Source organism: Pelmatolapia mariae, linkage group LG3_W (assembly GCF_036321145.2).
Source record: "Pelmatolapia mariae isolate MD_Pm_ZW linkage group LG3_W, Pm_UMD_F_2, whole genome shotgun sequence".
NCBI lineage: Eukaryota > Metazoa > Chordata > Actinopteri > Cichliformes > Cichlidae > Pelmatolapia > Pelmatolapia mariae.
In genome coordinates, this window is record NC_086229.1 from 8653429 (window position 1) to 8787828 (window position 134400).

At 41.2% G+C, this 134400-nt stretch overlaps 2 protein-coding genes across 2 annotated transcripts; both read left to right on the forward strand.

The window, feature by feature from the left end:
- Window positions 1-7140: 7140 nt before the first annotated feature.
- Window positions 7141-8014, forward strand: LOC134620364 (stonustoxin subunit alpha-like; the record flags this gene model as incomplete). The annotated part of the gene is made up of 1 exon (XM_063466526.2): window positions 7141-8014. A coding segment is annotated over one exon (591 nt), but the record flags the coding sequence as incomplete, so codon positions are not given.
- Window positions 8015-39168: 31154 nt separating this feature from the next.
- LOC134620375 (protein NLRC3-like) lies at window positions 39169-85585 on the forward strand. The gene is made up of 10 exons (XM_063466536.1): window positions 39169-39462; window positions 39592-39653; window positions 40867-40945; window positions 41108-41294; window positions 41451-43251; window positions 46125-46298; window positions 64685-64858; window positions 71636-71809; window positions 84858-84904; window positions 85053-85585. Exons 1-10 carry the CDS (start codon window positions 39379-39381, stop codon window positions 85583-85585), a joined length of 3315 nt encoding a protein of 1104 aa, XP_063322606.1. The 5' UTR covers window positions 39169-39378.
- The last annotated feature ends 48815 nt before the right edge of the window (window positions 85586-134400 follow it).

Here is a 134400-nt window from a genome sequence, read left to right on the forward strand (position 1 = left end):
CTCCCAGTTTGAGTTCAGGAGACAGACACCCTCTCTACTTTGAAGATCAGCTTCAAACTTTCCTTTTTGATAAAGCTTATAGTTCGAGCTGGATCAGGTGACCCTGAACCATCCCTTAGTTATGCTGCTATAGGCTCAGGCTGTTGGTGGACTTCCCATGACGCTCTGCTTTCTTCTCCACTCCCCTCTTTTCACTCCTGATGCTTTTATTTGTCACTACTGCATGTCCTTAACCTTTGTCTTCTCTCTCCTTAGTTTGTGTTTTGTTCTTGTCTCTCTGAGCTCATCTCGTCTTTCCCCTCACCCTGCAACCAGTCATGGTAGATGCTCCTCCTGGAGCCTGTTTTCACTGGGAGGATCTTTGTGTCAAAGGGAGTTCTTCCTTCCCACCATCACCAAGTGCTGCTCACCGTGGATTGATGTTTGGGGCTTTCTCTCTAATATTGGAGGCTGTTACCTTACACTGTTAAACAGCTTCAGATGAGTGTTGTTGTCTGTTGGGTATTGTCACTTATAAATAAAGTTACATTGAATGGATGTAAATGGAAAAATGTTATTGTGACAAAGGGAAAACGATTGTTGACAGATAGATTGTTGTTTTGTGTGTCTGCAGTCTGTCAGGCTGTCTGATCACAGAGGAAGGCTGTACTTCTCTGGCCTCAGCTCTGAGCTCCAACCCCTCCCATCTGAGAGAGCTGGACCTGAGTTACAATCATCCAGGAGACTCAGGAATGAAGCTGCTGTCGGGTGGACTGAAGGATCAAGGCTGGAGACTGGACACTCTCAGGTATGAAGAATGTGTGATAGAGGAGGAAGAGCTGGAAACATTTCCTGCGTCTTTCACTCACTTCATGTTTGTATCCTGCAGATGGGACATGAACAATCACACATGCAGTAATATTTTCAGGGACAGACACACTAGTCTAGCTGGATAGTACATGGATATTTATGTAGGGTGTCTCCAAGGAGTCTGTTTGCAGGAACATCTAGGTCACAGGTATATCTGAGATAGATGCCAGTGTATCTAATAAAGTGTCAGCTAACATTTGGAAATGGAACGTCTTGATGCATTCTCAATCATCCAGGAAAGTAAATCTCCAAAAGTTGAATCTGTTCATCTGGACGTAGCGTTTTGTGGGAGAAACGTTTCGTCACTCATTCAAGTGACTTCTTCAGTCTCAGCTGACTGCATAAGTACTGAAACCAGCCCACTGAAGGAACAATGGACTGGGAGGTCAGTTCCTTAATCATAATTATACAAATTCTCATGACCATTTATCAACAATCACTGACCAAAACCCACTGATCAAAGACCACTGATCACTGGCCATGAGAACCATTCACAGAGAGTTGGGGAATTGCTGCATTCACAGCATTGTAAGATGGTGACAGATGTACCCTTAGGCCTCCTCCTCGATTCAGAGATGGTCTTTCCCTTTCCACGTAAATGGCCTCATTGACTCCGAGCTCAAACAAGGGCCCTCTAACAGGGCCCATAAACAGCATTAGCTTAGCAGCATTAGCATATCATTTTCCATCATGGTCACATAAATCCTTAGCAGAGCTAGGTGGCCTACTTAGCAATAGCTGCTCAAGTTGTAGAAAGCAAGGGAAAACAGTATTAGCATTAGCTGCTAATGGCAGCTTACTTAGCATAAACTTTTCACATCTTTATAATGCAAGGGAAAGGAGTCACTCATGGCAGCCTTTTTAGCATTAATGTCTCACATCATTATAACACTAGAGAGAAGGGTATTAGCATTAGCTACTAATGCATATTTACCTCAAATTAGCTTTAGTTGCTAATGGTAGCCTGCTTAGCATTAACTCCTCACTAATATAATGCTAATTCACATCAAATTAGCATTAGCTGCTCATATTGATATAAAGACAGAGAAAACGGTATTAGCATTAGCAGCTAATAATTATTCACCCCTAATTAGAATAAGCCGCTAAAAGCAGTTAGCTTTTAGCGGCTTTTAGCATTAACTCCTCACATCGTTGTTACCCAACTGAAAAGAGTATTAGTATTAGCTACTATCATTTTTAATAAGTACGAGAAAACAGTGTTAGCATTATTGAATAATGCTAATTCACATTAAATTAGCATTAGCTATTTACAACAGCATACTTAGAATTAGCCGCTCACATTCGTCGTGTCCAAATTCATGGGTTGCATCCTCCTGAGGACCCGGCCTTCGCGGTCTTCGTGGGCCAGGTCCTCAGACGGTCGGGTAGGCCGGAAGTAAACAGCTGGGGAAATTGGATGGTCTAGCCTTCTGATTAGCGTCACCACTGTCTCAGTGGAGGTTAATAAACTCAGCCATCTGCTCCTTGCTATCTAAAATATAACAGGACACTGGTGTAAATTCTCGACCGTCTCAGACTTCTGTTTAATCAGTTTTCTGTTTGACGTTTAGTTAGCTGTGTAAAAACCAAGGAGGAACCCACCCGGGGGATTAATAAAGTTTTATTTTATCTAATCTAATCTAATAACTTTAATCTCAGCCAAACCGATTTACTCACGAACAAACAAAACACTGAAAAAAGACAAACAATAACATTTTTAGGTTATCTAAGTGACTTATATATTACGTTTAACCCGAGTAGCGAAAGTCCGCGGTGATCTGAAAATGATGTGCCGGGAGTTGTGCCGTTCTCGGTGGCTTCAGTGACTCTCGAGCTCCCGGCTTGCTATCGAGCTGGTGGGTAGCAGGTGTCTCTAAAAAATGTCAAAGCACTTTTGCAAATATGCGAAATCTTGATAAACTGAGCAGATATTTGATGTTTACACAGCTACATTCTCGCCTGAAAATATCTTAAAAGTTTATTTTGTGACCCAGAAAGATTAATAAGACTAATTTTAACACTAGAAGTTCCAGAGAGCAGCCATTTGGCTTTTCTACCTTTAAAACCCGCCGTCGAGCCAAATGGCTGGTAGGCTTTTAGCTAATATCCTTAATCACCTGTGAACACATGCCTTTGTTATGTAAATAAGGTGGGGCCATGCTGAACCACTTGGAGTGGTTAGTTTCCTGAGCCACAAGCAAACTTGTGTTTTAGTTTGCCTTAGGGAGAAATCAACACACATGGGTGTATTTCCTTTGTTGCTGCGATTTATTGATAAAACAGTACAAAAAAACAAAATAAAAAACAACCATTTGTACACATATTTACAACTAACAATAAAAAGTGAGTGAGCACATTTCAATCACTCAGAATCCTGGCACTGCCATGGTATCTGTAGTCTGCATTTACCACATGTGTATCTGTAGCAGTGAACACATCGCACAGTGGCATGATTGTTCTTGCATTTGTGTTTGACCTGACACGTGGCTCTTTTTCCAGGGCTAGGTGTGGAGGGTTGTGTCCGAAGCAACTGTTCTTTTCTTGCCTTCTTCCCAGCCATATGAGACTTAGCCAACTCTCTTGCAAGCTCCACCAGGAAGTCCACCCGTCTTTCCTGCGTCCCGTTGCATGCTTGATAAAGCACATGTGCATTCAGTGCTGCCATGTCAATCATGTTATAGAACACAGCAACTGGCCAGCGCCGTGTTCCTCTGCAGACCGTGTACTCCCGCACCATCTGGTCCATCACATCCACGCCACACTTTGTGGTGTTGTAAAGGGTGACAGTGTTGGGCTTCCTTTTGGTGGTGTTATCAGTCTGAACCATGCTGTGCATGCTGTTAAGAATATAGACTGTCTTCTTCCGTTTGGCCGCATACGCCGTCAGCGTGGCAGCAGAGGTTGAAAACACCTAAGAAATAAGATAAATTGTTATTTCCATAGCACTTTTACACACAGTGAAACACATGAACATAGAACCACAAAAGACCTGCAGCCTACCTGAGTGGTGAATTCATTGCGATCTGTGTATCTAGTGGATTGAGGAATTTCCCGGCGAATCTTGTTGACTGTGCCGAGGATGGTGGTTTTCCGTCTAAGAAGTTTTTGCGCAAGTGAAAGTGATGTGAAGAAATTGTCCGTGGTAACATTTCTGCCCATGCACACACACCTTAAGGTCATGAGAGAGGTCATACCTACTGATTGATGGTATAGGAGGACACCTACTCTGTGTCTGGTTAAGTATAAGAGCCCTTTGTTAGGGGGACCGTTGGACTCTTAGCACCAGCTTTGGGGAGTCTTCACAGGGTCAAATCTGGAACACACACACACACACACGCACACACACACACACACACAATGCACAGACTGGTACTCTTTGTTCATACCTGTGTAAGACGTCATATGTTAATGAACTTATGCATATTCATGTAAGCTCAATAAAGAGCAGTGTTATGAGGGAGCAGATGAGAGCGACTGAGGTCAAGTGAAGGAACGGCGCTGTCACAGTTCTCTCCCTCATGAATTGTGTGGTTCCAGCGGTGGCTCTGTGCTAGACAACCCATCACCAGCTTTTTCCACTGGTTACCAGTACGTCGTAGAATCCACTTCCAGATCTTGTTGTTTGTCTTTAAATCTCTGAATGGATTAGCTCCATCTTATCTCTCTTTAACAAAAATAATCCAAGTCGAGCCTTCAGGTCTGCAGATAAGCACCTTCTGACCAGAACTAGCCGTAAAAACAGAGGTGAGCTTTATCGATCGCTGCAGCCGAACTCTGGAACAGTCGCCCTTCACATCAGGTCGTCACCAACACTCGACATTTTTAAAACCCGGTTGGAAACACATTTGTACTCTGTAGCTTTCAATTCTGACGAGTCTTTATAGCAATTACTGTGTATGTGTGGCCCGGTCATGGTGGAATTAGACAGGACACAGGAAATACTCTTTTGTGGGCTTTTTTATTCTCCGACTGTACTCGGAGGAGCAAAGTTTTAATACAACAGTTTTGAGTGAAAACGGTAAAATGTAACTATTCCACTGGCTCAGCCTAAAACTGTCTTTCAGGGTCTGAGACAACAGTAACTATCATATGTACACTTTAAATTTAGACAGTATAGACAACAGTAGTGACCTGTCTAGAAACCAATACAAAAAAAAGAGAAAACAAAACAAATAAACACATTGTTTACATCCCACAATTTCGCAGTTCAACTGGCAATAAAGTACACTGTAAACTCTCTGTTAAACATATACATTTCTATGGGGGAACATCATGAACTCACTTTGGTTTCTCCACACAGCTACTGTGTTAGGACAAATACACGTGCAGAAATCACACAGCAAGTGATCTCCCCTCTGAATCAAACAGAAATATGCAGAGTTATGCAAAGTGAGTAACAGTATAAACTTAACAACTTTGAAATCTGTTATGACACTGTTACTACTCACGCCAACCCGCTCTTCAGTCCCTCTCACAGCACGTGACCATTAAACATACACGCGTCGCACGTTCAGAACTCTACAGAAATGGTCACAAACATCGAATCATCGCTGAAGAACCTTAGCTTCCTAAGCTAATTACAGTCTCCTACACTGGTGACAATATTTTGCAGTATTTCTACACTTTTTTGGCACATTTACCTCTTGTGTAGCTAGCCACAGAATCGTTTGCAGCCTCTGACTCTCCAGTGCTCCCGCTCACAGTGCTCAGTGTGTGACGCAAACTTGAGTGCATGCGTGCTCTGGCTTACAGCGGCTCTTAAAGGGACAGTATACCCCCAAACCGCGAGGTCTAGTCATCACCATGACAACTCTACAACAGACCTCTGGTAGACAGGCAACCAGCCATAAACACAATCCCCCTTTCCATGCATATGTTACAGGCCTTCGATGGGCTTGTTTTGAAACTGTATTTTTAACAGAAAAGCAGAGACAGGAGACATGAGTTGCGTTCAGTCTGCAGGCTCTTCCTCGTCTGATTTATTAACAGAATTTAACAACGTCCTTTTCTTTTCATTCAAACACACACATTTCTCTTTTAACAACAAAAACACATTCAATTAAGTCCATAGCTCAAACTCTTTTGGTCACCTTGCACTCTCGCAAGAATAAACTTACAAAATAATCATTGTATGAGTGTCCTTATTTACAATAAATCTGTAACCAAATTCTAATGCTGTTCAGCATCAAAAACATTTCTGTGCAGTACGATTAACACTGCAATTAACCCGCTTATATACCATTATATATTCTTTATACTTTAACAGATTCAAACAATATATTACATTAGTAACCAATAAACAAAAATATTCTATCATTGCTCACAAACAGTTCACAGTCATCCACAAACAGTATACATCAGACTATTTACATTTGACACATAAGGACTGGGTAGGTTCTAATCAACTATAACTTCAAATAATGTCAGGAAAAAAGAAGTGTCTAAGAGCTGCATTTGTCACAAAATAAAACAGATAATAAGACCAGCTGCCTATTTAGACTACGAGTGAAATGGCGGCTTCCATTACAAATGGCGATATAGTTAGCATACTCTCAGTTGGTGAAAACACACTCTCTCACAACATTTGCGGTCTTTAACCAAAGACAGAAAAAGGTTACTGGCCTTTATATGTACATTGCCGTGAGCAAACTTAAAGTACTAACCTGTATTTTTAACAGAAAAGCAGAGACAGGAGACATGAGTTGCGTTAGGTCTGCAGGCTCTTCCTCGTCTGAGGCACAGAAGCGTTGCAACGACCTATCGCAGTCAGCGCTATCTCCCCCTTGTGGCAATGCCACGCAATTACATTGTCCATAACTCTAAATGAAAAGTGCAATACCACCATAAAATCAGGTCTTTCACATCAAAACAATTCACAAAAAAAATATAATTGTGACCATACACTTGTGGGCGTCACACATAGTTTCAGTTCACTTGGCTACATATGTTTCCTATTTTATCTCTACTCTGTGCAGCACTTTGGCTCAAGCTGCTTTTAAATGTGCTGATAAATAAATGTAGATTTCTTTGAATAAAACAGTGGAGCCGAGCTTTGAGCTCAGTGTGTAACAGTGTGTGTGTGAGAGCCATGTAATGTCCATGTGTGCATGCTGACTGCTCTGACCCCTCCTCCTTTCAGGGCGGAGCCTGCTGGAGTCCGATGGTTGAGACCAGGTCTGAGGAAGTGTAAGTGTGTTTTTAATGGGATTCATGGAAACAAAGCAGCACACATTCAACCATCTTCATCATGTCAGGAGTCATCATCAAAGTGTCAATCAATGAACAGATGATGGATCAATAACTGCAGCTGGATTGTGTTTGTTCTCTCCATCAGATTCCTGTCAACTCACAATCGACACAAACACAGTGAACACAAACCTCCAACTGTCTGACAACAACAGGAAGGTGACACATGTGGAGGAGGTTCAGTCATATCCTGATCATCCAGACAGATTTGATGTTTGGCCTCAGCTGCTGTGTAGAAATGGTCTGACTGGTCGCTGTTACTGGGAGGTCGAGTGGAGAGCAGATGTTTATATATCAGTGAGTTACAGAAGCATCAGAAGGAAAGGAGGCAGTGACTGTTTGTTTGGATGGAATGATCAGTCCTGGAGTCTGTACTGCACTGATGATGGTCCTCGTTCTGTCAGGCACAATAATAGACAAACATCCATCTCCTCCTCCTCCTCCTCCTCCTTCTCCTCCTCCTCTGTCTCTAACAGAGCAGCAGTGTATGTGGACTGTCCTGCTGGCACTCTGTCCTTCTACAGAGTCTCCTCTGACACTCTGATCCACCTCCACACCTTCAACACCACATTCACTCAAACTCTTTATCCTGGGTTCAGTCCCTGGTCTCCTGGTTCCTCAGTGTCCCTGTGCTGAGTGTAAAGAGTGTCTCCTGTTAGAGAAACACTCTGACTGTTGAACAGTTCAGTCTGTACATGTCTGTCTCTTTCACTCACAAACACGTTTTCACATTCATGGATTCAATCAGTTGATGTTTGAAACTCTTCTAAATGATTCCTTGTAAACTTCTTCCTCTTCAGTCACAAACAAACAGGAAGTGATGTCACATGTGTTCCTGTCCACACAGCAGAATGAGTCTATTGCTGACAGTGATGTACAAACAGAGTGAGCATTTCTGAGGCCCAAAATAAACTGAGTAGTTCACCAAATGCTCACTGACTGTGAGCTCAGTTCCTTCATCATTAGTATGGATTATATATGTATATGTATTATATTAGTATCATATATATCAGGTGCTGCTGGTTTCAGTCATTGTGCAAATGTGCTGTTTGTAAGGTTGTAAAGCTGCAGTCAGCTGAGACTGAAGAAGTCACCTGATCAGTGAGCAAACGTGAAAACGTCCAGATGAACAGAATCAAGCTTTTGGGATCAGCCAGCAATGCAGCATCATTGTTGTTCAGGTTCAGAGGTTTGCAGGAATGAACTGATGACCAGAAACAGCTGCAGAGTCCAATCAAATACCAGCTGGAGTTCAGCTGCATTTGAAGAAGTCAAAGAAAAGTAAGGATGGCAAAGGGCGATGTTTTCTTCCAAAGAACTGAAAACATGGTCGACGCCTCATTAGAAGAATCATCTGGACATTTGTGAGGAACTCTAACCAAGAAAGCAACACAAGAAAGCAACGTCACACAGATCCAACAGACAGTTTCCATGACTGGAAGTGTTGAGTGTAAAAATGCTACATTGCATTATTGCATCCTCTCACCACAGGAGGCGCTGTTGGCACCACTGATTGCTGATCATCTCTGATGATCTGATTGATCCTGTGAATAACGGGACTCACTGAACTCTGTGACACAGTGAAGATTACAGAGTTTAACATCTGACTGACGTCACACAGACAGAAGGATGAACCAGTGAGGCACAGAACACAGTTACTGGAGATACTGGATCAGCTCCATGTGAACCTCTGATGGAGAAGCTGCTGACCCAGAGAAACATCAGGACATGACAGGCAGCTGCACTGATCTAACAACATGTAGCAGAGCTGATCTATGTTAGAGGATCTATGACAGCAGCTGAAAGTCCAACACTGGATACCAGCTGAGCCTGTGCTGAGTGTTACAGGAAAAGAAACACTGACACTGGGAGACACAGTGATGCTGACTGGGGCACAGAGCTGAATGATGCAGCATCAGGACACTGTTTCAGTCTGACTGACAGAGAAACCTGTAGCTGCATCTACATGTGAGGCAGAGGCCACACAAGCAGCTTTCTATGTTTCACAGTGACTGAGATCTTCAGTGGGGGTGGACATGCTCCTGTACAGACCTCTGAGGAGAACCAAGGTGCAGTCAAAGAGTCCAGTCTGTCCTCACAGATGTCAACATGTGCTTTCATCAGGTCTGCTGTCAGCTAGCAGGCTCACATCAGAATCACTGTTCCTGAAAAACACAGTCTGTGTGACATCATCAGTCAGCTGATCGTCCCAGATCTGAATGGTTTCTGTCTCTACTGAGGAAGTCAGAGAATCTCACTGAGGTGTGGATCAGGTCTGAGTGAGCTGTGGAGGGACAGCTTTAAACAGTCCACAGGTCTCACGTCCTGCTCAGTCTGGTAGCAGATACCTCGTATTGTTCCAGATGTGCTGACATCACCAGCAGCAGCAGCAGCACAGCTGTGTGATACGATGAATCTCAGTTATTGATCCAACACACAGGAAATACAAAGATCAGGATTTATGAGAGTAATCATTATGAGTCTGAACACATGATCACTGAATGTTAGTCTCCACAATAATAACACAAGCAAACACAGCTTTCAGCTCTTATTTTGAAACTTCTTTAGAGAGCTGTGATGTGAGCGTGCCTGGCTCTGAGGCACTTGGGTCAGCCTCTGTTGTTTAGAAGTGTTACAGACTGTGAATGACACAGACCTGTCAGTTTCATGTTTGTCTGTAACACAGCTCAGGGCTCCATGCTGAACGCATCTATCCAGTGTTATTGATCCAGGACTAATACCAGCATTGGGATCAATACTACACAATCACATGTGTCCGCGTGATGGATTTAACCAGCTTTATTCATTAATGATCAATCAACTTATTTACTGCATCTGAGTCCAGCTTCATTTAAATGATCCAACCATGAAAATGACATCAGTCCTACAGAAGCACTTAATGCTAACAGGAAGTCATTTATTAAGGTGGAATAACACAGAGACACAACCACTCACAGTTAACCTGACCCCACTAACTGCATGTGTTTGGACTGTGGGAGGAAGCCGGAGTACCGGAGAGGACGCACACAAACACGGGAGAACATGAAGCACTGAAACAAAGATGGTGGATTTGACCTCAGGACCAGGCGCGTCATTTCCATGGGGGTTACGGGGGTCATGACCCCCCAATAATCAGATCCAGCCAATATAATTTCATCATTCCAGTTTATAAAGTTATGAATTATCTTGAATAAATATCTTGTTGATTTTCTTTAATCGTTTCAATTATTATCAGCAAAATAGTTTCATGTTTAATCATCTAGTAATGTAACCCCGCCTCCTTCACTGCATACTTGGTATTACCCAACCAGCTTTCTCTACAAACCTTCACTGTTTGCTGTGTGTTTGTTAGCGCAGTCGCTGGTGCCAGAGACTGCCAGTGACTTCAGTCTGAGGGTTTGAAGTTTCCATGTCTGTGTGATGTGTGGTGTGAAGGCTGCTGGTTAAACTGGGACTCACTGTTTAAAGCACTGAGTGCTCATAGAGAGATGCTCCATGAGTCCCAGTACAGACTACAAACATGGTGGAAACTTAGCTTTGATATCCACACACTCTGCACGTCTGTGAGTAACTGTGATGAAGATGTGCAGAGATCTGTGTACAAACAGGAGAAAGACTGTAAAGACTCTGTGCTTCTAACAGCCTCTGTTAACATATGTGAGGCTGTTTGTTGTTGTTGCCATGGAGCTTTTCACTGTTTGGGTCAGCAGGTCATGTGATCAGGTTTGTTCTGCTGGACGATGGTTCAGTGTCAGGGTTTGTTTGCACTCATCAATAAATATCTAAATAAATCAAAGACTCCATGTTTTTTCTTTCATCATGTGACCTCTGCTCATCCATCTCTGTGTGTATCAGGATACATTTAGTTCATAATACACAGAAAAATCAGAGTTATTACCTGTAATAAATGTGAAAGATTCCTGCAGTGATAACCAGGCAGGACTGAAACACATCACAGCTGTCACCACGGTAACAGCACCGTCCATCCACAGGTGAGGGGAGGAGCAAAAAGAGGGACTTTCACCATTTTATACTAAAAACACTCAACTAATGTTTCTAATATGAAACAAATAAGCCCACATTAATGTGAGCGTTTATTAAATAATAATAATGATGATTTCCTCCTGATCTCATTTCCATAGCAGAGAAAACTGGTGTATATTGAGGTGGAGGGTGTGGTCTATGGCTCAGGTGTAGAGTGAGGGTGGGGTGCACCACAGCAGCATGCTGGGACTGCTGAGGGTGGAGGAGGGAGTGATGATGACATCAGAGCTGCAGCAGTCAGCAGCACAGAGACCAGTGAACACACAGTCTGTTCATCTTTGCATAGATACAATATATAGCACAATATTGAATGACAGAGACACGCTGTGTGAGCTTCCACAGATACACTGACGTCAGCATCCAGAGTCCTCCTGCTGCTCCCCCCTCAGAGCCCCGTGATCAGCACCAACACATTCAGTTAGATGACAGAGTCCAGCTGCAGCTAGAATCAGCTCTGTGAACAACAGCACAGCGTCAGTGTTTCACACTCAGTGAAAGGAGGAAACAGCAGAAGAACACCATGTGTGCTACGTTTCCCAGGACACACTACAAACTGCACAAATACAGCACGTGGAAGGACCTGGAGCTGCATTTAAAGAGAAAAGACAGCGTGATGTCCTGTATGGACAGGTGGAAGGAACCAAGTCCTCAGCTGAAACACTCGTGTTTGTCCACAGACAGGAAACACAGCAGCAAACAAAGAAGCTCATGGATAACACACTTCCTGTCAGTCACAATGAGGCTGCAGCCAAACACAGAAAGGTGTTTTTGTCCAGATGAGCCCAGAGAAGAAACACGAGTGTTCACAGACATCAGAAGCTCAGAGAGGTGAAACATGAGGTTGGAGTCCTCGTCAGCATCCAGAAGAGCTGCTGTGAAACCCTGAGTACTCATGACAGACTCTGATGGCACAAACACATCATGATTCAAACATGAAGACAAACATGGAGCTCCTGATCCTCCTGCATGAGAACAAGCTGACATGAGCGCTGTGTCTGAGAGTGTCTCCCTGTCACAGTGACAAGAACACAGCTGCTGCTCACAGTCATTAAACTGGCCTGAGGTCAGCTGCTAGGACGTCTCTGTGCTCCTTACATATGAACCATGTGACCTCACATCAGTGCTGTGGATGACTGTAGTCATAGAAGAGTAGAGCTGTAGCAGGTGGTGTGAGGAGGAGGAGGAGGTGGTGTATTCTAGTTAACGCAGTACTGAAACACTCCAGCAGAGGGCGCTGTTAAGTCCTTATTGTAACACAGTTACTGTGTGCAGTTATACTTCATACATAATCTGCACTTATTTCCATCAGACATGCTGTCAGTAAATGATTGTTTCTATTGATTCTACTTCCTGTTGACTAGTTTGATGACAGTGAAACAATCACAGCTGATTGTGTGATGATGTCACTGTTACATTCAGTGTGTGTGACATCATGTTAGTGCAGCTGATAACAGCCTGGTTCTGTTAGAAACACATGAACGTGTCCATAGATCAGTGTGTGTTTAACATGAGAGCTTCAGCCCTGCTGATGTGTTCAATAAAGACATGCAGGAAAACTGATGAGACTCTGAAATAACTCTTTATATTTATAATGTAACTCTGCATCAAAAGAACAACAAAGGATCCCAGACAGGTTCAGGGGCGGATCTAGAGAAATTTTCTTAGGGTGGCAAAATCAAAGCCTTTTTTTTCAAAGACACATGCAGGTGGTTGCATATGGTTAAAATGATTCAAATGCAATAAGTATACACGTTTTTCATATAAATATAGTCTATAACTTAATTATTGTCTGTAGCCCACATAATTACACACTTTAGTTACATAAAACATGTGAGTTTTGATCTTATGTACTGTATAGCCTGTATAATAAATAAATATGTAGCCCAATAATTTTTCATGATTTGTTGGATTAACCCTCTGAGGTCTGAAATACAACTGCCCATTTTTGACGCCTTTTGAGTTTACGTTTGTATTTCACCCTCAAATTGTTTCATTTTATTTTTCCCCTTGCCTTGTTTGTGTCATGAAACGCTGTGTGGCAGGCAGGAGTAGGACCCAAGGTGGAGACACTCAGACTCGAAGGATGAACTCAAAACTCAGCTTTATTTGCTGGCAGGGGAAAGCATACAAAACTAAACTGGGAAATATAAACTTACACTTGACGGGGAGGCACACAAGGAACACACAGCTTGAGGGACGACGCGACACTGACACAAAGACACACTGGGCTTAAATACACTGAGGCAGTAATCAAGGGATAAGAGACAGGAGGGAGACACAGCTGGGAGAAATTAGGCTAACGAGACAGGGGAGAGGTGAAACTGAACACACTGACAAGAGACAAAGACTTTCACAATAAAACAGGAAACACACACACACGCAAGGACACAGACTCCGAGACGCGGGCTTCACACAGGGACCTGACCACACTAGAGGGGATACACAGGCAGGGACGACGGAAAACAGAGGGAGCACAGAATGAACACTTGGGAAACCAAAACAAACTGTCATAATTCATAATATCAAAAATAAGAGTACAAAATCAAAAACACTGGGTCACCGACCCAGAACCATGACAGTTTGATATCGTTCTTTTCAGCTCAACTGAATTTAGTTGTTTTTTTCACTGACATACTGCATTAGTATTACTGATCTATAATCACACAAAGAACTTAAAATCCTAGTAGTATTTTTTTCCTGTAAAAAAACCCACAGACATGTTGAGTAAATTTTTATAACTTGAAAATGAAGCGAGATCGATCAACTGGAGACCAGAACAACAAACGACGGAGGCTCCAGAAAAGTGCAATCAAACGATGAGTTTATTAACACAGGAGAAGAACCATCAGCATATGCCTTGTTTCCTCTGACAAAAATACACTGGGTTCTGGTTTTATAGCATAGAGGATCACGCCCCCACGTACACGTCAATACAGGTCAAAAATACATTGTTTACAGACAAGGGTACATCATGTACATCTTAATAACTATAAACAGACATATAACTTCTCTTTTCTATAACACTTGCCTTTTGAGGTAATAAACTTCAATCTTCAGGGTTTCTGAGAGCTAATAATTGACCCTCGTCATCAATCACTAAGTAAACTGAATTGCAGCAGGTCTCAAAAAGAAGCAGAAGACACTTGGGCCTTCGCTCAGGCCTGCTACTAGATTTATGTGTATTGTAAGCATGCATGCAATTAACCTGCTATGTTCTCATCTTCCCTCAACATGTATCACCTGGACACTCCCACCAGTGAAGCTTAAAACCCTCTTGGATGGAACATCAACTCTAAACCAGCACAGTTATGCACTGTGTATAAAATGAACTCAACCTGTGAATAGAAAGGTCACTGTGATGACAAACATATTCAATGCAATATGAACCCTGTAAGAAATATTACTGATAAAATAATACTGTAAAACATGTTATTAATGCATTTATCATAAGGCAGATTATATGGTAGCAATAAAAGAATCTCTGAATCCTAACAAAATGCAAATATAAATTGTACATTTTGCAAACATATACAACTATTTATCTAAAAATGCAGCCAATACACCTGCCGTTTTTTTCATTTTGTACAACGATTTAAAAATATTACTAAAACTAAAATGAGAGAACAATCAGGTTTTGCAATAAGATGCCCCACAAATGATGTGTGCCAGTTAAAAAAAGTTTGTCCACCAAAAGACAGAGGAGAGCAGCACAGGGATAAACCTGCAGGCCTGACAACAGGAGGTGTATCAGCTGCTGCTGAATGAAAGAAGAGGATCTTCAGGTCTGGAACAAGGACGAGCTGAGAGTGTTAATAACGTTACTAATGTTCAGCTACACTTTACTAGGTCACATCTGTGACACACGTCACTTAAATAAAGAAGGAAATATTGGCTCTGTTTTATCTGCTGGGCCCAAAAGTGACTCCCCGTATTTAAACTGCTATGAAGAACTTGTTGGTCTCTAATATGTGAAACATGTGTCAAATGTCTCCATCATGAAAGATATCAGGTCATCTTGAGCCACAAAAACATTCCTATCATGAGGTAGAAGCTGGAATCAGTTTGTTGCAGACGTTTATATATCCCATATTTATCCAGTTAAAGTCACATTGAAATTCAAAAATGTCTTTTCAAGAGTCGTCTGTCCAAGAGGAGCAGAAACAAATATAACAACAGTTATTTAAGCTGTTTTAAAGGCCACAAAGGAGCAGATTGGTTATAATGCAGCTGCTTCACAGGAATAAAGATGAAACACTGTTTTTATTTCATGTGTAACACCTTTCAATCATGTGTTGACTAAAGTCTATTGACCAGTATAAGTAAAGACATCACACACACACACATGGAAACACTGAAACCTGTTTTTGGTGCAGCAGCGGTCCCAGCTGCTGGCCTTTATCTAGACTGGGTCGGCTGCTTATCTCAATATAATCAATGTTTAAAGTTCTCAGTGTTTCTGTGTTGCTTCGTATAGGATCTCCCAGCATCATCACTGTGCTGTCCAATCATTGTGTGCTAGCTTACCCTTATAGTGCGATGTGTGTTTGCACAAAGAGAAGCATGTGTGTCAAATATAAGCACAGAACAGAAAAAGCTGCCAGTTTCTTCTATTTAGAGTCAAGTTAGTGTTTTGTGTCTTTGTTTGAGGCCTAATGTCAAGCAGAGGTGTGTGTAACTGGACTGCTCTGTTATATGTGTGAAATGTGTGCTTCAGCATCATCTTCGTCACTGCTGATTCCTTTGTGTCATCATGTGTTGAGAAGAGAGAACAGTTATAACGGAGGAGCAACAGGAAGCCCTGAAATCTGCATCAACAAGGAAGTGTTGGCTCACCAGTGATCCCAGCAGAGCCACTGGTTTGGCTCCAGTTGTTATAGATTCAATGATGTTGTTCCTACAGATACATGTTAGCATCTTTATTGTAGTAAAGTCTTGTAATGTGAAGCTAGAAACAAGGCAGGAAACAGCTCCATGATCTGATCTTAATGATGTTGTTTTTATTTCTGTCTTTCAGAACTGGATTGAAACTATCAAAGGTCTAAAAACAGCCTCAACCCTCCCAAAGACAAACTTTACACACGTCATCTTTCAGCTACAATCTTTGTTGCAGGGATCTTCTGCCAAACAAGGCTGAGAGAAGATTTCTTCCAGCTGTCATGTTGATGCTGTTTCAATCTTTGGGCAAACACACTCATATATTAGGGCTGATATCAGGGCTGCACAAGTTCTTTGTGATCATGAATAATAGAAGTGTGCCTGTTGAAGATCATGTTTCTACATGATTATATGTCCTGTTATTGTTCTGTATTATATTCAGCTTTCAGCATCCTTTCCCAGCCCCTGTTACACCATCCATACAAAGCCAATCTGACTGTGAGCCAATGTGTTTGATAGTTTGTGTTGGATCAATAGATTTGACAGACTTGGTTCTCATCCAGAGGGAAACAGTCCAAATTCAGATCTAATGAAATGATGGAGGCTGTTTCCTACCACGGTGCTAATGTGTGACTAACAAGGCTCATGGTCTCCAGCAGACAAGCGCCTGGAATGAGGTGAGCTGAGTGTTGCTTTGGTGGGTCTGTGCCCACGTCATGCATCAGGATTCATATTGGCAATAGTTCATATCTCTGTTCTTTAGCCTTCATCACAAAGCTGTGAAGGAAAAACAAACATCTAACAGGATTTGATGGATGCAAAGTCCACTGAGCTCTTTGTCATTTACAAACTTGTCCAACCAACAAGAGCACAGATGAAAAACACAGTGACACTTAAAGGATTTTGCCATATATGAGCATAGATTACTTTCATATAGATTTTCAATGCAGGCTTTTGGTGAGCCGCTGGGTTGTGTCTAATAATCATCTCAGCATTTTACAATAGAATAGCTCTTTATTAGCTCTTCATTTATTGTTATTGGACATGAAACAAGGAAGCTGTGTTTCTCCTTGGATGTTAGTTTCATGTTCATCAGGATCATTTTCTAAAGAGCTGATATTTAGACCATTTACTGCACTGGCTGCACATTCTGTCTACATTTCTCTGTATGTGCTGTGTTTGTCTTTCATATTTCTCCATATTGACACAAACAGTGAACAGCAGTAGATCTACTCTTCATCTGTTTTAGGCCCAGTGAAAGATCTGAAGCAGAAATGGTGTCATTAGGAGAAGAAGAACGGCGAGGAGGCAGCAGCTCTTAAAGATGAAACACAGCAACTTAGCCCTGAGCTCAGAGAGCTTCACATGAAAAAGCTCCTCAAGCAGATCATGTCAGAGGTTTGTCATCAACAGGAGGAACTGTTCATATCATAGAATGAAGGATGCTGTCAGCTGGATGAAGAAGGTTATTTAATGGCAAACGTTCACATTGAAGTCAAATTGTTGTGGTGTTGAACAGATTCATGGACTGATTGTCTCCAGAATGTTAGAAGAGCTTCAATGAATCCTTAGAAACAACTTACAGCTGCACAGTTGTGTCAAACACATCTTTGTGTCATTTTTGTGTTTCTACATGTGACACACGTCTAAAACATGCACACAATTTGAAGACAAACAGGGATCATTTGTTCCCACAGCCAGATGCTGAGAGCCATTTCCTTGTAGTCCTGTGTCTATATATATGTAGCATTAGATGTTATTGGAATGATTGTCAGCTTTGATAGTTTCATGTATGTTTAGCTGGACGGCTGTTTGATCCTCCACATGTTTAAAGGTGTCCAGTCCTGAGACACTGGGGGTGGAAACAGCTGTGATGTCATTGGACTGTCACAAAGACAGAAGTGCATGAAGTGAGCAGCCAAGGAGCCGCTGATGTTTTGGATTCAACAGCATTTGAAAGGTTGACACAGACACATTTGCACATAGAAAGCTGAATTTGTCATATGCCACAGTGAACTCACTGTTCAGTGTTTTTCAGGAAGCTTCTTAACTGCCTCTGCTGCCAAACAAGCAGCTGATGTCCTTGAGAAGAAGCTGAAGAAGTCTTCAAGAAGTCTTCAAGAATTTTCTTGTTTATTCAAGAAAATTGTTTAACAAACCTCAAGATGGCGCCGGTGTACGTGGCTGCTCGTCTGTCGCTGTCAGTTTTGTTTGTTTTTATATTGCTCCTGTCGTGTGTCACTCAAGAAATCGGGTCATTACTGGTGTACGATCGCCAATCGCTTCTGAACCTCCGATGTTCTGGACAAAACACAGCTGCATTTTCTAACGGAGGTCAGAATTCATGGTGTCCGCTGCTGTCTCATATCCCAACTTGCCTATGCCGTGCAGCCATGCTACCTCCCCGGCGAAGACGTCGGGGTAGGCGCAGTGGTCGGCTGGTTAAACTCAAGATCTCTTTAGCGCACCATCCCACTACCGTCAAAGGAATACAGAGATTATTTCCTGGAGTTTTTGTGCACCGACGTTTCCTGGACCCCGTGGATTCCTGCCTCATCCCCGTGGTCTGCCAGGATGACGCGCCGCTCCTCCGTGACCCCTGTCCTCCTCGGCTCAACGTGCGCCGGGCGAACCTCCGCAATCTGAGGCCGCTGTGTCGGACTCCCTGTGCCGCTGGGGCTTTTACCTCATCCCCGGCTCCTGTCAGGATTGGGCTGGTAAACGCCAGATCGCTGGTGAACAAATCTTTTATTCTGAATGAGTCATTCATCTCCTGGAAACTAGACTTCATGTGTGTCACGGAGACTTGGCTTAATACTGGTGAGTCCAGTACTTTATCTGAACTTTTACCAGCGGGTTGTTCCTATTTTAACACACCAAGGACATCAGGGAGAGGAGGAGGTACGGCAGTTGTTTTTAAAAAGGATTTTAAATGTAAACAGTGTGTTTTACAGCCCTCGTTTTCCAGCTTTGAGCTCACGTGTTTTGAAGTTAATCGCTCTAACTCTGTGCTCTTTGCTGTTATTTATCGTCCCCCTAAATACAATAAGAATTTCATAAATGACTTTTCAGAATTTCTAGCTGGGATTATGCCCAACTACGATCATGTTCTTATTGTGGGAGATTTTAATATCCATGTCTGCTGCCCTGACAAACCTCTGGTGAAGGAATTTTTAAGTCTCATTGACTCTTTTAATCTGGTCCAGTCCGTACCTGGTCCCACACATGAACATGGACACACACTAGACCTGGTCTTGTCACACAGTCTACCTGTGTCTAACGTGGAAGTGACTGACACTGCTTTCTCTGACCATATGGCTGTATTATTTGATGCTGTGTTTTCACGCACTACAGTTCAAACCAGCGCTCCTATTCGCCGCTGTCGGATTATTAACCCTTTCACTGCTGCCCAGTTCTCAACTGCTTTTGACCAGCTTTCTATCCCCGCCGATCGTACTCCCTTGGACACAGAGAACCTCAGCTCCTGGTTTCAATATTCTTGCCTTACTATTCTGGACTCTGTGGCACCATTAAAAACCAGGAAGCCCAAGGCTAAAACTGACCCTTGGTTTAATGACGCCACTCGGGCTGTGAAGAGGGAGTGTCGTAGAGCTGAACGCAGATGGAAGAGGGACAAACTGCAGGTGTCTCTTCAAATCCTAAAGGACTGCTGGCGCCTCTATCAGGATACAGTCAAAGAGGCTAAAAGAAAATATTTCTCTAAGATCATTTCCTCCAACAGTCACAATCCACGTGTGTTATTTAAATCTATTGACTCAGTCTTAAATGCTCCACAAAGTGGCTGTTTGGAGGCCTCTCATAAACTGTCAAATGATTTTATGTGTTTTTTCATTGAGAAGGTTGCAACCACGCGGGCTCTCATTTCTTCCCCTGAGTCTGACCCCTCTGTTTCGATCCCTTGCTCTGCTGTTTTTAACCAGTTTGAGCCTGTGTCTCTTTCTTATTTAGAGGATGTGGTCGGCCATCTGAGGCCCTCTGGTTCCCCAAATGATCCTGTCCCACCACAATTTTTTAAGGAGATTTTTCCTAGCATAGGTCAGGCTGTTCTTACTGTTATAAACAGCAGTTTAATATCTGGTGTAGTCCCTGCTAATTTTAAGCATGCGGTAGTACAACCCTTGCTTAAGAAACCTGCCCTGGACCACACTGTATTGGCTAACTACAGACCTATCTCCAAGTTGTCCTTTATGTCTAAAATCTTAGAGAAAATTGTACATTGCCAATTGATGGATTTTTTAAATGAGAATGGTATCCTGGAGGTCTTTCAATCAGGTTTTAAAAACTTTCATAGCACGGAGTCAGCACTCTTAAAGGTTTTTAATGATATCCTCCTTACCTGTGACTCTGGTAATCATGTTGTTCTTGTCCTCCTTGACCTAACAGCTGCCTTTGACACTGTAGACCACAACATTTTACTGTCTCGCTTGCACCATCTTGCAGGCATTCGTGGTACTGCTTTGAAATGGTTTAGGTCTTACCTTTGTGACAGAACTTTTAGTGTTAACTTTTTAGGGTATGAGTCTTCCTCTGCCACTTTTCAGTCTGGGGTCCCGCAGGGCTCAATTTTAGGGCCTCTGCTTTTTTCATTATACTTACAGCCCCTGGGAACCATCCTCAGAAGGCATGGAATATCCTTCCACTGCTATGCTGACGACTGTCAGATTTATTTGCCTCTGAAGCAGAAAGAGGCCTTCTCTATTAAGCCACTTCTAGCATGTCTAGAAGACATTAAATCTTGGATGTCCCTAAACTTTCTAAGGTGTAATTCAAGCAAAACTGAGGTGATTCTGTTTGGTCCTAGTGGACCTTGTGAACCCTCTGCTATTGATTTGGGACCCCTGGCAGAGTATTTTAAATCTGTTGTTACAAACCTGGGTTTTAAGATGGACAGTGATTTTAAATTAGACAGTCAAATTAGGGCTACTGTCAAGTCCAGTTTTTACCATTTAAGGCGCTTGGCAAAGATAAGACCTGTTTTATCCAGGCAGCATCTTGAAACGGTAATCCATGCTTTTATTTCATGTCGTCTAGATTACTGTAATGCTCTGTATTGTGGAGTTAGTCAGCATCTTCTCTCTCGTCTGCAGCTGGTCCAGAATTCTGCTGCACGACTTTTAACCAAAACTCGTAAAAGAGAGCACATAACTCCCATCCTGGCTTCACTCCATTGGCTGCCTGTATATCTTAGAGTTCATTTTAAAATTCTCATGTTTGTGTTTAAATGTTTAAACGGTCTTGCCCCAACTTACCTCTCTGAGCTTCTGCATCCTTACTCACCCCCCAGGTCTCTCAGGTCAGCTGACAAGCTGCTCCTGGAGGTACCCAGGTCCAAGAGGAAGCTCAGAGGGGACAGGGCCTTCTCTATTGCTGCTCCTAATCTGTGGAACAGTCTGCCCCAGCACATTAGAGAGGCCCCTTCACTGTCCACTTTTAAAACACATCTTAAAACCCATTTTTATTCCTTGGCATATGACACAGTCTGACCCAATTTTATTGATTTTATTGTTTTGATCTAATGTGCTGATTTTATTGTTTTAAATGTAATTCTCATCATCATTTTTTATACTATTTTATTATTGTCTTTGCTATTTGTGCTAATTTTATTTATTTTAATGTCATTTTAATAATCATTTTATTTATATATGTATATATATATATGTATATATATATATATATATATGTATGTATATATATATATATATATATATATGTATGTATGTATATATATATATATATATATGTATATTTATATATATATATATATATTTATTATTATTATTATTATTATTATTATTATTTTTTTTTTTTTGGTAATATTATTATTTTTCTTATTTTTTAACATGTTCAATGTATCACTCTGGCATGTCAAGTGTACAGCACTTTGTGTTCAGCTGGGGGCTGATCCGAAAGTGCTATATAAATAAATTGCTTGCTTGCTTGCTTGCTTCAACAACAAATACAGGAAGTGGACTTTCAAATACTAGATTCACTTTAGACTCACACAAGAAATGACTCAACTAGCTGTGTTTGATTGACTCCTTTGACTCTATGAAAGCTCAGTGTGTGTCTGTACACAGACTGTTGTGTTGGACTATTATTCAGTTGTTTTCAAATGTCTGCATCTCAGTGTAGATGAGGCTGGGGGTCATGGGAGGCCACCATAGCAGTCTCTTCAACATCATGACATCATCATAAATGCTGCTGGACTGTCTGATGGGCTGACGGTGAAAAAGCCGTCGGGAAGGAAACAGAAGACATTTCAGAGGCTGCAGCAGATTTCTTTGATTTGGGGCCTTTTTCAGCTTTATTGGACAGAGCAGTGAAGATAAGTGACAGCAAAGCAGAGGGAGAGAGAAAGGGGGCGTGGTCAGAATCAAAGCCAGGCCAGCTGCTCTCCACCTCGTGGCACATGGTCACCTGCTCATCCTAGTGAGCTCCACCAGCAGCCCTTTCACACAGTTTACACTGTCAAACACTGTGTGTGGACCTCAGCTAACAATAGGCTCCATTTAAGTCTGGACTACATGCTTTTATATTGAGGCAGATTTTTACCTGTTTTTATTCCATCAGCAGCTCAACATCATGAGCAGCTTTGACATAAAGACATCAAACTCAAGCTGACTTTAAACTGGATCTACTTTTAATACAGGGGCTCAAAAACAACAACATCTTTATTATATATCAGGACAGAAAGTCATCTCAAATGGAAAACAGCTTTATTTGGAATAACCAGCACTATCAACTGGTTTGGGATCTCCACCAGTTTCATGTCTTTCCAGCTTCTCCAACAAAGTTCCTGTAAAATCAGCATCTTTATTGGTTTGATAGTGATTGATTATTCAGTCCCAATCTGCTGTCATCTAAAGAACAAAATGATGTTTCTATGAGTCAAAAAGCTCCACATGTTGTTCACAAAGAAAACAAAGATTAGGAACTTAAACACAAAGTGTTTGGAGCCAAAATGTTCCCAAGCTGCTCTTTTTGAAATGGCAGAGGTACAGTGGTGTCTAACAGCACACTGTGGAAGGCAAACATGTTCTTGTTGGATGAAACTTCATGAATCCTTTGTAGATTTGAGCTTTTGGAGCCTTTCTTTTCTCTTCAGGTGTACAGAGGCTGAGGAGGCAGGTGAAGCAGGTGGAGCTGTTGTAATGCTGGCAGAGGGTGTGTCTTAGTAACTCTGTGAGGTAGAACTGGATCCAACATTGTGGATGTGTTGATGTTGGAGCCATTAAGATTCTCTGCACACTGTAGGATTTCCCTGTGATTCACTGCGGGGGCATTTTGGAGTCTGTCAATGAAACTCTTCATATTTGTGTTTGACACCAGTTTATAGAAACAGACAAATGTGTCATGCTTTTGTTCGGCCTCCACAAATATACACATTTGTTCATTGGTTGGACTTTTTGGAAGGAGACACATTGAAAACCATGTTAATAAGATCTTGTTGTTTCCTGTGGATCCGACACAGAGAGTGGACTTCAGACAGAAAGCGTGGAAGAGATTTTAGAGGCCGTGTGTGGCAACAGGAAGTTTCTGTATGTTTGCTGATCTTCCATGTGGAAAACAACACGTGATGTTTGTGAAGTTCTACAATGATCATTGTTCTGACAGCATTTTGAGTGGGAACAGTTCAAACTGGGAGTAGTGGGAGTTATTTACTGATTGAAACAAGCTGAATGTTTCTGTGCACGATGAAGATCAGCAGCTCAGCTGATCAATGAATTGACATCTATCAGTCATTTCATGAGATGAAGTCATCAGCAGACATTTGTTCTAACTGTGTGATAAATGTCAGAACGTCAGGGCTCTGCTTTAGTCACTACTTGATGATCATTGGCTCATTGTTGAATCACGTGGCCCAGTCTGACCTCTGACCCTTTGCTGCAGGTCTTCTGTGTTATCTCCACTTTCATGTCTGATCTTCTGCTGTATCGTCCAAAATAAACATCTGAATCATTTCCAACACTTCAGCAGATCTTTAGTTTGGGCAGCACAGTACAAAATAACACATATTGTACTATACTGCCCACTTCCTGATCTTATTGGATCTGTGTGTGAGGTTGGTGAAGGAAACACATGTTTACTGAGTGAATCGCTGCCATTAGGAACTAGTTTTTATATCACAGCCTAGAAATCACACAGGACCATTTCTGCAAGTGAAAAGTCCTAATTGGAGGAAAATAATTGTGTAGTTTGTGCGACTGTTGTTTGTAAATGAAGAATTGTCCCAACTACATGTGCTGCTGACCTTTGACCTTTTCTTTAGGTGCACAGAGGAGTCTGTGGAAACATCCAGAACTGAGGCAGTGCTACAGATGTCTTCAAATAAAGTGGTGTATTATCCATGTTTTCTATGGATCACATCAATATCCTGATCTAACAAGCCCCCTTTTTGTGGATTTTAGAGCCTCTGACTTTTGCTGCGTCTGCGTCTCATTTCAAGCACAAGAGCAAGAAGTGGATGAAGAAATGGGGCGAGTGGGGTCAGTGTGGTGCATGTCAGCTGTGCTCATGCTTTCACAAAGAACATGTGTATTCATTGGCAGCATTAAGGTGCACTTTAGTCTTCATAATAATAAAGTATTGTGACTTTATTATTGTGAATCCTCACAGTCATGTTGCAGCTCTGCTTTGCTTTAAGAAAATGTTCTACCAGGATGTTACTTTCCTAAACGTGTTCTCCAAATGTTCCCAAAGACTTTGTTCTAAGTAGTTCTACATGATGAAACATTCACACTAAGTTTAAGAAGGACACACAAACACCATCTGTCCTTTCATCATGTGTACAAACGTGTTCAGATGTCAAATGTACCGTGAATGGATGCAAATGTGGATCGTTCCAATAAAATGAGACAGTTTTGTAAGTGGATCCCAGTTTGAAGTTCATTGAAACCTATAAGAACATGTTATTCAAACCAACTTTATCCAACAGGAAGAAGCATCAGGGGAACAGGAAACATTCAAACATGTTTACTGTAAGAACTGCACAAAGGAAGGAAACACAATCCTACACACGAGCACTTTAAAATGGACATTTAGCTTTTCAAACATCAGGGAGTGCTGCAATAACAACACTGTGCCCATTCTGATCAGACTGAAAGATTTATAGAGATTTATCCATGTGCTGGAAAAGGATTTGATATCAACATATATGCAGATTAGTAGGAGCATTTTCTTCATATTGATTTAGAGTTCAGTACTAGGAATATGTAGAATTAACATCTGTGTACATGACGAGTGATGAAAACTTTCAAAGGACGTCAGAATTGGTGTCTCTATCTGTGACTGTCCCAGAGGAACCTACCTGAGGGATTATTAAAGATCTGTCTATCTAGAAAGACTTGCATTGATTCACAGTGTACAATTCTTTCTAATCTATTAACATCTTCCTCCAAATCCTGTTTCTGCTGCATCAGAAGGGCTCAAACCTCCTGCTGTTGTCTGCTGGACCATCAATTCTACTTTATGATGATCTTCAAAGATCAAAACGTGAGTTTATTTGTGAACTCTGTGAAATGATGTTTAGTTTGAACCAATCCTGTGTCAGCTGCAGCCACATCATTGCCACGCATACAAATGGCTGCGTTCCTGTTTAGACCTGCTGGCTGTCAATGGGCTTCATTCCATTTCAGACTGCCGGTGGTCGCTGTGATCTAAACTCAACATGGCTCCTGTGTTAGAAGAGCCTCTGAGTTTAAATTTGCACATTGAATAGTTTCTTTGCAACACTATGGAGCTACCAGCCCAGTATATGTAGCCCACAGTAGATGGAGTTATCAAGCTGCACTGACAAACATCAGGACTCATGTGATCCCTACATGTGGACCTTTCACACATGGATCCAAGTGCAGATTCAACTCTGCATTACATTTGACTTCAGCTGTTACACACTTTCATTTTCTAGCTGTGTCACTTCCTGCTTTTTGGATCAGAGAGTTTATCCATGTCCACAAATGTTTGGCTGCATGTTTTTATCATCTATATTTTCCAGTCTTCATACAGCCTATATTTCATGTGGACTCCAATCTGCCACCTGCCATCACGTTTTCAGGGTTCATTCAGTGTTGAAATGTAGGACAAACAGCAGCACATGTTCTCTAAATGTTTGCAGTCATTTTAAATGAAGCTGATACTACATGAGACATTTTGCACATTTATTGTCTTTGAACAGAGAATAATAAAGCCATCAAACATATACAGGCTGTGCAAATACAAACTTCTGTGGTGCATTTGATGACCTGCAGAGGAGAACAAGTCGGGCTTTTCAGCCCTAACACAACCTCTTTGTTCTCAATACTACAAAACCTTCAAAGGCTGATATGCAAGTTTGCATGAATCAGCAACACAGTTGTGTTTGTTTCTACTATAGTTATAAATAAGCTGATCAAATATCTGCTGACTGATTAGATCCAGTATCTATTACAGATGAACTGGATATCACAGCATGTTGTTAATCCGTCATATCAAACTAAACAGTGTTGCTGGTGTAAATATCCTCCAATAAAGTCAGATGAGGGCTGCTGTTGCCAGGTAACGATGATGTCACACTGGATCTTCTGATCTTTAGCATCGTAGCGCTCGGAGTCTGATGTTGGCTCATGTGTTGTCAGACACCAACATGACGTTCTACTAGTCAAGGCCTCACCTTAACCCACTGATGCTGATCACACAGACCCACTAATAGAACTGTTTGATCAGGTTTATGCAGCGTCACCATTAATGTCACATTTAATCACATTTACATTACAAGCCCACTACAACCATTATCAACATTTTAAATTACATTATACATCTTCACTGATTTAATGTATTTTAACCTGATTCATTTTTCCCACCTTAACAGTTCATTCTTCAAATCAAACGAGATATTTGACCCTCAAAAAATATTTTATTGTAATAAAATATTTACTTTTCAACTTTTCCAAGTGAAATCAAACAAGTGTATTTAACAGTGAAACCAGAGTGAAGCTGCTCATATAGAGTCCAACCCAGGGTAAAAGTAAATTGAGTAGAGCAGCATCATCAAAGTGTCGGCTCTCTGAACACGGTGCAAGATCGCCATCTGCAGGACAAAACTAGTTTTTCTCGCCCTCCTCGTCAACGTCAAGATGATGTCATCATATAGCAACTGATTCCCTGACCATCTGGAACAGAGCGTTTAGATTAAAAAGACATTTATAGAAAATACAAACTCCAACAACACATCTCAACATCCCATGATATTTTATTATTTATTATAATATATATTATTATTGTACCATCAACATCAACAAATACCAGGATATTTTCTTTCAGATTGGTTCATTTCCTGCTCGCAGCATCAGCTGACCTCTGACTTCCTGGTTAAGGTCTCTCAGCGTTGACTGGAAAATCAAATCAGACTCACACCATCTTCTTGTAATGTGGTCTGTCAGCTGTTTGAAGAGCATCTCTGACCTAAACACAATAGGAAGAACAACAACACGGCAAAAAAACACATTTCCATATTAGATGAAGGGCACCGTAACTGGAAATGGTAACATTCATCTGATGCTGCTTTGGAGTTATCTTCTGTTTTAGATCAACTTTGATCACTTAGAGCCATCTTAAGTACATCTCATTTGATTCCAGATACCTGCTGTTCCCCACCTACCCTGTAGGTGGCCTCAGTGTGCCTCAAACCATTTACAGATGATTACGTGTCGTTCACAGTTCATATTTAAATAGAAGCCGTGGGACGCTGAAGCAGTTTAAACACGTCCATCCATGAACATGTAAGAAATCAAAATAAAGGTTTGCTTCATCTCTGAAGCAAACCTTTATTTTGCCTTGAGGCGACTTTTGTTGTGATTTGGTGCTATATAAATAAAATTGAATTGAAAAATTGAATTGAAAAAATTGAATTGAATTGAATTGAATTGTAGAAAATATTCTGGCTGTAACAGTTTGGGTCAAAGTGCAGATGTTCCAGATGTACTGCAGTCTCTCTGTGTTTCATGTTAACATGTAGATGTTGGACCAAAGTGAAGCTTTTTGATGTGACTGCAGGAATGTAAAGTGTAACTCTGAGCTTTAGGAAATGAAACTAAATGAACTTTTTCTCCTTCATTTATAGGAAAGTGTAGGAGAGCAACAGATGAACAAGCGTTACTGTAACAGGAAACACAAACACGTCATCAGAGGATCTTTATGTTCATCATCATCACTGTTTCCTTGTTCTGTCACAAACACACAACACTTCCTGCTCTCTCTCTGATGGATCTGATTCGCTGTTTCATTCACAGGAGGTCAGGGCATCACACAAACAGCTTTAACTGCACAACGACACTTTAAATCATCTACAGACAAACCTGTGTGTTTGATGTATGAAGAAATAATAAAGAAGTGTCTACAGCTGTCCATGAAGCAGCTTCTCACACAAACTCGGACACTTCACTCACTTTAATTCCTGCAAAGCTGCGTAATAAAGAGCTGTGACTGCTATGAACTGCTGATGATGACTGCATGAAGCTCTCAGCTGAAGTTTCATTTATGTATTTTAATGTTAATGTCGCCTTTTTAAGTCTGTGTGAGGATTTTAATGACAGACATTAAAGGAGATTCTTTGATTAGAACCAAATCACGCAAATTATGTTGATTTTCAGCCTGAAACAATAAAAACTTCTGTTTATAATCATCAACCTGGAGACTAATGAAAAGTAAAATAGTGATAACAATCCTTTATTATTTGAGTAATGTCTGAATCTGCTCAGAGACAGAGACAACACAGAGTTGTTGATGGCAGTTTGACATTAACTGATTTTAAAAAAAAGTGCTCTTATTGTGAAAATCTGCCTCCTGCTTGCTTCAAATCATTTTTATGTACTTTTTAACCTCACAGTGAAACATTGAGGCATTAATCTGACACAGTTTTATCAACAGTTTTATCACAGACATTTGACTTTGATTTGTTCAGATTGAGCAGAGAGAAGTGGCTCTCTGTGTGCGCGCTGCTGAGAAACAGAAGCTCATTTCTGTTCTTCAGCCTCTAAACTCTCAATGTGAGGACTAAGTGAAGTGTTTCAGAGCTGTGGCTCACAGCTTTTAGCGTCGACACAAATAGGCGATTACACACTCGTTCTGAGAACATCTCCACCTCCTTAAAACAAACTCTCCTACTAGCAGCTGTCACAACCACAACAGGCAGAAGATTGGATTTCTTCAGGTCAGATTTCATGCAGTTTGCAGTCAATTGTGTGTCACAGACTTTGTAGTTCACATTTGTGTGACTCGTTTAAATCTTCTCCTCCTGAAAGTGAAACTCTTACAAACACATCAGGCCACAAGCTGCTGCAGGTTAATGATTGATCTAAAGCTGACCTTTGAGCAGGAACTTGTGACTCTTTTATTGTGTTTAATGCTCACAGTGCTGAAGCCTGCAGACACACCCACATCATATTATTTGTTCTCAGGGTTGTTTGGCGTGGCAGAGTCGGAACAGAAACTTTCTGCAGGTTAATTATTGATCAAACAAAAGTCATACTAAGGAGCTACTGGCACGGAGTCAGAGCAGAGCTCAGAAATCTGAAATATATCAAAGTATATTAAAATGAAAGAGTTTAGAGAACACTGTTTGGTTAGCTGCCTCAAAGGCAGATGACTCTTAATATCACAAGATCAGGTGAGATTTCAGACCAAGGGACTTACTCTCTGTGTGAGCACTGCTGAGAAACAGAATCTCATTTCTGCTGTTTCAAGAAAACAGTGTTATGGAGGAAAAAGAAGTTCAGCCTCTAAACTCTCAGCGTGAGGACTGAGTGAAGAGTTTCAGAGTTTTGGCTCACAGCTTTTAGCGTCTACACAAAGAGCCGATTACACACTCTTTCTGAGAACATCTCCACCTCCTACAAACAAACTCTCCTACTAGCAGCTGTCACAACCACAACAGGCAGAAGACTGGATTTCTTCAGGTCAGATTTCATTGCTCAGATTTACTGCAGTTTGCAGAAAATTGTGTGTCACAGACTTTGTAGTTCACATTTATGTGACTCGTTTAAATCTTCTCCTCCTGAAAGTGAAACTCTTACAAACACATCAGGCCTGCAGACACACCAACATCATATTATTTGTTGTCAGGGTTGTTCGGCGTGGCAGAGTCAGAACAGAAACTTTCTGCAGGTTAATTATTGATCAAACTAAAGTCATATTAAGGAGCTACTGGCCCGGAGTCAGAGCAGAGCTCAGAAATCTGAAATATATCAAAGTATATTAAAATGAAAGAGTTTAGATAACACTGTTTGGTTAGCTGCCTCACAGGCAGATGACTCTCAATATCACAAGATCAGGTGAGATTTCAGACCAAGGAAAATCACTGGGGTTGTCTGTGAAGAGGCAGAAAAGCATAGACGTGGTCTACCTTATAGCCATTTTGAAAAGGTAAGAGTGAATGGAAACATAAAAACAAAAAACAAACCAATACAACCAAATCACTCCAAGTTTATTTCATTTGACACATACAGTGTAGCTCAGTCAAAACAGCCCAAGCTCAGGGGAAAGTGCTGAGAGGGAAAAGACAATGATTAATAATTTATATAAACTCATAACTGGCTGCAGCAGCTGAGCTTTGACCTGTGAGCTGCAGCCTAAGCCTCTTTTATCATTCAGTGTTTAATGTGTAAACTGTTTATCACTGCAGAGATGCCTACAGGCTATCTACTGTTCAAAAGTGAATTGTTATATACCAGCGGTCCCCAACCTTTTTTGCGCCACGGACCGTTTTATGCCTTACAATATTTTCACGGACCGGCTTTTAAGGTGTCGCAGATGAATACAACAATATAAAACTAGTACCGGTACCGAAAAAAAAAGAAGATTTACTCATAACACACGTGAAAAAACCCAGGAAAACCGAGTTAACAATAAAAATGATAACAAAATAACGCTGAAAAACCGATAAAAACCCTGAAAACCATTCATTTCACACCTGAGCCTCAACTCTCGCGGCCCGATACCACAAGACTCACGGACCGGTACCGGTCCGAGGCCCGGGGGTTGGGGACCGCTGTTATATACCGTGTGGCAGCTGACCTTTGACCTGCGAGCTTCAGACTTTGCTGGTGTGAAGTGTTTAATGCTCATCTATTGAAGCCTGCAGACACACCCACATCATCTGATTTGTTTTCAGGGTTGTTTTCAGTGTGTTGGAGTTGGAGCAGAAACCTGCTGCAAGTTAATTATTGATCAAATTAATATCACACAAGGTGCAGCAGCTGACCTTTGACCTGTGAGCTTCAGACTTTGCTGGTGTGAAGTGTTTAATCTGACGCAGTCTGCAGACACAGAGGACTGCTGACGGAGAAGAAGCAGAGGATTTTCTCTGTTTCTACACAGACCTGGTCCAGACAGCAGAGAGCTGCAGAGTGAAGACGTTCATGGGAAGAAGCTGAGTAAGTGCAACGTCCTCTTGGATCCTGGATCAGGAAGTGACGCCGGTGAATATTTGGTGTTTAAATAAGGTTTCTGTCTTTGACTCAGCCTGCTGTCACTTTGTGACAGGTTTCAGATTAACTGGTGTTCCTTCTGCTCCAGTACTAAAAGACAGTATAGGTGACCACGCTGATGCCTGTTTATAATTTCATTTCATATTTCAAAGCGAATAAACTGTTGGCTAAATGTTCTTGTTTTCAGAGGTAAATGAGTTGAGAGGAGCAGATAATAAGGATTAAATATTTTTCTTAAAACGGGGTTCGTACGGGGGATTGAAATCCTTGAAAATGCTTGAATTTTAATGTTGTGTTTTCAAGGTTTGAAAAGTGCTTGAATTTCGGATGTGGTGCTTAAAAGTGCTTGAAAATGTAACTGTATTTCATTCATAATAGATAACTATCTGATTGAATAGTTTTCTTATCAGATAGAGAAATAAAATAAGCCACGAGATGTAAAAGCAGAATTTCCCCGCCTGGGCTGTCTTGCGTCTCTTTCAATATGTGACCCCGCCCCTCCCTCGGACAGTCGGGGATGAATGCGCTAACATACCTGTAGGCAGTGTTGCCAACTTATTATTACTAGAATACTATATTTAGCGAGTTTTCAGACCCCCTTAGCGACTTTTTTTTCTTCTAAAAAGTGACTAGCGACAAATCTGGCGACTTTTTCTGGTATTATTGGGGACTTATTTATGACGACTTTTTGACGTGAAAGCGCGTATCGCTCTTATTCTCAACAAGCAGCGGTGCTGCCGTGGGCACCTCAAACATGCCAAAGCGCTCACAGGCAGAGGATAGTCCTCCCCCAGCTGCTATCAAGGCAGGAGATGTTCACGCCTATGCGTCCAAACTGCAAATGAATTGCGCATGAGCAAAGCTGCTGCTCCCACACTGACTGTAACGCAGTCAGTTCTTCTTTTACTGTTATGCTGTTTTGTGGATCACAAGGTTTAAAATGACTTATAAACACACACCCACACTCACAAAGTAACTCCACCAGAGTGCCTATTTCGGGTCACTTTTGCCGGTCCAAGCCCGGATAAAGGAGCAGGGTTGGAATTGTGACATTAAAAAACAATAATTGCTAAAAGAAATTTAATTTGTAGTACTAAATGAATTGTAAATGCAATTTTTACTCACTTTATGTCTCTTCCATGGTGTTATTTCTCTCTCCAACAACGTAGGTTACAATTACATTAGCATGACCAATTATGCAAATTAGGCGATGATGTCATTTAGCGACTTCTACCAACTTTTAGGACAGCCAATAGCAATTTTCCTTACTGAAGAGTTTGGAACACTGCCTGTAGGTTGCTGTTTAAATGAGTGTTCGATAGAAAACAACAATGGCGGAGTTTGCGCTCTCCAGTCGCATGATGGGTGAGTCCTAGTAAATAATTTCCCACTACGTGTATGTTACACATGCTATTGTTTTAAAATTATGATTATTATTTTGCTAGCTGTCAAACTCGCTGGAGAAATGATTGAAATGCACTGAGTGTGATGCAGTATGGCAGCGCTATTACGGAATATGCTGTGAACTTAGCTAACATTACTTAGCAGTAATATGAGTTAATTTACTCAAATGAAAGCTTTAAACATTAGCCCGATACATAACTAGCTAACTTAAGGCTTTCTGATTAACCCTCTGGGGTCGACAGACCCAGAGCCTCCATTTCAACTTGGGTCAAACGTGCGGACCTCAAACTATATACCAGTTTTTAAATTGTGTTGATAGGTCACGTAAAACTGATGTTTGTTAGTTGTTTTCTTTTTTTAATAAAACAGTGGCGTTTACTCCGGGAAGAAACGGTAAAAATGGCGTTTTCTAAGGAGAGCGCCAGCAAACACGCTTTGATCGTGAGTGGAAAAAAAGAAAAAAACACTCCTTCCCTATTGGTGGAAAAATGTACCATGTTGACCAATCAAAAAATGATATGGCAACATGTGGCATTTGGTTGTTTTGGAAGAAAGGGAAGTTTTAGGAGTGAGTGAGAGAGAGCGAGTGAGCGAAAGAGAGAGAGTTTTGATAAGTGAGAGATTTGTGACGTTTACCGTGTTTGGAGTCTCAAGTTAGTGTGTTGTCTTTTGTGTAGCTAGTGTGTAGTGTAGTCGTTTTGTGTTTTGTGTGTCAGTTCTGCTGGTGAACGTGACAGTTGCTGCAAAAAAGCCACCAAAGGCAGGTTGCAGTGTAAACGCTGAGTGACACACCTGCTGTCAGACCTTCAGGTTTATCCCTGTGCTGTTCTCATCTGTGTTATAGTGACACAAACTATGTTTTGGAGTTGCATAAATAATTTGTGTGCCTTCTTATTTGACGAACAGCACCTGATTGTTCTGTAAATAGTTTGAATGGTTATGTAAAAACGTCTGAGTCTTGGCTGCATTTTTAGGTAAATAGTACCATATAACTTTGTTGTTTGCAAAACATTTGCATATTTTTAAAAAATGTACAATTTCTATTTGCATTTCAAGTTATGAAAATGATTCGTTAAACATGCTTGTGGTTTTTACAGTCAAAAATATCACTTTCTACTTGTATTTAAAATTTTGTCTGAATTTAGATCAATTGTGCTGACACATTATGTCAAAATGAGAAAATAACAGATTGGCAAGATAAACAGTTTTAAAGGTGAAATATAGAGGCCAAATCAAAAGTAGTCAAAAACGGCCAGTTACACCCTGGACCCCAAAGGGTTAAAGACTAAAAGCAAAGTTGTCACCAAGTACTGTTTATATTTGTGTGTATTGCTGCAGCTTTTTTGAGTATTAATTTGGTGCCTTTGGGTGAAATAATGGTAATCTGAGTGATCCATATGGTCACAAAGAATAGCCTCTTGTTTCCGTGCTACCAAAGTTCCCCGGCTTTCATTCGAAATGTGTTTATCGCCACCTACACATTAAACTACTTAAACAGTCAGTGCTGTTCTCCATGCCTGTCTGACTGTACATAATGTTATTAGCACAAACACTTTAAAGGTGATCATTTAGGACTTCAGCAATAATACAGACAGCAATGTAGTTAGCAATAAAACAGTTTTATTGGGGGCGGGGGGTGCTGGAAAAGCTTGAAAAGGGAAAAAGCACTTTCAAGCTTGAAAAGTGCTTAAAAAGTGCTTATGAACCCTGTTAATAACTAAATTCTGCTAGTCTGTGATGTACCTCCCAGCAACATCACCTCATTTCTTTGACCTTTGACATGAGTTAGCTTAGCTGGCAGATCAGCTAGCAGAGCAGCTAGCTCTGCTGTCTGTCATGTGACTGAGTCACGTGCAGGCAGTGAACCTGTTAGCGTAGCTAGCAGGCTGAAAGAGGCTAGCAAACTGTGTGAACACTTTGTCAGAGGTGAGCAGTAAAGAGAAGGATAAGGAGCTCCTCCAGATGCTGACAGTGCACTTAACCTGAATTTACTGCTTGTTACATTGTATGTGATGTTCAGTCGAAAACAATTACTTAAATTAACATTATTATTATTATTGTGTGGATGCCCTAAAAGGGCTTCCACACTATTGTTTTCCTGTTTCTCTTTCTTCTTTATTATTGTGTGGATGCCCTAAAAGGGCTTCCACACTATTGAGTTCCTGTTTTAAACTTTATTCTTCAAGTTGCTGCCCCGTTTTTCGGCACTGAACTACTCCCTCAGTTTTCAGCCGATTTTCTCCGTTCAAACTCTAAACTGTTCTGCTATTTCTGCTAATTCCGGCTATATCTTTTGGTGTTTATTACTATTATACTTTTTAAAATATTACACTTTTTTCCTTTAATTTGCCCCATTGAAATGAATGGGAAACTTCCACAATTCTGCTAAAACTTGCTTGTCTTTGAAACTTAACTACGTCCTCATGCTTTCACCTAGAAACTCCATTCAAACTTTAAAATGTTCTCAGATTATTGGGCTATTCCTGTCTGATTCAGCTTTTTCAGATCTTCTACCGTTTTAATCTTATCTCTCTTTAGGTTTTCAGTTGCAAAATTGTGATTTTTCAGAAAATACATGCGTTGCTATGGTTGCTATGAAATTAAGTCAGAGTGAGTGCTGGTCCGTTCTGAATTGTCTCTTCATGTCTAAACAACTTCTTGCTACTCACACAATTTCCACTCAACCCCCACAAATTATACATCAAAACGTAGGTATCTTTGCTGGCTTTCAGAAAATGTCACTATCTTTATTGTGAGGTTTACCGTTTTTTCGCAATTTGCCTCGGAGTGACACAAGGTCTGACAAGTCCCCATTCAAAGTCTATGGGGAGGTTTTGAAATTCAGAGCTGAAATTCTGTAACGGGGGGCATTTTCAAATCGCCATATCTCTTTAACAAAGCAAAGTTAGGACATGAGGCTTGTGCCAATATATCTTCAGACACTGCTGACACTCACAGTGGAAGCAGTTTTTACAATTATCTTACCGTTGAGCAATGAATTACGTTTGTTTGAGGGGTGGAAATCTGTCCTTCTCTCAGTCTTCAAACTCTGGAAATGAAGCCGTTTCTTCTCTCGTCATATCTCCGCGACGGAGGTACGAGCTATGAAAATCGCAGTCAAAATACACCAAAGTCCGCTGATTCACCCAGTACAAGAATTATGCTGCTAGCCCTCTTAGTTTTTGAGTTACACGACGTTTTGTAACTCCCAAAAACGGCGCTTTTCGCCTCTCACCGCGATCTATTTTCTGACTGCTCATGTCTATGTTTTTCAGCCGCCCGCTCCCTTCCCAGGTGGCGCAATCAGTAATGACACGGCTCTGCAACTCAAAGGTCGTGGGTTCAATCCCACCTTGCTTCAACATTTTTTTTCATTACAATTTTAAACACTATCACAGACCTGTAATTTATATTGATCATTTATTACAATTCTGCAAAGTTTTATAATTTTAGCAGCTTTTCTAATATGGACCGAAATACATACAAGTACCCAGCCTAATGAAGCAGACAGAGGCAGTAGCTCTGATTGGTGAATTTGAGCAGAATCAGGTTGTTCTTTCATTACATTTCTTTATTTCACACATGGTTTATCGTGTTTCTTTTTCTACATACAGAACCTTCTGCCTCTTTTCAGCAGAAATTCTGCCTCTTTTCAGCAGAAATTCTGCTCATTCACCTCTTTTCAGCGCAACGTTCTGCTTCTTTGCCTCTTTTCTGCAGAAATTCTGCTGATTCATCTCTTTTCTGCAAAATTTTCAGCCTTTTCACCTTTTTCAATGCTTTCATCTTTTTCAAATCATAGAGTTCAAATCAAAATATAGTATTTTTACCAAAGCATTGTATTTGTACGAAGTACAGTATTTTTGCCAAATCATAGAATTACTGCAATTTCATAGTATTTTGAGGAATCCCATTTGTTATAGTATTACTTCTAAGTCATAGTATTTCTGCTTTGTCATAGTATTTGTACTGAAACATAGTATTTCTGCCAAATCATAGTATTACTGCTATTTCAACATATTTGAGTGAAATTACAGTAGCAGAAATACAGTGTATTTCTGCTACTGTATTTCCGCTGTATTACTTAGTGGAAAAGTAGGAGGCTGACTGTTACTAAGTGCATCAGTGTACATAGGTCATCTCTTGTGTTGGAGTGCCCTCTTGTGGCGCCTTTTGGGTAGTGCCTTAGTAAACGTGAACACTGCAAAGAAGTGGTATCAGACTGGTTTGTAGTGGAGGAATTTGTTGCCAGTTTCTTTCATCTTTAATCCGTATTCATGTTGTAATGTAGTAGTACCACAATATGGCAGAAACACTATTTTTTGGCACAAATACTTTGATTTGGTATACTTTAGCTTCTTCACCCCTTTTCAGCAAAATTTTTCATTTTTTTCACCCCTTTTCAGCACAAATTCCAGCTTTTTTGGCTGTTTTCAGAAAAAAAAAAACTCTTTTCAGCAGAAACTCTTCTGATTCATCTCTTTTCAGCGCAAGTTTTATGATTTTAGCAGCTTTTCTAATATGGACCTCAGATTCTTGTTAACGCTCCATGGCAGAAATACATACAAGTACCCACCTGATGAAGCAGACAGAGGCAGTACCTCTGATTGGTGAATTTGAGCAGAAACAGGTTGTTTTGCCTCTTTTCAGCAGAAATTCTGCTGATTCACCTCTATTCAGCGCAACGTTCTGCTTCTTTGCCTCTTTTCTGCAGAAATTCTGCTGATTCACCTCTTTTCTGCAAAATTTTCAACCATTTCACCTCTTATCAGCACAATTCTCAGCAGTTTCTGCTCATTTCACCCTAATTGTCAGTCTCTCCACCTCTTACCTTGTGAGAGTGAATTTGGCTTAGTGAGATGAGTAGCCGCCTTGCGCCCAGGAGGTCCAGGTTCGAATCCTGCTCAGGGTGACATTTTATTTTTCACCACCATACTACTTTTTGCAACTTTTCATCTTTTTCAGCTTTTCAGCAGACAGCTTCAGCGTTAAGGCATCCACACAGCATTTTCGCAGGAAATGCAAATTTTTCTAGTTATTATTATTATTATTATTATTATTATTATTATTATTATTATTATTGTTACTATTATTATTGTTGTTATTATTATTATTAGTATTATTATTATTAATATTATTATTATGTGTTTATTATTCATAACATGGCTCCCTACTGTAGTGGTTTGAACAATTGATCTGAGGTTATTGTGTCCCTGTAAATTCAACAGTGGGCCTCAATGCAAAGAATCAAACAAATATTTTTATTATCAAGTCATTCGACTTACTGGATGAATCACCGTAGCTCTGACAGTAATGCACACTCATTTTTATTGATAGTCACCATGTAAGTGCTTTTAACTTTTTTGATGAGTAAAACCTTCAGTAGAAACATCTGGGAGCAGTGAGTGAATAACAGATCTGACAGCAGCAGCAAGGACGGTGCTGTCATAGTTTAATGTGGAGTCTGTTTGCACTCAAACAGTGAAGAGCAAAGAAAAGTACTGTGATGATTCTGGGTCCTTCTGACCCAACACTGTGAGTTTCTTGTGTTTTGGTGATATTTTGTATTATGGTTTATGTTCTGGTTCATTTACAGTCTCAGTTAAGCTGCTTTGAGTTTCTTATATTTCCTTTTTAGTTCCTTGATTATTAGATTCCCCCTATGTCTCTGTGTGTGTCTGTGTGTCTCTGTGTGTCTCTGTGTTTGTGTGTGTTTGTGTGTGTTTGTGTGAGGCCTTGTGCTCCATGTCTCTCTTGTCTCCTCTTTCCCTCGCTCACTCTCGTCTGCCTTTCCTCCACTCCTCTGACAAGCTCACGTGTCAGTGTTGCGTTCCTTTGTTTGCTGTTTTATTGTGAAAGTCTTGCATTCTTTGTACAGTGTGTTTCATTTTTCCTGTGAAGGTTCTCAGTCATCCAGGTCAACGTAGTCTAAGGAGCTTGGAAAGAAAAGCATCTGGACTTCTGTAAGTTGCTTGAAGATGTTTCACCGTTATATTCGGGTCCTACCCTGTCTGCATTACGCAGCCAGTTCAAGACTAACATTTTTCTTGTTTAGTTTCCGAAACAGTAAATCAGTGTGTGTGCAGTTCTCTGCAAACTCAGCAGGAATAATTAGTGTGAAGCTTTAACTCTGCTGATCCTCTTTGAATCATGGATCAGCTGAAATGTTTAAAATGTTGTTCACACGTGTTGAACTGACTGAAGCTTCCAGTCACAGTGAATCAGTGTGTGTCAGTGAATGCATCGTGTGTGCTTCAAGGCTCCATCTAGTGGACTGATAGTAGAGCAGCTGATGGCAGCTTCCTCTGCCTCACACTGCTGTCTGACTGCATTCAGCTGACACTGAGATGAAGCAGGAAAGAAGCAGCTGATATTTGGACAGCACACATGATGGAAAGGAGGATTTCAGTTGATGTGCACATGAATGATTTGTGTTTCCTCTGCAGGTAGAAAGTGTGTGTGAGCTGAATTGAGCAGCATGGATCAGTGTGAGGACAGAGAGGAGGGAGTCCCTCCCTCTAAAAGCACTCTGTGTGGGGAACATGAGAGCCAGACCAAAGCTCAGAGGTGAGATGACCATCTCTAACTGTCCATGACTCTTCTCCATGTCACAGCTCAGCACTCACATCACTGCTCCATCATTATTCACAGGAACCCACCTGGACCTCCCCCCAGCTCTGTGTCCTTACAGAGTGACACGTCTAAAGGTGCCATCGTTAATTTTAAAGTCCAGCCTGTGTCTGTTGCAGAGAGGTGAGCTGTTAGTAACATGACGTCTTTGATTTTACTCCTTGATGTTGTTGGATATAGACTGCAAATACCTCATTCCCTGAATCCCATTTAAACTGTCTCTTTAAAACAAGCCTTTGATTTCTAAACTACTGGAAATCCACTTCAGCAAGCAGGAAGTGAAATATCCATTCCATCTGAAACCAGAATACATAAGTTTAGACAATTATTACTCTAAAACTCGTCTCATATATTTTCCTTTTTTTTAAATGTAATCTCACCTTCAGTGTCACACAGACAGGATCTGATGAGGTTCTTGTTCCTACAGTGAAGTGACTGATAAAGAAAGCTCCTTTCAAACATGGAGCAGTGATCCAGCTGCTGTTGGCAGCAGGCCGACCACAGTGATGTGTCTAATCTTCAGACAGCTGGATCAGTGTGACAGATCAGGAGTGCAGGATTCATCCCGAGGATGTTCCAATTTTAAAAACTGTTCCTCCATAAAAACCTGAAATCTAACAGCTGACCTGTACGTTGTGCAGAAGAACAGCAGAAAACTTTTTTTCTGCCAGAACTCGACCTGCTCATGTATGAATGAACTTCCTGTTACTGTGTCACACGTAAAAGTGTAGAAGCACTCCGTGCAGAACTATACAAAACTGCACTCACAGCTTTGAGCAGTTGACCTGAACCAGTTATACACCAGTTCTGATCACATCAACGCTCCTGTAGGTGCAGCAGATTCAGCTACATCACATGCAAATTAAGACTTTTGTTTTTTCTGCTTTAAATCAGCAAAAATTGAAATAAATTGACTGGAGAACCGGAGTAGATCACAACAATGATGATATTGAATGAGTTTAATATTTACAAATTTCCAAGAAAATAGAAAAATAAGTTAAAAAAATAATAAATTTGAGAGGAAAAAAACAAAGGACAATAATGCAAAAGAAAAGAGTAAAAATATGAACAAGATGTTATAGCAAAGTCTGTAGAGGCGACTTTTAAAGTGTTTATGAAACAGTGAACTGACTGAGTCGATCTAACACTGAAAAGAAGTTTCGTCCACTGTGTGAAACACAAATGCGATAATGTGAACAGCAAAAAGGACCGTCTAGTCTTTAGCTGCTCAATTTAAAAAAAATGGCCTCATTTATATCAAAATGATCTATTTTGTTGTTCTTAAAATCTCTCTGAGAGGATCTTGACCTTAAAATTCTTCATGGTTCCTCCACAGAGTGGACCAGCAGAGCTCAGAGGTTCCCAGTGGTCAGTCTGCCCAGCAGCATCAAACACAGCTGGACTCCATATTTATGGTCTGTACATGTACAACAACTACTGTTACATCTATACTGTTCACAGTCATCTCCATGCTGCTCTTTGTAGACCAGTGGATTGTCAATGTGTCCAACATGGATCTGATGTTTGGCTCCATGATTTGAGTCTGATTGGCTCATTCATAAAGTATTCTGTTCCAGTTGCTGGAGGACAACATCATCACTTTTGTGAAGAACGAGCTGAAGAAGATCCAGAAGGTTCTGAGCCCAGATTACCCAGAATGCTTAGCGAGTCAGAGGAGCAGCAGCAGAGAGGCATTTGTGAAGATCACAGTGGACTTCTTGAGGAGAATGAAGCAGCAGGAGCTGGCTGACCATCTGCAGAGCAGTAAGAGGATTTCTCTAAAGATTTAAGCTGCTGGATGAATGAACATTTACTTATGTCTTATGAGATGGAGCAACATGTTTTAAAGATTCATTCTTTTTGAAATAAAGTGTTTGATTCCACTTTCAAATGATATTCTACATATTTCTTCTCATTCAGAACTTCAAGCTGCAGTTTGTCATCGTAACCTTAAATCTGCGTTGAAGAAGAAGTTCCAGTGTGTGTTTGAGGGCATCCCTAAAGCAGGAAACCCAACCCCTCTGAATCAGATCTACACAGAGCTCTACATCACAGAGGGAGGGACTGCAGAGGTCAATGATGAACATGAGGTCAGACAGATTGAAACAGCATCCAGGAAACCAGACAGACCAGAAACAACAATCAGACAAGAAGACATCTTTAAAGCCTCACCTGGAAGAGATGAACCAATCAGAACAGTGCTGACAAAGGGAGTGGCTGGCATTGGGAAAACAGTTTTAACACAGAAATACACCCTGGACTGGGCTGAAGACAAAGCCAACCAGGACATCCAGTTCATATTTCCATTCACTTTCAGAGAGCTGAATGTGCTGAAAGAGGAAAAGTTCAGCTTGGTGGAACTTGTTCATCACTTCTTTACTGAAACCAAAGAAGCAGGAATCTGGAGCTTTGAAGACTTCCAGGTTGTGTTCATCTTTGATGGTCTGGATGAGTGTCGACTTCCTCTGGACTTCCACAAAACTACAATCCTAACTGACCCTAGAAAGTCCACCTCAGTGGATGTGCTGCTGACAAACCTCATCAGGGGGAAACTGCTTCCCTCTGCTCGCCTCTGGATAACCACACGACCTGCAGCAGCCAATCAGATCCCTCCTGACTGTGTTGGCATGGTGACAGAGGTCAGAGGGTTCACTGACCCACAGAAGGAGGAGTACTTCAGGAAGAGATTCAGAGATGAGGAGCAGGCCAGCAGGATCATCTCCCACATCAAGACGTCACGAAGTCTCCACATCATGTGCCACATCCCAGTCTTCTGCTGGATCACTGCTACAGTTCTGGAGGATGTGCTGGAAACCAGAGAGGGAGGACAGCTGCCCAAGACCCTGACTGAGATGTACATCCACTTCCTGGTGGTTCAGGCCAAAGTGAAGAAGGTCAAGTATGATGGAGGAGCTGAGACAGATCCACACTGGAGTCCAGAGAGCAGGAAGATGATGGAGTCTCTGGGAAAACTGGCTTTTGATCAGCTGCAGAAAGGAAACCTGATCTTCTATGAATCTGACCTGACAGAGTGTGGCATCGATATCAGAGCAGCCTCAGTGTACTCAGGAGTGTTCACACAGATCTTTAAAGAGGAGAGAGGACTGTACCAGGACAAGGTGTTCTGCTTCATCCATCTGAGTGTTCAGGAGTTTCTGGCTGCTCTTCATGTCCATCTGACCTTCATCAACTCTGGACTCAATCTGATGGAACAACAACAAACAACCTCCAAGAAATCTAAACTATTTAACAAACCAAAACTCCAATCTCTCTACCAGACTGCTGTGAACAAGGCCTTACAGAGTCCAAATGGACACCTGGACTTGTTCCTCCGCTTCCTCCTGGGTCTTTCACTGCAGACCAATCAGACTCTCCTTAGAGGTCTGCTGACACAGACAGGAAGTAGCTCACAGACCAATAAGAAAACAGTCCAGTACATCAAGAAGAAGCTCAGTGAGAGTCTGTCTGCAGAGAAAAGCATCAATCTGTTCCACTGTCTGAATGAACTGAATGATCGTTCTCTAGTGGAAGAGATCCAACAGTCCCTGAGATCAGGACGTCTCTCCACAGATAAACTGTCTCCTGCTCAGTGGTCAGCTCTGGTCTTCATCTTACTGTCATCAGAAAAAGATCTGGATGTGTTTGACCTGCAGAAATACTCTGCTTCAGAGGAGGCTCTTCTGAGGCTGCTGCCAGTGGTCAAAGTCTCTAAAAAAGCTCTGTGAGTACATTTGTACTCATGTCTTTACTTTAACATCCAACTGTGTCAGTAATTTATTTCACCAGGCTTTCTGTATTTTTATGAATTTGTATCCTAAAGTTTTGGGATTTCTCCAATACAACTGTAACCTCTTTGATGGCTCCAGAACTCGGTGAACTCGAGACGCTGAATCCACCATAAACTCTGATCATCACTGCTGCTGTTATGTTATCAGTCTTTGTTTAAAAACTTAGGCTGCATGTGCCTAATGTTGTGATACTTTATATTCACATGCATGCTCCTAGATACATTTCTACTGCAGGTCTATTTTTAGTCACAAATATTGGTGAAACACTTGCTTTTACATGCATGGTGGGTCCTGCATTAAAGAAAGCATTTGAATTACTCAGTGAATCCTGGCAGCCAGATAAACATCCTTAGTTACACTTTAAACTAATCTCTGCTTCGGTCTTCCACAGTGTGTTTGTTGTTTCTTTGTTGTTGTTGGCCTGCTCTCTCCTTTCACTCCAATCTGGTTGCAGCAGATGTTTGTCCCTCCCTGAACCTGCTTTTCTTCCAGTTTTTCTTTCACACTGTTGTCAAAATGTTGTTACAGACTTGGGTGCAGCACCTCAGTTCATCTTCAGTCTGAAACCAGCTGTTTTAGCTATATCCCCTCAAGCACACCTTCCCTGGTCATCTCTGCTGTGGTTGCTATAAAATTTAATTTTGATTAAAAAAAAAAAGAACAAAAAAAAGAAGAAAAAACTCAAGTCAGACTTGATGCCATTTATTGGCATCATGGTGCCTGTTTGTCAGTCTTTGATGATAAACTGCAGCACAGTCTAAAGCAAACCTTCTGACTTTATTGACTTTATGCATGTATATATTCTTCCTGTTCACCTTGGACACACAACAGCTCTCTGTTTGTTGTGATTGGATCTAGAACACAATTCAGATCAGCCATCATCTCCTAATCTAGATGATTTTTAAGGTGGTATCTGGGACGAAAAGTTAAAAATCAGCTGGGATGGTCTGTACTGTATGATGGCCTTGGTTGCACCACATTGATAGCCATGCAGGGTGGTTCACTCCTTGGGCAAGAAGACCGAGGAGTGAGCCACCCTTGGTCAAAGCTTGGTCATTCAAGCTCACTGTTGTCCCCTTGTTGGTTGATGATAAGTATTTTTTTTTTACCTGACTTATAGTCATCATTGTCTTCAAATTAACTCACACACTGCTGACTGCTGTAGCTTACCTGGCTGAGCAGGTGACCCATGTACTGAAAGTTAGAGTCATGACTCCAGGGCCTGGTTTGAGTCTGCCCAAGACCATTTCCTGTGTGTTATTCTCCTCACTTCTCCCTCCCTTCCTGTCTTCTCTGTCCTATACAGTGAAGACAAAAGGCCTCAAGTTGTGAAAACTCTTCCCCTTCATCATCTTCCAAATCATCTCTCTCATCTAAAATCACCAGTATTCTCTGAGTAGAGAATCTTTTCACAATTTTGAGGATCCAAGTGGGTAAAGTTATTTATTTGTTGTGTTCCTATTTGCAGCTGGGAAGTGAAGTGTTTGTTTCATCATCCTTCACAGCTCATCAACCAGGTGTCACAAACTGCAGCAGAACAGTACAAAGCATGTCATACTGGATGGCTGCAACAACCAGTGTTTTACCTACCTTTGGTATTTCTTGACAGCATGAGCGTAATATTTACTGAACAGAGTCGTCTTCTGTAATCTTTTCAGATTCAGAACACTGTATTTATTTTCAAGGGGCTATTAGGATCCTGACCTTGCCAACCGTACATACAATACACAAACATCACATTGGGGAGACATGTCAGGCTAGGTAGCTGGCTGGTCAGCAGCTAGAGCAGCGACCCGGAACCGAACAGCGGAAAATGCACAACATCAGGAAAGATGAGGAGGAAAAAGAACTCCGCCCAGACTGAGCTCCAACAGGGAGATCAGTTTGAGAACAGAAAAAAATGACCTTAGCGCAGAGCACATGAAAACTCTTAATACGCAATAGAAACACATGACAAGCAACAGGGATGGGTAAAAGGTGAGAGACAGCCGGTGTAGACAGCGCATCCGGGCCTGCAGCATTTGCGCTGGTCCCCTCGGCCCACCGTCTGCACCGGGAGGGGATAAGCATGCTTAGGATGGGAAGGAACAGTCTAAACACCGTCTGTTATCAGGGTGAGATTTGTTATGTTCAGCTCCAGCCTTGAGACCACAGCTGGCGCCGGTATGTTAGCCGCATGAAATGATGGTGGTTTTCTTTGGTGCAAACAACTGCATGTCAATTTCACAGCTGATCTAACAGTCCGTTACTCATCTCAAAATCTCCCGTTGGAGAGCCACGAGCTTCTCCGAGAGGTTATCAGTTTTGCGCTTAAAGAGCAAAGTTTGAGAACTCACGACCGCCATGAGCTTCTTCAAGATCTTATCCGTGCTGTGTTCAATGAGCCCATTTTGAGAAGTCACGACCCGTCCCATTGTTTCAGTCACAGCGGGCAGCCTTGTGGGGTTTTGAACAGCTGATTCTGCTTTCTTTAGTCTTTAATAAGCCAGGACCAAGCCAGCTCAGATCAGCAAGAACCCTTTGCTGCTGTGAATGTCCGTGCTGCTATATTTCAGGATCAGGCTCTAAATGTACAAATGGATCTGAGAAGATTTCCAATCATGTTTCTACTAGATTTACAGTTTGTTTTCATGTCTTCTGACTCAGAAGGTGGAGCAGGTGGAGCTTACAAGGAGTAAGTGCTGATATAGCAGAGGAGTTGTGTTTTAATGAAGCTATATAGTTAACCAATAATTGTATTGCATGCTGGCATTAAAAATGTTTCATTTGACTGATTTAATTAATTTGTTTGTTTTTTTTCTTCCAGACTGAGTGGCTGTAACCTCTCAGAGAGAAGCTGTGATGCTCTGTCCTCAGTTCTCAACTCCCAGTCCGCTAGTCTGAAAGAGCTGGACCTGAGTAACAATGACCTGTGGGATTCAGGAGTGAAGCTTCTGTCTGCTGCACTGCAGAGTCCACATTGTACACTGGAAACTCTCAGGTCAGGATCCAAACATCCCCACTGCTGATCATTAAATTATATTATTGTATAAACAACCAAGCTTTATAGAATTGGCAGGTGAACTTTTCAATTCAACAAATCAAAATGTTACTGTATAGATTCATGTCTGAATGTTGCCATGTGCTATTAAAACTAAAAGCGATGTTTCATACACCCATGTGGTTCAGTCACACAGTAACTGATGGTAAATAATGTTTGTGTTGAGCACATCCTACAGGTCAGCTGCTCCACTCAGATCTCAGGTTTACATGCTGGAACAGTTTGTGATCATGAAGGATAAACCTCACTTCCTGTTTGTTTCATACAGATTTGACATGAACAATAACACATTCATGAAATCCTTTTAGGAACACAAACACTATTGTAGCTGGAGAATATATTTGAATGTAGGATAAATTAGGGAATCATAAACAACAGTAATAATTAACCACCACCTCACCATTTGGGTTGGTAGCTGCATGTTGATTGATGAAGTCATTTTCTTCTTCCTCCATTTCTACCTTATTAACATCAGATTAAAAGCTGCACAGAGACAGGCACTGGACATGTTTAGCCTAGCTTAGTACAAGGACTGGACATGGGGGAAACGGCTCTCATCACTGGATCAAAACATGAAAACAAATCTGAAGTAAAGTTTTGTTGAAGTGAACTGTGGTGGTGCCCAATGTTCCCTCTAAGCTGCGCGCGTGCGCAATTGCACATTGCTGGCACGTCTCTGCGCACAGAAAATCTGCATTGTGCACAAAAAAAAAAATCAAATCTCAATTGTCTGTGAAGGTTCTCAGTCATCCAGGTCATCGTAGTCAAAGGAGTTTGCAAAGAAAAGCATCTGGACTTGTTTAAGTTGCTTGAATACGTTTCACCTCTCATCCGAGAAGCTTCTTCAGTTCTAAGGGTCACATGTTGGAGAGTCCCAGATTTAAACCCAGTGGGAGTTTCCCCCCAAAGAGGGACAAAGGACCCCCTGATGAACCCTCTAATCATATGAGCCAAGGTGTGAAAGCGGGTGTGGGTCATAATCAGCCAAGGTTTCGGGTGAGCTCATTGTGTAACCTGGCCCCACCCTATCATGTGATTTCCTGAGGTCAGATGGCCCAGGATGTGAGTGGGCGTTAAGGCGTCTGGGAAGGGATCTCAAAACTGGATTATAGATGGCAGACAGTTGGTGTCGTAAGCCCCGCCTCTGTTCAAAGATGGTCACTCACAGTGGACATTTGCTCGTGCATGTGACTTCAAGGGGTCACGTGAGTTCACAAGTGTTTAATAGCATTTTATTTAATGAAACCATTATGTGTTTTAATTAAACTCTTTTTAAAGGTTTGTATAGGTCTCAGAGCTCTGTTATTTAGACATAGATGATTTAATTTAGCTAGTTTAGGAAGATTTCACTGTTCTAATAGTTTCATAGGCTAATAGTTTTCAAACAGAGTGCCACAAACAACATGTATTCCTTTAGAAATAAACAGGGCTGCTTCTAAAAACACATATCCCCACACAGTGTTTAATTTAATGCAAATAGCCCTATAATTATCTACTAGTCACAAACACACATAGATGATTTAACTGTTTTAGGAGCATTTTGCTTTTATTTAGTGCTCTGAAAGACACAGAGACTAATGGTTTTTGAAACAGAATACCACAAACAGCAGGTATCCCTTTAGAAATAAACTGTGATACTTCTATAACTATATATTCTTAACTCTGCAACAGTTAGACAGAGCGGGTTACAGTTAGACCCCCAACAGTCAGCAGAAGAAGTCATAAAAAAGAGCCATCTGTCACGGCGAGTGAGATGAGCCGTGTGGGAAAATAAAGGAGGATACAAACGCAGGCACTTGTAAAGGTGTGAGGGTGGTTTATTAAACACAAAATGAAATGGACAAAATGGCGAACGGAGCAGAGACTAAACTAAACTGGGATAACTAAACAACTGAGCCTGAACAAGAACACGAACCTGAACACGAATAACAGCGAGCAGAAAACAGATGATGGTGGACAGCAGGGAAACACACAGAATGAAGCAGGGTGGATGCACAGACGGACCAGCAACTACAAACACAGAAGACACGACTTAAATACTCTCAGAGAAACACAGGGAGATTACACACAGGTGGGGAACACAGCTGGGAATAATCAACAAGACGAGACAGGGGTAAAACTGAACACTCACATGAGACGCAGACCTTAACAATAAAACAGGAAACAAGAGATCTCTACATGAGGACGCAGAATTGACACTGAGAGACAGACTGAATATAACACATGGAACCTAAATGCTAAACATGAGACACAAATCCTGAAATACAAATAAACAGAAACCTGGAACTCTAATAATAATCTATCATCATCATCACAACAACAAGAGAATGAGAAAACAATCCAAAACACCTAACTGAAACACCAAGTACCAGAGAACATAAATAATCCATGATGCAAAAGTAAACCAAAACATAATAAACTCAAAATACTGGGTCCGATGGACCCAGAACCGTGACACCATCCTTATCAAGAGCATCCCAGCACTCACACATCCCAAATGTAGTTCCATAGTTTTTACACCTATTTCATTAGAAACAGCAACATCTTATCTTATCATGTCAGAGGCCACATTGTGCCTTTAATGCAACTAGTCCTATAATTATCTACTAGTCACAAACACACTGCAACAGTAAGACTTGCTGATTACACATAGATGATTTAACCGTTTTAGGAGCATTTTGCTTTTCTTTAGTGCTCTGAAAGACACAGAGGCTAATGGTTTTTAAACAGAATACCACAATCAGCAGGTATTCCTTCAGAAATAAACTGTGATACTTCTTAACTCTGCAACAGTTAGACAGAGGGGTTACAGTTAGACCCCCAAAAGTCAGCAGAAGAAGTCATAAAAAAGAGTCAACCTTATCAAGAGCACCCCAGCACTCACACATCCCAACTGAACCTCCAAAGGTTTTTCACCTATTGCTTACGGATGATCTGATATCCTCGTGTTGGTGTTGGTCCCAGATCATCATGAAAATGTTGTCCCAGGATCAACATTGCAAGTGACCAATCAGAATGTTGTGACGTTATTCTTTTGCGCGCCAAGCCATTCTTGCATTTATGAAATTCCAGTGTTGCAAGGACAATATCAATCCTGCTTACCGTTTATCAAAAGGTTAGGGTTAGGGTTAGGATTAGGGTCAGGGTCCGTTGATCGGCGGACAGAGGCGGTTTCTCGCAGCTTAAGTACAGTTTTTTGTTTTACGGCGGTTTTTCCCGAAGTCGCAAAAGTATGACGTCACAACATTCTGATTGGTCACTTGCAATGTTGATCCTGGAACAACATTTTCATGATGATCTGGGACCAACACCAACACGAGGAAATCAGATCGACCTATTGCTTACACCCCCACCCTTTATCTCTACAGGCAAACAATTACACATCCTAGTGACTACCTGTACCTCTATAGGTTCTACCTATTTCATTAGAAACAGCAACATCTTATCTTATCTTATCATGTCAGAGGCCAACTGAAACCAAGTCCACCTATATAAAAACACCCCATCAGACACACAGTATTTTCCTCAGCACTTCACAACTAATTATTCAAACTAATTATTCAAACCCTGTTTAAAATGTGACACATTTGTTATCCAAAAACATTTAGTTAGGGAGGGGGAAGTTTTAGGAGTGACGGTGGTGTTTTGAGATGTGAGAGACTTGTGACGTTTAGCGTGTTTGGAGTGTGTTAGTGTGTTGTCTTGTGTAGTTAGTGTGTAGTGTAGTTTTGTTGTGTGTGTCAGAACAATGAGGCGACTGCTGAATGTTACAGGAGTGATACATCTCCTGTTGTCAGGCCTGCAGGTATCAGGCTGTTGTTCTCCTTTATCTCATAGTGGACAGAAATTATTTTTTGGAGTGACACAAATAATTTGTGTGGCATCAGATTTGATGCAGAACAGCTGATTGTTCTGTAAATAGTTTGAAATGTTTATTTAAAACTTGGCTTTATTGGCTGCATTTTTAGGTAAACAGCTGCAAAAAACTTTGTTGTTTGCAAAACTAAGTACCTTTTTGAAGAAGTAACTATATAATTAATTGCCCAACATTGGTCATTATATGCTGTATTTTGCAGACAGAGTCACAGACTCTCTCCCAGACCACAGACTCATAATACAAGTCAGAGCTTTATTAAAAAAAAAAAAAGTTGTGTTTTCAAAATTGGAGTTCAAGTTATTTTTACTTCCAATAGTGTTAACATACTACACAGGTCATGAACAAGATTTTTTTTACATTTTCATTGTAAGTGGGCTAAAGCAGTTAATTAAAAGTAGTCTAACATAAATGTAAATGCTGTAATTTGATTATTTTAATAAACCATGTAACTTGGATGGATTTGATGCTGGTGTGACCACAGTGCACACGTCTGATGTCGCTCACAGTGGTCCAAGGGACCGCTCAGGGAGTTTGTGTGTTCGCTCAGACACGTGAAACATTAGAGGGAACATTGGCGGTGACTGACAGGGAAAAGGGGAATGATAAGACGTACTGTAAATATAATTATGTATGTATTGAAAAAGCAATACAGAGCACATTGGGCTGAATATGGAAAGGAAGCATCACAGTCCAGCTTCACTGAAGCCTTAAAGTCTTTGATATGAGATGAGAAATGAAGCAGCCAGAGCTTTGTCATGAGTGGAAATCCACTGTGACTGTGAGCTGCTGCTACAGCCTCCAGATTAGCCAGCAGCTCATCCTGCTCAACATTTTCTCACCAACTTTAATGGAAGTGTGATGTTTTCAGCTGGAGTGATGGTCAGGGTGGCCTCCCTCTCCTCTTCTTCTCATCTTCCTCTTTCATTTGTAAAGTCAGTTCTTCTGCTTTAATTCATGTGGAAGTCCTGTAGCTGAGTTTGGGAGAGACTAACAGCCTCGGCAGCAGAGGCGAGAAAGGCTGTAACACCACCACTTTACTCTGTTCTACCTGTCACATCATTTTATCAGAAAACATATGTATGCTCATGTTTTTACTATGTTTGGCTTGAAGAGCTAAAATATAAGAAGATCACATGGTGCTCTTTATTATGGTGTTGGTTTTGTTTCCTGTCTCTTGGATGGAGCCCAGCTGTTTGTGGCCCCTGGGCCGGTGGTCAGAGTGTGTGTTGGATAATCCGGCCCAGGATGAGGCCAAACTGACATGGGATGAAATGTCTGTCACATATTTGAGCCTAATTTAAAAACATCCTCCATAAATATTGAATAATAACATAATAATAAAGGGTCAGAAGATGACTTGTTGCAATGAAAATGAGCTTGTAGTTTGTCTGCTTTAATAATGTGACTGGAAAAAGGTGTTGGACTTCAAATGTCCATTTCTTTCACACTTCACCTTTAAAGGTGAAGCCATGTGGTTCCTTGAAGGAAAAACACGACTTTTTCCTGTTTTTATGATAAATGTATGACTTTAATGTGAAACATTCAGAGTTTTTTCTCTTGTTGTGTTTGTTTGAAGCTGCTTCCTGTTGGCTTCAGCTGTTTGGAGTTTCCATTTTCTAAACTTCTACATTCTGAACCTTCTTCAGCTCTGAACAGATGATGAAACACTGAATGATTTCAAGCTCACACTTTGTCTAATAAACTTACATCTTTCATTCTTTATACAGATTGAGGGACTGTGGTTTATCAGAGATCAGCTGTGATTATCTGGCAGCAGCGCTGAAGTCCAACCCCTCGTATCCCAGAGTGCTGGACCTGAGTGGAACCTACAACAACCTGCAGGATCCAGGAGTGAAGCAGCTGTGTGTTCTTCTGGAGAATCCACGCTGTCGATTTGAAACTCTGAGGTCAGTCACCATGTTTTAGTTGTGAATATGACGTGAAAGTTGTGCTGACACTTTGAATCATTAGGCCCACAGACACCTCTATACAGGAAGTCTGGTTCTACTCTTTGTAGAACTTCTGATCCCTGATCCTCTGAGTCTTTCTCAGTAGATAATGCAGAGTTCTGAGCTGATGTGGGTGAGCGGACTCAGGCAGCCTGACAGAGTTGATGTCCAGGTCTTCCCTGCTTGTCCTGATACACATAAACATGAGTATCTGGTCAGTGGTTGTTGATCAATGGTCATGAGAATTTGCATAATTAAGATTAAGGAACTGACCTCCCAGCCCATTGTTCCTTCAGTGGGCTGGTTTCAGTCATTATGCAAATGTGCTGTTTATAAGATTGAAACCTGCTGTTGAGAGAAAACTCAGGAGGCAAGAAACACAGACTCAGCGCTGTTCGCATGTACATGGGCGATGCCCCGACACAGTCTCCACACAGCAACGTGTACAAGACGTGTCACGGAGGATTCGCGCCGAGGCATCAGTTTGTTCTTTATTATATAGGCAAACAGCTTGTATCATATTCTTAGGCGGAGCATACAAAGTATGAAAACAACTCCCTATATGGAGACTGAAGATATGTGAGTTCGGTGAGTTCGTTGGCCATATCAGGATGTGGCCTTGAAGATTTTCTACTACCTAATGTCACACACACACACTAAGTTTAAATGAAGCTAAACACTATAAGAGTACAGACAGTAATAGAAGAATACAAATTTCCTTTAACACCTGCAGTCAGCTGACACTGAAGAAGTCACTTTGATCAATGACAAAATTTTTCTCCCACAAAACACTACATCCAGATGAACAGAATCAACTTTTGGAGAAACCTGAGTATCCTTGCAGGTCAGATCTTATCAGTCACACCTGTTAGTGCAGCTCTCCTCTAGATTGTAGTGCTTGTTAAACTAGGATGATTTTAGGAGCCTGGACCGCAGACTCCAAGGGAAGATATGACTTGGAAAGACCAAACCAACCTATTAGAGGTGTTTGCACTAACATAGAATAATACTCAGATTTAAACCTTTATTGTTTCACAAAGGGTTAAAAAGTGAATGTGCACAGAGAGGTTGGTGGTGAGATGGGCACTTCCAGCACTGTAGATGTGTTCCAGCTCAGTGTTCATGGAAATAATCTGGAGAGCAGGATTCCTTGATGAATGTCACATCTTCTTAAAGTTATAATCCACAGGGCAAACTGGGAAACTGTCGATCTGATATCTACTCAGCCAATCAGGTGTTTACATGCCCTTCACTGATCTTCAGCCCCACCTTATTATCACCCCCTCTCTCTCTTTCACATCTGAATAATCTTCACTTCACATTTCACTCAGTTCAGATTTCATTAGCACATTAACTTTAGCATAATCCATTTTAATCCAAACACCTTTCTCTTTGAAACTTTGTTTGTCAGTCACAGTATATCGGGTACAATCCTCTTTTTCACTGAGTCACACACATTCAGAGATCAGAGTGTCCTGTGTGTGCTTTCATTCACTCACACTCACTCTCATATGACTGAAGGCTGTTTGTACACAGGCTGTCAGCTGGCCCGAGTTAGGCCTGTCTCTAAAATCATTATTTTATTACTTTTATTCTGATTCATCAAAGCCAAACTCAAACATCTTTATATTTACTGATTATGTTCTCATCAATAATTAACAGTCAGTACATTCAGATATGAATCATAATTCAGTGTTTTACATATTATCACAGATGGACTCCACAGGAGATCTCCTTTATGAAGAAACTGTGAACGTTTGTCCAACAGTGGGAAACTTTTCAGAGAACATCTCAGAGAATATCTGTAAAGCAGAAACTAAACATAATAATAGAAGAAAAGCAAAATAATGATCCAAATCCTGCTCTGAGACTATCAGACAGGCTTCCAAAGACTGCTCAGCTCTCACACTTAGTTAAAGACGTTGGTGCTGTCCACAGATCAGCTGACCTGCTGGGTCACCTTGATCAGCTTTGTTTCTTGGAGATAAAGGCTGAACCCTTTAGAGCTTCAGTTCTGCAGAGCAGCAGGATGTCTGAGGTCTGCAGAAACACAAAAGCACAGCAGCTAAAAATAGTTGTTCAAAGAAAACGAGGTGGGAGCTGCTGATTCCTGAGCTTTGATACTGGATTAGCTTCAGTAGTTATTACCATCACTGCTGTAGGAGCTACATTTAGTCACAGCTGATCTTTGAACAATCACAATGACTAATGTTATAAAATCAAGCACACAAAGAACCAATGAGAGTGTAGAACAGGATAAAGAGCTCCTGTGATGGTGGCAAAGAAATGAGCAGCAGATGGCCGTCTACATGTTGTAGTGGTTTACTATCACCAGGGGGCGCCGTCACAGCCACGCAGTCAGTGGGCTGCTCTGCTTGTGCTGATGTTGGTGAAGCTGAAGTGAAAGCAACTGTTAAAACAATGAAAAGTGTCCACTGCAGCTTCCATCTGAGCTTCTCATGTTCTTCTTCTTTGATCCTCCATGTTCGTGCTGAACGCTGCTGTCGCTCTCTTCCTGTTCCCGCCAACTTTCTAACCAATCAGCATTGGAGCGTGCACAGCGTCGTCCACACTGAGCTTTGTTGTGAGCGCGTGGACTCGTCTGCAGAACATTTCCAGTACAATAACCAGCTGTGCATGCGCCCCAAGCAGCAGCTTCAAGCTCACCTCAAAGAAGTTTAACAGGAAGGACGACTCGTCCATCATGCGTCCAGCTGTGACCGTGTCCACAGCAGAGTGTCACCGAGGCTTCATGCTAACACGCACACATGATGCTAATACACCACGAGCAGCTGCTCAGTGGATTTGGAGGAGAAATGTCTGCAGCTTCTCACAGGCAGTATGCAGAAAGTGGATCTCCACAAAGACTGTGGAAACCTCATCCCAGACTGTAAATCCACACTTGTCTGCACAAAACTTCTCACACGTTCCCGTCACAAGTGTCTTCTAAGTGAAGCTACCAGGTTCAGGTCCAGCTCTGTTTATCTGGGGCTGCAGCAGATGGGTGATCCATCCTCATAAAGCAACACAGACATCAGATATGCAAACACAGCATCATACAACACAACCAAGAGGTCCAAAGAATTTTCTCTGCATTTCTGTGGCTGATGCTGCTGGAACAAAGCTGTTTGAAACCTTGTTGTTCTGCACTTTGGGACCTGAAGAGGAAACTGAACCTCTGTGCAGAGGGTTCAATGGAAGCAGCCAAGCGCTTTAAGTGTCTGCTGAACAGGGATGCTGGTTCAGCTGTGGCTCAGCACAGTTTCACAGTGTGACTCAGTGAAAGCAGCAGGAAATCAAAGCATGACGCTTTCATCAGTGAGGAAATAAGAACGTTTCATGTAACATGACAGATGCTGGAGCTCTTTCACTCACAGCTTCACAGTTTCAGCTTCAAACTTCTGCTTTTTTTGTTCAGCTTTAGTGTAGAGCCTTCACCACAGTCCCACTGTCAGCCTCCTGAACTGGGAGTTTGTTTTGTTTTAGACACTGATATTTCTTCTTCAGTTTTTTTTTATTTCACACAGTAAAAAGTGATAACGTTTCATGTTTTTATGTTTCATGTTTTCTAAACTTCTACATTCTGAACCTTCTTCAGCTCTGAACAGATTGTGAAACACTGAATGATTTCAAGCTCACACTTTGTCTAATAACTTACATCTTTCATTCTTTATACAGATTGAGGGACTGTGGTTTGTCAGAGATCAGCTGTGATTATCTGGCAGCAGCGCTGAAGTCCAACCCCTCCCATCTGATAGAGCTGGACCTGAGCTGGAACAAGCTACAAGATTCAGGAGTGAAACAGCTGTGTGGTTTCCTGGAGAGTCCGGGATGTGGACTTGAAACTCTGAGGTCAGTCACCATGTTTTAGTTTTGCTGAGATGAATATGATGTGAAAGTTGTGCTGACACTTTGAATCATTAGGCCCACAGACACCTCTATACAGGAAGTCTGGTTCTACTCTTTGTAGAACTTCTGATCCCTGATCCTCTGAGTCTGACTCAGTAGATAATGCAGAGTTCTGAGCTGATATCTAGTCAACCAATCAGGTGTTTGATCTCCAGCCCCACCTTATTATCACCCCCTCTCTCTCTTTCACATCTGAATAATCTTCACTTCACATTTCAGTCAGTTCAGATTTCATTAGCACATTAACTTTAGCATAATCCATTTTAATCCAAACACTTTGGGTACCGGTATTGGTTCTGACATAAACGGTAGTAACCAGACCGAAAAGCAGCGCAAATTTCGGTGCTTTATTTCGGTGCTTTTTTTTTTCATGACATGTCATACACTTTGGATTCTAGCCAATCATTTTACCTTTACAAGGATAGTAGGCGGGCCCAGGTACGTACGTTCTTTTAGAGCAGAGCTACAGATTAAAAATGCCCAAGGTGAAGCGGTCAAAAGTCTGGCTGTACTTCACAGCAAAAGATGCAAACTCAGCAGCCTGCAACAAGTGCTTTAAGCCCCACACCCCCGGTACCGCGAGCAAAAAGGAGGAGATCACGTTTAATCGGTTATAACACGGGGTGAGAAATATAAGTCCAGACATGTGTGGTATCAACAGAAACCTCTGAATCTCAACTAAAATGTCATACAAACCATTTCTACAACCACCAAACTCAACGAAAACAAGCCATGATTAAACGAGCAGTTATGTAAATGCGCACAAGTCCGCTAAACAAACAAGGCGAACCAGAAATTCTCCAGACTTCATGTAACCGGCTAAAGAAAGGCTGGTTATCTTCCAGAGCTATCACCAATTCCAAACACCAAGTTTCACCACGCTCTGACCAAAATTCACTGAATGAGCCGCAAAAGAAGACCACAAAAACACACAGCGGCGCAAATGCGCTAAGACAGAAATTGGCTTACCGTCGAGATTTCCTCCGTTATTTTCGCCGGTAGCCGGTAGCCACGTGATTAACAGCGGTTACCATGCCTACCTAGTCACATCAGAGCCGTTTTCCGTCAACAACCTCCATTTTAGACGCACCTATAGACACGTGACTGGACAGACGTCACATGCAGTAAATCTGGGCCCACGTGGGTTTTGGCCTTGGAACATCTGATTGGTTGAAGTAACGTGAACGTGGCATCGTTACTGTGACTCTATTGGCTCAAACAATTAAAAAGAGGTGTCAATCATACAAAGTGACCAAAAGAAACCAAAGTTACAGCCCCTCAGAGTTTAAAGGGCCAGAGGCCAATTAAGCACTCCATGCAGGAAAGGCCCATTACCATGTAAATGTGTGGTTAATTCTTTAAAAACGCATTTAAAAAAAAAAAAAAAAAAAGCATTTTAGGCATGTTAATAAAATTAATTAATTTCTGCTCTTAAATACCTAAAAAAATTAACTGGCGTGGTGTCCAACTGTGTGCCAGAATTGGACATTTTTGTACAACGTCTGGATATTCATGTATTGACAGCGCTGTAATTTTTCACTGTTTCACTTTAAAAACATAAATCTTTGCACAGATGATGCTTATATGTTGGTACGGTTCTTATCATTTTGCAGAAAAAAAGACACCGCTAAAAATTAAAACATGAGAGGCTTTTGGACAAAGTTTGTGTTCTCCATTCTTTAAGCACCGGTTCGAGCACCGTTTAAGCACCGGCACCGTTTCAAAACTACCAATTTGGCACCGGTATCGGATAAAACCTAAACGATACCCATCCCTACACCTTTCTCTTTGAAACTTTGTTTGTCAGTCACAGTATATCGGGTACAATCCTCTTTTTCACTGAGTCACACACATTCAGAGATCAGAGTGTCCTGTGTGTGCTCTCATTCACTCACACTCACTCTCATATGGCTGAAGTCTGTTTGTACACAGGCTGTCAGCTGGCCTGAGTTAGGCCTGTCTCTAAAATCATTATTTTATTACTTTTATTCTGATTCATCAAAGCCAAACTCAAACATCTTTATATTTACTGATTATGTTCTCATCAATAATTAACAGTCAGTACATTCAGATATGAATCATAATTCAGTGTTTTACATATTATCACAGATGGACTCCACAGGAGATCTCCTTTATGAAGAAACTGTGAAAGTTTGTCCAACAGTGGGAAACATTTCAGAGAACATCTCAGAGAATATCTGTAAAGCAGAAACTAAACATAATAATAGAAGAAAAGCAAAATAATGATCCAAATCCTGCTCTGAGACTATCAGACAGGCTTCCAAAGACTGCTCAGCTCTCACACTTAGTTAAAGACGTTGGTGCTGTCCACAGATCAGCTGACCTGCTGGGTCACCTTGATCAGCTTTGTTTCTTGGAGATAAAGGCTGAACCCTTTAGAGCTTCAGTTCTCCAGAGCAGCAGGATGTCTGAGGTCTGCAGAAACACAAAAGCACAGCAGCTAAAAATAGTTGTTCAAAGAAAACGAGGTGGGAGCTGCTGGTTCCTGAGCTTTGATACTGGATTAGCTTCAGTAGTTATTACCATCACTGCTGTAGGAGCTACATTTAGTCACAGCTGATCTTTGAACAATCACAATGACTAATGTTATAAAATCAAGCAGACAAAGAACCAATGAGAGTGTAGAACAGGATAAAGAGCTCCTGTGATGGTGGCAAAGAGATGAGCAGCAGATGGCCGTCTACATGTTGTAGTGGTTTACTATCACCAGGGGGCGCCGTCACGGCCACGCAGTCAGTGGGCTGCTCTGCTTGTGCTGATGTTGGTGAAGCTGAAGTGAAAGCAAGTGTTAAAACAATGAAAAGTGTCCACTGCAGCTTCCATCTGAGCTTCTCATGTTCTTCTTCTTTGATCCTCCATGTTCGTGCTGAACACTGCTGTTGCTCTCTTCCTGTTCCCGCCCACTTTCTAACCAATCAGCATTGGAGCGAGCACAGCGTCGTCCACACTGAGCTTTGTTGTGAGCGCGTGGACTCGTCTGCAGAACATTTCCAGTACAATAACCAGCTGTGCATGCGCCCCAAGCAGCAGCTTCAAGCTCACCTCAAAGAAGTTTAACAGGAAGGACGACTCGTCCATCACGCGTCCAGCTGTGACCGTGTCCACAGCAGAGTGTGACCGAGGCTTCATGCTAACACGCACACATGAAGCTAATACACCACGAGCAGCTGCTCAGTGGATTTGGAGGAGAAATGTCTGCAGCTTCTCACAGGCAGTATGCAGAATGTGGATCTCCACAAAGACTGTGTAGAGCTCGTCCCAGACTGTAAATCCACACTAGGGATGCAACGATACCAATTTGTTCAAACCGATCCGACACCGATACTTGGATCTGAGTACTTGCCGATACCGAGTACAAAAACCGATACTTCTACCACACACAAGTTAAACTTAACCGGTAGTAAAGAAACGACCCCACACAACTCTTTAACACAAACGAAACGTTTACTGAACGTAAGGGCAGAGACAAATACTGTACAACACATCCCTTTTTTTATGATATTGATATTCCAATACCTTAACCAAATGAAATACACTGTATAAATGAAATAATTCCCTTTCAAATTATATTAAACAACCCAACTTATGTTATCACCTTTTGGTAAGTGACTCACTAATATACACTCCAAAACACGTTATATAAATCCACTAAACATACAATATTCACACATGGGCCCCACACACACTCACATTCACACTTGTTGCAGGCCTGTTTGCTGCTCACGCCGGACGATGGAGAAAAATCCTCTTCTCCCCAGTAAGAGCACAAAAGTCTGACTTACAGTTCCGTTGCTCGGTAGGTCGCCATTCACCAGTCCCACACTAAATCCACTCCCTGCGGACCCGATGCTGTCTCTGCTACAGCGCGTTAGCCAGTCACTGTCCAGCTCTCCGACAGTCCATAGCAGCTGCCTCCGTGGCGCAGCCAAGCAGTCCGGGCTAGCCTTTAGCCTCGGCGGTCATGGCTGGAAACACAGTTTTCCACGGACGGTGGTGCGACCGTTGAAACAAAAAGTCACTTCACCCACACTCTGTTGCGAACCTCTCACACGGTCAGCTTTCTAGTCACACACTCTTTTGTGCAAGTTAACCTCAGTAAAACTAGCCGAGTCTCTCACTTTGGTTCAGCTAACCTCGTGCATCTCTCCATGCCGTTCTCTTCTGTGGACTGTGAACACCTTATGTGGCGTTCAAGTCCATGGGAATTATGATTATCTACTCCCAAATTCCCATCCGGGCTACATAAGGATCGGTTCATGGTATCGGTTAACTTTTACGAGTACGAGTACGCACACATTTTACAGTATCGGCCCCGATACCCGATACCAGTATCGGGATCGGTGCATCCCTAATCCACACTTGTCTGCACAAAACTTCTCACACGTTCCCGTCACAAGTGTCTTCTAAGTGAAGCTACCAGGTTCAGGTCCAGCTCTGTTTATCTGGGGCTGCAGCAGATGGGTGATCCATCCTCACAAAGCAACACAGACACCAGATATGCCAACACAGCATCATACAACACAACCAAGAGGTCCAAAGAATTTTCTCTGCATTTCTGTGGCTGATGCTGCTGGAACAAAGCTGTTTGAAACCTTGTTGTTCTGCACTTTGGGACCTGAAGAGGAAACTGAACCTCTGTGCAGAGGGTTCAATGGAAGCAGCCAAGCGCTTTAAGTGTCTGCTGAACAGGGATGCTGGTTCAGCTGTGGCTCAGCACAGTTTCACAGTGTGACTCAGTGAAAGCAGCAGGAAATCAAAGCATGACGCTTTCATCAGTGAGGAAATAAGAACGTTTCATGTAACATGACAGATGCTGGAGCTCTTTCACTCACAGCTTCACAGTTTCAGCTTCAAACTTCTGCTTTTTTTATTCAGCTTTAGTGTAGAGCCTTCACCACAGTCCCACTTTCAGCCTCGTGAACTGGGAGTTTGTTTTGTTTTAGACACTGATATTTCTTCTTCAGTTTTTTTTTATTTCACACAGTAAAAAGTGATAACGTTTCATGTTTTTATGTTTCATGTTTTCTAAACTTCTACATTCTGAACCTTCTTCAGCTCTGAACAGATTGTGAAACACTGAATGATTTCAAGCTCACACTTTGTCTAATAAACTTACATCTTTCATTCTTTATACAGATTGAGGAGCTGTGGTTTGTCAGAGATCAGCTGTGATTATCTGGCAGTAGCGCTGAAGTCCAACCCCTCCCATCTGATAGAGCTGGACCTGAGCTACAACAAGAACCTGCACGATTCAGGAGTGAAACAGCTGTGTGGTTTCCTGGAGAGTCTGGGATGTGGACTTGAAACTCTGAGGTCAGTCACCATGTTTTAGTTGTGCTAAAACATGATGATGTGAAAGTTGTGCTGACACTTTGAATCATTAGGCCCACAGACACCTCTATACAGGAAGTCTTGTTCTACTCTTTGTAGAACTTCTGATCCCTGATCCTCTGAGTCTGACTCAGTAGATAATGCAGAGTTCTGAGCTGATATGGATGAGCGGACTCAGGCAGCCTGACAGATTTGATGTCCATGTCTTCCCTCCTTGTCCTAATACACATAAACATGAATATCCTTGCAGGTCAGATCTTATCAGTCACACCTGTTAGTGAAGCTCTCCTCTAGATTGTAGTGCTTGTTAAACTAGGATGGTTTGAGAAGCCTGGACCGCAGACTCCAAGGGAAGTTATCACTTGGAAAGACCAAACCAACCTATTAGAGGTGTTTGCACTAACATAGAATTATAATCAGATTTAAACCTTTATTGTTTCACAAAGGGTTAAAAAGTGAATGTGCACAGAGAGGTTGGTGGTGAGATGGGCACTTCCAGCACTGTACATGTGTTCCAGCTCAGTGTTCATGGAAATAATCCGGAGAGCAGGATTCCTTGATAAATGTCACATCTTCTTAAAGTTATAATCCACAGGGCAAACCTTGAAACTAGCACGTTCACTTTAGCATAATCCGTTTTAACCCTTTAAGACCGGTCGGAGCGGGCACGCTCCATTTTGCGTAACTATTTTTAATCTCTGTAGAACCGGAACCACGTAAGCTAGCGCAGTATTTTTTATTTTTTTTTTTGCATATTTTTTGCAGCTTGTCCTAGGTCATGGTTTCCTTCCACATATGGTTTTGCAAAAATTGCATAAAAATGGTAAAATGCCTGTATTTGTATTGCGCTTTACTAGTCCCTAAGGATCCCAAAGCGCTTTACATTTACAGTCATTCACACACTGGTGATGGCAGCTACATGTAGCCACAGCCACCCTGGGGCGCACTGACAGAGGCGAGGCTTCCGGGCACTGGCGCCATCGGGCCCTCTGACCACCACCAGCAGGCAACGGGTGAAGTGTCTTGCCCAAGGACACAACGACCAAGACTGTCCAAGCTGGGGCTCGAACCGGCAACCTTCCGATTACAAGGCGAACTCACAATTCTTGAGCCACGATCACCCCATCGCCCCAAAAAGCACTTGTAGCAACAAAAACATAATAATCTTCCAGAAACACGCTTTGCCGATCCGATCAGCTCTTCGTAACACTTCCTACGTTGGCGTAGACGTCAGTGCGAACTATCGCATGTCTGCCATTACCTGCCCGAAACCGGAAGTGATGTCATTTTTGTGGAAAATGTAGGGGTTTTTTGTTGTTGTTTTTTTTTTTTTTTTTTTTTTTTACCTCCAGGGCCGTATAAGCCTATACTGGTGTTTTTAAAAGTTATTTTTTACTTAATGACTTTCTGTATCGTTTCTGGGATGCTTAGAACTCAAACTGCACTGCTGGAAATAGTTTATTTTGATGCATATGCTTATTTTGCAAATTTGGATTATAATATTTATTTCCATTTTTTCTGCAGTATATAGAAATTGGTGTATTTCAAAAATAAAACTATGAAGACAAATAAATGTCCTGTTGTTGTAAACTATTTTTTGCAACTTTTTTGTATTTACAATTTAGAGGGATAAACCTCTTAAATTTCTCTAACTAGAAATATATATAAAACACAAACAAAAATTATTTTCAATTTTTTTGTAGTTTATTGCACTTTTTTGCAATTTATGTAGTTACTATGGACTTAAAGCATACATATTATTAAAATTTGGGCTATAATGGTTGTATTGATGTATAGCAACTTGAAATGCTCCCAAAAATGGCACTACAGTATGTGAAAATATAAAGATAAGCTCTAGTGGACTTGGTTCTTTGGTGGGTCTTAAAGGGTTAATCCAAACACTTTTCTCTTTAAACTCTGTCAGGCACAGTATATCCATTACAATCCTCTTTTTCACTGAATCACACACATTCAGACATCAGAGTGTCCTGTGTGTGCTCTCATTCACTCATATGGCTGAAGTCTCTTTGTACAGAGGTTAACCTCAAGAAATCACATGATAGGGTGGGGCTGGGTTTCACAATGAGCTCACCCAAAACCTTTGCTGATTGTGACCTACACTCATTTTCACACCCTAGAAATAAAGAAACTTCTTGGATGAGAGGTGAAACGTCTTCAAGAAACTTAAAGAAGTCCAGATGCCTTTTTTCTAAGCTCTTTCGATGACTGCGAACCTTCAAAAACACCTCATCAGTGGGACTCTCAGAGCTACCAGCCCTTTCCTAAAATCACAAAGCTCTTCATTGAAATCAATGATATCAAAGCTGGAATTAAAAGAGTCCAAGTCTTCTGCTGACTCAGCATCACATTCATCTTTGTCCTTGTTCTGCATCCCCACCATGGACTTCATTCCTTTCCAAGCCAGCCTTGAGTGTCCTTTATTCAGCTCATCCTCTGCTTTACTTTTAGACCTGATTTTAGCTGCTTTATCTCTCTTTCGACAAGTTTCTGTGCCTCAGTCTTTTTCTTCTCTCCCTCATAACAAGACAGTTTCTTCTGACTGAGAAGATGTTTGAGATATTTACTAATCCAGGGCTGCTTATTGGGGAAAATACGTCCCTTTTTCAAAGTAATCCCCATTTTCCCAGAAAGAAATGTAAGTAGAAATAAATGATCTAAGTGAGAACATGAGCCTTTAAAAAGGCTCTTCTGAGGCTGCTGCCAGTGGTCAAAGCCTCCAACAAAGCTCTGTAAGTAAATATGTGATCATAGCTTTAGTTTTTAAATGTTTATTCTAGTTAACATAAATCAGGTGGGAACAACTCAAATAAAATTTCAAAAATATTAAGTGATCATCTGTACTCAGTTTGTTCAATACTGAATACATTCGAGCACAAATTGTCCACATTTCTGAAATATTTCTGTGTGTAACTGTTACCAATTTAGTCCTGGCTTGTGGTTGTTATCTAAGGGATAATCATCAATTCTACTAAAACAAATACAAAATAAAGAAATTTGACACATTGTGTTGATATCAAAAGCACACTGAACAATTCAGTGTTGTTTTACTGCTGTTCTCTCTTCACTTCTTCTCCTCTGATTCTCTCCACATGTTGCTCTGCATAAGTGCTCAGTTTCCTGACAAAAACAAGATTAAATATTGCTAAAAAATAATAGTATCTCATTACACTTCAACATCAGTGTTTTATTTTTGTAATTGTTTATCTGTTATTTTTCAGACTGTGTCACTGTGACCTGTCAGAGAGAAGCTGTGAAGCTCTGGCCTCAGCTCTCAGCTCTCAGACCTCTAATCTGAGAGAGCTGGACCTGAGTAACATTAACCTGAAGGATTCAGGCGTGAAGCTTCTGTCTGAAGGACTGAAGAGTCCACACTGTACACTGGAAACTCTCAGGTGAGATCAAGCATTTTTCTTTCATCAACTGACAGAATTAGCAGATTAATAATAAGGCAGTCCTCTAATAAGAGGAGAAGTGGAGGTGTTTTGAAGGGCAACATACTCTTATGTTAACAATACAGGAAGTAGTTCCTGGGAACTGCTTCCTTTGTTATTGTCTAAGTAGAAACATGATGGTGAAAACAGTGATGAGTTTGCAGAGGTCAATCCACAGTACACAACACAACAATGCTGTGTGTGCTGAAAGCAGACTTCTCACAGATTCTGAGACTGCAGGTTTCATCACTGTCCAACCAAAATTCACTGAACCAGCAGTAAATGAACGTCCAAAACTACGCTTCATGTTTAAAAAAACAGATGATCAGGGGGATTTGTGTTTACATCTTTTTTGTGGGGTCTGTTCATTTGCTGTTTTAGCTGTTTGGTGGTTGTTGAGATGGTTTTGTGAACTTTCAGCTGAGATTCTGACATTTCTGTAGATACCACACATGTCTAATTACTTTGTATAGCATGAATGGCCATAACGAGGTTTTTAACAGTCAGAAAAGTTGTAAAACTTAAGAAAATATAGTTAAAAGTCCAAAACCTTCTACGTCTGGTCGCTTGTGGTAAGGAGCAGATCAAACGAGTAAAGAATTACGTTATAATTATAAATGGCTTCAACAGCACATTCAGGTCTGTGAGACTCATTCAGACACTGAGCCGTGGCTCTGTGCTACATGCACATATTTCTGCATCTCTGCCATTCAGACACACTTTATATGTAGTTTATTTTATGTAGTATTCAATACTGAACTGTACATTTAGTCTTTTTAAAGGCAGCAATTTTTATTCAGTGTTTTCATAAAAGCCTTATTTTTATCCATTTACTGCTATTAGGAAGAACACACATGAGGTTTAAGACCTGGACGAGTTTGAAAACTTTTTGTCCTCCACAATGGAAAATGGGTGGAAATAAAAATGGGTATCGCTTTAGCCAGCTCCTAATTTTATCAGTTCTACTCTCAGCGTCTCCTGTATATCTCCTATATAAATTCTGCACTCAGCTTTGTGGTCTCCAGTATCACTGAAATGCAGCCAGATGCTGCTCATCTTGCCTTTTCACTCTTTCCTGACACGCTTGCATTTCAATACAGCTCCCCATTTCTCTGTGTACCTGGTCTCTACCACTACCCTTGCTGTCAATGGGACATTTCCGTCTTCTTTCACATAATGGTATGATCCCAGTCTGTCTCTTAAAGTGTTTGGTAACATGGTTTGCTCATCAGAATAACATCTCAGCCGTGCTCACATTGATTATCAACAAGCCTGAAAATTCATCAATATTTGACATATGAAATTATCTCAAGAGCTTGATTTGGCCCACGGGCCATATGTTTGACACCCCCGGTTTACACAGTTTGGTATTCAATGTACAAGTGAGTTAGCTCTCAGCTAACTAGCAGACAAGCTAACTGCTGGGACTGCGTCTTTCTAACAAGAGCGTCAGACTCTCAGACTGGTTTTCTTTGTGGATGATGATGTATTCTCACACTGATCCTTCATGCTGATGCTGCCATCCACCCACTGCTCCTGGATTCCTCATCATCATCTCCATCAGCCCTCACAATACTCCACCTTCATCAGCTTCATGTTCAGGAGCCTGGATGGACAGTAATTCTTTCCATGGGTTATTTTGGGAAATGAAAGACTGATTCATTTCTATTTAGTCTTGTGATGTGCAGCTTTGTTCAGAGCATTAAGGCCCAGCAAAGACTACTGAGGTCATAGAGTCACTGATGAAACCTGTGTGCTTATAGAAACTGAAACAAGATGAACCAGAATAGAAGGACATTAAAATGAAGTGTCGGCTACACAAAGGCAAAGCTGTTCAGTTGTTGGTGTGAGTTATTTAAATGGAGGATGGAGTCAGACTTTAAGCTGCTGGACTCAGTCACTATATCCTGTTCTCCTCATAGAACCTGGATACACAGACTCACCTGTGACACAGTGACACACAGTGTGGGCTACACACACATTAGAAAGTGGATCAGTCACACTTGTGCAATCATTTGTTGTGCTGGGAAACCATGAACACTTTGAATCACCATTAATGGCTTTGTTACAGCAACATTCAATCATGAGTTCAAAAGTAGTGTATTGTGTCCTCATGTTAATAGTACTGCAGTATGAGAAGTGCAACATTCAGTGTGCAGAAACAAATCAGGTGCTTTCTAACAGCAGTATTCCCTTTAACACAGTAACAGTTCAAATATTTCTGTCAATCTGAGCTGAAACATGAATCTAATCAAATCAAATATCAAATCAAAGTTCTTTGCCTCTGCCAGGACGTCAACATTTCATCTAGTTTGTTCCAAACAAAGTTCCCCTCAGAGTCCAGAGCCACCATCATAACATTATAACAGGCACCTTTGACCAACAGCAAGTGAACATTTATAAATGTGTGTTTTCAGAACAGGAACCAGCAGAACTATTCTTCTGTTATCAGGCAGCAGCACAAACGCTCATCAGCTCATTTACTGTGCAGGACTTTGAGTGTGTGAAGTGTGTGTTTGTACTGGACTTCCTTTGGAGAATCTCAGTCAGAAACAAGACAAAGAAAAACTCTTTCAATAATCCAGGTTGAGTTGACAACATGAACTGCATTTATCTTCCTCTGACTTGACATGTTCTTCCTCCTCTGCACCGAGCCAGCTGCTAAGACACACAAGCTCACTGACATTTTCTGATGATAAAGAAACTCTCTTCTTCTGTACAATATGAGCAGTAACAGAGAACAAGCTTTCACAGGTACTGTCCCAGGACTTCTGACCTGATGTTTTCAGTTTTGATATTCTGTATTAAGTTCATTCATATTTTTAAGATCCCTAGGTTTTCTGTTTCTTTATTGTTTAGTAGATTGTCCTCATGTAGTGGCCCTCTGTGTCTCCCTTGTGTAACTGTGATGTTAGTTCTAGTTTTCCTCACCCCGTCATGTGCTGCTCCTTGTTCTCTCTCCCTTCAGGTTGTCTCTGTGTACTTCCTGTGTTGCGTTGAAGGGTCGTGCATGGTGTCAGCACTTTCAGTTTCTGTGTACTTCCCTTCCTGTCACATGTAATTATCCTCAGCCGTGTGCTTCCACTTCCCTCATTACCTTCTGTGTATTTATGTATTTATGAGTCTCCCATAAATACATTATGAGTATTTATGTATTTATGAGTGTTCCGTGTTGCGTCGTCCCTCATGCTGTGTGAACCTCCCTGTGTTTCCCTGTGAGTTTAGACTAATAATTTCCCAGTGTAGTTTTGTTTTGCATGGATCTTTCTTGCCAGCCAATAAAGCTGTGATTTTGAGTCTGAGACCATTTTGGGTCCACACAGCACTTCCTGACATGTACAGATGTTGCAGCTGTGGCCAAGTACTTGTGCTGCATGTTTGGAGCAGCACTCTAATGGACAGGCCTCTGTACTGATGGTGGGCTCTGCTCTGTATCCACCACACTGTTCTCAGCTGAGTCTTCCTCCTGTTCACAATCTGATGAAGCACCAATAGGGCAACTTTTTCTCTGGTGGCTCGGATGTTGTTGCTTCCACAGGTTTCCCTCCAACAACCCTCTGTTCCTTCAGTAAGTTCAGTAAGATCTGGGTAAACACTTGAGCTCCTTGAATCTGGCTCCAGTGCAGCAGCAGCTTTCACATATACAATGTTGGCATTTTGTTTGCGTGTCTCCAGGTCTGTTCTGAATACAGACTTGAATTTGACCACGTAGGCGGGGTCATCATCTGAGCTCTCCATCACCTGAGAGAGACGACAAAACACAGAATCACAGAGCATAAAACCAACTTTTCTCCTCCCAGAAGTTCAGTCACAGACCTGCAACAGAAACAAGAATCAAAGATTCAAATGACGCAGAGCATTCATTTACTTATATACACAAACATGTCCTCTACATATTCATGCTGTATTTACACACACATACAGAGGCTGTTAGTCTCTCACACACAGACAGGACACTGAGAAATACATCATGTTAAATATACCTGCAGGGTTCCAGCTGTGCACTCTGTCCCTGTTAGCTGTGATTGCCATGGCAACCTTGGTGTTGTGCGCGATGCAGGGATGTGTTCAAAGGCAGACGTCTGGCAGCAGCATCATATTTGATGCACTATCTGTACTGAGTGTGCTGACTTTATTTCAAATGTCCCACTGCTGTGCAACATGAATCACATGTTAGCACGTTTCTGTAACTCCCAGGTAACCATGGTTACCCAGCCACGCCCAGTAGTCTCCAGAGAGACCAACAGCAGGTTCATGTTGTAACACCGTGGCTTTCACAGTGTCTCCTTCTTCTACAGTTCATGTGTTCTTCTTGTGATGATGCGTCTTGAGGCTCATACATGCCGTCATTTGTTGATCCTAAGAATGTTCCTCAGACCGACTTCTTCAACAACACTAATCAGCCTGCAGTTTGTAGCTATCCACTTCACTATAGCGTTTGTTAGCTTGTCTTTCTTTGGTTTATCTAGACTCCTCCCACCAGCTGAATCTACGTAGTCTGCCCAAGCCTCCCACCTCTGTTTGTTTGGGTTTGTTTGCTGCCATCAACAGCGTGTAATGCAGTTAAGTGATACTTCAGACATGAAGTACTCCGGTGATAAAAAACTCAACTTTGCTTCCAGATAACTTTAGTTGTATCAACACTGCCTCCTGGAACAGTTTAAAATGAACATGTCAAAGATCTGTACCTGTCTCCATGTTTCTGTCCCCGCCCCTTTCTTTCTGTCCTGGGTCATGTGAGCGCTGCAGTAATATTAGGCCCACCCTCAATGCTCTCATTGGCTGAGACGCATAATGACGCCCATTTCAAGCCAGCACTGGTCAACATCCCTCCTGTGACCCATGGCTTTATATACAGAGCCAGTGAGCACTTTCACTATAATCATCATTTTAAAAACTCTGTTAATTTGCGATAAAATAATTGCTGATGTTAATCAATTAAGGAGTTAATGTAATAATAACAGGTTAAGTTGCCCTAATAATTAGACTTTGATGACAAACTGATGTGATCTCCATGTTTCCTTTGTTGGACTGTGGGCGAGTGTCAGAACTGAATGTACTGAGTAACATGTAGAGTTAAAATATGTGTCAGTTCCAGTTTTAGAGCTCTAAAGTGCAGCTATCATGTTAGGAATAGACAGAAACACTGAGGTCAAATCTTTATTTTACCACTCGCTGCATTCTTGATGTTCATGAATTCAGCAGGTTCATGATTGTCTGCAGCATTAATCTCATATTTCCATCTAAAGTGTTGAATTTGACTGTTTGATGTTCTTTATGATCTCTGGCACCAGTTCATCTGTAGGCTGAGCTCAGTCCATCCATTTAGTGAAATGATGTTTAAAGGTCTCCTTGTTCTGTGAGCGTGCACAGATCCTGAAGCAGAAAGCCTGGGTTAACAGAGACATGATCATCACTGTGATGATGCTCATCATCTCTGACTGGGATTTGAGGTTTTGTCAAAGCAGCAAAGAAAGCCTGGCTATGTTGGACTGGGTGTGGAAGCAGCTCCCAGTTTGAGTTCAGGAGACAGACACCCTCTCTACTTTGAAGATCAGCTTCAAACTTTCCTTTTTGATAAAGCTTATAGTTCGAGCTGGATCAGGTGACCCTGAACCATCCCTTAGTTATGCTGCTATAGGCTCAGGCTGTTGGTGGACTTCCCATGATGCTCTGCTTTCTTCTCCACTCCCCTCTTTTCACTCCTGATGCTTTTATATGTCACTACTGCATGTCCTTAACTTTTGTCTTCTCTCTCCTTATGCCGGGCTCACACTGTGCGATTTTTGGCCCATTTTGAGCCGATTTTTGAGTCGTGCGACCGTTTTGGCGATCGGCCCGAGTTTGTCCTTCACCGTGCGTCGTGCATCGTGTAGTGTACGTGGGGTAACGAGAAGCGATTAACACCTCACGACCAGCTCCCGATCATCAATCGCTTGGTCGGGAGGATTTCAAACATGTTTGAAATCCTCCCGACCGTCGTGAGGGTGTCACCACAGCTTCTCACACTGCGCACGCGCAAACACAAATGTGAGCGAAAAAGACGGCGCAGCACGGCAGTGCAGCGTGTGATCTGGACACAAGCGATGGAGGCACAACTTGTACAACTATGGCAAGCTCACCCGAGCCTTTTCGATGTGGCCTCACAAAATTATCACGACCACAACAACCGTGAAAATAGTTGGATTTACATTGCTGCTCAATCACAGCTGCCTGATCAATGTTTTTCATAAAGTTGATGGTGGTGGTGTGCGTGTCTGTGTGAGTGAAAGACAGAGAGGGAGAGCGACCGACAGAATTTCTGTTATAACCTTCATTTTATGAACGCACAGTGTGAGCACTCAGGTCGCATCAGAGCATCGGGTCGTATAGTGTGAGACCCTGCATCGTGACCTATGAACTTCTAACCCCTGCGAGTCAATCGTACAGTTTGAGCAGGAGCTGAATCGCGCGACTGCAAAAATCGCACAGTGTGAGCCCGGCATAAGTTTGTGTTTTGTTCTTGTCTCTCTGAGCTCATCTCTTCTCTTTCCCCTCACCCTGCAACCAGTCATGGTAGATGCTCTTCCTGGAGCCTGTTTTCACTGGGAGGATCTTTGTGTCAAAGGGAGTTCTTCCTTCCCACCATCACCAAGTGCTGCTCACAGTGGATTGTCTGGTGGTTGGGGCTTTCTCTCTAATATTGGAGGCTGTTACCTTACTCAGTTAAACAGCTTGAGATGTTTTGTGTGTCTGCAGTCTGTCAGGCTGTCTGATCACAGAGGAAGGCTGTACTTCTCTGGCCTCAGCTCTGAGCTCCAACCCCTCCCATCTGAGAGAGCTGGACCTGAGCTACAATCATCCAGGAGACTCAGGAATGAAGCTGCTGTCGGCTGGAAAGAAGGATCCAGGCTGGAGACTGGACACTCTCAGGTAGGAGAATGCCTGATAGAGGAGGAAGAGCTGGAAACATTTCCTGTGTACTTCCTGTTTGTTTCCTGCAGATGACACATGAACAATCACACATGCAGGAATATTTTCAGGGACAGACACGCTAGTCTAGCTGGATAGTACATGGATATTTATGTAGGGGGTCTCCAAGGAGTCTATTTGCAGGAACATTTAGGTCACAGGTGTACCTGAGATAGATGCCACTGTGTACCTAATAAAGTGTCAGCCATGTGTATATTTCCCATGCTGTATGTCCACAGTCACAGTGACAGTCAGTGACACTGACAGAAGGATGAAACAATTCTGTGAATCATTTCAGTCTGTGTGCATGACAAAGAGGCAGACAGGAGCAGCTAACATTTGGAAATGGAAGCTTAAATAATGACAAACTCTACATTCACAGCTGAATTCACAATAAATTTGTTCTCAAGTGCACATTTTTCTGTTATTGTTCTCAAACAACAGAATGAGAATGAAATATTGATTCTAACAGGGCCCATAAACAGCATTAGCTTAGCAGCATTAGCTTATCAGAGTTTCTATCATGGTCACACAAATCCGAAGCAGAGCAAAGTGGCCTACTTAGCAATAGCTGTTGAAGTTGTAGAAAGCAATGATGTGACATTAATGCGAAATAGGCTGCCATGAGTGACTCTTTTGCCTTGCGTTATAACAATGTGAAGGCTTTATGCTAAGTAGGCTGCCATTAGCAGCTAAAGCTAATTTGAGGTGAATAAATATTAGTAGCTAACACTAATACCCTTTTCTCTTGTGTTATAATGATGTGAGACGTTAATGCTAAATAGGCTGCCATGAGTGACTCTTTTCCCTTGCGTTATAATGATGTGAAGGGTTTATGCTAAGTAGGCTGCCATTAGCAGCTAATGCCAATACTAATGCTAATACCTGGTTAGCTACTAATGCTTATTAACCTCAAATTAGCTTTAGCTGCTAATGGCGCCCTACTTAGCATTAACCCCTCACTAATATAATGCTAATTCACATCAAATTAGCATTAGCTGCTCATATTGTTATAAGGAAAGAGAAAACGGTATTAGCATTACCTGCTAATAATTTTTTTACCCCTAATTAGAATAAGCTGCTAAAAGCAGCCTACTTAGCCTCTCACATTGTTAAAAAGTAAGTAAAAGCAATATTAGCATAGTCAAAGTAGCATTAGTTAAATGTTAAAGCTAATGCTTTGTCATCTAAAATTAGAATTAGCATTAACTCTTTAATTTCTTTAGCTAATAACGGCAACCTACTTAGCATTAGCTGGTCACATTGTTATAAAGCAAGAAAATATGGTATTAGCATTAGCTGCCAATTCCTGTTCACCTAAAATTAGCCTTATCCACTAATGGCAGTCTACTTAGCATTAACTCCTCACTATTATAATGCTAATTCACATCAAATTAGCATTAGCTGCTAGGACCAGCCTACCTGGCACTAGCTGCTCACACTGTATAAAGGGAAGGGAAAAGTGTTAGCATTATCAGATAATGCTAACTCACGTCAAATTAGCAGTAGGTAATAACAGCAGCCTTCTTAACATTAGCTGTTCACATTGTTATAATGCAAGGGAAAAGAGTTAGCAGAAAATGATAATAGCATTAGCTGGTAATAATTATTCACCCCTAATTAGAATTAGCTGCTAATGGCAGCATACTTAGCATTTACTCCTCACATTGTTATAATGCAGATGTGTTGTCACTACCCGATCCGTACCGGAAACCCGATCGGTACCCCGCATGCGCAAATGTTACGTCACTTCCTCTCTTTGCCAACATTGCGACATTCAATATATTTGAATGATACAGTTAGCGCCCAGTTAGCTCCTAGCATTTCTCAACAGCTCTGCCTCCTTTTCGACTGCCGGGACATTTAAACAATGGATAATCCGTATACAAACAAATTCATGCTTTTCTCCTCAACAGAGAGCGTCTGTTGAGATTTTTTTGTGTTTGTCTACATTATATTAAACGTTTCATTATCGGAAACATTTTAAGAGACACTTATTATTCTTAAAATCTTAACAGATACTCTAAACCAGAACTATCGTAAAACGCTTCGAGTAGGCAGCTTTCGCGCATGCGGGGTACCGATTGGGTTTCCGGTACGGATAAATTAGCATTGGCTAATAACAGCATTGGCTGATAACAGCAGCCTTCTTAGCATTAGCTGCTCACATTGTTATAATACAAGGGGAAAGAGTTAGCATTAACGGATGATGCTAATTCGCGTCAAATCAGCATTAACTTGTTATGGCAGCCTACTTAGGATTAGCTGCTCACATCGTTATAATGCAAGGGAAAATAGTTAGCATTATATTAGCTGCTCACATTGTTAAAATTGAAGGAAAAATAGTATAGGCTCATATTGTTAAAGTGTAAGAATAAACATTGTTAGCATTAGTAGATAAATTTGCATTAGCTAATAACGGCAAACTACTTAGCATTAGCTGGTCACATTGTTATAAATCAAGAGAATATGGTATTAGCATTAGTTGCCAATGCTTATTCACCTAAAATTATCATTGGCCACTAATGGTAGCTGTTAAAAACTCCCAGTTGTTTTAATCTTTGGGCTGAAGGAGGGACAATACTCGGTGTATACATGCTCAATCAATAATACTTTATTTTCATACAATTCAACACTTATGAGCATAAGAACCATCATGATGGGGAGAGATGCCTGAAGAGGGTCACAGCATGTCTCAAAATGGTGACGGGTTACTCAGCCTTTTATAGCTCCTAGTGGCCCCCACCTATTTGTAAAAGCCTAAACATTCACATGTTTTCTCTCTTACGGCGCCTAAGTTATGACCTCGGCTCCCTGTCTTCATTCTCTAAAGACGGTGGGGGTATGGAATGTGGTCTGCCTCTCCTAAACGTAGACACAAGGTCTTCTGCACACAACATTCTCTTCATGATTCAGCAGTAAAACATGTCAAGAAAACAGTGTAACACATTCACAGCAGATCAAGGATACAGAGTGGTGCACACTTATCTAATGAACTACGTAATGATTATATTCTTCTAACCCAAATGCATGATGGGAACTTGACTACTCACACAGCACACAGTCTAAACTAAAAGATAATATATGTCCTACAGCTGTATCCTAATTCAACTACTTTGATTACAGATATAAGGTAACATATGATAGCATAATAATCTCACAATTCCCCCTTTGATCTCTCCTTACTGGAGAGATCACTTACACCAGGCACTCCATCGTTACAAAGTCCAGTTCTTCTTGGTCCTGAGGCCCTCTGTCCCCCTTTAACGGGTCGACCATATATAGGATGACCTCTGTGTTTAGCAGTTCAGATGCAAGAGAAATTATGATTACAACAACAACAAGTACACATGACACTCCCATTACTCCCCAATTTTCCCACAGCTTTATTTTGGTGCTCCAGTTTTCCACCCCCATTTTGGTGCCACCTTATACCTTTCAAATGTACTTAGACTAGAACCTCTGTCTAAGGAGTTTTTAACCTTTATTTTATTGCTGCAGCTACCAGTATCTTCCAGTTGGGTGATTCTCAGCTTCTTTCTTCAACCTCCAGGGTAGACTACCCTTTGGTCGTTGCACAGATCAGGGGATTATTCTGCCCCGATTTCAAACAAAGATCTGTGTAATTTTGGGGCCACCGCCGTGTCCCCCTTTTTACCAAGAGCCTCTCGAACCTCGTTGGTCTGGTGTTCCTAGATTTTCATGATTATTGCTGTGTTTCTGGGATCCATCTTCTCGAGGAGTCCAAACGCCATGACACTTGACCCCAGTTGCTGTCTCGGCAGTCCCTAAGTCTGTCTCTGCTGTGAAGGGTCCTCATATCTCCGTGTCGTCATCTGGTGTCTGTTCCTCTCTCTGTAAGAGACAGAAAACCAAAACACCTCTCTCCCTAGCCTTGATAATCTAATGTTGTTATCCATTGTTCTTCCAGTGATTCAAAAACAAATTAACCAATTTTTCTAACATTATAAGCTTAAGTTTTACCATACCTAAATTATTAAACCCACAAATAAAGTCATAGAATGTTCATAAAACCATTGTTTGATGTTCAGACTCAACTTCCACTCCCCCCTTTTTGACACACTCCCATGTGTCAATTCACCGGAGCTAGAAAAGGAAGTATCAGAAATTCTTCTCTCGCGTACTGCTGCTCCAGCCTTGTCATCCTGTGTTGGGGAATACAATCAATTTAATTCTCACGTTAGATCTGTTAAACTCCTGGCTCTGCCCAGGGACTGCATCCGCAGAACTACCTAGAAACAAAATCTGTGTGTTAATGTGAACTACACATTTGAAAACTCCCTTTTTACTCACTGTTTTTTCCCTCATTGTCGAATGCATCTCTTAGTGTCACTGTTTTAAATCTGTCAATTAGAATCCTTAAACATGAAGTAAACTGTGTCCACAACAAGTCAACACAGCTGTAAATGTGGCCAATTATCAATCAATTAACATTCAATAACAAAATGATTATTTTATGCATGCTTTAGTCAACCACTCACCCTGAGGATCTTCAATCCCACAAAATTCCCTTCTCCTCATGTAATAAAGTCCGTCATGTTTCCATGCACTGGTAACTGGTCCATCTAGAGCTGTAACATTTTGAAATATACATACAACAAGCCAAACCACACCTTGGTCACACCAACCCATTCTTCCCCATCCGAGGATGTCCAACTCCATCCTAGTGGTTAGCCAAATTATGATTATTCAGAACTCCTTTCTGTCTCTAAGTTTTGGAAAATTTTATGCTTGTTGTCAAACTTTTAATTAACCTCCTTTGGTGGTAGAAACTGTTGGTGTGGTCAAGTGGGAGCTATAGGCAACAAAAGCTCAGGACAGAACAGTTATCAGTCATGTACTTTCTACAAAATTTGCATGTTTTATTTCATATTGATTCTCTGAGTTTAAGGGTATCTTTTAATTTGAATTTCATTTTGAATGTGGCAAGACATTCATAAATATTGTTAAAGTTTTGGTACTTTTCCTTTATAAACCTTAATTAACTTTTTACAGTGGCCTGCTATGGTTAATAGCAACCCATTCCAGTCATAAGTGATCTCAAAAATTTTCTCCACTGTAGCATTTGGCATTCCCAATAATATAACATGATACCTTAATCAAAACACAGGTAACAAGGCACAGTTGTCTTAATGCAAACATCAGTAACTCCAAATTAGCAATCAAAGGGTTAAATCTGCAGTTCCACACTCTCATGTGAAGCTACCGTCTCCTCCTCCAGTCTCCCTTATCCTCCTGCTCCTGCAAAAACAAAACAAAACAAAGCGAAACATCCACCCTCTCTTGCCGGCTGGGTGAATTTTTTGTCAGCATTTACTAATCCTAAAGTTCGTGCAGTCTTTGTGTCAATATCAAGTCAGTCCATCGCAGTCCAGTCACATGCATTCATTCACACACTCATACCAGATGTTGCTGATAATGGAGTCTCACGCGTGACCTATTCGAGCATCCATCACCAGCAAGATGACGTCATCATTTTAAAGGAAACTAGTCCTTGTCTTTTGGACTGGATTGACTCGCTGCCATCCTTTTAGACTCAGGACTTCTCATATTATCAATGTCCATCAGGCCATCAGACTGCTGAACACTTCATAGACACCTCACCCTCACTACTGGAACTTCAACATTATGCACTCCATACTGTATATAAATACCACTGTTCTGCACATACCAACCTCTGTATATTTTATATATCTTATTTTATTGTTTACTTTATTTCATTTGTAAAACATGTATATACATACTATATACACACTCAAACACACACACGTAGAAAAACATATTTAGTATACACATTCAGTAATGTATATACCTTTACATATTGTACATATATTTATTACTTTTTAGATTAGCCATTTTTATATTTTGCTTGTTTTACGTTATTGTATTTTGCACAACTCTGTTGCTTGTGAAGCTCGCACACAAGAATTTCACTCACATGTACTGTACCAGTGTACCTGCACATGTGATGTGACAATAAAAGTGATTTGATTTGATTTGATTTGTCCCATATTAGTGAATTTCTCCAAAGCCCATTATAATCATGGAGAAACACACTTTGCAACTGTTTACAATAATAATATTTTATAGCGCTTTAAATTTCAATCTTTCAGGCCTGGATTAAAGAGCTGATTGTTAAATCATGAACTCACAAAATATCAAAATATCACCACCAGTGGATCACACCTCTCAGATGTTTTTCCTCAGTGCACTGTAACAAAAACGAAAACAGACGTAACCAACAAAATACTAATAAAAATAACACAAACTAGGGCCCATTGCAGACATGTCCAAGCATAAAACTATCCCTCTCTCGCTTAGAGAAAGAACACAAGCCAAAGCTCACTGATAAAATCAAGCTAGCGCTAAGCAAAACCCAAAAATCAACCAGAAATTCACAGGAAAGTTTTGCTTCCTGCCGGGACAATATTGTGTGGGAATGAGAACCTCAGGTGCCGTAGCACCTTTGTTCCTCCTTGAATTAAATCTCAATCACAGAAAATGCCGTACTCTGACCTAAAACTTACACTATTAATTCATCACTTTCACTCTGTGCCACTGTTCCTCACCAGGCTGTGTGAAGCACAGCAAAGAATTCAGTCAAGGCCTTGAGCCATAAACAGACATCACGCACAGACATTGTTTTCATAACCAAACCGTTTTAGACCTTATTCCTTAAATCTACATAAATGCTCTTTGGGTGACATATAACACATTTTTAAGTAATCAGTGGCTTCTTATAAAAAATTATATATTGGGATGTTTGTGTGCAGCATTTTGCATATCAGCTTAAGCATTTGTTAGCAAAGCATTCTTCATTGCATCAGCGTGCGCATGTGTATGTGTGTGGATCACTTCTCAGTGAATTGAATCAGCATTTCGATTTGTGTGTGTGTGTGTGTGTGTGTGTCATTTCTCACTCAATCACCGAGTGCACATCTGTTCATGTGTGTATTTCTCTTCATTCTGAGTTAATGTATGTAGATGTGTGTGTTTGTGTGTGTGTTCATCACTTTCCTGTTCTGGTGTCTTGGGTAAACCATGGCCTGAAGCGTGCCCTGGGGTCCTGCCCTCCTCCTTTTCAGTCAGTTTGCGACCATTGCTGCTGCTGCTGCTGCTGCTCAAAGTTCTGTCCATCCTGGTTCTGACCCCAATTGGGGCAGTCCTTTCTCCAATGTCCATGCTCACCGTAGGTGAAACCTGCATCTTCTTCTTCTGTGTTTTTTGTCCATTCTGAGGTGCCTTCTGACCTCAGTTGCTCCTCCTGTCTCGGTCACGCCCTTTTTGCTGCTGTGTTGGTCCATCACTGTCCTGCACAGTGTGAATGCAGAGTTGTTAAGGTCAGCATTCTTTTGCTCAGCCTTACTTTTCATTCGGGCTTGGCGGGCGTCTCGTCACAGCTCTGTCAGCTGAAGCTGTCGGAGAATTTTCCCCCGTGTAGTGAAACGGGCCTTAGGTTTAGTGCTCTCCGTCTCTGCTGCATGAGATCGCTTTTCTGCAGCACTGTTGACATTTTTCAGGTTGTTGTTGTGGGTCCAGCTGTTGCAGCGTTTGGTCAGGGTCACGTAGAGGGGAGAGCAGGAGTCCAGGTCAGCCTCGGCTTTCAGGGCCGGCAAAGCAGCCTGTAATTAAACATAAAGAGAAAAAACAAAAAAAAAAACAAAAAACAAAACAAAACAAAAACAAACAGAAGTGTACGAACAGGAAAATGATGTTGTGTTGGCTGTGTTACAAAGAGAGGGGAGAAACACCGGGCCAGGCCCTGTGTCAGCCTTCTCTCCCCCTTTTTTTTCTCTTTCTTACGATATAATCAACTCATAACCCACCAAGTTGACAGGACAACATGCACATGTTCAAATTTTTAAATTCACAAAAGAGAATGTTCTTTCCATCAGTAATCACTTGTGTTGTTCAATCAGCAGAAAACATCTCACAATTTGACTCTTAACCACTAAACTTGTTGTTTAATCACTGGTTGGTCATACCAGTCTCTTTATTTTCTTTTTCTTTGAAGTTAAATTGTTGTCCTGCAACCCAGAGGGTATATTTGTTAGTAATGGATAAACTTGATCATTTAACAACAGATGTATGTTATTTTTGCTGCTTTAACCTTGCTGGAAAATCTTCACGTGTTCATGAGTGTAAGCTGTTTCTTCATTGCGTGAGTGTGCATTTGTAGGCAGGCAGGTTAATTTTAACTCTTTCTCAAACTAGGCGTTACCTTAAAAGGAGCCTTTCTCTCATATTTCTCTGCTTGTGTATTTTTGTTTCACCTTTTGTTGTGATGCTCCGGACGCTTTCCCAACCTCCACAAGTCTGTTGGCCCCAAATTTTATGTGTTAAAACTTCTCTTACTTTCTCCTCTAATTCTCTCCTCGCTGCTGTCTGTTTCACAGCTGCTGATTCGTGCTGGGTGTGGTTCCCATTACTATAATTTTGCTTCGGCCGCTGTACTTGTGGGGGCAGTTGGTCCAGGTCCGTAGCTTCCTGTATTAACACACTAAGAGATTTATTTAATATCATTTTCATCACTGTTAAACAAATAAGCAGGCAACACGCCCACCTTGACAGCGCCAACTGCACGCCTGTCTCCCAACACATTCCTTTCTCTACTCCTCAATAATTCTCCACTACACACCTCTTACTATCTCTCTCTCCTTTTTTTAATTTTTATTTTTATTACACCACAGAGTAGTACACCCAATTCTGCCCGTCTATCTCTATGTGGCTCCAAATTCCCTCTTTATTTAATTTCACGTTATCAGGGGACAGGCACACAACAATTTTAACCACTGAAACGTCACTATAACGAGGACTCTAACCTCGATTTTAAGAAATGAGGACTCTAACCTCGGTTTTCTTTTTTTTTTGACTACTATAGAACTCAACCTTAGATGTCAAAGCATTTTCTTGTTCTATTCCAGAATAAATGTGAACCCGTGATTACACGGCCGTTCCAGTGTTATTCTGTAGCTATGCGGGAGTCCTCAGTTCCCAAGTCGCCACCTCGGCACCCAGACGACGCTGGACCGGCCTGTGCGTCCACAGACAGGAGGGTCGCCACACCATGAACAAAATTAATTTCCACAGGTACACTAGGCGTCAACCTTAGATCTTAAAGCATCTTCTTCGCGCTAGTGGCCTCCTAATCACACATCAACCGTCACTGTTACTGTGTTCACGCTGCACACACACAGAAACACACCCAGAGCTGCCTTACACACACAGCACGTTTCACCAGCAGTAAGACACACAGAGAGCGCTTTTCACCAGCGGAAATTTACACAGAAACCTCTTAAGCTCAACTGTTAGAACTATTCCGAAGCACCACCGCACCATACACCAAGTACCCCTTTCACTGCGCTTATGACCGCCACAACGGGGCAAAATCGCATCATAACACAAAAGTGATGCATACGTCCCCGATGCTCAAAACCGACACCATAAACCAGGTCTGCTTTACCTTTAATCGGGGTGAAGTAAGTATTTTACTTATAATTCTATGGCCGCAACCCTCGAGGCTTAACCGACACCACAAACCACCGTCTAACCTCTATTCAATGTGCTGAAACCAGCTACCCCTCACTACTGCACTTATGACCGCATCACCAGAACACGCCGTATCATAAACCAAAACCTACGGACGCGTTACGCATCCTGCGTAGCTGGCGCTTAACCGACACCATAAGCCAGCATCTGCTTAACCTTAATCTTATACCAATTTCATGACCGCATCAACGAGGGCTTATATCCGACACCATAAACCAACTTCAAAACCTCTATTCAATGTACTGGAGTTATGGCCGCATCAACGAAAAATTCTAATATCTATTGCTACAGAAGCCAGTCTTAGACAAAGTTAAATGTGGAAGGTAAAGTGGGCTGCAACTAGACTCAACGTAGTATGTAATTAGTATCTTGCTAGAAGCAGTTTAGCTGCAACTAGACTCAACGTAGTATGTTATTAGTATCTTGCTAGAAGCAGTTTATTACACACTGGAATTCAGCCTCAACTTATGTTGTTAGTATCTTGCGCCAAAAACCAGACACCGACAAATTTAATGTGAAAATACGTGTAACTCAGCGAACAGATTAATTTGGAAAGCCCAATATGCACATTTGGTATTTATAATACAACAGGCTGTGCTTACCTTTCTGTTTAGGCCGGCCCTCTGTTCGCCTCGCCCCACGATCTCACTACAGGCCAAATCTACACCTCCTCAGCACGCCAAAGATCCGGGTCACCGGGCACCAAGTTGTTAAAAACTCCCAGTTGTTTTAATCTTTGGGCTGAAGGAGGGACAATACTCGGTGTATACATGCTCAATCAATAATACTTTATTTTCATACAATTCAACACTTATGAGCATAAGAACCATCATGATGGGGAGAGATGCCTGAAGAGGGTCACAGCATGTCTCAAAATGGTGACGGGTTACTCAGCCTTTTATAGCTCCTAGTGGCCCCCACCTATTTGTAAAAGCCTAAACATTCACATGTTTTCTCTCTTACGGCGCCTAAGTTATGACCTCGGCTCCCTGTCTTCATTCTCTAAAGACGGTGGGGGTATGGAATGTGGTCTGCCTCTCCTAAACGTAGACACAAGGTCTTCTGCACACAACATTCTCTTCATGATTCAGCAGTAAAACATGTCAAGAAAACAGTGTAACACATTCACAGCAGATCAAGGATACAGAGTGGTGCACACTTATCTAATGAACTACGTAATGATTATATTCTTCTAACCCAAATGCATGATGGGAACTTGACTACTCACACAGCACACAGTCTAAACTAAAAGATAATATATGTCCTACAGCTGTATCCTAATTCAACTACTTTGATTACAGATATAAGGTAACATATGATAGCATAATAATCTCACATAGCCTATGTAGCATAAACCTCTTAATGCTAAATGAAGTTAATTAACGCTAAATAGGCTTAACTGAAATGAAAGTAGTGTTAGCATTAGCTGCTGAAATTGTTAAAAAGTAATAAATAGTAAGATAAAACATTGTTAGCAGTAGCAGATAATGCTAACACACATCAAATTAGCAGTAGCTAATAATGGCCTACATACCTAGCATTAGCTGCTCATATTGTTATAAAGGAAGAGAATATGGTATTAGCATTAGCTGCGAATGGTTATTCATCAAAACTTGGCATTAGCCACCAATGGTAGCCTATTTAGCATCAACTTCTTAATGCTAAATGAAGTTAATTAATGCTACATAGGTTTAATTTCAGAGAATGTAGTGTTAGCATTTGCTACCAAAAGTTAAAACTGAATAAAAAACAGTGGTAACATTAGCTACTCATATTGTTAAAAAGTAAGAAAAAAACATTGTTAGCATAAGCAGATAAAGCTACTTCACCTCAAATTAGTATTAGCTAATAACGCTAATCTACTTAGCATTAGCTGGTCACATTGTTATAAAGCAAGAAAATATGGTATTAGCATTATCTGCCAATTCCTATTCACCTAAAATTAGCATTCGCCACTAATGGGAGTCTACTTAGCATTACCTCCTCACTAACATAATGCTAATTCATATCAAATTAGCATTAGTTGCTAGCATCAGCCTAATAGCACTAGCTGCTCACATTCTTAAAAGGGAATGGAAAAGTGTTAGCATTATCGGATAATGCTTACTCGCATCAAATTGGCATTAGCTAATAACAGCAGCCTTCTTAGCATTAGCTGCTCACAATGTTATAACGCAAGGGAAAAGAGTTAGCATTAATGGATTATGCTAATTCACATCAAATTACCATTAGCTAGTAATGGCAGCCTACTTAGCATAACTCTTCACATCGTTATAATACAAAGAAAAATAGTTTGCATTATTTGATAATGCTAAATCATATCAAATTAGCAATAGTTTATAACGATAACACACATCACATTGTTAAAATTGAAGGAAAAATAGTATAAGCATTAGCTACTCATATTGTTATAAATCAAGAGAATATGGTATTAGAATTAGTTGCCAGTGTTTATTTACCTAAAATTAGCATTAGCCACTAATAGTAGCCTATTTAGCATAAACTTCTTAATGCTTAATAAAGTTAATTAATGTTAAGTAGGCTTAACTGAAATGAAATTAGTGTTAGCATTAGCTGCTGATATTTTTAAAATGTAATAAAAAGTAAGATAAAATATTGTTAGCAGTAGCGGATAATGCTAACTCACCTCGAATAAGCATTAGCTAATAATGGCTATGTACTGATATAAAGCAAGAAAATATGGTATTAGCATTAGCTTCTAATGGTTATTTACCAAAATTAGAATTGGCCACTAATGGCGTCCTATTTAGTATTAACTCTTCACATCACAGAGGAAAAATTAAAATTGAATGAAAAGTGTTCACATTAGCTACTCATATTGTTAAAAAGTAAGAAAAAACATTGTTAGCATAAGCGGATAAAGCTAATTCACCTCAAATTAGTATTAGCTAATAACGGCAACCTACTTAGCATTAGCTGGTCACATTGTTATAAAGCAAGAAAATATGGTATTAGCATTAGCTGCCAATTCCTATTCACCTAAAATAAGCATTAGCCACTAATGGCAGTCTACTTAGCATTAACTCCTCATACATTGTTAAAAGGGAAGGGAAAACAATATTAGCATTAGCTGGTAATAATTATTCACCCCTAATTAGAATTAGCCGCTAATGGCAGCATACTTAGCATTAGCTCCTCACATCGTTATAATGCAAATGTGTGTTAGCTTTATGGGATAAAGCTAAGTAGACTGCTGTTATTAGCTAATGCTAATTTAAAGTGAGTTAGCAGTAGCTGCTCACATTGTTATAAAGCAAAACTCACATTGTTAAAAAGATTGAAGCTGATAAATAAATGTAGATTTCTTTGAATCAAACAGTGGAGCCGAGCTTTGAGCTCAGTGTGTAACAGTGTGTGTGTGAGAGCCATGTAATGTCCATGTGTGCATGCTGACTGCTCTGACCCCTCCTCCTTTCAGGGTGGAGCCTGCTGGAGGCCGATGGTTGAGACCAGGTCTGAGGAAGTGTAAGTGTGTTTTTAATGGGATTCATGACAACAAAGCAGCACACATTCAACCATCTTCATCATGTCAGGAGTCATCATCAAAGTGTCAATCAATGAACAGATGATGGATCAATAACTGCAGCTGGATTGTGTTTGTTCTCTCCATTAGATTCCTGTCAACTCACAATCGACACAAACACAGTGAACACAAAGCTCCAACTGTCTGACAACAACAGGAAGGTGACACATGTGGAGGATGTTCAGTCATATCCTGATCATCCAGACAGATTTGATGTTTATCAACAGCTGCTGTGTAGAAATGGTCTGACTGGTCGCTGTTACTGGGAGGTCGAGTGGAGAGGAGACGTTTTTATGTCAGTGAGTTACAGAAGAATCAGTAGGAAAGGAGGCAGTGTGTTTGGATACAATGATCAGTCCTGGAGTCTGGAGTGCTCTGATGATGGTCCTCAGTCTGTCTGGCACAATAAGAAACAAACACGCATCTCCTCCTCCTCCTCCTCCTCCTCCTCCTCTGTCTCTAACAGAGCAGCAGTGTATGTGGACTGTCCTGCTGGCACTCTGTCCTTCTACAGAGTCTCCTCTGACACTCTGATCCACCTCCACACCTTCAACACCACATCCACTCAAACTCTTTATCCTGGGTTTGCATTGTCTCCTGGTGCCTCAGTGTTCCTGTGCTGAGTGTAAAGAGTGTCTCCTGTTAGAGAAACACTCTGACTGTTGAACAGATAGTTCAGTCTGTACATGTCTGTCTCTTTCACTCACAAACACGTTTTCAGATTCATGGATTCAATCAGTTGATGTTTGAAACTCTTCTAAATGATTCCTTGTAAACTTCTTCCTCTTCAGTCACAAACAAACAGGAAGTGATGTCACATGTGTTCCTGTCCACACAGCAGAATGAGTCTATTGCTGACAATCAGTGATTGTCAGCAAGACTTCCGGTTGAGTGAACGCTGGTGCGACTTGCTGCCGCTACTCACCGGTATCTTTTTATCTTTTATTTATATATTCTTTGATACATGTTAACAAATTTTAAACCTTGTCTTCTACTGATACTACTGGCGATCCAGCGAATTTTGCAAGTGCCTGAGTTTTTTGGGTCTAGTTCATCTGTGCAGGATTTCACCAATACTCAGCTGACGAACTTCTCCGTCTCTGCTTTCACCTGGCTTCTCCACTGCCGGCTGCGCTTCATCTCCACACAGACATCGCCTTCCTCTCTTCTTCCTCTCTCGCCGAAAGTACATTGACCGAGGCTCTCGTCGGAATTTTCACCATGACGACTCTAAGCCAATACAAACCCTCTGGTCCACTTCTCGTCGTCCTCCATGGAACTCCGACAGGGCCACAGTGTTTTAGCCAGCCTGCCCAGGTCGGCTAACACCTCTGACCAGTCTGACAACACCGTTGTCAAATTCGGCCTCCTTAACATACGCTTGCTTACGAGCAAGGGTCATCTAATTCGGGATCTACTCACAGATCATAAGTTTGACTTTTTCTGTTTGACCGAGACGTGGCAACAGCCCAATGACTTTTCGCCGCTCAACGACTCCACCCCCTTGGGGTTTGTTTAGACCTGCCAACCTCGTAAGTCCAGCCCTGGTGGAGGTCTCGCGGTAATCTATCGCGAGAACTTGAAAGTCACGCCGTTATCTGTACCTGTCTACAGTTCCTTTGAATCCATTGTTTGTCAACTGTCAGGACCTGTTCCAACTGTCATAACTGTTATTTACTGCCTTCCAAAGTCTAATTCTGTCTTCATAAATGACTTTGTTGATCTGCTGACTCACATAGCTACTGTTTCCCCTAATATAATACTCCTGGGAGACTTTAATATTCATATGGATAACAGTGATCATCCTCTCACCAAAGACTTCTCATCCTGCCTCGATAGTTTTGGCTTTAAACAACACATAAACTTTCCTACTCATACTAAGGGCCATACTTTGGACCTAGTTTGTTGCTCTGGACTTACTCCTTTTAACTGCAAAGCTGATGAACTGCTAATTTCTGACCACTTGCTTCTTTCTTTCAATGTCAAAATGACCTTTTCTATAACCAAGAACCTTCGTACCGTTTCTTTTCGGAATATTAAGAAAATCAATCCTGATACTCTTTCTTTTGCTTTCTCTAGTCATTTGCATTTTCATAACTTGCTCACCCAAGAAGACTTGGTTTCCTATTATAACTCTAGTCTCAATAGTATCCTAAACTCTGTTGCCCCACTCAAAACCAAATCTGTATCGTTCTCTGAGTCAGCACCCTGGTTCACAGCTGAACTCAGGCTCCTGAAAGCAAAAGGACGATGACTTGAACGCCATTATAAGAAAACTGGTCTGAATATCCACAAGGAAATGTTTAATAATCATATTATGTATTATAAGGAGTGTATTAATCAAACAAAATCTGCTTACTACTCCACCACTATCTGTTCAAAAGATGACTCAACCAAGATATTGTTTTCACTGTTCAACTCTTCTTTCAGGTCACCAGATTTTTTACCTACTCACCTTTACTCGTCTTCTTTCTGTGATTCTTTAATGTTATTTTTCATCGAGAAAATTCACAAAATACACCAAGACCTGGTTTCCGATGTTCCATTTAGCTCTTCCTGTGTAATTCTTCTCCCTTCACACTGTTTTTCTGCTTTCCAGCTCCCCTCTGTTACTGATATTTCAGATTTCATCTGTAAGTCAAAACCTTCTACTTGTCAGCTAGACCCCATTCCTACAGTTTTGGTTAAGGCATGTCTACCTTCTTTGCTTCCCCTCATATCTTCTATCATCTGCTCTTCACTTACCACTGGAACTGTTCCTGCTTCTCTCAAAATTGCTGCCATCACCCCATTATTGAATAAAACTGGTCTAGATCCCAATAATTTTGAGAATTTCCGGCCTATTTCCAATCTACCATTCCTTTCAAAAATTCTTGAGAAAATAGTTGCCACACAACTCCACTCACATTTAACTAATAATAATCTGTATGAACAGTTCCAGTCTGGTTTTCGCACCTCCCATAGCACTGAAACAGCTATTAGAAAAAATAACCAATGATCTTCTTATGGCAGCTGACTCCGGTTTACTTTCCATTCTTATCCTCCTCGATCTGAGCGCTGCCTTCGACACTATTTCTCACTCCATTCTTCTCAGTAGGCTAGCCTCCATCGGTCTCTCCCATACTCCACTAGCCTGGTTTAAATCATACCTGTCTGATCGCACTCAGTTCATTCAACTCAAATCCTTTACTTCTCAGCCCTTTCCTCTGACCACTGGCGTGCCCCAGGTATCTGTCCTGGGGCCCCTTCTTTTCATTATCTACCTTCTACCGCTTGGACACATAATCCGTAAATACAATATCCATTTTCACTGTTATGCTGATGACACCCAGCTTTATCTGTCCACTAAACCTGATTCTGCTCTTCCCCCATCCTCCCTCACCCTCTGCTTAGCTGAACTAAATTCATGGTTCTCTTCTAATTTTCTTAAACTCAATAGTAATAAATCCGAGCTCCTCTGTTAAAGGAAATTTGTATTTTTCCACTACTGTTTTATAAAGTGTTTGTACTCTTATAGTGTTTAGCTTCATTTAAACTTAGTGTGTGTGTGTGTGTGTGTGTGTGTGTGTGTGTGTGTGTGACATCAGTAGTGTGATTGAAACCACATGAGGAAGTTGCTCGAATGAGCATGAAAGGAAACACAGAGCATATCCTGTCAAGGCCAATGAACTCACATATCTTTGGTTTCGATGTAGGGAGATGTTTTTCTTACTTTGTATGCTCCACCCAAGAATGCTGTGCAAGCTGTTTCACTATATAATAAAGAACAAGCTGATGCCTCGGCGCGAATCCTCTGTGACATGTCTCATTCACATCGCTGTGTAGAGGCTGTGTCGGGGCATCGCCCATGTACATGCAATATCTTTGAGTTGTGTCTTTCTTGCCTTCTGAGAATAACCTATTACATTTTTGGTCCTTCGAGCCGGAGGGAAATATCCAGTAATTTATTCGTGACTCCCTAACCAGAGGCTCCAAAGCTGCGTCCTGACATCGTGGCAACCCGACACCATAAGACTGTCGACAGCCCTCTGAGAGGAGGATAAAATCCTGGGATGTGAATTCGGGTCCAGGTCGGTGACTTTAGCTTCGGGCCACGGTCGTGGGATCCAGTCGGAGACCTCGGCGATATCCTAAGGCTTCCAGAACGGTGAGAAAGCGACTCTCGTTTTACACATGCCGTACGAAGAAAGATATAGCGCTAAAATAGGCCTTTAAAAGGAGTCTGGGCACATTCACCTGAAACTGAATGAATTGGATTGGTTGTTGAGATAGCCAAAAATATCTCTGGAAAATTCTTGTGGACTGACTCTCCACGTAAAATAAGTACTTAGGTTGAGGAATAGCCGTGAAATTATTCCTGGAAAAGAAAACAAAAGTTGTGCGTTTTCGTGTTGACTGTTGTGTTCATTGTTTGTATTGGAGAACTAAGTCATATTTATGGTCATAGTGGGCCAGACTAGTTCTGTGTAACAGTTTTCAGTTCACGACTTGGCGACAAAGGAAAAGGGTTGAGTTTCATCTCATAAAAGTCACATCGCTTCTGATTAGCGGAAGTCGAAAGGCATGTGATCACCCCATCCCGATTCGAGCGTGCCAAGGGATTGAAAGCTGTATTTGTTGTACTTTGTGTATAAAATTACATAAAATGAGAGAATAACAAGTGATTAAATAAATTTATCAACAACAAAATAGTAATCAAAATACAGAAATGGGAAATCAAAGTGGGAAGTTAACAAAAGACGAGCTGTTTATGGAAAAAAGATGCCCCGGGGCGGGAAAAATTAGTGCTTGTAGATGGAGAAATCCTAGAGAAACAACAAACCAGAGTAGGACTAATCCAAAAGAAAGACAGAGGAATGCATAGTGAATAACAAGAGGCAGAGGCAGACCTAAACACACACCAAAAAGTGGCTGGAGGTGTGGAAGAGACGTGACTGTAAGAAACAAAGAAGCAGTTAGACTAGGAAGAACATAATAATCTCTTGTCAAATAAAAGATTAGAGATCAAAGTTTAAAAAGGGCTGGATACAGACCCAACTGAATACATATACCGTATTTCCCGGACTACAAAGCGCACCTGAATATTAGCCGCACAAGCTAAAATAAGGGGAAAATCCTGTTTTGTACATACATTAGCCGCACCTGACTAAAAGCCGCAGGTGTTTCAATGTTGATTTATCATATGTAAGAGAATATGCACAAAGGGAATTGTCAGGAAAGAGATGGCTGTTTGGAGACACATCCCTTTTATTAATATTTTAAAAAACAAATTAGGGGTACATATTTTCATAACTCTTTACGTATATGTACAAGTACCGGTAATTACAAGTACGAAACATGTGCTGTGCTTCATAAATGAGTAACAAATGTAGTACATAACAATAACCTACAGCGCACCAGAAAAATAGATTCGGGCTACCTTTTAGGCTCAGGTGCAGTGACACGGCTTTAACAAGAAAAGTCAGTCATTCACCACCATCTTCCTGCGCACTAAAACCACCACAGTCCTCTTCTCCAGTGTCGGAAACGAACAGGCTCAGGATGGCTACGTCATCCATTCTCAGCTTCTTTCCTTTGTTGTCACTTTCAAAACCAAACAAATCCTTGTTGTCAGTGTCGGAGTCGAACACCCTCAGAAGGGCCGTGGCGGTGTCCTCCTCTCCATCATGCACCAGTCCAGCCCTTCGAAATCCATTGGTGATCATGGATGTTATCACACTCTTCCACGCTGTCAAAATCCACCGGTGGAGTTGAGCATAACTTGCTTTTCGCAAGTTTATCGCCGCTCGTCATCCACGCCTCCCGCTGAACGCGTAGCGCTACTTTGAAGTTTGTTTTTCGCGCTACTTCGTACAGCACTACGTTGCCTGGCGGATGGACATGTGACCAACATACCACTCTTGAACCCCGATACTGTGTGTCTGATCACATGCCCTTCCGCCAGGCAACGTAGTGCCGTACAACAGCAGAACAAACAAAACAAATCCTCTTACGATATCACAAAAATCATGGACAATCCATAGAAAAGCCGCACCTGACTGAGCCGCAGGGTTCAAAGCTTGTGCAAAAAGTAGCGGCTTATAGCCCGACAATTACGGTAAATACAAGAGAAATAAAGTGTAATAAACAAAAGGTTAAATTAAATTAGAGCTTATCTTTAGGGCATTCAAACTAAAGAAACACTGACACTGGTAGACACAGTGATGCTGACTGGGGCACAGAGCTGAATGATGCAGCATCAGGACACTGTTTCAGTCTGACTGACAGAGAAACCTGTAGCTGCATCTACATGTGAGGCAGAGGCCACACAAGCAGCTTTCTATGTTTCACAGTGACTGAGATCTTCAGTGGGGGTGGACATGCTCCTGTACAGACCTCTGAGGAGAACCAAGGTGCAGTCAAAGAGTCCAGTCTGTCCTCACAGATGTCAACATGTGGTTTCATCAGGTCTGCTGTCAGCTAGCAGGCTCACATCAGAATCACTGTTCCTGAAAAACACAGTCTGTGTGACATCATCAGTCAGCTGATCGTCCCAGATCTGAATGGTTTCTGTCTCTACTGAGGAAGTCAGAGAATCTCACTGAGGTGTGGATCAGGTCTGAGTGACCTGTGGAGGGACAGCTTTAAACAGTCCACAGGTCTCACGTCCTGCTCAGTCTGGTAGCAGATACCTCGTATTGTTCCAGATGTGCTGACATCACCAGCAGCAGCAGCAGCACAGCTGTGTGATACGATGAATCTCAGTTATTGATCCAACACACAGTAAATACAAAGATCAGGATTTATGAGAGTAATCATTATGAGTCTGAACACATGATCACTGAATGTTAGTCTCCACAATAATAAGCTAACACAAGCAAACACAGCTTTCAGCTCTTATTTTGAAACTTCTTTAGAGAGCTGTGATGTGAGCGTGCCTGGCTCTGAGGCACTTGGGTCAGCCTCTGTTGTTTAGAAGTGTTACAGACTGTGAATGACACAGACCTGTCAGTTTCATGTTTGTCTGTAACACAGCTCAGGGCTCCATGCTGAACGCATCCATCCAGTGTTATTGATCCAGGACTAATACCAGCATTGGGATCAATACTACACAATCACATGTGTCCACGTGATGGATTTGACCAGCTTTATTCATTAATGATCAATCAACTTATTTACTGCATCTGAGTCCAGCTTCAAAGCAAAGAAACAAAGATGGTGGATTTGACCTCAGGACCAGGCGCGTAATTTCCAGGGGGGTTACGGGGGTCATGACCCCCAATAATCAGATCCAGCCAATATAATTTCATCATTCCAGTTTATAAAATTATGAATTATCTTGATTTTCTTTGATCGTTTCAATTATTATCAGCAAAATAGTTTCATGTTTAATCATCTAGTAATGTAACCCCGCCTCCTTCGCCGCATACTTGGTATTACCCAACCAGCTTTCTCTACCAAACCTTCACTGTTTGCTGTTTGTTTGTTTGTTAGCGCAGTCGCTGGTGCCAGAGACTGCCAGTGACTTCAGTCTGAGGGTTTGAAGTTTCCATGTCTGTGTGATGTGTGGTGTGAAGGCTGCTGGTTAAACTGGGACTCACTGTTTAAAGCACTGAGTGCTCATAGAGAGATGCTCCATGAGTCCCAGTACAGACTACAAACATGGTGGAAACTTAGCTTTGATATCCACACACTCTGCACGTCTGTGAGTAACTGTGATGAAGATGTGCAGAGATCTGTGTACAAACAGGAGAAAGACTGTAAAGACTCTGTGCTTCTAACAGCCTCTGTTAACATATGTGAGGCTGTTTGTTGTTGTTGCCATGGAGCTTTTCACTGTTTGGGTCAGCAGGTCATGTGATCAGGTTTGTTCTGCTGGACGATGGTTCAGTGTCAGGGTTTGTTTGCATTCATCAATAAATATCTAAATAAATCAAAGACTCCATGTTTGTTCTTTCATCATGTGACCTCTGCTCATCCATCTCTGTGTGTATCAGGATACATTTAGTTCATAATACACAGAAAAATCAGAGTTATTACCTGTAATAAATGTGAAAGATTCCTGCAGTGATAACCAGGCAGGACTGAAACACATCACAGCTGTCACCACGGTAACAGCACCGTCCATCCACAGGTGAGGGGAGGAGCAAAAAGAGGGACTTTCACCATTTTATACTAAAAACACTCGACTAATGTTTCTAATATGAAACAAATAAGCCCACATTAATGTGAGCATTTATTAAATAATAATGATGATGATTTCCTCCTGATCTCATTTCCATAGCAGAGAAAACTGTGGTGTATATTGAGGTGGAGGGTGTGGTCTATGGCTCAGGTGTAGAGTGAGGGTGGGGTGCACCACAGCAGCATGCTGGGACTGCTGAGGGTGGAGGAGGGAGTGATGATGACATCAGAGCTGCAGCAGTCAGCAGCACAGAGACCAGTGAACACACAGTCTGTTCATCTTTGCATAGATACAATATATAGCACAATATTGAATGACAGAGACGCTGTGTGAGCTTCCACAGATACACTGACGTCAGCATCCAGAGTCCTCCTGCTGCTCCCCCCTCAGAGCCCCGTGATCAGCACCAACACATTCAGTTAGATGACAGAGTCCAGCTGCAGCTAGAATCAGCTCTGTGAACAACAGCACAGCGTCAGTGTTTCACACTCAGTGAAAGGAGGAAACAGCAGAAGAACACCATGTGTGCTACGTTTCCCAGGACACACTACAAACTGCACAAATACAGCACGTGGAAGGACCTGGAGCTGCATTTAAAGAGAAAAGACAGCGTGATGTCCTGTATGGACAGGTGGAAGGAACCAAGTCCTCAGCTGAAACACTCGTGTTTGTCCACAGACAGGAAACACAGCAGGAAACAAAGAAGCTCATGGATAACACACTTCCTGTCGGTCACAATGAGGCTGGAGCCAAACACAGAAAGGTGTTTTTGTCCAGATGAGCCCAGAGAAGAAACACGAGTGTTCACAGACATCAGAAGCTCAGAGAGGTGAAACATGAGGTTGGAGTCCTCGTCAGCATTCAGAAGAGCTGCTGTGAAACCCTGAGTACTCATGACAGACTCTGATGGCACAAACACATCATGATTCAAACAGAAAGACAAACATGGAGCTCCTGATCCTCCTGCATGAGAACAAGCTGACATGAGCGCTGTTTCTGAGAGTGTCTCCCTGTCACAGTGACAAGAACACAGCTGCTGCTCACAGTCATTAAACTGACCTGAGGTCAGCTGCTAGCACGTCTCTGTGCTCCTTACATATGAACCATGTGACCTCACATCAGTGCTGTGGATGACTGTAGTCATAGAAGAGTAGAGCTGTAGCAGGTGGTGTGAGGAGGAGGAGGAGGTGGTGTATTCTAGTTAACGCAGTACTGAAACACTCCAGCAGAGGGCGCTGTTAAGTCCTTATTGTAACACAGTTACTGTGTGCAGTTATACTTCATACATAATCTGCACTTATTTCCATCAGACATGCTGTCAGTAAATGATTGTTTCTATTGATTCTACTTCCTGTTGACTAGTTTGATGACAGTGAAACAATCACAGCTGATTGTGTGATGATGTCACTGTTACATTCAGTGTGTGTGACATCATGTTAGTGCAGCTGATAACAGCCTGGTTCTGTTAGAAACACATGAACGTGTCCATAGATCAGTGTGTGTTTAACATGAGAGCTTCAGCCCTGCTGATGTGTTCAATAAAGACATGCAGGAAAACTGATGAGACTCTGAAATAACTCTTTATATTTATAATGTAACTCTGCATCAAAAGAACAACAAAGGATCCCAGACAGGTTTATGTGAACAAAGACCATGTTTCTGTGTTTCTAACAGTTTGACATTATTAGGAAACAGACTGCAGTGAACAGGATTTATAAAGAGCTTATATATAAAGATATGACAGCTGTTTGTTGATCACTCTGTGTTTGGACCTGATCAGTCCAGCTGTTTACTTGAAATATGTTCATTTACCTGTGACGTTATATTTATGTTCTTGTCTCTGTTGAAAAACACATTTTAATGTCCCTCAGATTTTTCTCCCAGATGAATAAATATAAAAATGACACAAACTGACTGCAGCTACTTTTTGTCCTTTCTGTCAGAAACCTTCATGTGACTCATGAGAGACACGTTTCAGCTGTTTGTGACAGATCAGAGGCCAACAAGTCATTTATAACACTTTCCATCATTGTTTAGCACAAACACATGTTGACACAGTAGCGGGGCCGCAGTGAGAGTCAGAGCCAGGAGATAAAAACTCCTGTTTGACCACAGCCTCAGTTTGTTCCTGCAAACACTTCCTGTTGTTGACTGGGTGGAGTCAGGAAGCCAGCGAGGCCCTGCAGGACTGAGACTGCAGACTGGGACGTGCTCTGTGATGGAGATCAACAGCATCACTGACTGTTTCTGTGAGGACACCATCATCCCAGCAGGGCTGTTTCCCAACAACAAGCCTGGACCATCAGAGACCTGAAGCTGCTGCTGAATGAAAGAAGAGGATCTTCAGGTCTGGAACAAGGACGAGCTGAGAGTGTTAATAACGTTACTAATGTTCAGCTACACTTTACTAGGTCACATCTGTGACACACGTCACTTAAATAAAGAAGCAAATATTGGCTCTGTTTTATCTGCTGGGCCCAAAAGTGACTCCCCGTATTTAAACTGCTATGAATAACTTGTTGGTCTATAATATGTGAAACGTGTCAAATGTGTCCATCATGAAAGATATCAGGTCATCTTGAGCCACAAAAACATTCCTATCATGAGGTAGAAGCTGGAATCAGTTTGTTGCAGACGTTTATATATCCCATATTTATCCAGTTAAAGTCACATTGAAATTCAAAAATGTCTTTTCAAGAGTCGTCTGTCCAAGAGGAGCAGAAACAAATATAACAACAGTTATTTAAGCTGTTTTAAAGGCCACAAAGGAGCAGATTGGTTATAATGCAGCTGCTTCAGAGGAATAAAGATGAAACACTGTTTTTATTTCATGTGTAACACCTTTCAATCATGTGTTGACTAAAGTCTATTGACCAGTATAAGTAAAGACATCACACACACACACATGGAAACACTGAAACCTGTTTTTGGTGCAGCAGCGGTCCCAGCTGCTCGCCTTTATCTAGACTGGGTCGGCTGCTTATCTCAATATAATCAATGTTTAAAGTTCTCAGTGTTTCTGTGTTGCTTCGTATAGGATCTCCCAGCATCATCACTGTGCTGTCCAATCATTGTGTGCTAGGTTACCCTTATAGTGCGATGTGTGTTTGCACAAAGAGAAGCATGTGTGTCAAATATAAATAAGCACAGAACAGAAAAAGCTGCCAGTTTCTTCTATTTAGAGTCAAGTTAGTGTTTTGTGTCTTTGTTTGAGGCCTAATGTCAAGCAGAGGTGTGTGTAACTGGACTGCTCTGTTATATGTGTGAAATGTGTGCTTCAGCATCATCTTCGTCACTGCTGATTCCTTTGTGTCATCATGTGTTGAGAAGAGAGAACAGTTATAACGGAGGAGCAACAGGAAGCCCTGAAATCTGCATCAACAAGGAAGTGTTGGCTCACCAGTGATCCCAGCAGAGCCACTGGTTTGGCTCCAGTTGTTCTAGATTCAATGATGTTGTTCCTACAGATACATGTTAGCATCTTTATTGTAGTAAAGTCTTGTAATGTGAAGCTAGAAACAAGGCAGGAAACAGCTCCATGATCTGATCTTAATGATGTTGTTTTTATTTCTGTCTTTCAGAACTGGATTGGAAACTATCAAAGGTCTAAAAACAGCCTCAACCCTCCCAAAGACAAACTTTACACACGTCATCTTTCAGCTACAATCTTTGTTGCAGGGATCTTCTGCCAAACAAGGCTGAGAGAAGATTTCTTACAGCTGTCATGTTGATGCTGTTTCAAACACACTCATATATTAGGGCTGATATCAGGGCTGCACAAGTTCTTTGTGATCATGAATAATAGAAGTGTGCCTGTTGAAGATCATGTTTCTACATGATTATATGTCCTGTTATTGTTCTGTATTATATTCAGCTTTCAGCATCCTTTCCCAGCCCCTGTTACACCATCCATACAAAGCCAATCTGACTGTGAGCCAATGTGTTTGATAGTTTGTGTTGGATCAATAGATTTGACAGACTTGGTTCTCATCCAGAGGGAAACAGTCCAAATTCAGATCTAATGAAATGATGGAGGCTGTTTCCTATCACGGTGCTAATGTGTGACTAACAAGGCTCATGGTCTCCAGCAGACAAGCGCCTGGAATGAGGTGAGCTGAGTGTTGCTTTGGTGGGTCTGTGCCCACGTCATGCATCAGGATTCATATTGGCAATAGTTCATATCTCTGTTCTTTAGCCTTCATCACAAAGCTGTGAAGGAAAAACAAACATCTAACAGGATTTGATGGATGCAAAGTCCACTGAGCTCTTTGTCATTTACAAACTTGTCCAACCAACAAGAGCACAGATGAAAAACACAGTGACACTTAAAGGATTTTGCCATATATGAGCATAGATTACTTTCATATAGATTTGCAATGCAGGCCTTTGGTGAGCCGCTGGGTTGTGTCTAATAATCATCTCAGCATTTTACAATAGAATAGCTCTTTATTAGCTCTTCATTTATTGTTATTGGACATGAAACAAGGAAGCTGTGTTTCTCATTGGATGTTAGTTTCATGTTCATCAGGATCATTTTCTAAAGAGCTGATATTTAGACCATTTACTGCACTGGCTGCACATTCTGTCTACATTTCTCTGTATGTGCTGTGTTTGTCTTTCATATTTCTCCATATTGACACAAACAGTGAACAGCAGTAGATCTACTCTTCATCTGTTTTAGGCCCAGTGAAAGATGTGAAGCAGAAATGGTGTCATTAGGAGAAGAAGAACGGCGAGGAGGCAGCAGCTCTTAAAGATGAAACACAGCAACTTAGCCCTGAGCTCAGAGAGCTTCACATGAAAAAGCTCCTCAAGCAGATCATGTCAGAGGTTTGTCATCAACAGGAGGAACTGTTCATATCATAGGATGAAGGATGCTGTCAGCTGGATGAAGAAGGTTATTTAATGGCAAACGTTCACATTGAAGTCAAATTGTTGTCGTGTTGAACAGATTCATGGACTGATTGTCTCCAGAATGTTAGAAGAGCTTCAATGAATCATTAGAAACAACTTACAGCTGCACAGTTGTGTCAAACACATCTTTGTGTCATTGTGGGATTTTTGTGTTTCTACATGTGACACACGTCTAAAACATGCACACAATTTGAAGACAAACAGGGATCATTTGTTCCCACAGCCAGATGCTGAGAGCCATTTCCTTGTAGTCCTGTGTCTATATATATGTAGCATTAGATGTTATTGGAATGATTGTCAGCTTTGATAGTTTCATGTATGTTTAGCTGGACGGCTGTTTGATCCTCCACATGTTTAAAGGTGTCCAGTCCTGAGACACTGGGGGTGGAAACAGCTGTGATGTCATTGGACTGTCACAAAGACAGAAGTGCATGAAGTGAGCAGCCAAGGAGCCGCTGATGTTTTGGATTCAACAGCATTTGAAAGGTTGACACAGACACATTTGCACATAGAAAGCTGAATTTGTCATATGCCACAGTGAACTCACTGTTCAGTGTTTTTCAGGAAGCTTCTTAACTGCCTCTGCTGCCAAACAAGCAGCTGATGTCCTTGAGAAGAAGCTGAAGAAGTCTTCAACAACAAATACAGGAAGTGGACTTTCAAATACTAGATTCACTTTAGACTCACACAAGAAATGACTCAACTAGCTGTGTTTGATTGACTCCTTTGACTCTATGAAAGCTCAGTGTGTGTCTGTACACAGACTGTTGTGTTGGACTATTATTCAGTTGTTTTCAAATGTCTGCATCTCAGTGTAGATGAGGCTGGGGGTCATGGGAGGCCACCATAGCAGTCTCTTCAACATCATGACATCATCATAAATGCTGCTGGACTGTCTGATGGGCTGACGGTGAAAAAGCCGTCGGGAAGGAAACAGAAGACATTTCAGAGGCTGCAGCAGATTTCTTTGATTTGGGGCCTTTTTCAGCTTTATTGGACAGAGCAGTGAAGATAAGTGACAGCAAAGCAGAGGGAGAGAGAAAGGGGGCGTGGTCAGAATCAAAGCCAGGCCAGCTGCTCTCCACCTCGTGGCACATGGTCACCTGCTCATCCTAGTGAGCTCCACCAGCAGCCCTTTCACACAGTTTACACTGTCAAACACTGTGTGTGGACCTCAGCTAACAATAGGCTACATTTAAGTCTGGACTACATGCTTTTATATCGAGGCAGATTTTTACCTGTTTTTATTCCATCAGCAGCTCAACATCATGAGCAGCTTTGACATAAAGACATCAAACTCAAGCTGACTTTAAACTGGATCTACTTTTAATACAGGGGCTCAAAAACAACGACATCTTTATTATATATCAGGACAGAAAGTGATCTCAAATGGAAAACAGCTTTATTTGGAATAATCAGCACTATCAACTGGTTTGGGATCTCCACCAGTTTCATGTCTTTCCAGCTTCTCCAACAAAGTTCCTGTAAAATCAGCATCTTTATTGGTTTGATAGTGATTGATTATTCAGTCCCAATCTGCTGTCATCTAAAGAACAAAATGATGTTTCTATGAGTCAAAAAGCTCCAGATGTTGTTCACAAAGAAAACAAAGACTAGGAACTTAAACACAAAGTGTTTGGAGCCAAAATGTTCCCAAGCTGCTCTTTTTGAAATGGCAGAGGTACAGTGGTGTCTAACAGCACACTGTGGAAGGCAAACATGTTCTTGTTGGATGAAACTTCATGAATCCTTTGTAGATTTGAGCTTTTGGAGCCTTTCTTTTCTCTTCAGGTGTACAGAGGCTGAGGAGGCAGGTGAAGCAGGTGGAGCTGTTGTAATGCTGGCAGAGGGTGTGTCTTAGTAACTCTGTGAGGTAGAACTGGATCCAACATTGTGGATGTGTTGATGTTGGAGCCATTAAGATTCTCTGCACACTGTAGGATTTCCCTTTGATTCACTGCGGGGGCATTTTGGAGTCTGTCAATGAAACTCTTCATATTTGTGTTTGACACCAGTTTATAGAAACAGACAAATGTGTCATGCTTTTGTTCGGCCTCCACAAATATACACATTTGTTCATTGGTTGGACTTTTTGGAAGGAGACACACTGAAAACCATGTTAATAAGATCTTGTTGTTTCCTGTGGATCCGACACAGAGAGTGGACTTCAGACAGAAAGCGTGGAAGAGATTTTAGAGGCCGTGTGTGGCAACAGGAAGTTTCTGTATGTTTGCTGATCTTCCATGTGGAAAACAACACGTGATGTTTGTGAAGTTCTACAATGATCATTGTTCTGACAGCATTTTGAGTGGGAACAGTTCAAACTGAGAGTAGTGGGAGTTATTTACTGATTGAAACAAGCTGAATGTTTCTGTGCACGATGAAGATCAGCAGCTCAGCTGATCAATGAATTGACATCTATCAGTCATTTCATGAGATGAAGTCATCAGCAGACATTTGTTCTAACTGTGAAGAATTGTCCCAACTACATGTGCTGCTGACCTTTGACCTTTTCTTTAGGTGCACACAGGAGTCTGTGGAAACATCCTGAGGCAGTGTGAAGCGAGATCGATCAACTGCAGACCAGACAACAAACGACGGAGGCTCCAGAAAAGTGCAATCAAACGAGGAGTTTATTAGCACAAAAAAGTGAGATCTCAACATACAGCTGCTGACAAAAACATGTGTCAAAATACATGTGAAGAACATTTTTAAAGCACTGGGGTACACGCCCCCCCACAGCGCACTGGGGTATCCGCCCCCCCATGGCGTCAACACAAGTCAAGAGTTCATCACGTACAGTCAATATCTTGTACATCTTTAATAATTATAAACAGACATGAACCAGACATATAACTTCCCTCTTCTGCAACACCTTCAATGCACAATCATGGTTCTAAGCCTTCAGAGCGCTGAAGGCTGGCTATCACCTTCAGTCGTCTGTTTCCAAATAGATAAAAAAGCAGCCGGTTACCGAAGGGTCAGTGACACTCGCCTTTTAAGGTAACAAACTTCAAGCTGCAGGGTCTCTAAAATCTAATAATGGACCCTCGTCATTAATCACTAAGCAAACCTAACTGCAGGCTGTCTCAAGAAGGAGCAGAAGACACTTGGGCCTTCGCTCAGGCCTGCTACTAGATTAATATGTGTAATGTAAGCCTGCATGCAATTAACCTGCTATGTTCACATCCTCCCTCAACATGTATCACCTGGACACTCTCACCAGTGAAGCTTAAAACCCTTTTGGACGGAACATCAACTCTAAACAAGCACAGTTATGCATTGTGTATAGAATAATCATAAATCAACCTGTGAATAGAAAGGTTAATGTGATAACAAACATAATGAATGCAATATGAACCCTATAAGAAATATTCCTGTAAAGATAATACTGTAACACATCTTATTAATGCAGTCATCATAAGGCAGATTATATCATGGCAATAAAAGAATCTCTGAATCCCAACAAGTGCTACAGATGTCTTCAAATAAAGTGGTGTATTATCCATGTTTTCTATGGATCACATCAATATCCTGATCTAACAAGCCCCCTTTTTGTGGATTTTAGAGCGTCTGACTTTTGCTGCGTCTGCGTCTCATTTCAAGCACAAGAGCAAGAAGTGGATGAAGAAATGGGGCGAGTGGGGTCAGTGTGGTGCATGTCAGCTGTGCTCATGCTTTCACAAAGAACATGTGTATTCATTGGCAGCATTAAGGTGCACTTTAGTCTTCATAATAATAAAGTATTGTGACTTTATTATTGTGAATCCTCACAGTCATGTTGCAGCTCTGCTTTGCTTTAAGAAAATGTTCTACCAGGATGTTACTTTCCTAAACGTGTTCTCCAAATGTTCCCAAAGACTTTGTTCTAAGTAGTTCTACATGATGAAACATTCACACTAAGTTTAAGAAGGACACACAAACACCATCTGTCCTTTCATCATGTGTACAAACGTGTTCAGATGTCAAATGTACCGTGAATGGATGCAAATGTGGATCGTTCCAATAAAATGAGACAGTTTTGTAAGTGGATCCCAGTTTGAAGTTCATTGAAACCTATAAGAACATGTTATTCAAACCAACTTTATCCAACAGGAAGAAGCATCAGGGGAACAGGAAACATTCAAACATGTTTACTGTAAGAACTGCACAAAGGAAGGAAACACAATCCTACACACGACCACTTTAAAATGGACATTTAGCTTTTCAAACATCAGGGAGTGCTGCAATAACAACACTGTGCCCATTCTGATCAGACTGAAAGATTTATAGAGATTTATCCATGTGCTGGAAAAGGATTTGATATCAACATATATGCAGATTAGTAGGAGCATTTTCTTCATATTGATTTAGAGTTCAGTACTAGGAATATGTAGAATTAACATCTGTGTACATGACGAGTGATGAAAACTTTCAAAGGACGTCAGAATTGGTGTCTCTATCTGTGACTGTCCCAGAGGAACCTACCTGAGGGATTATTAAAGATCTGTCTATCTAGAAAGACTTGCATTGATTCACAGTGTACAGTTCTTTCTAATCTATTAACATCTTCCTCCAAATCCTGTTTCTGCTGCATCAGAAGGGCTCAAACCTCCTGCTGTTGTCTGCTGGACCATCAATTCTACTTTATGATGATCTTCAAAGATAAAAACGTGAGTTTATTTGTGAACTCTGTGAAATGATGTTTAGTTTGAACCAATCCTGTGTCAGCTGCAGCCACATCATTGCCACGCATACAAATGGCTGCGTTCCTGTTTAGACCTGCTGGCTGTCAATGGGCTTCATTCCATTTCAGACTGCCGGTGGTCGCTGTGATCTAAACTCAACATGGCTCCTGTGTTAGAAGAGCCTCTGATTTTAAATTTGCACATTGAATAGTTTCTTTGCAACACTATGGAGCTACCAGCCCAGTATATGTAGCCCACAGTAGATGGAGTTATCAAGCTGCACTGACAAACATCAGGACTCATGTGATCCCTACATGTGGACCTTTCACACATGGATCCAAGTGCAGATTCAACTCTGCATTGCATTTGACTTCAGCTTTTACACACTTTCATTTTCTAGCTGTGTCACTTCCTGCTTTTTAAATCAGAGAGTTTATCCATGTCCACAAATGTTTGGCTGCATGTTTGTATCATCTATATTTTCCAGTCTTCATACAGCCGATATTTCATGTGGACTCCAATCTGCCACCTGCCATCACGTTTTCAGGGTTCATTCAGTGTTGAAATGTAGGACAAACAGCAGCACATGTTCTCTAAATGTTTGCAGTCATTTTAAATGAAGCTGATACTACATGAGACATTTTCCACATTTATTGTCTTTGAACAGAGAATAATAAAGCCATCAAACATATACAGGCTGTGCAAATACAAACTTCTGTGGTGCATTTGATGACCTGCAGAGGAGAACAAGTCGGGCTTTTCAGCCCTAACACAACCTCTTTGTTCTCAATACTACAAAACCTTCAAAGGCTGATATGCAAGTTTGCATGAATCACCAACACAGTTGTGTTTGTTTCTAGTATAGTTATAAATAAGCTGATCAAATATCTGCTGACTGATTAGATCCAGTATCTATTACAGATGAACTGGATATCACAGCATGTTGTTAATCCGTCATATCAAACTAAACAGTGTTGCTGCTGTAAATATCCTCCAATAAAGTCAGATGAGGGCTGCTGTTGCCAGGTAACGATGATGTCACACTGGATCTTCTGATCTTTATCATCGTAGCGCTCGGAGTCTGATGTTGGCTCATGTGTTGTCAGACACCAACATGACGTTCTACTAGTCAAGGCCTCACCTTAACCCACTGATGCTGATCACACAGACCCACTAATAGAACTGTTTGATCAGGTTTATGCAGCGTCACCATTAATGTCACATTTAATCACATTTACATTACAAGCCCACTACAACCATTATCAACATGTTAAATTACATTATACATCTGCACTGATTTAAAGCACCACTATTTTAACCTGATTCATTTTTCCCACCTTAACAGTTCATTCCTCAAATCAAACAATGTTTGACCCTCAAAAAATGTACCAACAAATAATTTTACATTAAAATATTTATTTTTCAACTTTTCCAAGTGAAATCAAACCAGTGTATTTAACAGTGAAACCAGAGTGAAGCTGCTCATATAGAGTCCAACCCAGGCTAAAGTAAGTTGAGTAGAGCAGCATCATCAAACTGTCGGCTCTCTGAACACGGGGCAAGATCGCCATCTGCAGGACAAAACTAGTTTTTCTCCTCGTCAACGTCAAGATGACGTCATCGTACAGCAAAACATGCAGATCAGGTGACATGACTGTCTGAGAGGCGGAGTTAAACTGTGGCAGGTAAGCATGTGGAGGAGGAGCAACAACTGCAACATGACGCTGGAACATCATCATTGCATTATACAGTTTCCTCTCTAACTGGATGATGCTGTGAACAAGAACAGCTGTGGAACCAGAGTCCTGAGTGTCATCTATGGATGAATGCAGGTCAGTGTGTTGCTGGTGGAGGTGATGAATCACAGTGTCCATCTCACGTTGGAGTCACAGCTTTTCTTCAGCTGCTCTGCTCTTCTTTTCAGGTCCGTTGGAATATCACCTTCTTCTGTCTGAGAAATATTCATGAAACAAACCTGACAAAACACAAACAGCAGCAGTAACAGTAAATTGTATTTATAAATTCACTGAAAACTCACATTTGAACTCTACCTACTTGTTCATCAAGGTATGAGTACAAGGGCAAGGAGTCTTCACAGACATGTTGTGATGTGAAGACGGTGGACTGTGGTGGCCACTGCAGACTGTTGGACTCTGTTACAATCTTCTTCAGTCTCTGTTACAGACCTGAGTTTGCTTGGACAACCTGATAGCGACTCCCTGTCCGTCTGGAACAAAGCGTTTAGATTAAAAAAGACATTTACAGAAAATACAAACAACACATGTCAACAACACATTTTATTATTTATTATATATTATTATCATTTATTCATATTTATTTTTCAATGAAGATGACAACCAACTGCAGCTTGAAACATTGAATTTACACCAAGCACGGGTGACCGAGACACCAAGTGCAATTTTTTCTACTATTATATTATGTCATTCTGTTTATCTTATTCTATTCTACTGTTTTTCTCTTTTTTCTCTCAATTTTTTACTGCTCTTGTACTTTCTGCCATGCCCATCTGACATAGTGCTGCTCATCCAGATCACATCCAGGAAACTGTGATTGGCCAGTGCAGGCTTGTGATCAGATGCTGATTTTAGGGAGCGCTTGATTTTCTTTTGCTTTGTGTCCTCTTGGGATTCGATGTCACAGGGCATCACACACTGATCCATCCACCTCCTCTTCCACCTTCTGCTGGGTCCTGAGGCTAAAGCAGCTGGACTGATACTTGTGGACATCCATGGAGGAAGAAGCTGCTTGCTGAGGCGGATCCACATCCATCATTTTCATTTAAGAATCCCAGCTAACAGACGTGATGCTGCAAAGTCCTCTTGTCCTTAAATGTGTCCTTGTATGGCTGTTTTTGTGCACAGCCTGGATTCTCAGTTTGTGTCGTTGGATTTTCTCACACCGGCTCACAAATGTAGGATTTTGTTTTCAGGTGGCAATGAAAGGGGTTGTAGGGCTTCAGGGTTCAGGATCAGGTCTCAGTGCAGTTGGCTGAACTTTGTCTCATGTTCTGAGTCTTAAATAAAGTCAGTCAGGATTATTTCTTGTCGAGTCTTATAAGAATTTTTTTGATTCAGCGAATACTGGCACAGATTCAAAGCAGAGCTCAGAAATCTGAAATATATTTGCATTATAAATGGAGTTTAGAGAATGAGCTGTGTACAGGAGGTCAATGGTCAGAGCTCCTGTGGGTCTGAGGGCAGCCTCACGCTGGAGAAGGATGAAGGAGTCTGACCTGAGCCAGATGATGAACACATCAGCACTGCTGTCAGTGAGCCTAACGACAGCCGTTAGCATCATTTCAGTGTTTCAGTCATTTAAAAACACTTCCTGTCACTGTGGTGGTTACAGTGACATCATGCAGTTTGTGTTTTGACCTCCAGAGGGCGACAAATCAGCACAGACAGAGAGCTCCATTCAAACTTTGCTGCCATCAGTAATAATTCTTCAAATATAATCATCAGTGTTTGAGCAGTTATGATATCAGGGACAATCTAGACATGTGTGACAATACTGAACATGTCACATGACACACCTTAAACATCATGTGATCCACTCTCAGTATTGTAACTTCCATCCACAAATAAAGCGGAACCTTGGAGTCATTTTTGACCAGGACATGTCCTTCAACGCACATATTAAACAAATATGTAAGACTGCTTTCTTCCATTTGCGCAACATCTCTAAAGTTAGAAATATCCTGTCTCAGAGTGATGCTGAAAAACTAGTTCATGCATTTATTACTTCCAGGCTGGACTACTGTAATTCTTTATTATCAGGATGTCCTAAAAACAAGCTGAAAAGCCTTCAGCTAATCCAAAATGCTGCAGCAAGAGTCCTGACAGGGACTAGAAAGAGAGAGCAGATTTCTCCTGTTTTGGCTTCTCTTCATTGGCTTCCTGTTAAATCCAGAATTGAATTCAAAATCCTGCTCCTCACATACAAGGTCTTAAATAATCAGACCCCATCTAACAACTCCGATTCTTTTGTCCCCATGATAAAACAGAGAAAACCCAACTCATAGTGGTCAAAACATTTTATATTCCTTTTTATTCAATCATCTTCCGGAAGAGAGAGACCCCTACACAGCCCAAACGCCAGTGGCAGGATCTCTGCCCAATAATACACAAGCAGTCATTTTATATCATCAGGGTATTATTTATGACGCCCCCTCATGCGTCAAAGCAGATTCAATACATGCAAGTTACAAAACCACAAATGTTCTGTCAGCAACTTGTGACACAGTCAGAAAAGAACATTCTCTCAGTCTCCACATCACTTACACTCTGCTTAGTTTCACTTTCTGGGTGCAAAAGCATGTAGTTTCCTGTCAAGAGTTTTGGCACAGAGTGTACTCAAAGTTGGGCCTTTCTTATATAACCCAATATAATCAGCATATAAGCATTTAAGATTATAAATTTAAACTCAACAGTTTAAAGTGATATAACTGCACCTGTAATAAAGGCTAATTGGGTGCCGATATGTTTAAACATCTGAATGCAATATCAATGCTGTAGATTATATTATTAATGCAATGGTAATGATGATAGTTATGAACAGTAGCAGTAAAACAATTTCTTTAATCCCACACATCTTATCTTAATGACCTTGTAGTACCATATCACCCTATTAGAGCACTTCGCTCTCGCTCTGCAGGCTTACTTGTTGTTCCTAGAGTATTTAAAAGTAGAATGGGAGGCAGAGCCTTCAGTTTTCAGGCCCCTCTTCTGTGGAACCAGCTTCCAGTTTGGATTCAGGAGACAGACAATATCTCTACTTTCAAGATTAGGCTTAAAACTTTCCTTTTTGCTAAAGCATATAGTTAGGGCTGGACCAGGTGACCCTGAATCCTCCCTTAGTTATGCTGCAATAGACGTAGGCTGCCGGGGATTCCCATGATGCATTGAGTTTTTCCTTTCCAGTCACCTTTCTCACTCACTATGTGTTCATAGACCTCTCTGCATCGAATCATGTCTGTTATTAATCTCTGTCTCTCTTCCACAGCATGTCTTTCATCCTGTTTTCCTTCTTTCACCCCAACCAATCACAGCAGATGGCCGCCCCTCCCTGAGCCTGGTTCTGCCGGAGGTTTCTTCCTGTTAAAAGGGAGTTTTTCCTTCCCACTGTCGCCAAAGTGCTTGCTCATAGGGGGTCATATGATTGTTGGGTTTTTCTCTGTATTTATTATTGTGCGATCTACTGTACAATATAAAGCGCCTTGAGGCGACTGCTGTTGTGATTTAAATAAATAAAGTTGAATTGAATTAAGGAGCTCAGAAAGAAAAGTGTCTGGACTTTTTTAAGTTTCTTGAAGACATTTCATCCGAGAAGCTTCTTCAGTTTTACACTGTGTGCACAATTATTATGCCAGAACTATTTTTGAGGATCAATGTCATTATGGACCAAGGACAGTACTCTCGTTCTCCTGCAGAACAACTGTAGCTGTAATAACTGGATGAAGAGCCTCTGCTGGTTTAAAGAAGGAAGCTTGAGGCAGAGGTGAGGTGCAGACCAACCAGGCTTTTATTCAAGGCAAGGCAAGGCAAGGCAAGTTTATTTATATAGCACAATTCAACAACAAGGTGATTCAAAGTGCTTTACAGAGACATTAAAAACAAAAACAAATAAAAAGCACGATTTAAAATTGATTAAGACAAGCAAACAAACAAACAAACAAACAAACAAAACAGTATTTAAAATCAAAAATCAAAACAGTAGATAAAATCAGAACAGTAGATAAAATCAGAACAGTAGATAAAGTCAGTAGTTAAAATGTAAGTTTTGAAATTTAAGCTTAAAAGTGTGGATTTGGTGCTTTATTCAAAAGCAGCTGAGAATAGGTGAGTCTTCAACCTGGATTTAAATAAACTGAGTGTTTCAGCTGATCTGAGGCTTTCTGGGAGTTTGTTCCAGATATATGGAGCATAAAAGCTGAATGCAGCTTCTCCGTGTCTGGTTCTGACTCTGGGAACTGATAAAAAACCGGATCCAGATGACCTGAGGGATCTGGAAGGTTCATACTGGGTCAGGAGGTCACTGATGTATTTTGGTCCTAAACCATTCAGAGCTTTATAGACCAGCATCAGAACTTTAAAGTCTATCCTCTGACGGACAGGCAGCCAGTGTAAAGACCTCAGAGCTGGACTGATGTGGTCCACTTTTTTGGTCTTAGTGAGGACTCTAGCAGCAGAGTTCTGAATGAGCTGTAGTTGTCTGACTGATTTTTTAGGTAGACCTGTAAAGATGCTGTTACAGTAATCAAGCCTGCTAAAGATGAATGCATGGACTAGTTTTTCCAGGTCGTGTTGAGACATCAGATCTTTTATCCTTGAAATATTCTTGAGGTGATAGTAAGCCGATTTTGTTATTGTCTTAATGTGTTTTTCTAAGTTTAGGTCTGCATCCATCACTACACCCAAATTTCTCGCCTGGTTGGTGGTTTTTAGGTGTATAGATTGAAGTTCTCTGGTGACCTGTAATCGTTTTTCTTTGGCACCAAAGACTATTACTTCAGTTTTGTTTTTGTTTAGCTGGAGAAAATTGTGGCACAACCAGTCATTAGTTTCCTCAATGCATTTACCAAGAGCCTGTACAGGGCCTTGGTCTCCTGGTGACATTGTGATATATATTTGTGTGTCATCTGCATAGCTATGATAGTTTATTTTGTTGTTCTTTATAATCTGTGCCAGTGGGAGCATGTAGATGTTAAACAGAAGGGGTCCCAAGATGGAACCTTGGGGAACTCCACATGTGATACTTGTCTGCTCAGATGTGAAGTTACCTATTGATACAAAGTATTTCCTGTTTTCTAAGTATGTTTTGAACCAGTTTAGTACAGTTCCTGAAAGACCTGCCCAGTTCTCCAGTCGTTTGAGTAATATGTTGTGGTCAACTGTATCAAATGCTGCACTGAGATCCAGTAAAACTAAGACTGACATTTTTCCACTGTCTGTATTCAGACATATGTCATTAAACACTTTGGTCAGAGCGGTTTCAGTGCTGTGGTTCTGTCTAAAACCTGACTGGAAGGCATCATAGCAGTTATTCTGTGTTAAGAAGTAATTGAGCTGTTGAGAAACTGCTTTTTCAATGATCTTACTTAAAAATGGGAGGTTTGAGATCGGCCTGTAGTTATTCATTTGTGTCTTGTCAAGATTGTCCTTTTTCAGTATAGGTTTAATTACAGCAGTTTTTAGTGATTCTGGAAACACACCTGACGTTAAAGAAAAGTTTATGATCTGTAACAGGTCTGACTCCAAAGTCTTTGAGACCTTTTTGAAAAAACTCGTTGGCAGGACATCTAAACAGCAAGAGGAGGAGTTCAGTTGACCTAAGATGTCCTCCAGGTCTTTGTTGTTAATAGGGTGAAACTGTTTGATGGTGTTTAAACAGTTTTTTGGTGGACACAGTACATGTCCTGGATCTGCTGTTGATGTACCAATTGCTTGTCTAATCTTTTGGATTTTTTCTGTGAAGAATTTGGCAAAGTCATTGCAGGCCATGGTCGAATGAAGTTCAGCTGCCACTGACACAGGAGGGTTTGTTAGCCTGTCAACTGTAGAAAATAGGACCCGAGCGTTATGACTGTTTTTGGTGATGATGTCAGAGAAGTAGGACCTCCTTGCACTCCTCAGTTGTAAATTATAATTGTGAAGTTTCTCTTTATAGATGTCATAATGAACCTGGAGGTTTGTTTTTCTCCATCTGCGCTCAGCTTTCCTACACTCTCTTTTTTCATATTTCACCAGTGTGGAGTTTCTCCATGGAGACTTCTTCCTTCCAGAGATAACCTTCACCTTAATGGGAGCAATAGTGTCCATTACATTTAACATTTTAGCATTGAAGCTAGTGACGAGCTCATTGACTGAACCTCTGGACAGGTCAGGTGTTAATGGGAAGACCTGGTTAAAGATCTCACTACTGTGTTCAGTTATACACCGTTTTGTGATCACTGCTGTTGATATAGTTGTGTGGGCTGAGATTTTACTTTCAAAGAAAACACAGTAATGATCAGACAGGCCCACATCAGACACAGTAACCTTTGAAATGCTCAGGCCCTTGGAGATCAGTAGGTCAAGAGTGTGTCCTCTATTATGTGTGGCCTCTGTTACATGCTGAGTCAGCCCAAAGTTGCCCAGAGTGTTACTCAGGTCTTTAGTCCCTTTGTCCTGAGGGTTGTCCACATGGATGTTAAAATCCCCAACAATAATTACACAGTCGAAATCAACACAGATCACAGACAGCAGTTCACTGAGGTCATTAAAAAAGTCTGTGCAGTATTTGGGAGGCCTGTAAACATTAAGAAACACAACTTTGGATGGGGCCTTCAGCTGTAACGCCACATATTCAAAAGACTGAAAACTTCCAGGAGATAGCTGCTTACATTGAAATGATTCATTAAATAAGACGGCAACCCCTCCTCCTCTCCTGCTCACCCTGGCCTCACTGATAAAACTGTAGTTAGGAGGGGTCGTCTCGATGAGAACAGCTCCACTGTTACTTTGGTCCAACCAAGTTTCAGTTAAAAACATAAAATCAAGGCTGTGCTCAGTGATTAAATCATTAATTAAAAATGTTTTCCCAGCTAAAGATCTAACGTTTAATAAAGCCAACTTAAGTGTTTTAGAGGTATTATTTGCCCCCTCGTGTTTGGGAGCAGTCTGTGGCACACAAGGTATGTTTACTACATTTAAAGATCTTTTAGAGTGCAGCTCTTTGTGTTTTGACCAGGCCACATGTCTCCTTCTGTCACCTAAAAGTACAGAAATTTTGAAACCTTCTAATAAACAGGGTCCCAGCTTCTCCTGGGAAAAGTCACCACTGTCATAATCCTCGCAGCCCGGACCCTCCACACATCACACATCAGACTGCGGAGACAGAGCATGAAGGTGGTAAGGAGGAACTAAGGGCGGCGAGGCTGCGCAGTGTAACTTTGGTTGCTCTGTTGAGGGCGGGGCTCGATGGCGAACCTTTGGCTGCTCTGGTGGGGGGTTAATGGGGGACAAAAAGGGATTGGGCCGGGGGGTAGATCTGAGCCCAGCATTGACCCGCTCCATCATCTCCTCAGTGAATTTCAGGTGTGGGGAGGAGGGAGAAAGGGAGGGGGAGGAGGGTGATGGCCTATCAGGGGTTTGGGGGACTGGGGAAGGTCGTGGTCCCTGGTCCTGGTCGTTGGTGTTGTTGAGAGAGGTGGAGGCAAATAGGGACCCCTCTTCTTGCCTCAGATGTCTCTCCTTTCTGAGGCTCTTCCCGGGTGGGGGCAGATGAGGCTCCTCCTCAAGGTTTCTGCTGGGCTTTGTTTGTTCTTGGAGTACTGTTTGTTCCTCTTTATTAGATAACTCCTCGTTTATCTCAGCCTTGGCACCAAGCACAGATGGATGACGTATGGAATAAAACAAGTTGGAGGTGAACAGTTTCACCCCTGACTTGTTAAAATTAAATCCATTTGCTTTAAACAGATGCCTGCGTTCCCAAAAAATATTAAAGTTGTTGATAAAATGCACTGAGTGGTCAGTACATGCTGATATAAGCCATTTATTCAGTGCAAACAATCTGCTGAATCTCTCGTCTCCTCCTCTGACGGGCGGTACAGGCCCACTGATGAATACAGCTGCATTCAGAGAGTTTACAGTATTTAATAATCCAGTAAAGTCCCGTTTCAGAACCTCCGACTGTTGTTTGGACACATCGTTTGACCCTGTATGCAGAACAATATTTGTCACAGTTGGATATTCATCTGCAATCTGAAGAATTCTCTCCTTCAGGTTGTTGACCATATCCTTAGGAAAGCATAGGACTTTAGTGTTCTTACCGCACATCCTTTGTACATCCTTTACGGCAGAGTCACCCACAATCAGGGTTTCAGGCCTACCCTTTAGCTTTCCCTGTGGCCTTTTACTTTTCAACAGATTTTCAGACCTTACTTCGCTACTTTTAGATGGATGGTTGTCCGATATAGATCCAGGGTCCTTTGATAGTGGAGCAAATCTGTTCTGCAGTTTCACATTCAGTTGTTTTGGAGGTTTGTTGTTAACCTTTCTATTCACGGTTGTCCAGTCCTGTTTCCTCCCGTATACAGGGGTAGAAGAGCTTCTCTGTCTCGTAGGAAGTGAAGGCCAGTCGGTTTCAGAGATTTCAGCTCGCTGTGTTCTGCCTGTGATACGTCCTCCCCCTTCTAGGAGACATGATTTGTGTCTTGGTTTTGCACCAGGACAGTCCAAGGGGGGATTATCGCTTGATGATTTATAGTAATGCACAGAGTCTACTTTCTTGGTCATGTTATCTGTGCTCCTTAGCTGTGTACTAGCTTGCTCATCGCCATTGCTTTGAATCAAAGGCAAGGTTGTTTCATTTCCACACAGTCCATTTACCTCCACATTTACTTCTAAGCGATGAATTTTTGTCTCCAGTACTGCAATCTTCTGCAGGAGTTTGTGGTAGTCATCTGTGGAGAGGGAAGGCATCTTGTTGCTAGTTAGCCTAGCTAGTTAGCCTAGCAGTTAGCACCTTTCCAGGCTATTGAGGCTGTTCGGAGTCCAGACGCTGTAATCAGGCTTCAGCTGTGTCTAGGCCACAGACACACGGAGCGCTGAGGATAAGGTAACTAAAAATGTTGCTGTTTCTGTTAAGAACACTTTAGTCCTAATGATCTATAAGTGTCCAGAAGCTCTCGCAGGTAGGCTCATACAGAAAAAAGGGAAAAAATCAGCATAAAAATCAATAAAAATCAATAAAAGAAGCAAAGCATTTGAAGAGCAAAGAGAGGAAGCGTCCACACTCACAAAAGGGGGCGGGTTAAAGCATTCAGCAACATTAACAGAAAGATCAGAAAAATAAAACTGTACAGCGCAGTGATGCTGACTGAAACCACAGCATTAAACTAAACAAACAGCTTATCTGATCATCTTTAACAACGTCTAATAAAACTCTACAAATAATAACAACTATTTAATCCTGTATTTCCTACACTGCAAAAAACGATTTTCAAGAAAGTAAAAAAACCCTTGTTTATGGACATTTTTTCTTATTTTTTGTCTAAAAAGAAAATATATTCTTAACAAGCAAGTTTTGCACAAGAAAATAAATCTTATTCTAGGAAAATATGTCTAACTTTTCCTTAAGAGGATTTTTCAGCTCATCTTGAGCTTTATTTACCAGTTACAAGGTATGAAAATGGTTTGGTTTAAATTCCAGAATAAAAACAAGATTATTTTTCTCATTTCAAGAGTAAGGCCACTTAAACAGCTGCTCAGTTTAAGAAATGTATTTATTGACACTAAAGTGTAATATAATTGCTGTCAAGTTTGACACAACATGCAGTACATGAACAAAAGCTGGAACTAAAAGCACATGATAAACATGAAATACAGGCCCATTTGAAAAACAGAAACAGCATACCTCATTCACTTTAGGCCAGGTCAAATAGATTAATAGATCAGCATCAGACAAGTATCAGTACACATATCTTCACTATGGCAATGCTACAATCACATTCAACTGTCAGATTTGATAGAAAAATCAACAACAAAACTGTCCAAAACAATAACCTGATAATACAGTTCATGCATGTAAAGCAGTGTACCTTTTATAAAATATCTGTTGAACTCATGTGTAGTCCAATTACATCACACAGGTAATATTTCATGACTGCATATGTCATATCTTTGTGTGTGAAACTGTAATATGGAGTGAAATCTATAAGATTATCAGCAGATATCAGTTCCGTTGCTTGTGCCATGTTTGGAATCTATCTTATATGACATGTAATCTCTGTCATAACAAATGGTATTGTGCTGCTGGAATTCAAAACAGTACAATGATGAATTGATCACATAGATATTTTTCACAAGCCCAAATATAGGTAAACCACTAGAACCAACAGTCGAGGTATCATTGTTGGTCTGGGATGGAACAAGGGGCCTTTGCGAGATATGGGCGCCATCATTGAAGCCAGAGTACAATGTGATATTACTGTCAAAAGTACCAAAATGTTGCTGGCACACACTGTCTGGATCATGCTGTATTGTGTTTTGCTCAATCACTGCATCTTCTCCTGAGTTCAGTCTGGTGTCTACAGCCGCATCCATTGTTGGCTGGCTTGTTGGCTGGTTTTCGACCACTGGATCAGTCCTGTAGGCCCACATGTTACTCAGACTTCTGTTCACCGCTGATGAGGGTTCCCTCCTAGAACTGCAATTGAGATTAATTGATTAGTTAAAGACATTAATTACAAGCTACACTGATAATTTCTAAATAATTCTATTCTGCAATTGATAATTTACTCTAAAATATGTATGTTTTCAGACTGAGTTTAATAAATTGTTACTAATTTAATGCTGATTGATATTTGGCAGCTTAACTGTACTTTAAAAGCTTTAAAAATCCTCAAAAACCTAAACCTGGAAAGCTAAACTAAAGAACAAAGGAAACATGGAAAATGTTGCAAAAACCTTACAACCTGGAGCAAGGAGCATGAGACATGAAAACCTGAGGGAGGGAACACGGATGACACATAGGATAAAATGCAGACGATCCGACAAAGAACAGAGGGAAGCACACACTAAATATACACACACACAGGGAAACGAGGAATTGGCAGACAGGTACAAAACACAGCTGACACTAATCAGATGAGAAGAGACCAGGGGGAAGCGCAACAGAATACACTGATGCAGGGCATGGGACTATCAAAGTAAAACAGGAATAAACATGAACATCAAACCAGGGACACTTGACTCAAGACAAGGGAGGCACGGAGAACACCTAAACACTGGAAATAATTAACAAATAACCAGGAAACTAACTGAAACAACGAATATTAATAAACACAAACAACGAAGGAGACTCTGGACCATGCCCATCGGTTTATTTAAAACAAAAGTTTAAAAAAATTAAAAATGCTATTTTCTCTATTAGGAGAAATTAAACACTCAGAAAATTCTTTATAAATAGATAGCATTGTTATGGATCATAAGAAATTAGCATTAACATATCTACTGTTAAGCTGTAAAAAGAAGTAGGAATCTAACATGAATACTTTATATGATTATTTACAAAGATATCAAAGTATATAGTCAGTCTCACCTTACAGATTTCTGTGTCCTAGTCGATCCGCTGCATCGTCCATTGCCAAGGTGGTCAGAGTGTGTTCCACGAATGTGATACCAAAATGAATTGTAAACACGATATTCTTTGACACATCCATCTATGCCACAAACTACACGGAAATCTGGACTATGGCTATGTGCAAAATTAATATGACTCAGTAAGGATCTGAGGGTCAGACCCACAAAAACGAAGCAGATAACACAGCGCCAAATCACTTTGTTTTACTGGTCTGTGAACCGTTTTTCCCATAAAGCCAAGATGACCAGGATTATTCCATTAAGGGGTAGGAATAGTACCCACATGTCAGTATTTACTGAATATAATCTAACTAAATAGTCAAATCTTTAAATATATATAATTTTATAGATAAAAAGAGCGAACTAAACCATTTCTGTACACAACCCCATACTCCTGAGTTGGTACAGTCCAGCTTCGCGCCTCAAATTTGAATTGCAGGATTAGTAATATTTTGGGGTCCGGGATACAGTGGTACAGTGTGAAGAAATTAAGGCAAGCTATGGAGAAACTGGACGAAATAACAATTGCCACCCTGAAAGGTATGTGACTGTTTTGTTTTTTCTGTTTTGTGTTCTGCTATGTTGCATGTTAAGTCGCTAGCATGGCAGGCTATACCCGGTTGTTAGCTTAGCTTGTGCGGTTAGCTTAGTTGTATTAGCATATTTAAATATGCTAGTGCTATTAGTTTCAGTGTCTGAGAATTTATTCAACAAGTGTGCAAAGTGCCATAATTTAATGCCAGTTTTACAGAAATTGTGGGAGTTTCAAATTTCCATTGGTGAAGTTATTTCATTATATACTTTAGCACAGGAAGTAAAAAAAAGACATTTATATGTATACACGTATATAATTGATGTATCACAAATATAATACTTTTTCCAGTCAATGGGAGGAAGGTAATTTAGAACCTGTGGAGCAGTCAGGCGGGAAGATAATGGAATAGAGTATTGTTTTTAAATGGTAAATATTAAATTATGTTTCTTATGTATCCTGTGTGTTACCCAAGCAAAGCTGTCAGCTGGCTTGCACATGAGGATAATGCAATGTAGTGATAATTGGAAACTCCTATTGCAGAAGCAAATGTTGGAGAAGACCTGCTCTCATCACTTTCACAAGATGACATCAAAGATCTGTTTCCTGGTCCTGAACATTTCCTCAGGCGTCGGGCTCTATGGCTTGCAGTGCACAAATGTGAAGAAGTAAGTTCTGTCCTATCGCTGTGTGACAAAACTGAGAACACACCAGTTTGTTTTATGCAGTTTCAAGTAATTCCACCAATACTCACTTAACAGATAAACAGTAGAATCTTCTTTAGTTTTGATTTAAATCAAGTGGCCTACACATTTATTAAATATGCATATTTTTTATTGTTCAACACTTTACTGATATTTTGTTGTACTTTCTTTCATGTTTAGAGACCTAAAGTTCTTGTGCAATTTTATGTGAAATTAGCCCTATGTACACTGTATTTTAGAACAAGACTGCTGCTGAAAAAACGCTAACAACTACTGGAGATGGTGACTTCTCCAGAGAGGAACCCAGCACTTCTAAGTTTGTGACTATGTCCAACCCAGAGTACATAGTCTTCACAGACAGTGAACTTGAGCAAGATCGACGTTCCTACTTTGAAAAGAAGCGGCTGGGGACAGAGTGTGCTGAACCTTTGTCAAAGGAACTCTTTTGTCGACTCGTAAGAAACACCATGACAAACATGATTTCGATAGCAAAAGCAGCTAAGGACTCCAGATACCCCAGCAAACATAAGGTTGATGCCATGGCAAAGCGATTGATGGAGTACTACCCAATGCTTAAAGAAACGTGTGGTGAGTGGGTAAGTAGCATTTGCTCAATACCACTCTGTGTTAACCATGAGTGATGTATCTTATCATCTTTTAATTTTTACCATTTGTACCTGTTAGGAGCATGTTGCTAAAAAGCTAATGAAGAGACTCTCCAATGTCAAAAGTCCAAGGAAGGGCAAAAAACCTCCCGCGAAGAAGCCAAGAAAGGATGGGAATGAAAGTGTTGCAAAAAGTGACAGCAGTGGGGAGTCCAGTGCATCAACTATTATTCTAGATAAATCACCAGTTAGATCCATGGGCACCCCAGTGCACCACCAGGATGGCAGTGATGAAGAATGTAAGTATAATATAATGCACCCTCTTATTACACCCTGAGTGTAAATGTGGTTTGGACTATACTTTTTTTTTTTCTTAAAAATTCTGCTAACAATGGAACACAACTACTTCACTGTTTATCTTGGAATCTTTGCGTTCCATTTAATAGTGACAACTTGACAGGATGAATGAATAATTTTAAGATAGGTGGTTAGTTAATTTGTTGATCTAATTTACAGATGTATTTTGGTATTTTTGTTTTATTGTTTTGCACCAATAACAGATATATAAAGCCTTACTGTGGCAATAAATGATTTACACACCTCTGCTCTGTGTGTTTAGCTGGTTCAGCTGACTTCTTTGACAGCCAAAAAACCCAGGCAAGACACTACAAGACACTTCAAGAAATATTCTTAAAGTTCAGATCCCCATAACATGTTGATGTTAATAAAACTTACAAAAAAAATTGATCTATTTTAAACTGTAATGCAACTCAAAAATTGTGTTTCTTACGGTCTTGTTCTAATTCTCTTTTTGTCTGTCATGTAGACTTCAGAAGACCCTGAAGGCTACCTGCGCCAGCGACCCCTGGCTTGTCCAGTTCTGCTTGTCTCTGAAGGCAACTGCATGATAGCAGTTGGAACCACACCGGTGAGCACCTTTGACCGGAAGGATCTTAATGAGGGACTGCTCTATCTGATGGCATATTACTATGCCCTCCACCTCACATATCCAAAGTGCATTTCCACGCTGCTGTCTGTCTTGCAAACTGAAATACTCAAAGACTCCATCCATGACCGAGATTCAACCCCCTCTTACAGGAAGGCGCTTGGTGAGTGGAAGTCATTCATTGAGTGAGTCTCTCAGATGACAGACTCCACCTGCCTTGTTTATCAGACTCAGTGTTAGTCAGTGAGGTTGTTTTTTTTTTCTCTAGAAAAGTTGTTCAAATGTAAAACACATGTTTGTTTGTGTGGTCGTTAAACTTGTTCTTCTAAAACGTTATGTAATATAGGATTTGAAATAGTGATTGTTTTAAGCTTCAACAAAATTTATTTTTGATACCAGCCATGAGTGTGTTATACTGTTATTATTCATGTTAAGAGTATCTGGAATATGCACTTCTTATATTGGCCATGTTACACAGTACCCTGCTGAAATGTAGGTAATTTTAGACATGATTCTGCTGGAACAGACCCATTGCTGTGTCAATAAAAGCGCAAAAACTAAGAGTGCTTTTGCTGTCTTAATTTAAGATGAATTCCCTTATTTTTAGTAGCTTTTTGAAGCGATGGTGTCTTATTCTCAGGAATTTTTGCTGATTATTGTTCTCAGAGTCGAAACATAATTCTTATACTTAGCTCAATCAAGAAAGAAACAATTCAGTTTTAAGAAAATTTGTCCTATAGTAAGTTTTTTTTTTATGTGAAAAATCTAAATTAAGGTGTAGAATCTTAAAGTAAGCAAATAATTCTTGAAAACAGCTTGTTCAAGAAAGCATAATACTCATTTTAGGTACAGATTTTCTAAATATCAAAGTGTCTTTCCTTATAATAAGTCACATTTTCTTCAATTAAGCATTTTAGACAATTTTGTCTAGTTAAAAGGTATATGGCAGTTAGATTAATTTGCTAGTTTTAAGAATTCTAGACAAGCAACTTTTGCTTACCCCATTGGCAGATTTTTTTGCTCAAAACAAGAAAATTTTGTCAGATTTAAGAATATTTGGCTTGTTTCAAGTATAGCTGTTTTTGCAGTGTACAATAAACCCTGTTCAGATATTTGTTGCTGATGGAAATGTTAAAAGGCTCCCAGGAACCAAAGGACAAAAACAGAGGCAACAGTCACAACTGCAAAGGATCCTTTAACACATAAACTGGTTCTAAGATATTTTCTAGCAGCTGAACTTCTTTATCTCAGCATCTTCTATGAAGCTCTGCAGAGGAGCTTGATTGCACGGACAGTAAAAAGTGGATTCAATAACAGCAGCGAGCGCTGAGTGATATAACGGTGCTGCGAGCAGCAGTGCAAAGGCTCACACAGAGACAGCAGGTACACTGTGTGTGGATGTGATCCACAGTCACAGCTGTGGGTTTCAGTCAGTGTGTAGCTAACTTCATGGTCACATTTCAAAGCTTATTGGAGCCAGAAGATCTTCAAGTAAAAGATTTATTGCTGTACTCGTCTACCAGGATAACAGCTGGTTCATAAAGTTGTGTAATACTTCAGCTTTACATCATGGAGTAGTAGTTGTGTCTCTTTATGTTTATTAGTGTGTTCACACGTCTGCTTTAACTTCACTCTCTGTAATGAAAGGATTCAAATCACTGATAAAACTTATAAAACACAAACTTCATCCTTGTTTTGTCAAATCTTTATTAAAATGTGATTTAAATATATGAACAACTTCACTTCTTTGATTAATACTGTAGCTGTTACTGCTGTTGTTACTGCCACCATCCAGGTAGTTGTAGGGACCCACCCTGTTACATATATGCTGACTGTGACTCAGAGTCTCAATGAAGGAGGAAAGGATGGATGAAGGCAGCCTAGTGTTGGTCATGTGTGTCCAGGAGTCATCCAGGGCCTCGATCCATCTGTAACAGGAAGACAAAGTCCAGCCTGCAATCACTGGCATCCTATCAGACACAGCATTTCCATCCAGCATCCTGACTACGCTAACAACCCGTCAAACGTCTCCTCTTGTCCACAGAAGTCACACTTCCCTGTGTCATGTTTATCTTTTTAAGTGTGCTATTCAAGCCTGTTTGACCAAATCTGAGTCTCCAGATTATATCATTGTCTCTCCTGCAGCTTCTTCTACACGGCCCGACTGTTTTCTGTATAATAATATCTCCCTTTCCCGTCTCTGTCCCATTGTGCCTGCCACTCGTCCTTCACCTTTACCTTGATTATACTCTTCACCTCACTTTTACTGTATTTTATAGTCAAACCTACACGACTTCTTCTTGCTGCACCTTTTGCAACCTTATCGTCCTGTTCATTGCATCAACACCGATATTCACAGGAAGCCATAAGAAATCCACTTCTATCCCTCTGTGTTTGATTCTATACAATAAATGAAGTATATCAAAAACAATATCTTGCCTAGAGTCTGAAGACATATTACCTGTACTCACTAGCGCGCTGCTAGAGTCCCAGCAAACCAAATACCTCCCTATTGGTGCGTCCTCCACCCAGTTCAAAGCCAGTAAAATCGCTACCAGCTCCCAAGTATAAACTGCCACATCATCTGTAATTCTTTTACTCACCACCAAACTTATTTCTGGGAGAACAAATGCAACAGCCGTTCTTTTATCTGACAGTGTTGATGCATCAGTAAATATCCTCACATGACCTGAGTACTTTCACACTATATGAACCTGCTTTTAGTCGCCCTCCTCCCTCACCACAAGCTTCCTTTACAACACAATTTATAAAAAAACAACTTTATTGACAATCAGCAATAACAATTACATACAGTCTAGAAGAAGAATCACATGAACAAGGAGCAGAAGTTTATGGTTTTAATAGCTTTTATATTTTGGGAAAGCTTTAAAAATATTGTTTGGTTTTATTCATAAAGCATTGAAAGGACAGCTTTGCATTAGAAAAGTAAGATCAGTAAATGAATCCATTAAAATTCTTTTGCCTTGTTTGCAAAAGAAGCCAAACAATATTTTTGTTACAAAGAGAGAATTCAGAATAGATCAAAGATCACAAACATCAGCCACTGATGGAAACAGCCAAACACAGAAACAGATGCACCAACAGGTGAATGAGGCCTGTTGTATAAATGACTTGCTCAGGTAGAAACGCATGAAGAACCAGTGCGTCTAATATTTGGAAACTAATCTGTGTTTGAGCGTCCTGGATGAAACACAGATCATGTTGGAGAGTGAGGACGTCGTCTTTCTTCCCGAGTGTGTAACTACAGGACGTGTGCAGAAGGTTTAATCGTCCTCCTGACAGTTATTGATGAACGAGTCCTTCAGGGAGGCTCCAAGATCACTGTGGGTTTTACCAGCTGCTGCTAAACTGAGAGGTGTTGCTGCTTTATGTGTGAAGATGTGCATGTTTGCATTGCTTTAACAGTGCAGACGGCTTCTTTCCTCATGTGCGCCCATTTCATATGTTTTATTGTGATGTTTAGTAATATCTGCTTTCCTCCTTCAGGGAGACGATAAAGTGAGCTCAACCTTAAACATGTGGAGAGAACGTTTGACCAACAGTCCAGGGACGACTACAGAACAATGCTTTGTTTTTAAATGATAAAACCTTCATCAAAGTTTTATAATGGAAATAAATGCTGAGCCTGTTTTATGATGTTTGCCCTGCAGCATCAGGCAGGATTAATACTGTAACAAACCGTGTGTCACATTTATAATGACTTTAAATGAAGACTGGATGGAGATGTTAGCTGGATTTGTGCTGACTGTCACTTTAAATGTTTTCAGTTTATTTCTGTTCAGCTTCTAAACCTACTTTTGCATAATGTTTGCTGATTTTTGCACTTAATGACGTTTTTAAGAAGAGCCAATAAATAAATCCTGACTTTATACAAAAATAAAGGTTTAATGTGTTTAGTGTTGCAGTGGAGGAGAGTGCACATAATAAGAGTCATTAACAGAATGGTGACAATTATAATCTGTCTCATTTTAGGACCAGCTCACAGGCACAACAGACTACAGAGCAATCAAAGCACCAGTTAAACGTCCATGTGACTGGCTTACAGCCAATGAACAGTCAGTACGGTCCCCATTGTCCCCACCAACATCACTGTACTGGAAAGACTGTGCTGCCATGGTCAGAGATGAACTGGTACTAAAATGTAAGGCAGCTAATATGTGTGGCATTAGCAGCACAAATGCATCATGGCTGCAACGCTGCAGTGTGTTTAAACATTTGAACATTTCTGTGGCTTCAAACCAGCAGCTCCTCTGTACTCAGTCATGTTTGTGTGTCTGTCAGTTAAAGTGATTGTTGTCTTTAAAAAGCCTTTTGTGTTTGAGTTTTGTGAGCAGTACCGAGCTTCTCTTTAGTCTAAGGTGAGTCGATATATTTGATTCCATGTTTGGTGTGATTTTCAAAGTCAGCAAACGCTGAACAAGCAAAGTTTGGGCCCATCAGAGACAGCAGTGGATCTGCTGACCTGTAGGTGTTGGAGGTGTTTGTGTGCAGCTGTGGGTGAGTCAGCTTTATTTCACTTATCCATGACAGAGCGCTGTTAGCTTTGAGTTAGCATCCACTGAGCTGTTTCATCTACTCTGTCACTGCCAGCAAGCAGAGCCCAGGGTTGGCTTCATAAGCTGGATGTGGCCTTGCTCAAGGGCACTTTAGCAGCATGTTCCCAGCAATAATAGAGGGATTCAAACTGGCGACCCTGGAGTAGGAATCACCCAAAAAAGTCACCTTATGTGAGACGGGGAACAACATTACAGCTCTGATGTCATTGATCTGTGCAGTGAGGACATATTGAACTATGAGGACACAGCTTATAGGTTCAACACTGACCCTGGGTCAGCATGTGCAGGCTGCCATGGTGTCGGTATCACCAATACAGACAGCTCAGGTTCAACTAGTTCTTCTTTGATTTGCTTCTATAGCACAAAGTTTGACACCAGTCTGGTCCAATCAGCATCTGAATCCATAAACGTGTGACCTCGTCACACCAGAGGACATCAGCATCATGGGGATAATGTCTACAGCAGAAAAACCACAGGGACAGTTGCGTTTGCTGCACATCTGAAACACACAAGTACAATTAGCTCAGATATGTTCATGTCTCTAACACCAATACAATGACTGAGTGCTCTATAGCAGCTAATGCTAACAACTGTAATACTGCTGTTTGTCATGGTTTTTAGACCAAATGATAACAAAACGTTGGGAAAAGTGAAATATTGGAATATGAAATCATAAATTATTACATTTAAACCAAAATAATACAGCTAAATTTCCCCTGTTGGCTCATAAGCTGCTCACCTGGATGCTAAATCAGTGCAGTCCTCTCTGAACTTTAGATAACATAGATCAACACACACACACTTATTTTTGAGAGGCTGACTTCACTAAACTCACAGAAACTCTTAAGAAGCTCCTGAAATGATGACTTTGGAGTTTTGCTTTACTGTCAGTGTATAAAAGCTAGAAAAGTAAGAAAACCAGGAGAAATGATCAAAGTGCTGCTGTGTGCAGGAAAAACTACAACATGTTAGTGAGAAACACAAACAGGGTGTGTTGTGAAACACACTCCCAGAGGAAACGCTGTGTGCAGCTGGATCTGTCTGCTACTTCCTGTATCTCTGCCACATGCTGCTCTCTGCCCTCTGTCACAGACACCAGTGAAACCAGTCACTGTGTTCATGTGCTTGTAGCCAGCAGCCTGTAATGTGAGGCTGCTTGAGTCAGTCGTCTGCTTCGACCATGTAAACCTTGGTGTCTCCTACATGTACAGATGTTTCCTACAGACTGTGCTGCTCCAGCTGTCACACAGACGTTGAATCAGCAACATCTGTGTCACGTCCTCCCTGGTCCCACAGATAACAAGCTGCATACAAGAGGCTCACCTCTCCTACCTGCTGCTCCACTCCCCATCGCGGTTTTGGCCACGCCTCCCATTGGTCAGCAGGTAAAGGTGAAGCCTGGGACATGGAAGCCTTTACAGCAGAGTTTCATGGGCCTGACAGTGTCCAGCAGCAGACTGAGGAGAGAAAGGTGACAGAGTTCGCTGTTACAAACAGTTTCTCAGCTCACTTTGATCTAAAAGAGCGTCTTTCCTGTTAAACCAGCTGAGAGTGAGCACATGTTCTCCCCCTGAGGGTCTCATAACAGAGGAAGAACTCAAAGCTGAGGAAGACCAGGATCTCCATCCACTCACAGTCCCTCCAAACAAAACGACCATTTGAACTTTAACATTTGTTGTCAGTTCTTGTGTCACTCAGCACATCTCAGTTGTTTCTCTGAGTTTCTGTTGCTTCTGAAAGTCTTCCTGTGATTGGCTGTTCACAGAGACACATGACTACATGAATCAGCTCCACATGTTCTCAGCAGCAACATGGAGGCAGCTGTGACAGGTTAAAGACACAACATGTTTCTAAGTGCAATTAAAACAAGAAGCAAGTAAAGACACGTCTATGATGGAAAGCAACAGAAGAGCAACGTGAGCCACAGTAAGTGATGGAGGATGAACTGGTTCTGTCTCTGTTGGTGGGCTCGTATACTGGCAGGAAGGAAGCTTCTCTGGGATTTCTCCCTCAGCACCAGTGAAGCCTCTGTTTCTGTCACTACTGTCTCTTTGAACTTTGATTATTTTGTGCTTTTACAGCATTTTCCTATTTCATGGTGTTTTAGAAGTAGCAGTGTGTGTGAGCTCTCAGGGCCACCGTCCATCCTGTAGAGCACATGTGTCGAACTCCAGGCCTCGAGGGCCGGTGTCCTGCAGGTTTTAGATGTGTCCTTGATCCAACACAGCTGATTTAAATGGCTAAATGACCTCCTCAACATGGCTGTGTCCGAATTCAGGGGAAGGATGCTTAAAATGCCATATTTGGATGCAATGACGTCACAGCGACGCGACGAAGGCTGTCCGAATTCAAAGAGCACTCAAACTGTGGCGACAAATGCGTCCTACTTTTCCCCGAATTTTAAGGATGGGTCCGATGTATCCTTCGTGTCCTATTATATCCCAGGATTCATTGCGGGTCATAGAGGAGATTTGTTTCTGATAACGATGGTGGTCGAAGCAGGAGAGGAATACACTTTCAAATGTAAGTATATGAAAATCTGGTTGTACAAAAGTTAAACTGTTATAGCGGTTGTGTTGTTAAGCTTTGGGCATCTGCATAGACATGTTTCTTTTATTTAAAATAACCGTATACCAGCTTGTATGGTGGGTCCCGCAGTTTTTCATGTATTGCCGCTTACATACAGCTAATTTTGATTTTTTCGAATTGGTGATATGTTGTGGGGAACAAAGACCAAACGGCTTAATTTATTAAAACGAGGAGAAAACGATCACCTCTTCACTGGGGTGAAGAATTGGGCCGCTACGGCGTGGATGTACAAGAATAAATCAATTTACACATCATATTCATATGAGTGCGGTCCTATTAACCCTCATGCTGTACAGCAGCGGTCCCCAACCTTCTTTGCGCCACAGACCGATTTATGTCAGACACGGAGCCTTTAAGGTATCGCGGATGAATACAACCACATAAAATGATCCGACCAAGACAAAAACTGTGGTATTTTGTAAATATAATAATAAACGTGAATGTACTGTATAATTGTGTAACTTTATTAGCAGCGTCCTCCTGAAAATGCGCCAACATTGAGAGTAACATCCTGCTCTCTGGTCGCTATGGTAACGTGTAAATATTTCTTTCAAAATAAGACACACAGCTACAACAAGGGAAAGACCCAGGGAAACCGAGTTAACGATAAAAACCCTGAAAACCACAAATTTCACAGCGGAGCCTCAACTCTCGTCTCCTGTACCAAACGACTCACGGACCGCTGCTGTACAGAACCTGTGATGTCCAGACGGTATTCCTCTGGTGTTCTGCTGTGAAAACCTTTGGGTTTAGGGATTAACATAGTTGCCATGGTTTCCTTTCTTCTCTTATTTGTTGTGTGTGATCAGGACAATTCTGGAGAAGATGGGCCTGCAGGGGAAAGTCACCCCCTTGCAGGCCAGAAGACAAGGGCTCAGCCACCTACAACGGTTTGTCTTTTCTGGTTGGACAAACCGTTTTCTGGTTGGAGAATCACACAGGGTGGTCTGCAAAGAGAGCTTTAGGATGCTTCCTCCCACTGTCCACTGCATCTTCCATCCACAGGGTTTGCAGGGCTGGCTCAATCAACGGCTGCCACACCACTAAGATGTTTTCAGAAATATGCAAGCAGGAGATGGTGGATGCTATATTATTAGTAAAATACTTGTAACTCTGTAGCAGACAACAGTTTGATAAAGTGCTATGTAAAAAAACAAACAAACAAAAGATTAGCTTCTATACGTTTCAAAGATATTTAGTTTATATTTTTTATATGATACAGTACATGTGTAAGAATGACCGATGTTGTGCCAAAAAATGATCGTCTGCCAAAAACTGATTTCCGGTTTTTGCCCTAAACTCATTGCTCGTATTTAACCTGCTATGAATAACGTGTTGGTCTATAATACGTGAAACATATGTCAAATGTTTCCCTCATTAATGATATCAAGTCACCTTGAGCCACCAGCAACATTCCTGTAACAAGGTAGAAGCTGCAATCAGTTTTTGGCAGTGACTTTTATATATCCTTTATTTATCCAGTTCACAAACAATCTTGTTGACATTAGAAATTTATTTTTTAAGAGTAATCTGGCCAAGAGGACAGCAGACAGCGCAACAAATATATCAATTGTACCTACATTATAACCAGAGTTATAAAGATACTTGAACAACAGGTAATTATTGTATATATATAAAACCTCTTTGTAAACCATGTTCACCGAAGTCTATTTACCAACATACATAAAGATATTACACTCGGAAACATTGGAAATCAGTTTTGGCAGGCGAACACTTTTTTGGCACAACGCTGGCAATAATTTAATTAGCCGTGTAATTAGCTAAGTAATTCCTAAATGCGTGTAGATTAAAGGAAATTATTTTACCTGGATATGATTGTCTCTGATGAGCCTAAGGTACAAAACGTGCGGGCGACGACGATAAGGTTTTTCTAGCTCCTCGAGAATTAAAATTGTCCAAACAATGGAGCAACATTTCTGGGTCCATTTTAAAGTTTTCGCGCTGTGGCGCCAGCGAACGGGAAAAACACGCAAGTAAGGGCGGAGTTGAAGGCTAGGAGGCTGTCCACAGCCCATCTGTTATGTTGGATACTCACTGTTTGTTCAATAAAGTTTCTATGGAGAAAAAAAGGGGGCTGTCCACAGCCGCTCACTTCCTGACTACCCGTCTGTCTAAGGACACTACCTTGTGACGCTTTTAGTTAATTTTGTGCAACATGTCAGCCCTACATTGTTTTATGATCGCCAGACAATATTGTAAATAGGCTTATCTACCCAAGCTTTAGCTTGGTTTGGAAATGATAACCAAGGCTTTCTGCCTCCCAATTTGGAAGTAACACCACCACACTGGCGTTCCTTACCACTGCCACTGGATATGCGGAAGCGACGCAGGAGACGGGGTAACCGTGGAGGTCGCCTCGTCAAATTGAGACTCAGGATTTCTTGTTTTCCTCATGAGCTTTGCTCCATTTGTCGATCCTGGCCGCGACTCTTCGTGCCGTTGCGTGCTTTGGACCCGGTGGACTCCTGCTTGGTTCCGGTTGTGGGATCTCTCGAGAAGGGTTCTGCAAAATACCCTCCTCTCCGACATCTGCGTTGGCGTGGAGTGGACCGAACAAACCTCCGACCTGTGGATCTGGTTGTTACCGCCTCAGGAGCTTCTGAGCCAATTCCTCTCAAGTTGGGTTTAATTAACGCCAGATCGGTGGCAAATAAGACATTTATTTTGAAGGATTTTTTCTCTTCCCGTGCGCTGGATTTTCTTTGCTTGACTGAAACTTGGATTCCACCCGGTGAGTTAAGTGCCTTTTCTGAATTACTGCCAGCTGGTTGTGCCTTCTTTAGTGTTCCGAGAGTTTCTGGTCGCGGAGGAGGGCTGGCTGTTGTTTTTAAGGCACATCTTGACTTTAAGCAGCTATCCCCATCGACACGCCACACCAGCTTTAAACTCTGTTTGTGCGAACTGGGCCACTCGTCTTCGCTGTTGTGTGCGATTGTTTATCCGCCCCCAAAATATAATAAGGAGTTTTTATCCGAGTTCTCAGAGTTTCTTGCTGACTGTGCATCACGGTATGACCAGATCCTTTTACTTGGTGATTTTAATATACACGTCTGCTGCCTGGGGAAGCCCCTGGCTAAGGACTTTCTGGACTTAGTGAACTCTTTTAATTTTGTTCAGTCTGTTAAAGGTGCCACTCAAGAACGTGGTCACACACTGGACTTGGTTTTATCACATGGTTTATCTGTCCATAACGTACTCGTCGAGGATGCGGTGTTCTCTGACCATATGCCTATTTTATGTGACATAGTTCTTTTTAACCCTGTTGTTAAAAGGCTGTACCTGCTCGATGTTATCGTGCTTTTGGTTCAGATATCGCCGAGCGGTTTTCCATATTGTTTGACCAACTTATTTCTTATCCTCCTGAGTTGTCCACCTCAGATGGATTAGTTTCGTATTTGGATTCTGCTTGTAAATCTGTCCTTGACGTTGTCGCTCCTTTTAGATTCAGACAGTGTAAGCCAAAGGCTAGTCCTTGGCTAACTGATTTTACCAGAGCCGCCAGAAAAGGATGTAGAAGATGTGAAAGACGGTGGAAAAAAGATAGGCTGTGTGTCTCTATGGAAGCTCTTAAGACTAGCTGGAAAGTCTATCAGAGAGCAGTAAAGGCTGCCAAGCACTCCTATTTTTCCCAACTTATTGCTGCCAGCTCGCATAACCCTCGTGTTCTATATAACATGTTATGAAATCAGTTTTACCCCGGTTCTTTTATTCCTCAAGGCTTCCAGAGACGGCACCGGAACTCCATAGTCATTTCACAAAACCTTTATTCATCTTTATTCATCTTCATTTAAGCATGCACCTTCTAGAAGGGAAGACTTGCCAGGCTGGTGTCCCTCTGCAAAATCGTCACTCCGTTGTCTGTGAAACGCAGTTTTGTAGAAGCGACCCTATCATAAAACCCCCATGGTGTGCTGCAAACTCTTTGTCTGTGTGTATGCACGAGCACGTGAGTGCCTGTGTGTGCGCGTACCCGTGTCTATGTGAGTGCACGTGAGTGAATCTGCATGTGGATGTGTGAGTCTAACAGTTTAAGCACTGTGTGTGTGTGTCTCTGCGTACGTGACTTCCTGCCGGTCATAAAAGTAACCTCACCCAAGCTACACCAAATTTCTCTACACAACATAGAAAACAGAGTTAACATATTACAAATATTGAGACCACCACTCTGCATCCACTGGGTCGTTGGCCTCTTGTTGTCTTACATTTACAGATAAGGTGTAGAGTCTCCTGCAAACCTACTTCTAAGTTATAACAATTATGCGTTTTTATTAAAGGTACAAGCATCAGCATCAGCAACCCCCAACTGTAGCTTCCTGTCTCCTTTTATGACAGCAGACCATAAATTCCTTTCTCTCTAAACAATTACACACACTCTCAAGCCTACAGCTAAGCCAAACTGAAACACAGAGACAAATCCTTTCCTATTCATCTGATCTAAACAAATTTAACACATTACATTCTAATAATTATTTTCTTGTACTCACAAATCCCTCTTTTGATCTGCCCTACGGCAGATCAACAATACTCTAAATCTGTTACTAAAATGTGTTCATCTAAGCTCTCCCCATTTCCCAAAAGTGGCATCATGTCGTCTGCGTTTGATTTGTTCCACCGTGGCCTGTGATGGTGGAGTCGCTGGAATGGATTCAGGTCTGTCTCTGGGCAATTCACTTATAAGAAAAATCACAGTTACAATAACAACAGTTATCACACCTAACACTACCGTTTCTCTCCAATTCCCCCTCAACCAGCCTAGAGAAGTTGACATGATGTAAATGTAGACGAAAGGCTTGTCTGTTTACATCTCTCCCTCGCAGAAGGCTTCTCTGCAGAGCATCAAATCTGCGTGGCAAAGTGACACACTTTAGGTGATCTTCATCCTTGGGAAAAGTGGTGTCAACTATTTCCCAGTCTCCTAGCATTTGTGCTTCACACAGAATGACAATTCCATCGCTGGACTTCCTCTGCGCTGTCACTTTTGGAGCTTGGCATGCTCCCTTCATCCTTCAGGTTCTCACATTCCAACGCTGCTGAAGATTTTAAGATTTTGCTGTGCAGAGTCTCCTCATGACGATCTCCTGCGCGATGTCTGCTGTGCTGAAGGTGATCTCTGATCCTCCTGAAGACTCTCCTGGCCTCAGCTCCCATCTTGTGAATGATCCCCTCAGCCACTCCTTCTCGTCATGGCACCTCACGACATCTGCAAATTAAAAATTAACACTCCTCTTGCCACATGGCTTTCACCATGTGTCAACTCCCCAATGAGACATGTACCAGAATGTTTCACATTCTCTCTAAAACAATCTCCAGGGTTTCCCACTTGGAGCAGCTTCACTCCAAACTGTAACCCTGTAATTAGTCAGCAGTTACATGTTTATCTTATTTAACTCCCAGCTCTACCTGGAGCCTGTATCCTGGAAGACAAAGTCTTAAAGTTAAAACAACTACACATTTGCAACCAACTATAGATCATAAGAGTAATAAAGTATTCAGCATAACAGACAAGTATCATGTGCAGGTTTTCTCCAATCATTGAATCACAGTTATTCCCCTAATTTGCCCCAAATCATGAATCATCCCAATTTATTCCACAATTTAATCGGTGACTTTCCTTAAGCAATGTCACTCCACTCATTTTATCACTATGAGCTCAATAGTGGCCAGCTAATGAGCCCCATATTCAACTATTCCATAAACACTGCATCTCTTATTTGTTTTCTCATGTCACTTGTCTGTTTTCTGCTGAATCCTCTACATGCACTCTTAGAAAAACAAACATTAGCAACACACATGGACAATCCTGGTGGTCAGGCGTAGGTCGACAGGTTCCAGAGGTGCTGTAAAAGGCCATAAAGTTAACCCTGGTGCTGTAAAAAGAATGAAACTGGTTTCAACACAGGATGTGTCTCACACTATTTTCACATTCTCCCAAGAACACAGTGTAATAGCATAATCAATCCTGTAGTAGGAAAAACTAACACCAACCAGTTGTGTCCTGTTATAAATCATCAAATCACATGAAGAACTGTAATGCTGTAGAAAAGAGAATGCAAATGTTAGCGCTGTGCAGATGTATACACACTTTCTCACAGTAACTTCTGTTAGCAACACAAGCCCATGAATAACACACCCCTGGTAGATTCACAAACACAGAAAGTGGCATTTAAAAGTTAAATCGGTATGGTCAGAGCTCATGGAACCTAGGCTCTTGCTGTCATCTTTCTGCTCCTGTAAAAAGAAATACACATAGATTCGTCCACCCTTTCGTCCTGTCTAGGTGGAGGTTAACCTTGAATAGTGGTCAAGTCAGTCAAGTTTTTTTTTTCCCCACTCATTCATTCATTCTTCCTTTCTTTCATTCCTTCTTTGCTGATAGTGGAACCTATCGTCGCATTCCGTTTCCACCCTCAGCAAAATGACGTCATTTCAAAAAGAAAAAGAAGAAATTTAGACTGGATTACCTCGCTGAATCCTTTTGGACAGGGACTCTAATTGTCCCAAATAAGTGGCTTTCTCCCAAGCCCATTGTAATTTTGGAGAAACTCACTTGCAACGATTTTCTCAACATGTTGTATAGCGCTTTTAATTCCCATTATGCAGATCTGCTTAAAGAAAAAAAGATTCCCAAACAAAACTGCCAGTGGACTGTTCAAAACAAAACAAAATAAAAAATAAAAATAAAAATAACAGATCAAAATGAAAAACAAAACTAAATAAAAATCCAGAAGTCCGGTCTTTGGACTTGTCCCAAAATATTCTTTCTCCTATAGGTGAAAACACACCAAATGTAAGACTTGGTGCCATGGTAAAACCTTCCCCATACATTAGAAACAAAAAACAAAACCAAAAAACTAAAAATCTGCTAGTTTCACTCATTTTAACTCTGGCTGCAGGTTTCTGTTCACCCCTGCAATCATATTCCCCAAAATAATACTAATTCAGTCGTCTATGTATCACTTCTCAACCTACTCAATAAAACAGACAGGATGATGGTAACAGTATTACCTACTTAAAATCATTCATGTTTGATCCTCATGAGCTTCATTAGGTGTGTGTGTTAGTAGGGTTAATGCATTTTCTATTTCTGTGTGTCCTTTTATGTACCTTCCCCCTTTTTTTCTGAAACAAAACTTCGTTCACTCCAAATTTTGTTTCAGAAACATCTAAATGAAAATGTGTCTTAGTCAGGCACAGCTAAACCCCAAGTGCTTGCAGGTTACCATCGGCAACCACGCTGTGTGTTATTAACCCCTTCTACAGATACCCTCTTTGAATGTGTGCCACTCTATGTATGATTTTGTGTTATCGCTAGTGCATATTATGCATATTATGTGCATATTATGTGCATGTGTGGTATTGCCAGTACACTTGCATACCTCAGTTCTTCTTGTCTTCCTCCCCCTTTTGTGGTGGTCTGGACACTTTGTCAATCCTCCACTTCAAGGCAGTCGCTTGTCTCCCTGGATTCCTTAACCCAATTTGATTCCCCACACTAAAACAGCATTCCTCTGTCCTCACCTGCTCCTCTCTCTCCGTTCTCCTCTCCCACTTTACAGTCCAATGGCAGTCAGTTCTCTTCAACTTTGTCCCATGTATGCTCCCACTGTCTCTTTCATTGCCATCTTACTCCAAACATGGCAAATGTCAAACTCCAACAATCTTCTCAAAAGTCCTTCACACACAGTGAGGTTGCAGCTTGCTCCATTCATCCAATCAAGATGATGGATCTTCTCTTTCTGATGCCGTTTGCCCATCGTGCTGCTGGACCTCTCTGCTCAGGACTCTGGTATTGTCTCTTGGACTGCTGTCCACTGTTGATGTTCATGCTTGTGCTTCTGGAACTGCACTCCGTGTCTTCAAGGAGAGATTAGCTTCCTTGGATCTTGCTTTTTCAGGATGAGGACGGGAAGCTGCAAAACAATTCAGCCAAAAGTCCTGGCTGGGTGTCTCTATATTTTTTTTTTATTTCTAATGATCTTAACCTATAATTTTCTTCTGAATGTCCAGGTCCGTTCCCCACCTGTAATCGACAGAGTGAGAGACTTTCATTATTCACTGTGACTGCATATGTTTTCATCATTCCTAAAGCAACACATCTCCGCTTATTTTGTTTTGAACTCTCCAGACTTTAAACCCCAAAAATGAAATTATTTGTTCTTAACCGCAAACACAAAAAATCTTCTTCACATTATTATTAATTATTTTCATCCACAGCACTCCAAATTATGTTTTCATTTGGGTCCAGCGGGGGAAGAAGGTGACCCGTAGTATCACTGCTTCCTCCAGTTGGAGACAATTTCCCACTCACACTTCCACACTTTTTATTTTTCTTTGTTTTCATTATTTTTTTTCTTTCTCTTTTTTCTTTTTTTCCCATTGTTTTACACCCACACATTAACCTGTAAACTCACTCCTCCAACCTCATTCTCCTTTCACCCCAACAGCTCTCATGCAGTCCACAATGAAATTCTCCATTCATCCTTGAATACTTGATCACCTTTAAATGTCATTGTTAATTTTATCAATTTATTTATCATTACCTCAACACTAATCCACTGTTTAGTTTTCTTTATTTAT

What these genes read in the sequence shown, in the direction of transcription:
- LOC134620375 (XM_063466536.1), top strand. Translation starts at nt 39,379, where the DNA reads ATGGATCAGTGTGAGGACAGAGAGGAGGGAGTCCCTCCCTCTAAAAGC. An exon ending in AAAGTCTCTAAAAAAGCTCT is followed by an intron (nt 43,252 to 46,124) that starts GTGAGTACATTT and finishes TTTTTCTTCCAG; the next exon opens with ACTGAGTGGCTGTAACCTCT. An exon ending in TGTACACTGGAAACTCTCAG is followed by an intron (nt 64,859 to 71,635) that starts GTGAGATCAAGC and finishes GTGTGTCTGCAG; the next exon opens with TCTGTCAGGCTGTCTGATCA.